The sequence below is a fragment of the Setaria viridis genome, chromosome 6, assembly GCF_005286985.2.
Source record: "Setaria viridis chromosome 6, Setaria_viridis_v4.0, whole genome shotgun sequence".
Lineage (NCBI taxonomy): Eukaryota > Viridiplantae > Streptophyta > Magnoliopsida > Poales > Poaceae > Setaria > Setaria viridis.
The window spans coordinates 34,674,152-34,806,234 of NC_048268.2; the positions used below are offsets into that span (position 1 = coordinate 34,674,152).

At 45.3% G+C, this 132,083-nt stretch overlaps 12 protein-coding genes, 2 long non-coding RNA genes, 2 other non-coding genes and 1 pseudogene across 26 annotated transcripts in view; 10 read left to right on the forward strand and 7 right to left on the reverse strand.

Moving 5' to 3' along the window:
• Positions 1-1,486: 1,486 nt before the first annotated feature.
• Positions 1,487-4,649, reverse strand: LOC117862173 (14-3-3-like protein GF14-C). The gene is made up of 6 exons (XM_034745700.2): positions 4,494-4,649; positions 3,015-3,427; positions 2,841-2,919; positions 2,567-2,689; positions 1,937-2,053; positions 1,487-1,821 (listed from the first exon to the last, which is right to left on the reverse strand). Exons 2-6 carry the CDS (start codon positions 3,404-3,406, stop codon positions 1,765-1,767), a joined length of 768 nt encoding a protein of 255 aa, XP_034601591.1. The 5' UTR covers positions 3,407-3,427; positions 4,494-4,649; the 3' UTR covers positions 1,487-1,764.
• A 494-nt stretch (positions 4,650-5,143) lies between these two features.
• On the reverse strand, positions 5,144-13,713 carry LOC117862171 (disease resistance protein Pik-2). 6 transcript variants are annotated; one of them, XR_004641905.2, is made up of 5 exons: positions 12,476-13,713; positions 10,600-12,137; positions 9,074-9,853; positions 5,380-5,454; positions 5,144-5,258 (listed from the first exon to the last, which is right to left on the reverse strand). XR_004641905.2 is itself a non-coding variant. In XM_034745696.2 (4 exons), the coding sequence occupies exons 2-4, from the start codon at positions 11,647-11,649 to the stop codon at positions 6,011-6,013; spliced, it is 3,747 nt and encodes a 1,248-aa protein (XP_034601587.1). In that variant the 5' UTR covers positions 11,650-12,137; positions 12,623-13,713; the 3' UTR covers positions 5,720-6,010. The 6 variants fall into 6 exon arrangements, 4 of the variants coding, with proteins under 4 accessions (XP_034601587.1, XP_034601588.1, XP_034601584.1 ...); XR_004641906.2 differs by having other exon boundaries at positions 5,160-5,286; XM_034745696.2 differs by lacking the exons at positions 5,144-5,258; positions 5,380-5,454 and adding an exon at positions 5,720-7,927 and having other exon boundaries at positions 12,623-13,713.
• Positions 13,714-13,856: 143 nt separating this feature from the next.
• Positions 13,857-24,702, reverse strand: LOC117862172 (disease resistance protein Pik-2-like; annotated as a pseudogene).
• A 3,408-nt stretch (positions 24,703-28,110) lies between these two features.
• On the reverse strand, positions 28,111-34,506 carry LOC117860942 (disease resistance protein Pik-2). The gene is made up of 3 exons (XM_034744381.2): positions 33,382-34,506; positions 31,017-31,748; positions 28,111-30,813 (listed from the first exon to the last, which is right to left on the reverse strand). The coding sequence occupies exons 1-3, from the start codon at positions 34,396-34,398 to the stop codon at positions 28,897-28,899; spliced, it is 3,666 nt and encodes a 1,221-aa protein (XP_034600272.1). The 5' UTR covers positions 34,399-34,506; the 3' UTR covers positions 28,111-28,896.
• Positions 34,507-34,842: 336 nt separating this feature from the next.
• On the reverse strand, positions 34,843-46,715 carry LOC117860941 (disease resistance protein Pik-2). 5 transcript variants are annotated; one of them, XM_034744379.2, is made up of 5 exons: positions 46,507-46,714; positions 44,649-46,348; positions 40,092-40,823; positions 37,419-39,373; positions 34,843-36,236 (listed from the first exon to the last, which is right to left on the reverse strand). In XM_034744379.2, the coding sequence occupies exons 2-4, from the start codon at positions 45,660-45,662 to the stop codon at positions 37,451-37,453; spliced, it is 3,669 nt and encodes a 1,222-aa protein (XP_034600270.1). In that variant the 5' UTR covers positions 45,663-46,348; positions 46,507-46,714; the 3' UTR covers positions 34,843-36,236; positions 37,419-37,450. The 5 variants fall into 5 exon arrangements, with proteins under 5 accessions (XP_034600270.1, XP_034600269.1, XP_034600268.1 ...); XM_034744378.2 differs by lacking the exon at positions 34,843-36,236 and adding an exon at positions 37,040-37,305; XM_034744377.2 differs by lacking the exon at positions 34,843-36,236 and having other exon boundaries at positions 37,040-39,373; positions 44,649-45,764; positions 45,851-46,348; positions 46,507-46,713.
• Positions 46,716-46,925: 210 nt separating this feature from the next.
• LOC117860943 (ankyrin repeat domain-containing protein 2A) lies at positions 46,926-51,715 on the forward strand. Its single transcript, XM_034744383.2, has 8 exons — positions 46,926-47,132; positions 48,194-48,303; positions 48,516-48,725; positions 48,816-48,964; positions 49,044-49,215; positions 50,185-50,277; positions 51,125-51,264; positions 51,347-51,715. Exons 1-8 carry the CDS (start codon positions 47,099-47,101, stop codon positions 51,444-51,446), a joined length of 1,008 nt encoding a protein of 335 aa, XP_034600274.1. The 5' UTR covers positions 46,926-47,098; the 3' UTR covers positions 51,447-51,715.
• A 1,871-nt stretch (positions 51,716-53,586) lies between these two features.
• On the forward strand, positions 53,587-56,756 carry LOC117860944 (uncharacterized). The gene is made up of 2 exons (XR_011898413.1): positions 53,587-54,288; positions 54,382-56,756. It is a non-coding gene; the product is annotated as an uncharacterized lncRNA (long non-coding RNA).
• A 1,123-nt stretch (positions 56,757-57,879) lies between these two features.
• Positions 57,880-62,474, forward strand: LOC117861657 (uncharacterized). Of its 2 annotated transcripts, none has more exons than XR_004641853.2 (3): positions 57,880-58,401; positions 59,981-61,141; positions 61,304-62,474. It is a non-coding gene; the product is annotated as an uncharacterized lncRNA (long non-coding RNA). The 2 variants fall into 2 exon arrangements; XR_011898414.1 differs by having other exon boundaries at positions 57,881-58,401; positions 60,082-61,141.
• Positions 61,009-64,566, reverse strand: LOC117861656 (uncharacterized). The gene is made up of 11 exons (XM_034745228.2): positions 64,219-64,566; positions 63,711-63,805; positions 63,111-63,168; positions 62,830-63,024; positions 62,581-62,657; positions 62,364-62,446; positions 62,209-62,260; positions 61,925-61,993; positions 61,734-61,820; positions 61,555-61,619; positions 61,009-61,443 (listed from the first exon to the last, which is right to left on the reverse strand). The coding sequence occupies exons 1-11, from the start codon at positions 64,370-64,372 to the stop codon at positions 61,272-61,274; spliced, it is 1,107 nt and encodes a 368-aa protein (XP_034601119.1). The 5' UTR covers positions 64,373-64,566; the 3' UTR covers positions 61,009-61,271.
• Positions 64,567-75,145: 10,579 nt separating this feature from the next.
• LOC140223262 (uncharacterized) lies at positions 75,146-77,671 on the forward strand. Its single transcript, XM_072294787.1, has one exon. The coding sequence runs from the start codon at positions 75,146-75,148 to the stop codon at positions 77,669-77,671; it is 2,526 nt and encodes an 841-aa protein (XP_072150888.1).
• Positions 77,672-85,084: 7,413 nt separating this feature from the next.
• On the forward strand, positions 85,085-91,442 carry LOC117860599 (probable E3 ubiquitin-protein ligase ARI8). Its single transcript, XM_072294361.1, has 15 exons — positions 85,085-85,366; positions 86,025-86,146; positions 86,756-86,863; positions 86,955-87,040; positions 87,417-87,589; positions 87,709-87,810; positions 87,911-87,999; positions 88,692-88,799; positions 88,883-88,973; positions 89,207-89,296; positions 89,807-89,854; positions 90,037-90,108; positions 90,200-90,293; positions 90,386-90,539; positions 90,813-91,442. The coding sequence occupies exons 1-15, from the start codon at positions 85,163-85,165 to the stop codon at positions 91,069-91,071; spliced, it is 1,800 nt and encodes a 599-aa protein (XP_072150462.1). The 5' UTR covers positions 85,085-85,162; the 3' UTR covers positions 91,072-91,442.
• Positions 91,443-91,668: 226 nt separating this feature from the next.
• Positions 91,669-94,061, reverse strand: LOC117860600 (calcium-dependent protein kinase 21). The gene is made up of 2 exons (XM_034743931.2): positions 93,055-94,061; positions 91,669-92,957 (listed from the first exon to the last, which is right to left on the reverse strand). The coding sequence occupies exons 1-2, from the start codon at positions 93,833-93,835 to the stop codon at positions 92,029-92,031; spliced, it is 1,710 nt and encodes a 569-aa protein (XP_034599822.1). The 5' UTR covers positions 93,836-94,061; the 3' UTR covers positions 91,669-92,028.
• A 792-nt stretch (positions 94,062-94,853) lies between these two features.
• On the forward strand, positions 94,854-97,899 carry LOC117860602 (probable RNA methyltransferase At5g51130). Its single transcript, XM_034743932.2, has 8 exons — positions 94,854-95,221; positions 95,947-96,061; positions 96,318-96,365; positions 96,469-96,709; positions 96,812-96,899; positions 96,996-97,061; positions 97,383-97,451; positions 97,539-97,899. Exons 1-8 carry the CDS (start codon positions 95,042-95,044, stop codon positions 97,626-97,628), a joined length of 897 nt encoding a protein of 298 aa, XP_034599823.1. The 5' UTR covers positions 94,854-95,041; the 3' UTR covers positions 97,629-97,899.
• Positions 97,900-102,303: 4,404 nt separating this feature from the next.
• On the forward strand, positions 102,304-108,872 carry LOC117861974 (putative F-box/LRR-repeat protein At4g13960). Its single transcript, XR_011898618.1, has 4 exons — positions 102,304-102,609; positions 106,864-108,104; positions 108,216-108,377; positions 108,521-108,872. It is a non-coding gene; the product is annotated as a putative F-box/LRR-repeat protein At4g13960 (transcript).
• Positions 103,747-103,818, forward strand: TRNAT-UGU (transfer RNA threonine (anticodon UGU)). Its single transcript has one exon. It is a non-coding gene; the product is annotated as a tRNA-Thr (tRNA).
• Positions 108,873-109,140: 268 nt separating the features above from the next.
• Positions 109,141-111,113, forward strand: LOC117862075 (peptidyl-prolyl cis-trans isomerase FKBP16-3, chloroplastic). Its single transcript, XM_034745588.1, has 7 exons — positions 109,141-109,300; positions 109,387-109,673; positions 109,980-110,063; positions 110,153-110,202; positions 110,355-110,403; positions 110,657-110,731; positions 110,860-111,113. Exons 1-7 carry the CDS (start codon positions 109,243-109,245, stop codon positions 110,971-110,973), a joined length of 717 nt encoding a protein of 238 aa, XP_034601479.1. The 5' UTR covers positions 109,141-109,242; the 3' UTR covers positions 110,974-111,113.
• An 18,238-nt stretch (positions 111,114-129,351) lies between these two features.
• LOC117859648 (receptor-like protein EIX2) overlaps positions 129,352-132,083 on the forward strand; it is a 3,126-nt gene continuing 394 nt past the window's right edge. Inside the window, exon 1 of the mRNA XM_072294570.1 lies at positions 129,352-132,083. This exon is cut by the window's right edge and continues 394 nt beyond it. Within this exon, the coding sequence (XP_072150671.1) occupies positions 129,408-132,083 (2,676 nt within the window). The 5' untranslated portion in view covers positions 129,352-129,407.

Here is a 132,083-nt window from a genome sequence, read left to right on the forward strand (position 1 = left end):
GGCGACCGCGGCCGATGCGCAGGCTGTCTGCACCGCCGCGCCGCGCGTACCCGGCGGCGCCGGATGGCAAGGGCTGGGTACAACGCCGCAGCACACCGCCCTCTTCTCCAACCACCGGTGGAGCCACACAAAGATGCTCGTGTAAAAGTCTCTAATTCAATAAAAGGAGTTGTGTCCCACTCTGGATTATCCAAATCCAAGTACATGGCTGTTAAATTTCCCAGAAAATATAGTGCAGGACCAGATAGTTTGTTGTTACTTAAATATTGCAGAGCATGAATCTGGGACAGTTCTTTCAGGTATTTCACCTGAAAATTCATTGGATCTTAAATTCGAGCTCAAGTACAGTTGATCTCTCCATGACCGCCGCGGCGCCACCTGCTCTATTCCAAACTTGGGATACATCTCAACTGCTGCTAGCATTGACGGGTTGCTGCCAATTGCAGATCAGGAGACGAATTGTGCCAGTAGAATGTTAAAACTGCAATCAAATGCTAATCATATATCTTTGGTGGCCTGTTGGTGTGTATGAGTATGTGCTCACATCAGGAGGAGCACTGGAAAAGCATGGTGTCTGGAATTGAATTGTTGGAAGATTTCGGTGTATTGAACGTGTTCAGCCTGAGAATGGCGACAAGCTGGTTATAGTCAGATCATTTTATTTGGCCCAGTGAATCTGGTAGCTGACAACTTGAGCTGTGCACAGATTGACATTCAGATGGTCAATGATGCAGGGTTATCAATTTCCAAGCAAAACTGGTCGGGGACCCTTGTTAGTTTTTAAAGTGTTGTTCATTATAAATATTTGGTATGTTTTGTACTCCTATTTGTTATCAACAAATGCGTGTACTGTCAAAAGAAAACAGCTGGCAGAAGAAATATTTTGAGGCAAGAACAGTTTTCATTTTCAGTTCATGAGAATTTTCAGCTGGCAGAAGAAATATAGCTTCGTTTTGCTTTTTCCAGACAAATTGACAAATTAAGAGTGGTAAAAAAAATTCTAATAAATACCATTCACTAAACCTGTCTTATACATGAGCACGTGATCTGTCTATAGCATTCATGTAGTAGGCTGGTAGTGATCTGTCTATAGCAAACTGTCTGTGTTAAGCTGTCCGAAACGTCAAATAATCAAGGACGGAGGTAAGTACTTAAAATACTCTAGATACCTGCCAATGATGGAGGATTTTTGAGGAATCCTGCACGTTGCAGACTTGATTTCTCCGATCGATCCGCCCGCCCGTCCGTCTGGTGGTTCGAAAAAGAGCTATGAAAACGCACCATTTATATTTAGCAGCAAGATCAAGTTGCAGTTACAATGTTTTTGACTGGAATGGTTGCTCAGTGTTACGCTAAACAATTTAAGGGTTTACTAAACACCATTCGAATGATATGCCTGAGAAAAGGGCATCTCTAAGCTTGGTCGATTGAGCACAAAACGGCTGGCTTTGGTGACGAAATCACGTGATCAGGACGACCAGACGTGTTTGCCAAAGCAAAACGAGAGCATTGAACGATTGAAAGAAAGAACGCGGAACAGAACACAATAGCAACAAATTGCAACAGCAAAACAAGAAAGACGACTTCAATAGCATCAGTCCAAATGGACCCAGTGCCAACTAAAGCAATGGGGCTAATAATCCGACCACTACCAGCCTACTACATGAAGCTCGGAGTCAGGGAATCCATGGAGGAGCAAGGGCACGGCTTCGAGCAGCACAGGAAAAACATGCCGAACCATCCATCAAGGTTTACCAGGGGCTACTAAGCCTCACCAGCATCGCCCTTGGGGGCTTCTTTGCCCTCCTCAGCACCATCCTCCTGCCACCGAGAAATTCATATTATACATCCAGATTTATACTCCTCAGCACCATACTCCAGGAGTAGGCATCAATCATTCATTTAGACAAGCTCAAGTTTGGCAGTGCGGAGATACCGTGAGGTCGGAGGTCCAGAGGGTCAAGTTGTCCCTCAGGAGCTGCATGATCAAGGTGCTGTCTTTGTATGACTCCTCTCCAAGGGTGTCCAACTCGGAGATAGCCTCGTCAAATGCCTGCAAAGAATAGTATGTCATGTTGTATCATGCGTTTGTAACACCTAGAAAATAAACTGTTCTACTAATTCAGTCTTCTCAATCAGGGGAAAATACCATGCAATTCTTCTAGCTCGATAGCTCATTATAGAAAAAACAATATTAAGAAATGTATGATGAAGAGAACTACTACTACTGCTAGCAAGGTTTTTACTGCTTCCTAGATTAGTATGCGTAGCAAATAAGCGCCAAATGCCTATCATACCAACGTATGAAGAACCAAGCACTGTACCGAACAATGCAATATGTAATTATGTCACCATAGACAAGATGCACAACTGTTGCACTGAAACAGGACATCACAATCCAACTCAAACTAAAGCCCTACATGAGCCATCTGTTCTGATGAACTATGGAAGACATAACAAGTGCAATTTTGCATGTTTTATTCCAGACTAGATTCAAACAAATGAAACAAGATAATAACAACTCAGAAACTTGTACGACAAATCGAAAGATAAATGCAATACCTACCTGCTTTGCTAGGTTGCAAGCTTTGTCCGGAGAGCTCAGAATCTCATAATAGAACACTGAGAAGTTAAGTGCAAGTCCAAGCCTTATGGGATGGGTAGGTGCCAGTTCAGCCAGTGCAATATCCTATAGATTTGCATGGCAAGTCACATTAAGAATATATCAGTCCAGTAGTCAAAAGTGAAAAACAATGGTCACTTGGAAATGATGGAAGAATACTATCACAGAAATAACAATCAAATGCAAGCAGGTTATGGAAGTGACAACATGGACCAACCTGAGCTGCCTTATAAGCCACCATTGTGCTCTCTGCAGATTCCTTCCTCTCAGTACCAGTCTTAAACTCAGCAAGGTACCTTTAATAAAAAAATAGAAAGTGAACAGTTAGTGTTGTAATTGCAAACTATATGGATTCAACTACACAAGACAACATAGCATCCCACTTCCTAACCTGTGATAATCACCCTTCATCTTGAGGTAGAACACCTTTGACTCTGCAGCAGTGGAGGAAGGCACAAGGTGCGAGTCAAGCAGCTTCAGGATACCATCACAAATATTGCTCAATTCAGCCTCAATCTTGCCACGGTATTCCTTGATCTGAGCGACATGTTCCTCGTTCTTGCGGGACTCCTCCTTCTGCTCAATGGAGGAGACAATGCGCCATGAGGCACGGCGAGCCCCAATCACATTCTTGTAAGCAACAGACAGGAGGTTACGCTCCTCAACGGTGAGCTCTTCCACATCTACGGTCTTAGCCACCTTCTCCATGTACTCAACCATCTCCTCGTACCGTTCTGCCTGCTCAGCCAGCTTGGCCATGTAGACATTCTCCTCCCGCGACATGTTGATCAAGAAATTGAGTTACTGCAATACCCAGAAAAAACACTGATGAGACAATTTCAAAAAGCCGGTAGAGACTATTATCTAAGCAGAATAACGACATGCAGTGATGCAGAAGGGCAATAGTAGCTAACTGAGATCAGAACAGACTCAGTTAATTCACAGTAGCTAACAACAAAAGATCATGCAATCACCAAACAAGCCTACAAACTTCATGAGCAAATAGCGAGAACATTGTAATTAGTTCCTGCAAAAAATATTTTCAATTATAACAAACCTTAATTTGATGTTCCCTAAATTTCACCTCTACTATATAAAACCCCAAAATGTGGGAAAATATCATTCGTCCATATGTTTTGACCTCCACCCATATGGACCAAGGAAACATTAAATCTGATACCACTTGCATTACAGGATTCACTGGATCAGGGCAACCAAATGTCCAAATCCAACAATGATGACAATTATAACTCTACAAGAGGCTAACCCAAACAAGTCAGAACCCACAGAAGTATATTACCCCATCTTCCAATACCAGATCAACAAGTTTCCCCAGCATCATGAAGGCATTACCTCTCCGAACAAATCATACACGCCTAACATGCAAGCTAACGAGATATCCCACTTAATCATCGAGCAGCAACAGGACGAACTCAACTTAGATCCAGCAATCAGAGGACAGGCCCACATATACACCAGATCCCCTCCCCAGCACACGCACGGCCAAATCGACCGGACCAACAAGCTCGCATGCCCTTAACTAGTCCATCCATGATCCCAACCTCTCAAACATTAAGCTAAAAAAAAAATCCTCAGTTCCCGCATGACAATGCCAGCCAAATCGAGCGGATCTACGCTCCCCCACGCGCTCGGGATCTCAGATCTCGCGGATCAAAACCTAACGAGAACGCCCAGCAGCACCAGCGACAAGCAGATCTAGCCGCAGCACGTAACCGCGCCCGAAAAATTCAAACAAAAATCGGGGGGAAACAACCCGTCGCCGCTCGCATCTCCCGCAACAGTACGGCGGGATCAACCGGGGATGAACATGAGCGTAAAAAGAAATTGAGGTGGGGGGAGCTCCACTAACCCTAGCCTTCCGGGGGCGTGGCGGACGCGGGTCGTCTCGATGCGAGTGGCGCTGGGGAGGAGGAGGGGGACGGAGGGTGGACGGGGCGGCCGCCGCAGGGGGAGGTTTATATAGCTCGGAGGAATCGCGAAGCCGTGGTCAACGGGCCAATGAGGTGTGGACGCGTCGGTGTACAGGGCCCACCCGCAGCCTCACGGGTGGAAGACATCTGCGGATGGCATGTTCTGATGTTCAAATGTAGGGACAGATTCGGAGTGGGGCCAGCGTGTCATAGGGAATGGGAGGGGAAGCGCATGGATGCGATGGGCCCATGGAATATTCCATGGATCTGTCCCAACTCGGGTTTTATAATTTGTTTTCGTTGGATTAAAGTTCAAACTCTCATGTCAAAATGATTCTCCAATGGATTGACTTTTTTTAGAACTACTTCATCCAGTCATAGATAAGTGTCGTTGATCACATGACACTGTTATGATAAATTGAAAATTAACAAGCATTCAGTTTGTGGACACAGGAATATAAAATATATGCAAGCAAAGTTATGACATATAACATTTTGAAACTAGTACTTTTGAAGGAGAATCTAGGCGTAATATTTTTTTAAAGTTCATTCTAAATTCGAAAAATATTCAAAGATGTTATGATGTGATAAATGTACCCACCTGAAGCTTATTTGTGACACTGAGAACTGAGAACAATATGGCAGCAGTTGTTTGAAATTCATTCTTCAGGAATTTCATCGCATCCGTAAGCTTCATATCTTTGCTGAAATAAAATGGAGATGCTTTTATACCTGAAAAAGAGATGGACCTAATAATCTGCAACGAAAAATAATTGAAAAACTCAGCACAAGGTTGTTGGTTCAGTCAAGGTTCAGAAAATGCACCTAAGGTCCACCAACAGACGTATCTTCCTGATCAAGAGCCTTGAGCTCATGCCAGCTCTTCCATTAATTCCCCTTCTTTAATGATATTTGCACAAATTTTCATCGATTAAAAAGCTAAAACTTTGATAATCAGTACTTACAATGAAAACTACAAGTATATAAACATGAAGAAGGAAGAAAGAATCAAGTGACAGAGAAGATCCAGATTCTGTTTCCTCAAATTAGCGAACATCCAATCGAATCATCATCCTAGTTCTTTCTTATTAAGATGGTCACATGTATCACAGTATCAGTGACTATGCATACCATTATACCAATGCAGTGTAGCAATAGAAGGGACTTGCACAAATCGTTGTACGTGCCACAAGTCTTTGTAGCAGTAGAACCTTTTGAACTCATAATGTATTTCCATCTGGCAGTGCAAAGATGAAGCTTGCAAGTTGCAAGCTAGTTATTCTGATCAACACAGATAAACGGAAAACTTGGGATCATCCTCCTGATCAGGACACCCACTAAGATCCAACTTTACAAAAAGGAAAACAGGAGCACTACAAATGGGAACTGATACACCATCAAAACATAGTTCAGATGCAGAAAAAGGAAAGCAACAGAGAAGCAGCAAAGGAATATCTCAGAGCCTCTTCAAAACGGGCTTTTTTGGATGCGTGGAAAGCTGGGCCTGCATGGCATCCACGAATGACTCTTCGTGACCCTGGAGCTGAACTTCCTTGAGGCTCGGGAGAGATGATAGCCCACGGATCCAATGCGATTCTTCTTTCAGAAGCAACAGCTCAAGCTTGGGCATTGCTCCTTCTTCAAACTCCACCAACCTGACTTCATTATCTACATAGTCCAGCTCCAGCACCATCAGACTCAGGAATGCCTCGGGATGGAAAGTGAGATGGGGCAGTCGCAGTTCATCATGGAATGACTTCGTCCACAGACCCAGAATGGCCAGGTTTGGTAGCTTGCCAATGATTTGTATGGTGGCATCCATGTCCGTTAGCCAGGTATTATGTAGCTTCAACTTCACAAGATTCTGGAGCCTGCCAATCCATCCTGGCAATTCGACAAGATTGCCCACCAGCTTGAGGCCCTGGAGGTTTTCAGGAGGCGAGGACACTCCATCCAAGCAGCCATGTAAACCTGGCTTCCCTTCTGAGTGCAATGATAGTGATTCCATGGAGCTGAGATCAGCAAGGGCGGAACAAAACTCTTGACAGTTTTTCTTGTTGACGCCGGTAACTGCTAACTTGCGCAATCGGGTGAACCCTCTTATGTCCTTTAGTATGGTCATCCCACCTGCAATGTCCACAACACCCAGCGTGTGTAGCGCTCTCAGCTTACTAAACCCTCTTGGCACTACAACACCACATGGGTTTAGTCGCCTTGTCAAAATAGGTAACATGGAGTAGCAGCAGTAAGCACATATGTCACGCCTGTCTGGGTCTTGGTCGGCCCTCATTAATTTCTTCCTGTGCTGAGATGTGCGACATAGCACACAACATCCCATCGAACGGAGAGCTAAAAGGCATAACTTAGCCTGCGCTAGCTTTGGCAAATCCTCCACAAGTTCTTTGTACGAATCTGAAATTCCCAAGCGCCCAGCACGAATATATTGCAACTTCCTGAGCTTGATTATGGTCTTTGGCAGCTTAATTATTCGTGTATATGCAATATCTAGTGTCTGCAGTTGCTTCAAATTACCCAATGAATCGGGCAGGCGAAAAATACCCTTACATCCTCTTAGAGAAAGGTATTTTAGGAGGAGGAGTCTCCCAATTCGCTCAAGATGGCGATCAGATAGACCTATTGTGTTTTCCAAGTCAAGCACTCGCAGCAAGCTCATTTTTTCAGAAATAAAAAATTTCCTCCACTTTCCGTACACTGTTAATGACCGTATGCGGGAGAGGTTCACTGTGCTCTCGAATTCTCCCTTATCACCTTCCCAATTGCTGTTTATAGTAAGGTGGCGTACTATCCCTTGTGTCTCTAAGCTGCAACCAGCTTCCAGTCTGAAAACAAGATTTTCCTCCACTGATTTTGATATACTGATTTCTCGCATGAGATCATGAACTTTACAAGAGTCAATTCCTTTCCTACTAGAAACTGATTGTTGAGATGGTAATATCATGCTCCTGTCAATGAGTTCCATAAAGTAGCTATCTGCTATTACCTCCATAGGCTTGCCACGTACCTCACTTGAGTAGCCTTCTGCAGTCCATCGGTGCACTAAACGTCTCCGGCTAATGTTGTAGTCTTCAGAAAAAATAGACAGATACAAGAAGCAATGCTTGAGGTGATAAGGTAAACCGTCATAGCTTTGAATAAGGACATTTTTTATCATCTCAAGCTCTGAATTTATCTCTAATTCAGCACTAATATGCTCATTCAATTTTCTCCACTCCATGGGAGTTTTTGGCTGCTTTGCCAGGAAGCCACCTATGGTGACTATTGCAAGGGGAAGTCCATTACACTTCTTCAGAATTAATTTGGCCTCTTTAATCAATTCAGGATGCTTATCCAAATCTGGGGCTCCCTTAAATACCTGTAATAGATAAAATGTGGATCTTAAAGTACCCAAAATTTAAAGTATGTAGGTTTCCTTATTTATTCAGGAAAAGGCATTCTTACTCACTCAAAATATGAGTTTACCACCAAACTATTTTCATCTCATGTTACTCTCTGTGGAATAGTTTAGGACAAAATGAGATGGAAAAATGGTATTTGGGTTATCAGGACAACTGCAAATCTGCAATAGTTAGGAGATTAAAATGGACTTGTTCCTCTCTTTTTCCTTGAGAAAGTTCTCCCACATCCATAGTTGCAGTACTTTGGTCTGCTGACATCAAAATGGTTTTGACCCTGCAGAACTGACAGTGATGGCATGGGCACAATGCCAGGATAATGAGGACGTGCTTTGGCTGAACCAAGGGTAGCACAGGATAGAATGTGGAAAAGCAAAAACTTCTATTGCTGGTGGAGCAGCAGGAATATCACTGGCGGCGGCAGATCTAGATGGAAAAACTGGCAGCAGATCTCAAATTTTTTGGGACTCGATTAACTGGCTTGGTCGCGTTCTAGACATGTGTAGGTGATTTCACAATTTCTTCATCAGGATACCAAGAATGCAAGAATTGTCCAGAAGGGCGGCAATTCGCAGTCTGCATGCAGCCAGCAGTAGGTGCTGGCACTGGCGGTTTGGACATGTGTGTGCGCATAACATTAGGGTTCATAGGGTAAAAATTATGTCCACATCGATGCCACACTAGCACATCCAATCAACACTAGTAAAAATAATCAATTCTGGCAAAACCATGTAAAATTAGGTGAGGCGATGAAGTGCCTGCTATTGAATAGTTCAGGGTAATAAACAAATCGAAATTCTGCATGGGATTAAAGCGGACAAACTGAATTATTCGTGGTCTAAAATGGACCTTTTCTTGCATTTTGAATAAAGCCATATATTCCCATGGATTTCACAAATACTAGCAACTGAAATAACTACTGTGCGATATTGAGTGTTGACGACCATATGACCACTATAAATCTATTGTGTACAGGTGTGCATGTAAGGTGTGAGCACATATAGTCATTGGGAGCGACAGTCACACTCCGTTCTAAATATCCTTGCTATTGGTAAGCGTAGTGTTTATAAGGTAAAACATCATTGCATGGTTAGTCATATAATTACCTTTTTTGTAAAGAGGTCAAGTGCATCGTTGTCTTCCAGAACCTTGAGCATGATGTTTTCTTGATTATTTGAACAATGCTTTGCAATATTCTCTTCCCTTGTGGTGACTATGATTCGACTCATATCCTCCAATGTAGGGAAACTTTGTATTATCAAATCCCATTCCACAGTGGAAGATAAATCATCAAGAACAATCAAGCACCTCTTTCCTTCCAAAAGCCTACTCAACTCTTTCTTCAATTCTTCAATTCTCATGGATTCTATTGCTTTTCTTGTGCCACGCCAAAAATCAATATTGTCCTTCTTGTTAGAAGATTCTGTACCCTGTTTTGAGACAAAAGAATCCGTTTTTAGCTGCATAACTAGGCTCTTAAGGAACTCCTCAAGAATGAATGGGCGTGTAACAGTGACACAAGCACGCTTGTCAAACATGCAATCTATTAGTTCTTGGCTTTGGTAGACCTCTTTTACTAGCATAGTTTTGCCAATACCTCCCATTCCCCACACAGAGATCACCCTATGCTGCCGGTCATCTTGACTCGAAATTATTAGACTGATAATTTCAGACTTTTCTTTCTTTCGACCGATGAGCTGAGATTCCTCCAAAGCACCTGCAATTGTTCCACCACAAGTAAGGCCCCTTCTGACCACTTCGTCATTGGCGCCTACAGATTGATTCCCCGTAATTTCATCATTGGCGACTACAGAGTTGTCAGTATCGATTCTGGCTTCATTTGAGTTAGACCCTGGTCTTGTTAAGTTTGTTCTGCTTTGAGATACCTGAACGAGTACACAATGTTTTGCCACATTGTTAATCTCGTTAATGCTTGTAATATATTACACTTTAAAAATGAGAAGCACATAGAAACTACAGAATCAGCATACAATCTGCAGCATGCATACATACTGACTAAATAGTATGAATTATAACTTATTAATAATTAATAAGCAAGTTATCAACCCACACGTCAATTAAATAATTCAAACTTTAGAAATTATCATAATTTGTTACATAATTGCAATGCATATTATATGGGCAGATCAAACTAAGTTATTCCCCTTGTTAGTACAACCCACACATACTGTCACAGTAGCACAGCTTGACAAGCAAACAGGGCACCTATCTTGGCCTTTTAACATTCCAGTCATTTCAGTTGATTATGCTGGTTGATTTTTCTCAAACACATAAATAAATAATGTTAGTATAAGGCAAATCATTGTTTTAGTTTACGAAAATCTGGCCCATGTATAAAAGAGAAGTTTAGATAGGAATCAAATCCAACACTTCAGCACTATAAATATGTGCAAAGATCCTTAAGAGTGAAATATGCATCTTCATAACTTCTTTTTTAATTAATACATAACTAGTAGGGTGTGCAAACCCTTCCTGTTCCATCAAAAGGAATGTGGCTTAGAGAGTACTAGATACAGCAGCTCCAATGCCTTTTACTATCGGAAATATTTATACAGAAGAACAGCAAGAGATAGCATTAATTAGATGATTTCGAGACTTGAGTAAATATTACCTCATCGCAGAAAGCAAAAATATCCTGGTCAACAAAGGATTGCTTGAGCTCGTACACTACACAGTCCTGCTCAGTGCATAAGCTTGCAATTTCAGCTTGCCCTGTGGACACTATGATTCGGCTTCCCTTCTTGTTGTTTGGAAAATACGTTTTAATCCAATCCCACTCTTCAATGTTGGATAGATCATTAAGTACAATCAGATAGCTCTTCTCATTCACATGCTTATTAAACTCAGCAACCAGAGCATTTTGTTTTATCATCCCCATCTTCTTTAGAACTTGAGCCCCAAGAGTAGTTTTTTCTTGTGTCTTACCTGCTTCTTCAAGATACTCTACGTAGAATTGCCTCATAATGCACTGGAGGAACTCCGATGGACTAAAAGGATGCATGATCCTGATCCAAGCATAGCATCCGAACCTCTTGGTTGTTTTCATATCATTGTAGACCCTTTTGATGACGGCAGTTTGACCAAGAACACCACTTGTTCCCCACACAGCAATCACTTTAAGGTCCATGCCCTCCATGTTGATAAGTTGGGAAAGGTCTAGTTTTGCTTTGTCTTGCAGCCTCCATGCTTCCTCCATTCCAAACATTGTTGCACCAGCGATGCTGTACTGCCTAGTGGAAGTGGCAGTCTTGGTGTCAGAACCCTTGATGAGGCGGTAGCGCATATTCCTTTGGCTGACATCCTCAACCTTGGCTCTGAGCTCCTTCATCTGCTTGGCAACATGGCGACGGTCAAGCAGTGTACAAGGGATGCGCCACCAAGATGGCTTTCCTAAACGAACGGCGAAATATTGGAGGCAGTCCTCAACATCATAGGCCACATCCCGGACCTGCTTTACCCAGGTAATGATGACCCTGTGCCCATCTCGCTCCTCGTGCGCTGCCATCAAGAAAGCCTGCATCATCTGGAGCTCATCCCTGATGAAAGCCTGATCACACTGGACGCCAAGCTGCCAGGCCACCTCGTCTGCAATTGCAGATTTCGCATAGCCAAGCACTCCATCAAGCACGGCTTTGCCAACACTCACTGCTGTGGCCTCCATTTGCTCTATTGTTTTGGACTTTTGGTCAGTTGTGTGAATGGATGTGATGCTGCTAATGCTGGGTGCTCATCCATGAACCAACCATGGGATAGAAAGAGGAAGGCAGCTGCAAGAGCTAATAATTTGAGAACTGTTCTGAAGATGTACCAGGCACATGGTATGTCCTCAAGCGGAGTCCCACCAAATTAATTTGAACACAAGACTTCTTCATTCAAAATCATCCTCCAGTCTTTCTATTATAGTGAGAATAGTCAGCAGCGCTAGCTGGAGTTATACTGTCGATCACATGGGCGCAGTTGGGCAAAGATCTGGCTTCTCTGCTTGAACCACCCAACTACTGGCTTAACCTTGGCCAGAATGTATTAGCTAATGATGAAATGGCTGTCTGCAGGCTACGGTCCGATCGAGTTACATCTCGCGTAGAGGTGACTATCCATCTGTCCATTCTGTTCAGAAATTTAAATTTGCCAGCCAACCGCAAAGCCAATCTGGAGGGCAATATTATACATAGAAAAAGAGCCATTAGAATTGCATTGGAGAAGTGCTAATAACGTGCATCTTATAATCTCAACGATTGAGAAGAATGCCACATGACGCTTAAAAGAAATTAACAGATTCCACTTCATCCAACATACAGGGGTGCCAGTGGGTCAACTAATAGGTAGTTGAGTTACCGCTCTAGTTCATTTAGTCTCTCAATCTAAAGGGGGGAAAATTAGCAATTAGGCGGAAGTGCAAATTTAGTTCAAAAGAAAGGGATATGTGACCCTGGGTCAACAATAAATAAATAAATAAATAAAATACAACTTCCATTCCATATCCCTACCATCACAATGCCCAAATTTTTGGGAGCAAAGCAAGAAGTCCGGCACCATTTTGCCCTACCAAGCTGCTCGACGCCAGAGAGATCCTGCCACCCCCTTGCAGTACTGATTAGAGATGCGTCACTGGAGAAACAAATCGGCGCAATTACCTTTGCAACTAGCCTTTGAACCAACAGCACTGCTCCTACCAACTTCAGAACAGGAAACTGGAGGAGCTTGGGCGGCTACTGCTTCCGCCGCCCGCAGGGGCGGCGGCGGCTGCGACCGGGATAACGCCGCCGCGCGCGGCCGCCGTTGGGCGCTGGGGAGAGCGCCCCGTTTGGTTCGAGGCAATGAGGAGGCAGGCGAGCCGGCGCGGCCGGGGGCGAGGTCGCGGCGATGCAACCCCACCGCTACCCAATCACCGGATCGAGCGAACCGTCCGGCAGGCTCGGGCCGGCGCGTGCAAACGAACACACCAAGGTGCCGGCCATGTGTTGATAAGCTGCGAACTTTCTTTCTTTCTTAAAAGCGCTCACCCCGAGTGAAACGAAATCCCTCCTCACTCACATTTTTCTCTCTCCCCATCTCAGAGCTTTCTTCTCAAACTCCGATCAAATTCCGGCGAGATAAGGGACGCATGGGTTAGGGATTCGAGGTTTCCGGAATGAGAGCTCATCAGCGCCTCTAGAGGGAAGACCCGCGGCGGCAGGCCAGCCCGACGGAGGTGGCAGGCACGGGGGCCAGCCAACTCTCTTCCTGTGTTTTCGGTCTCCAACCGAATGTCAACGCCCATGGTTGACCGAAACTGCTTTGCCAAGCTCTGGATGAAGAAATCATTCGGGTTGAGCGGATGCAAGACCCTTACCCATGCTCGTCACGTAGATTTCTTCTTCATAATTAGGTCCAAAGATCAACGCTTGTTTTCCACACAGCAATCACGCCTTCCCAAGAACACCTCGATATCGTCTCGCTTGTTGTGCAACAAGCATCATCTCGAGCTCGTCTCTGATGAAAGCATGATCTTGCTGGATGCCGAGCTGCAAAGCCACCTCCTCCGCGACAGCAAATAAGCACGGACCTGCCCACGCTCAGTGCAGTTGCTTCCATCACCGACCTCTAAACTGAATTGAGCTTGCCGGGTTTTCTTTTTTTCCCAGAGTAATGAAACAGATTATCATGAGCCCCGTATGAAGAAAAAAATCTTACACATGCTGTGCCATCCTCTATCTGAAGGACCGGGCGATCAAAGGGGATTCTGATTGCCATCCCAAATATATCTCGCTTCTTATCATCAAGATGATACAAGTTAACTCATGACAAGCTCACCTTTTTAGGAATGATTAGAAACGCTCAAAGTGTAGTGGAAGCAAAACAAAACGAAACTCCACAAGAGATACAACATTCCACACAACATTGACAATCACTTATCATCCAAAGGTGACCACCAATGATCCTCGCTATCGATTCTCATACATGTATAGACGGATAAAACATCCAGCAACCATACAAGCATGCATCTCGATGCGGAATGAAGCATGGCAACTATTTGGACACAAACACCGGAAACAAACTTAGAGATGGTTCAGAGGCCTACAACTATTGATCTGTGCGAATTCGAAAGAAACACACACAGATAGGGGACGAGATGAAATTAACACATGCATCAGTTCATGCCTTATTATACACACACATTTCCTCCAGTTCAGATAGCCTCGACCAAATTTAGACACTAGAGCTCCCGAAACTTAGCACCTCTTCATGACGGGTCCGTTTGGGTTCCCGTCAAGCTGGTCCTGCACGTCTGTCAGGAATTCCACCGCGTAAGCGTTGTCCAGCATGAATTCCTTGAGGCTTGGGAGAGATGCCAGCCCAGAAAACATCCCGGCATTTTTGTAAGCGAAGGGATAATAACCAATAAAGCTCAGCAGCTCAAGTTTAGGCGTTGCTTCTTCTCCAAACTCCACCGACCTGAGGTCATGAGATATGCAAGCCAGCTGCAGGACCACCAGACTCGGGAATGCCTCTCGATGGAAAGTGAGATTGAGCTCTTCACCCTTGAATGAGTTCTTCAACAGACGTAGGATGGCCAGGTTGGGTAGCTTGCCAAGGACCTGTATGGTGGCATCCAACTCTGACAGCATGGTCTCATGTAGCTTCAGCTTCACAAGGCTATTGAGCCCCCCGATCCATTCCGGCAATTTGACTAGATTGCCGCTCACCTTGAGGCTCTGGAGGTTTTTTGGAGGCGATGACACGCCATCCAAGCAGCCCTGTAAACCTGGCTTGCTATGCACTGTCAGAGATTCTAGGCAGCGGAGATCAGCAAGGGTGGAACAAAACTCTCCACAATTTTTCTTGTCGATGCCAGTCACTGCTAACCTGCGCAACTGGGTGAGCGCTTTTATCTCCTTTAGGATGCCCTTCCCAAAAGCGATGTTAACACCAGTCAGTGTGCGCAGCAATCTCAGCTTTCTGAATCCTCTCGGCAATACAATTCCATATAATTGTAGCTCCCTGATTATAAAGGGGAGCATGAAGCAGCAAAAAACAGTGCACAAGCAACGCCTATCTATAATAACATCATCTTCTTCTATGTCAATAAGCTGAGGTGCGTAACACAACACACAAAAACTTGCTGAGACTAAAGTCAAAAGACATGCCTTGTTCTGCAATACCCGTGGTAGATCTTCATAAAAGGTGCTTGCCATTTCTTTATATGACACGTCACCCCATGAAATGATCTTAGCATGAATATACTGTAACTTCCTGAGATTGATGATGGTCTTTGGCAAATTTCTTATCATTGTTTGTTTAATATCCAGCGTCTGCAGTTGCTTCAGATTACCCAATGAATTGGGCAGGCGAAAAATACCCATACATCCTCTTAGAGAAAGGTATTGTAGGTGATGAAGCTTCCCAATTTGCTCAAGATGATGATCAAATAGATTTTCTATGTTTTCCAAGTCTAGTATTCGCAGCAAACTCATCTTGTTAGAAATGAAAAATGGCCTCCACTTTCCAAACACTGTTAAAGACCGTACACGAATAAGGTCCACCATGCTCTCGAAGTCTCTTTATCTCCCTCCCAATTACTGCTTATCGTAAGGTGGCGTATTGTGCCATGTGTGTTTGATCTGCAACCTTCTTCCAGTCTGAAAACAAGATTTTCCTCCGTTGATTTTGAGATGCTAATTTCACGCATGAGATCATGGACTTGGCAAGAGTCAAATCCTTTTCTACTGTAGACTGAATCTTGACATGGTAGGATCATGCTCCTACCTATTAATTCCATAAAGTATCTATCAGCTATTTCCTCCGCAGACTTTTCATGGATCTCCCTTGAATAACCTTCTGCAGTCCACCGCCGCGTCAAACGTCTGCGGCTAACTTTGTGGTCTTCAGGAAAGATGGACAGATACAAAAAACAAGACTTGAGATGATAGGGTAAACCATCATAACTTTTACTTAGGATTGTTCTAATGGCTTCAAGCTCAGGGTTTATCTCCAATTCAGCACTAATATGCTCATTTAATTTCCTCCACTCCATGGCTGTTTTTGGTTGGTTAACCAAGAAACCACCGATGGTGACTATTGCAAGGGGAAGTCCGTTGCACTTCTTCAAGATCAGTTTTGCTTCTTCAATCAAATCAGGATGTTGTTCCAGGTCTACGGCCTCCTTAAATACCTAAATTCAAAAAGTGTAAGTTCTTTGATTACTCTAAACTTAGATCACAGATGAACATATTTAGTAGTTTAATTGTATTTGGAGTGAGGATACAATTGCTAGCCTATGTGAAGCTTACCACGTTTTACTATTTTTGTGTTCAACTATTTGATCTAGAAGTGGATTCATGGGGTAATCAGAGTGCTTTTCTACTACATCCATCAATTTTGTAATATCTTATCAATGGACCACAAACTAATGATGCCACATGATATATGCCATCATAACTAGGAAGGAAACTGTAACACCCCGTCCTCCAAAGAACGATGCTAAACGTTGTTAGTAAGGCTGCAAGGGGTACTCCTAAGTAGGGGTTGTTTGGTAAGGCTTCAACATGTTTGGTGTAGGCAACCTTTGGCTTGTGCTGTGTAGAATCTTGCTTCTCGATCGTAGTTGCAGTGAGGGTGGCATTGCTCTCCTACTGTTGAGCTTGACTTCCTTGATGGTGAGCTTGTAGCCCATTCTTCAGATGACTTGGACAGGCTTTAGGACAGGTGGTGCAGATCATCTAAATATTTTTAAATTAGAAAAGATACTTTGGAATCAAAAGTCAAGGGAGAGAATCCAAAGTAGTAACAATTTGAGAAACAGGACAGAGGTAATTTGGAAAGAAAGGGCGACGTTGGAAATAGTACCAAGGAGAGGATAGGTACAAGGACAAGTAGGCAAGGAAATGTCAAAGATATAAATAAACAAGGGATGAGAAGGTAGCAATATCACCAATAAATTAAGGGGTGTATTGCATGAAACAGGTAAGATCATTCAACAAGAAAGAGATGCATGATCAAGATCAAGAAGTAATCAACGAGAGAGGAGATAAATAGATAAGGATTGAGGGTCTAACATTTGCAAAACAAGAAGTGCAAATGAAAAGTAGTCAGGTTATCAAGGAGGATTGAGAAAAGGAAGTGATAAAGGGGTGAGAATATTTATAGAGAGGTCAAGGATAAGGCTAGAATTGATTTTATAGTAAAACAGACCTTAGGAAGCGGCCGTTGCATCTAGGCTTATGTCCTACATTTGATACAGCTTTGATACCACATCTGTCACACCCGATTTTAAAACAAAATCAAGTGTTACCTATATGTATGCCAGGATCAAGTTTCATACATATAGGGACATCATTAGTGAATAACAGCAACAATATCACGTTAAGAAACATGAATAAAGACTTACGAGACTATCAGAGATACGCAACTTAAATCCTGGAAACGGAGGTTCCAAACTTCACAGGCAATCGACTGGGGTTGCGTACACCTAGAACTCAGCATCATCTTCACAACAACTTCAGGGCAGTTTTTTCTTCCGAGCAACGTTGGTTATAGCAAGGGTGAGCACATGTCGTACTCAGCAAGTGTGGAGTCAAATATGAATGCATGGCCTGAACAAGGAAAGGCTGACTGGTTGACTGCATTAAGCATTTTTAGTTGGTCAAATTTTATTAGCACCTGATTACTAAGGTATAAGTATATACCAACCCACAAATTAATAACCATAAGCCATAAGCATATGGCACAACCATAACCATAGCATAAACCACGATTTAATTCCATCTTCAAGTTCAATTATCATGTGAGGGTACAGACCGCTCTTGACCGTAAGCACGGCTGATCGATCAATTTTACACTCTGCAGAGGTTGCACATCTTTACCCACAAGTCGCGTAAAAGTTCAGAAGAACTTTGAACCCAACCATGCTGTGCTGATCAGGCACAATACCACACTTCCGAGGTGTGATTGCATAGGGACACTACGAGACCTTTACAAAGATTTGCTAGTAAGAAGTAGTCCGCTAAGGTTTCCGGATCAGTAGCAGAGCATAACAGTCCCCTAGTGGGTACAGTATCTTAGCAAAGCCTACTTCCCAAGAGGTCGAGTGCTATACACCAACTACTGTCTCCCCCTCTTGCTCTTTCGGTAAGACCACTTCAAACTAGAGTTTCTAATTAATTAGCCAAGACCAGAGCCATTTATTCTTGTGGTAAGGTTCTCCATGTTCCAATTAAACATTTATGATCTTGTATTAATGAGAGGCATAACATAAGTAAAGCAAGATTAATCATTGATTTTAGTTAAACCACCGTAACCCCAAGTAAGCAATAAGCATGAGCTACCCAACATAAAAGTAAACCCGGTTGATCAAGGCAAAGATAAAGAAATCTAGGCAAACCTTAATAGGACCCATCAAATTAGATGTAAGCATATGCAATAGTGATTAATTAAAATTATTGGGACAAAAGCACAAGGACACACTTGCCTTTCTCCAATGAAAATTACTCTTACTACTCTTCGACTCTTACTCTCTTGAAACTCTTACTCTTCAAACCTTCCGAACGACGATCCTTCTACTCGAAGCAACACCGCCACAAACATACAAACAAGCGAACAAGTACAACTAAGAACAATACACCAATCAAAGAAAAAGCTTTAAAAGAGCGTACTAATAGATAGAGCTCGATTCTAGGATCACGCAAATGTAGGAAACGCTGAGAATGGAACTAGCAAGATTGGCTTTAAAGAGTTAGCTGAAAGGTTTGCACACAAAGAATTGGAAGAACAGGATCTGAGCTTGAACTGGAATCGGAAAGATCTAAAGCTTTACTGAAGACTAGATCTACATAAGAGATACTAAGCTAAAGCTGACAAAGAACGACGATCAAATGATTTGCATTTATGAAAGCACAAAGGACTATAAGCTTAGTTTATTTTAATTAGCAAAACATGTGTAAAGGATATTCCAAAAAGAAAATACCCTAAGTTGGAATTAATGCAAATTACATTTTATTTGCAAAGATCGAGGTAAATCCTAGGCAAGTTTTACTCATAAATATTTATGTATAAATTATACCAATTACACGCTTAACTTTAGAAAGGTGAGAACAACTACTCGCATAAACACATATGTTGTGTTGGCTAAACAAACTTTATTTAGAAAACACATTCATGTTATCATTAGTCATTTTATCTAGTATTAAGAAAAACAATATTTTAATTACAAATATTGAAGTATAGATTATACTATTTGATATTTTGACTTTAGAAAGGCTAAATTATATGAAGCATCTAAACGTATACTTTATATTTCGAGTTCAACTAAGCAGATTAGATTTAAAACACATTTGTCTTTATATTAGCCAAATTAAAATTTACTCATGAAAACTCGAGATATAACCTATGTAGCTTTTATTTAGAAAGGAAATCGAATTTAATTTATGAAAAAATCGAGGTATATCTCTAATTGGTTTTTAATTGGAAGAATTGTTTAAATAGGCGTTAATCAAATTAACTTTAGTTTATGAAAAACTGATATATAACCTAATTGACCTTTATTTGGAAAGGATATAAAGTAGACATTAATCAAATTAACACTTATTATGAAAAACGGTGTATAACACTAAATAGATTTTTATTTAAAGAAGAACTTGTTTATCAGTCATTAATCAATTTAATATCAAATTTATTTTCAAAAACATGCGTGAAGGCAAACATTACCACTAACGTGTAATTTATGTTGTTATAAATCTAACCCAACTAGAATAAGGTTAAACGGAGCCTAAACGTAGAATCTATGAGGTAAATGAGTTTGCAAGGACCTAAATGTAATTAACCGTAGTCTACAGGGGCTAGCAGAAAGATTCACAGGACTCAAGAAACAGTGCTCGCGAATTTGACAAAACTCAGGGTTAGATCTAGAAAAAAAATCATGGCAAGGGCTCGGTTCAAAGGATTTAAAAGATCCATGGGGTTACCTGCAGTTTTGCCAAGACACAAAGAAAGATGGCACGAATTAAAGGATTTGTCAGGGGCTAATCCGCAAACTGCCAGGCACCTTCTTCAACCTCCCGTCGGTGCCACTGGTGGGTTCAAATCGGCGGCGCTCCGGCTGTTTGGGGACGACGGCGAGCACGGGAATTGGAAGAGGAGGGCGAGGGGATCGCGTGGAGGCGCTCACCGGTAGCGGAGGGGCACGGCAGCGGCCGAAATTCGGCCAGCGGCGGTGGAGAACGGCGGATGGCGGGCGGCTCGGATCTTCACGCGGTGGCGCTGCTCCGGCGGCCAACTGAAGACGGGGTTGGGCTGGCTGGGTGCGTCTCGGCGCCCCGGTGCTCCCCGTGGGTCCATCCCCCCGGCGGCCGACGAACGCGGCGAATCGGGCGAGCAAAACCGACGACGGCGCTCGGCTCAGCGAAGCTCGCGGCGGCGGCGGCGCTCGCACAGGCGGCGGCGTGAGGTGGCGGGGCGGTGCAGGCGCACAGGGGCTCGGCGGCCGCTACTTATAGGGCGCGAGGAGGGGGTGGTGCTGCGGCGTGCTGGGCACGGACGCCCAGGAGGGCCGGCGCGGCCATGGCCGGCCTGGAAGGCAGCACGGGCCCAGATGGGCTCCTATGGGCTGGAGCGGGCCACCTTGGTGGGCCGACGAGGATCGGGTTGGGCCCTCGGATCGGCCCAGGAAGATAGAATGGGGGTATATTTCCCGTGAAAACTCTAGAAATTCCAGATAGTTCACAAAAAATACTCCAAAAATCCCAAAAATTTCAGGAAAAATCTTGTAGATAGATTAGGACACGAGGAACCTAAATAAAATATTTTGAGCTCATGAAAAGGATTCTATAACCACTCTAATTTAAATTAGAGTTAGCTCTAGGAAAATGAGAATAAATTTTAGAAAAAACTGAAAAATTCTCAAAAGGGTCTAGACCGTCTAAATGCATTTTCTAAACTTTTACGCTCAAGAAAAACCAAGATGCTTTGGCATGAATGCATAGACATAGAACACCATTATTTTATTTTTTTAAAAAAATAAATAATTATTTTTCCTATACTAAATTTCCTGTAAAGAGAAATAAATGTTAGAAATTTTTTAAAATTATGAGAAAATCATTGTTTAATTATTCCTTTTATTCACATCCCGAAATTTTCAGGGTGTGACAGAAACACTATTTATTGTTTAAAAGGAGATGAGCTTTTCACTATGACAAATTTAAGAAAATGAAAAATAGCCTAAAATTTCTAAAAAAAAGTAAAACTTCTGACAATTTTGTTAGATCCAAGTTTCAAATTAAACCACAACTTATTAAAGACTTGGGATGAATTAAACACATAGGTCATTAGCAAAGAATAAAATAGACAAAATCTTGAAGCCAGCATTGAGAAATGACCGTGTGCCTAAAATCCTACCTTGAACTACCATTACCTCTGGTGCTAGGGCATTTTAAATAGTTATTGTTTTATGACGTTTATTAACCCATTAGTTCCATCCAGCCATGTTACTTTCTTTTTCGCAAACTTACATAGTAAGACTAGTGTGTGACATGAATACGGCAATATTGCTAGCGATGGGAGCCAAATTCCCACATTGCTGCTGCTTCCAGCTTGGTAAACTTTTGCAACATGATTTGTGATTGGAATGATTGAGGGAATTGGGGTGTAGAGTTATCTATGTAGTTTACCAAGTGACAAAGTAAAGTGCACGGAAATTATTGTGACACGTGGACAAATTGGTCATTTTGTCCATGCGAGCTAGTTACTTGATAGTGATTTAATATAAGTATGATTACACAGTTTGGGTAAATGCCATTGCATGAGTTGCAATATGGGTTAAAACAGGATGGATATTTCCTGACTGTCCATCCACCTGAAGGGTTCGAATACCAATCAGATACAAAAACTTGAGTATTTGAGCGTTTTTTTTCAAATGTGGATTAGTTATATTGGATGTCGATTACAAAAATGGGGCGAGTATCCATCGAATAGTACCTAGATAGTGTGGTCACATATCAATTTCTGATATTTACAACCTGGAGACTCAATTTGATTAACGCCCAATGAGAAAGTTCACATCTTTTTTCAAAAGTATTATATGTTTAAGTTATAAAAACTAGAATATTAGTTTACTAAAATAATATAATAAAGTCAAAATGAACCTAGAAAGTGTAGAGTTAAAATTGTAGCATCACTAAGGAATTATAACAAATTCAAATAAATCACAAACATACAAAGTAAATGTAAAATTTTTAATTGCACTATAAATCGAAGCTAAATCATAAAAATGCAAATGCTCAAATAATTAAATATTTTTTTAATAAAATGAGATACTTTTGGAAGTGGGTTGACTAAATTTAACTAAATGTCACATGTTTATAATGCCACACATTTATTTGATTTTTAAAATTACATGATAGTTCATGCAAAGAACAATGTTAATCAGAACTTAACTTTACAATACATGCATTGCCTTCTTTCAATTAGTTAGCCAAGGATGTGTCTACAATTAAAAGAAGTGTTGAATGTATGGTGCCACATATAGTAACATATATACAGGCACAATAGTGGTAAATGGAAATAGAGACAGTGGGTTCCAATACCTTTCTTGTGAAGAGATCAAGTGCATCCTTGTCCTCTAAAATTTTGAGCTTATATATATTTTCTTGCTTCTCTGAACAATACTTTGCAATATTCTCTTCCCTTGTTGTGATTATGATCCGGCTTGTATTTTCCATTTCAGGAAAACTCTTTACTATCATGTCCCACTCTGTAGTAGATGACAAATCATCAAGAACAATCAAGCACTTAAATCCTTCTAAAAGCCTAGCCACCCCTTTAATGAGGGCTTCAACACTCATCGTTGCTAATTCTTTTATTGTGCCACCCCCCAAATCCATAATTGACCTCCTATTCTCAGAAGATTCCCTGGCTAGTTGCATGATTAAGCTCTTAAGGAGCTCCTTCAGAATGAAAGGACGCATCACAGTAACAAAAGCACACTTCTCAAACATGGCAATAAGATGTTGGTTTTGGTAAACATCCTTGATTAGAGTGGTTTTCCCAAGACCACCCATCCCCCAAATAGAAATCACTAAAAATTGTTGACCAAGTTTATCTAAAATCAGTCCTGCCACATCATATGCTTCTTTGTCTCGTCCAATAAGTTTAGATTCCTCTAAAGCATTAGTCATGGTCTTGATGCGAGTAAGGTTATTTCTGACCACCTTCCTGTCTTTGCTACCTTTAGATTGGTTCCCCAATATCTCATTGGTGGGCACTACTAGGTTCAATGTACTTGTTGTGGCTGCATCTGAGCTTGGTAATAGTGTTGGTGAATCAGTTCCATCCTGTGAATTATGAACACATGCAAATAATATTTGTCACAATAATCTCTATCTTGCAAATTGTTACATAATATTTTCACAATAAATAGGCATCTCATATGAACCATGCAATTAATATCATTTGTTACAGATAAAAACTATTTGATTCATTAATTAAAAACTGATTTATAACAAATATAAGGATATTATCTAGCCCAATTATGAAAGAAATATTCCGACCATGCAAAAAATGGCATAAAGAATACTAGTACATTTAACAACCTTTATGATTTTAATCCTTGATGAGAAATTAATCCCGAAGAACTACGATAAGTAATTAGATTGTTTTTGTACTCCTAAAATTAGATTACTTCTCAAGGATGAATACTACCTTCTCATAGAAAGCATAAATAGTCTGATCAGTGGAGAATTGCTTGAGCTCCAATACTTGGCTTTCTTGCCCCAGGCACAAGCTTGCAACTTCAACTTGTGGTGTGCACACTATGATTCGACTACCTTTCTTGTTGTTTGGGAAACATACTTTAATGTCATCCCACTCTTCAATTGTTGATAGGTCATTAAGCACAACAAGGTAACCCTTCTCGTTCACATATCCCTTCAACTCCTCAGCCAACTCTTGCCATGTCTTGTCTTCCTCCAACAAACCATCAACTCCTACGGTGGAACGGAACTGCTTCACCAAGCTCTGGACAAAGTCTTTTGCATTGAAAGGATGCATTACCCTGACCCATGCTCTATATGCGAATTTCCCTTTGATATCTGGATTATTGTAGGCAGCTTTGATGATGGATGTCTGCCCAAGATCACTACTTGTTCCCCATACAGCTGTTACTCTAAGATCCTCGCCCTCTTGGTTGATGAGTTGGACCAGATCCACTTTTGAGTTGTCCTTCTTCCCAGCACGCCGTGCATCATTGATACCAAATATTCCTGCAGCTGTAATGTTAGGCTTCTCATCAGCAGAAGTGACAAGCTTGGAGCTGGCACTTTTGATAAGCTGGTAGCGCAGGTTCCTCTGGCTCACGTCCTCAACTCTGGCCCTCAGCTCCTTCATCTGCTTGGCAATGCGGCGCCGCTCACGCAGGGTGCGAGGGAGATGCCACCATGATTGGTTATGGAGATGGATGGAAAAATTTTGGAGGCAGTCCTCCGCATCATAGGACACGTCACGAACTTGCTTCACCCAGGTCATGAGCACCTCGTGGTCCTCTTGCTCGCCATGCACGGCCCTCAAGAAAGCTTGCATCATCGCGAGCTCGTCCCTGATGAAAGCATGATCGCGCTGGATCCCGAGCTGCAAGGCCACCTCCTCCGCGACAGCGGATTTGGCGTAGCCAAGTGCTCCATCCAGCACGGACTTGCCCACACTCAACGCGGTGGCCTCCATGGCTCTCCTCTCGGGTGTGCTGTGTGGTGTGGATGGGTGTGGAAATGCTTGGTGCCAGTCCACAAGCCAACCGTTTGATTATAAAGGTATACCAAATTAATTGCTAATCTGAACGAGGCGCGGGGCACTGGTGGAAAACGTTGCTGCATGTTCATTCTTCCACGTTGCTGCATTGCGAATCTCTGGTTTCTGAGTGACCAACGAGGCAACAAAATTGGAGACAGATGACCAGGAGTTGCCCCTTGAGACATCAGACACGTGCAGCAATCGTGCTCAACTGCTCAGTGTGAACATGTAGGATCGAAGAAGCCCTCTAGTATAAGCTATCAGAGCCATGCGAGCCTGTCCAATTCCACGCACGGCGGCCGCGACGACAAGAGGATCGCGTTAGGTTCCGTTTGGCCGAGATGCGGAACCAATCACACCGCTAATAGCTGAAGATGGCAACGCGGGGAATCATGTCAATAGGAGATCTATAGCTCGAGATATAAAATAAACAAGCAGACCGTGTCAGATGGTGACGAGAACTGGTCAAGCCCTAATTCCGTGAGTAAGCAAAATATATAAAAAGCTAATGAATCAAAATTCTAAGATCACTAACTTGATGCCATAACATGGCTTTGGATGGATCAAATCTAATCACGTTGAACAATGAAACGATCGAAACCAAAACTGAATAATGAGCATGCAAGATGAAAAGCGGATACATCGAGGGAGAACAAAAATTACCAAAACATCACTTACGAAACCTTAACCTTTATTGCATCGAAGAAGTGTTAAAAATGCCTATACAAGCATCTTAACCATATAAAGATGTTCACGAGATCCCCAAACTTTAGACTCCGCTAGGAAAAGCAGAAGCGCCGCCGCTTGCGTTGTCGTCTGTCTTGGGCGCCATCACTATACCGAACTTGGCCGGTTCGGTCTCCTCTAGAGTAAGTATATTGGTGTTGTCTAATAGCCGGTCCCATGTATTGACATGTAATGTTGAGATGAGTTAACAAACAATCCGTACGGGTAGTCTTTTTAAGATGTCTCATCGTAATTCTATTTCCTTAATTTGTGCATAGAAAAAAAAGAAATATTATTGTTCTATGGCAACCACAACTCATACAATGGTGAAGTAGTCGTCTCATAGTCCTAAAATCTAGCCTATGAGGCAGTTGTTTCGCGAAACAACGATATCTTTCTCTCTCCTCGTCATCTCTCCTCCACATCAGCAAAAATCTTACGTGGCACTGTACGACATGACCTATGAGACTGCTGAGGTGTATCAATGTACTTACCTTGTATTTGCCGACGTCAACACCTGACGTGGGCCTTCTCTTTTTTTCCCGTTGCGTTGGCCTCATGTCCGATTGGTGGTGGACTTGCACCAAACGTGTCCCACATGGACACAGCACCACACGGCCTGACCCAGGCCCATTACTGATGTCAACAGTAGCTCTCTTAAATTCCTTAATTCTAGATATAGGATGATGAACTGAAAATTTCATGCTAATATCTAGCTAGTTCCTAAATAATTTCGTATTAGCATATACTAATCAACAGCAAATGTGTTGTAGAAAGTAGTGGTAGACTAAGCAGTTGGCAGTGTTATACACGTCCTCCAATGTTGGACTTTTATCATGAAGCTTGCTCTGTTTTTTTTGGGTTTCACACGGCAGATGGAAGAACAGAATCTTTGCTTTCCTAACTAACTAAAGCTAAAGCGATCATGCTTCCCGTACCATCCAAAGAACTGAAGATAAAGCAAAGGAGCCGGTACGATGGGAGAAGATGAGAGATTTATCTTAACACCTTTGTGCTTCGGGCGGGAGAGCAAATTGCTATCTGTGAAAGCTATTTCCCTATTTCTTGTACCATTGTTTTGCATGGCAGCCTGCCAGCCAAAGCTTGATCTAAACCCAAAACCAAACTAAACGAAAACAAACAGAAGAAGGTAAGAACTCAAAACAATTTACCGCTAACAGTAAATGATAAAACCAGACTTCCTCCCTTCACTACAGAAAAATCGGACCTTTTATCCGTGGAAAGTAATGAGATCTTTCATCGATGGATGCGTGGCGTCTCTGGCGCGCGCGACCGGGGTTGTCGCGGCTTCCACAAACGCAAGCGATGATACACGTGGAGCGAGTTGGTCACTTGGGTTATTGTCGGATTTCGGTCAGGTGCTTTCAGCATGGTACAACAAGACCGTAAGAAGCAGAGCAATCCTGAGCAGCGCAACTAGCCGCTGCAACGAACTTCAACGGTACAATGCCAAGCAGCGGAGCAAATCATGGATTACTTTACTGACAAGGCACAGCCATGACCAGCCGCAGCTCTGCTTCGTCGTGCCTCTGCTAAATCGCTGACAAGGCTGTAGGTCTCGTCAGTTACCTCTTCAAAACGGGTGCTTTTGGATTCTCCAGAAACTGGGCCCGCACGTCTTCCACAAAATCCTCCCTGTATTCGTCATTGTCCAGCTCCTGGATGGTGGGGTTCAACTAATTTGTTTGTACCATATGGTTCATTCCTACTAGTAGAATAATAAATTAACTGGGATGACTTCATCATGGATGAGTTGGTACAATTCACCCAACCAAACAAAATGATCATTATTATTTTGAATAATTTCATACACGAACCAAATGATACGAACAACCAAACATAGCCTATATTAACTAGACCTGATGTGCCTTCCAATATGCTCTTGGTGATCATTATATTAACCAGACCTAACGTGCCTTCCAAATTCAGCACACGCAAGAACCTCATCTTGTCAAAAATGAAAAAGGGCCTCCATTTCCCAAACATTGTTAACGAGCGTATGCGGGACCGATCCACTTTGTTCTCAAACTCACTCTTACCACCCACCGCAGCACATGCCATGTCTCTGGACTGCAGAGACTTGAGAGAAAAAGAAACAGGGCGCATTACAGCATCGTACGTCTGTACCTTGATCTCGGACTGTCTCCCCGTGGCGCCGAAACGAAGCGAGACGCGGCATGCATGCCCGGGTGCTTGGCGGCTGCGCGCACGGTCTCGCTCTCGGCAACTTGGCTTGTCCGTTAGCTTCCTGCAAGCGGCCAAATGGGTCCCTACTTGAATAGGGCCTTGCTCTGGAGCTGCTCTCATGGTGAAATGTACAGTACCAATAGCCCAACACAGATACCCCTCCGATCCTCTGCACACTCAAAAGCTCCCGCTACTCGCGTGGTGCCGTGGTGGCCTTGGGAAGGGAATCGATATGGGGAACCAAAACACGGTGCTGAAACGTATCATATAAATGAAACTCTTTATTGCATTAAGAAAACACGAAAAATACTACTCCAGCGAAGCACGAAAAATTGTGTGGCCTGCAATGAAGTACCGTGCATTTCCTCTGTTGATAATGGCAGGGACGCAAGGGAGATGCAACATCACTTGCAAAGAAAAATGATGGCAAACCAACTCAACAAGCATGCACAACCAGCAACCCTGCAGATCATTGTGGTGAACGTTCATACAAATGACTGTACAGTTAGGGGGTGTTTGTTTCTTTAGTCCCTCCTAAAATTTCTGTCACATCGAATGTTTAGATACTAAATAGGAGTATTAAATATAGACTAATTACAAAATCAATTGCACAGATGGAGACTAATTTGCGAGACGAATCTATTAAGCCTAATTAGTTCATGATTCGACAATGTGATGATACAGTAAACATGTGCTAATGATGGATTAATTAGGCTTAATAGATTCATCTCGTGAATTAGCCTCCATCTGTGTAATTAGTTTTATAATTAGCTCATATTTAATCCTCCTAATTAGCCTTCGAATTTTTGATGTGACATAAATTTTAGGAGGTTCTAAAGATCCAAACACCCCCTTATTCATATATAGTCCACACCAGTCTTTGTAGCCCAATTACTGAACTGATGAACATTATTTCACTTCTAGCAGGCGATGCAGGATGGAGCAGCACGCCAGTTATTCTTATTTGGCACAACCACATAAGCACAAAAGGAATACGTACGTACAGATGAACAAAACAGAAAACAGATGATTCACAGACGCCGCACTAGGCCCACAGGATACTGCACGATCGACCTTAGCTCCATGCGTTAAAAAGAAATACATCAGCAGTAGGACTGGAGATTAATTTCACACACATCAATTGTTCAGATGCACAAAGAGGGTAACAGGGAAGCAGCAAGAGCAATGACCTGGCACGACGATCGGCTGACTCTGCAGCACCTCACCACCTCTTCAAAGCGGGTCCATTTGGATTGGCACCAAGCTGGCCCTGCAGGTCTTCCATGAAAGCGTGCTCATAAATTTTGCTGTCCAGCATAAATTCCTTGAGGCTCCGGAGCAATGGTAGCCCGGAAAACATCCCTGTGTTGGTTTCTTCAAGCTTGCCACAAAAATCCAGCCGCTCAAGCTGAAGCATTGCCCCTTCTTCAAACTCCACCGATTTCATGCCATCTATGTCATTTAGCTCCAGCACTATCAGGCTCGGGAATGCCTCCGGATGGAAGGTGAAACGGAGGTCGTCAACCTGGAACGACTTCGCCCACAGACGTAAGCTGACCAGGTTCGGTAGCTTCCCAAGAACTTGGAGTGCAGGTTCGTGCTCCAGTATTCTAGAGTTCCTTAGAACCAACTTCACAAGATTCGGGAGCCCCCGGACCCATCCTGGCAATTTGACCAAATTACCGTATATCTTGAGGCTCTGGAGTGTTTTTGGAGCGGAGGCCAAGCCCTCCAAACAGCCATGCAAACCTGGCATCCCACATGCCTGCACTAGCAAAGATTCCAGGCAGCTGATATTGGCAACGACTGAACAGAACTCCTGGCTGTTTTCCTTGTTGATGCCGGTCACAGCTAACTTGCGCAACTGGGTCAGTCCTTTTATGCCCCGTAGAATTGCTTTGTTCCATGCGAGATTCACAACACCCAATGTGCGCAGGGATTTTAGTTTCCCTATCCCTCTTGGCATCCAAGTTGGACCTTCTTTCGCCATCAGAGCAGGGAGCATGGCGCAGCAACACTCAGTGCATACATCACACCTATTCATGTCACCATCCATATTCATAAACTCTTTAAGAAGTTGAGGTGCGCAACATGCCACGCAAAATCCTAGCAACCCAACCATACAAAAGCATGGCCTGTTATTCATTACTTTTGGCAGTTCTTCAAACTCATTAGAATCATCCTGGTAAACAGTCCCAGCACGAAGATATTGTAGCTTCTTGAGCTTGGTGATGGTCTTGGGCAGCTTAAAAATCCATGTGTTTGAAATATCTAGTGTTTCTAGTTGCTTTAGATTACCCAACGAATCTGATAGGTGAAAAATAGAATCACATCCTCTTAGAGAAAGATATCTGAGGTGAAGAAGCCTCCCAATATGCTCTAGGTGATGACTAACCAGACCTGATGTGCCTTCCAAGTCCAGCACACGCAAGAACCTCATCTTGTTAGAAATGAAAAAGGACCTCCACTTCCCAAACACTGTTAACGAGCGTATGCGGGACAGATCCACTTCGTTCTCAAACTCACTCTTATCTGCTTCCCAGTTGGTGCTTATGACAAGGTGACGAACTGTGCCCTGGGTGTTTGAGCTGCAACCTTCCTCCATTCTAAAAACAAGATTTTCTTCTGTTGACTTTGAGATGCTAATCTCACGCATGAGATCATGGACTTGGCAAGAGTCAATTCCTTTTCTACTATTAACTGATAGCTGAGAAGGTAGGATCATGCTCCTCTCTATTAGTTCCATGAAGTAGTTGTCAGCTACTTCTTCTGAGGACTTATCTCGAATCTCCCTTGAGTAACCTTCTGCACTCCACCGTCGTATCAAACGTCTTCGACTTATCTTGTGATCTTCAGGGAAGATGGATGTATATAGGAAACAAGACTTAAGATGGTATGGTAGACCATCATAACTTTTACCAAGAATTGTTTTTATGGCCCCAAGCTCCGGGTTCATTTCCAATTCAGCACTAATATGCTCATTCAATTTCCTCCACTCTACCGCTACTTTTGGTTGCTTTGCCAAGAAGCCTCCGATGGTGACTATTGCAAGGGGAAGTCCATTGCACTTCTTCAAGATCATTTTTGCTTCTTTGATCAATTCAGGATGCTTATCCAAATCTTTGGCCTCATTAAACACCTGAAATCAGTAGTACTTATTATGTTCTTTGAGATTGAAAATACGTACGAATGGTCTATGTAGTTTACTTATTTATTAGAATGACTATGGCACAATTATTAGTCTCATGCCTATTGAAGAATAGAACAATTAGTTATGTTGTCCTTATATTGTAATGAAAGATAACACAAATGGAGGCAGGATTATATTGTCATATAGTATACCTTTCTTGTGAAGAGGTCTTGTGCATCCTTGCAGTCAAGAACTTTGAGCTTGTATATGTTTTCTTGTTTCTCTGAACAATGTTTTGCTATACTCTCTCCCCTTGTGGTCACTATAATCCGGCATGAACTATCTAATTTAGGGAAGCTTCCAAATATATTATCCCATTCTGCTGTTGATGAAAGATCATCAAGAACAATCAAGCACTTCTTCCCTTCAAGAAGCGTAGCTAACTCATTTATTAATGCTTCAACTTCCATCATTACTGGAGCTGTGTTTCTTGCACCATGTGCAAAATCTATTGCTCCTTTCTTTTCAGAAGATTGTACATTTAGTTGCATAATTAAGCTCTTCAGAAACTCCTTACGAATGAAAGGGCGCATCACTGTAACACAAGCATGCTTCTCAAACACACCAACAAGCTTTTGACTTTCATAAACATCTTTGATCAGAGTAGTTTTCCCAAGACCACCCATTCCCCATACTGAGATCACCGCAAGCTCTTGATTAGATCGATTTGAAATGAGGTTGATGATATCAGTTTTTTCTTTTTGCCGACCGATAAGTTGTGATTCCTCCAAAGCACTTGCCATAGTTTTGATGCGAGTAAGGCTTTTTGTGAATACCTTTATCTCATTGCCACCTTGAGATTGATGTCCCAGTGCTACATTAGTACTTATTGATTCATCTGAGCTGGACACTACCACTGGTATTTTTATTTGATCTTGGCAATCCTATGCAGAAGTAAACTTTAGTTATCAGAATTTTAAATTTGTCGATGTTTAAACAATATTTTGACTCAAAAAGGTAAATTCAAGCATAAATGCATATAAATTTATGATGGCCATAGATAGATTGCTTGGGTAATTAAAAGAAACAAGATAGATTGATTAGGCAAGAATGGAATTATAACATATAGGGGAGGCTAGTATCTAGCCCTATTACAAATGAGGTGTTTAGATAGAACTATAATGTGTAAGATTGTTATTGGCCAATATATAGATTTTATTTTACACTAATATTACTAATAATAGATTCTATTTGGATGATCGATGTTAAATCTCACTAAACACGCTAGAAAAATAGATAGATTTTAGAAAATCTCACAAAGAGCGAAACATTCTACCATCAATTTTGTAGACTCAATCCTTGTTGATAACAATAAGCATAGGATGTAATTTACTTTAAAAATGACCTACCTCTACCATTACAAAGATAATATCAAAAATCTACACCTAAAATCCCCACATATGCCATATGAATAAGAATTTATTCGTCCTCTAAATCTCCATACAAGTGACCAATCACTGCTACTATGAAAATAAAGCGTAAGTAACCTCACAATTTGTATCTAAATTACCAATACCCTCTACCATTATGAATAAGAATTTAAATAAGATAATAAATTTGTGGCTAGATTATCCACTGTTTCCATTATTAAAAATGACTTAAAGTAATGCTTAAATCTACGTATGAATTACACATTTCTATGATTATAAAGTATAATAATCCAAAGCATGCCCTATAAATTCTTCTAAATTGATCATTTGTATCATTATTAATATGTGAAAAAACTAAAGTATACACATCCATGATGTGTACCACCATAGAAACCAAGTAGCAAGCATGCAGGGATCAATAGATGCATTGATTTACATGGTTTGGCAATAACAAAAGTTATTTTCTTAATGATTCATATTACAATGGCAGTCCACGTTAAATTATATTACAATACTACTACATGACAAGAATTATTTAAGTTGCTACTCTAGATAAATGTATTACATTTTGACTGACAACATTAAACATCTACAATGATAGTTACATTATGACCACTCTAATTACTTACTCCCTCAAGCTATTCTTTTGATCTATTTTTGTAACATAAGTTATAATGTCATGTGTCGTCCCAATTAATATGAACTTAAAACTCAACCGGTACATGGAGAAACAAAAAAAAATCTCATTAGGGGTAGCATGGACCAATTGAAATAGTTTGGGGAGTACATCTAGTTGTTCAAGGAACTAAGGGGACATAGTGGATTGCTTAGGGTAGTAAAATAGACTTCTTCATTTAGTAAAGTTTTTCTATAGAGAAATTTTTACACCTCTAGACATGCTAGTTGAGAATCTTGTTTATTCCTTCCACTTCTAACAGTTATGCTTCTTATGCTAGCATGTATAGGAGCATGTGTACTTGTTGATGGACTCGTTCTTATTGACGAAAATTGATACATTCTTTCCTGTGCCTATGAATATGGTAAAAGAATTCTGGATACAACAACCTGAATCCTTGTAACTATCTGAGATAAAGAAAAATAACAAGAGGTGACACTAATTCGACGATTTCTGAAGGATGAATAGTACCTTCTCGTAGAAAGCGTAAATAGTCTGATGAGCGGAGAACTGCTTAAGCTCCAACGCTTGGCATTCTTGCCCTGCACACAAGCTTGCAACTTCAATTTGTAGGCTGCAAACTATGATTCGACTCCCTTTCTTGTGGTTCGGCGGCAGACATGCTTTAACCCCATTCCACTCTTCAAAGGTGGACAGGTTATTAAGCACAATCAGGAAACTATTCTCGCTTAGGTATCCAGAGAACTCCTCTGCCAACTCTTTCCCTGTCTTCTTGGTCTCCAACAGAACATCGACCCCCACGGCTGATCGGAACTGCTTCACTAAGCTTTGGATGAAGTCATTCGGATTGAAGGGATGCGAGATCCTTACCCATGCCCGGCACGAAAACTTCTTTTTGATATCTGGATTCTCGTAGGCCGCGTTGATGATGGATGTCTGCCCAAGATCACCACTGGTTCCCCACACTGCGATCACTCTAAGATCCTCGCCCGGTGTGTTGATCAGGTGGACCAGGTCCACTTTTGAGTTGTCATTCTTCGCAGCACGCCGTGCATCATCGATGCCGAATATCGTCGCAGCTGTAATGCTTGACTGCTCAGCAGAAGTAACCGGCTTGGAGCCAGCGCTCTTGATGAGCTGGTAGCGCAGGTTCCTCTGGCTCACGTCCTCAACTCTGGCCCTCAGCTCCTTCATCTGCTTGGCGATGCGGCGCCGCTCTTGCAACGTGCGAGGAAGGCGCCACCAAGATGGCTTGTGGAGATGAACAGAGAAATCCTGGAGGCAGTCCTCCGCATCGTAGGCCACGTCTCGGACTTGTTTCACCCAGGTCATGAGCACGTCATGGTTGTCCCGCTCGTCGTGCGCAGCCCTCATAAAGGCTTGCATCATCGCGAGCTCGTCCCTGATGAAAGCATGATCGCGCTGGATCCCGAGCTGCAAGGCCACCTCCTCCGCGACAGCGGATTTGGCGTAGCCAAGCGCTCCATCCAGCACGGACTTGCCCACGCTCAGCGCCGTCGCCTCCATGGCTCTCTTCTCGGGTGTGCTGTGTGGTGTGGATGGGTGTGGAAATGCTTGGTGCCAGTCCACAAGCCAACCATTTGGTTAAAAAGGTGAACTCAACAACTAGAGGACCGAGCAAGTTGAAATTTTTCATGAAGACTTGTACTTAGTGTAGCAGTTCCTCAAGTCGTACCAAATTAATTTAGTGGTAGGCTATGTTAATTAAGTGGTAGGCTAGTATTGAGATGCACGCAAGAGAGCTGTTGGTCCAAGCTTGCAGCGCGTTGACTCTGTTGCACATGTTGGCACGAGCAAACTACACACCTAAGCACGCAGCTTGCTATTTTCTTTAAGAAAAGCTGCACATGTTGGCAACCATTATGATCGTTATGAATCGATTGAAGCGCAGATGCCATCTCATTGTCAACGGGACCGGAGCTAGAGAAGAATAAAGGGGCGTGCGACACCTTCAAGGCATACATAGACATTTAATTTAACATGATGAAAATTTCGAGCGATAGCAAACTATGAGTTTTTTCTACGTGCGGCAGCACCCGGCACTTATAACCTAGCTCTGCCCCTGGTTGTCAAGGATAAGAACATTTGGAATCAACTGAAACATCATAAGAAGCTAGCCCAAAAAGCAAAAGCAACGCACAAACCTACAGACAAGCTGCTCTGTGGTAGGGGAGAAAACTTCAGCAAAACACTAAAGCTTCTATGCAGAGTAAAAAATTAGATCCTTCCTTCTTCTCGAGTCAATTCCATGGATGGACACATGTGAGAATGCATCCACAACTTGTAGCGAAGCATGTGACCTTGTATGTGAGAGCAAGCCCCACGTGCCTGCACTAGCAAAGATTCCAGGCAGCTTAGATTGGCAACGACTGAACAGAACTCCTGGCCGGTTTTCTTGCTGATGCCGGTCACAGCTAACTTGCCTTGTCCCATGCAGAGATTCACAGGACCCAATGTGTGCAGGGCTTTTAGTTTCCCGATCCCTCTTGGCATCCAAGTTGGACTTTCCATTGTCATCATCAGAAGAGGGAAGAACCAGCAGCAACATATAGTGCACCTATTAATGTGACCACCGGCCCGTTACGTGAAACTCTTTTAAGAAGATGAGGTGCACAACATGCAACACAAAATCCGAGCAACCAACCCGTACAAATGCATGGCTTGTTATTCACTATTTTGGCACTTCTTCTAACGGACTATTAAATGATTTATCATCCTTTCCAAGATATTGTAGATTCTTGAGTTTGGTGATAGTCTTGGGCAGCTTTAATATCTCTGTCTCTGAAATATCTAGTGTTTCTAGTTGCTTTAGATTACCGGCCCACCAACGAATCTGACAAGTGAAAAATACCAGTACATCCTCTTAGAGAGAGGTCTCTGAGGTGAAGAAGCTTCCCAATATGCTCTAGGTGATGATTAAACAGACCTGATGTGCCTTCCAAGTCCAGCACACGCAAGAACCTCATCTTGTCAGAAATGAAAAAGGACCTCCAGAGAACTCCTCTGCCAACTCTTTTCCTGTCTTCTTGGTCTCCAACAGAACATCAACCCCCACGGCTGATCGGAAGTACTGCTTCACTAAGCTTTGGATGAAGTCATTCGGATTGAAGGGATGCGAGATCCTTACCCATGCCCGGCACGAAAACTTCTTTTTGACATCTGGATTCTCGTAGGCCGTGTTGATGATGGATGTCTGCCCAAGATCACCGCTGGTTCCCCACACTGCGATCACTCTAAGATCCTCGCCCGGTGATTCAGCACTTCTGGCAGGATCATCGAGGAGAGGCGGCGTCGATTAAGCCCGGAGATGGTGGAGATGCTCTCTTGCGTCAAGGACTGCGAAGCTGCAGAAGCAAGACTTCAGAATATCTTGGAGGATCAAGAACTTGAGGAAAATTTTGCTAATTTGTATCTAAATGTCCCTGCTGATTCATAGGTGTAAAACTTGGCCTGTAATAACTTGAACTCCTATAATATTGATTTGATTGAGCTAGGCTGTACTCTTTTTTCCTATCTAGGGTTTCTCACGAGGTGTGAGTTTTACCTAGATAGGTTTTTAATGAGGCAACCATTGCACTAGCTCAAACTTATAATCTCTTGTTTCTCTCTATGATGTGGTGGAAGGAATAACTGTTAGAAGTGGAAGGAATAAACAAGATTTTCAACCAGCATGTCTAGAGATTATAAGTTTCTCTCTGTGCCGTGGTGGCCTTCGAAAGGGAATCGATATGGAAAACCAAAACACAGTGGTGAAATGTATCATGTAAATAAAACTCTTTATTGCATTAAAAAAACAATGGGCTAAAACTGAACCGGGCCGGAACAACAACGAGGCAAGCTGAACCGTGCGTGGTTCTGTATTTTCACATGCATGTTGTTCCACGTTGGCTCTGCCGCAATGTGGTCATTCTCTCTGGTTTTATGGGAATAAGCAATGCCTATGCAGGGGTTGCTGGCCTGTGCCTGATCGCCGTAGAGCCGCTGCCAATGGTGCCAGTGGACAAGCTAAAATACTACTCCAGCAAAGCACGAAAAATTGTGTGGCCTGCAATGGAGTACCGTGCATTTCCTCTATTGATAATGGCAGGGACGCAAGGGAGCTGCAACATCACTTGCAAAGAAAAATGATGGCAAACCAACTCAAGCATACACAATCAGCAACCCTGCAGATCATTGTGGTGAACGTTCATACAAATGACCTGTACAGTTATTCATATATAGTCCACACCAGTCTTTGTAGCCCAATTACTGAACTGATGAACATTATTTCACTTCTATCAGGCGATGCAGGATGGAGCAGCACGCCAGTTATTCTTATTTGGCACAACCATAAGCACAGACGAACAAAACAAAAAACAGAGGATTCAGAGACGCCGCACTAGGCCCACAGGATACTGACACGATCGACCTTAGCTACATGCGTTAAAAAGAAATACATCAGCAGTAGGACTGGAGATTAATTTTACACACACATCAATTGTTCAGATGCACAAAGAGGGTAACAGGGAAGCAGCAAGAGCAATGACCTGGCACGACGATCGGCTGACTCTGCAGCACCTCACCACCTCTTCAAAGCGGGTCCATTTGGATTGGCACCAAGCTGGCCCTGCAGGTCTTCCATGAAAGCGTGCTCATAAGTTTTGCTGTCCAGCATAAATTCCTTGAGGCTCCGGAGCAATGGTAGCCCGGAAAACATCCCTGTGTTGGTTTCTTCAAGCTTGCCACGAAAATCCAGCCGCTCAAGCCGAAGCATTGCCCCTTCTTCAAACTCCACGGATTTCAGGCCATCTATGTCATTTAGCTCCAGCACTATCAGACTCGGGAATGCCTCCGGATGGAAGGTGAAACGGAGGTCGTCAACCTGGAACGACTTCGCCCACAAACATAAGCTGACCAGGTTTGGAAGCTTCCCAAGAACTTGGAGTGCAGGTTCGTGTTCCAGTATTCTAGAGCTCCTTAGAACCAACTTCACAAGATTCTTGAGCCCCTCGACCCATCCTGGCAATTTGAGCAGATTGCCGTATATCTTGAGGCTTTGCAGGTTTTTTGGAGCGGAGGTCAAGCCATCTAAACAGCCATGCACACCTGGCATCCCACGTGATGCCACTAGCAACGATTCCAGGTAGCTGAGATTGGCAACGACTGAACACAATTCCTGGCTGTTTTCTTTGTTAATGCCAGTCACAGCTAACTTGCGCAACTGGGTCAGTCCTTTTATGTCTCGTAGAATTGCTTTGTCCCATGCGAGATTCACAAGACCCAATGTGCGCAGGGATTTTAGTTTCCCTATCCCTCTTGGCATCCAAGTTGGACCTTCTCTTGCCATCAGAAGAGGGAAGAACCAGCAGCAACACTGAGTGCATACATCACACCTATTCATGTCACTATCCACAACCATAACCTCTTTAAGAAGTTGAGGTGCGCAACATGCCACGCAAAATCCTAGCAACCAACCCATACAAATGCATGGCCTGTTATTCGCTACTTTTGGCAGTTCTTCAAACGCATGTAATGAATCATCATCCTTTCCAACAGTCCCAGCACGAAGATATTGTAGCTTCTTGAGCTTGGTGATGATCTTGGGCACCTTTAAAATCGTTGTCGCTGAAATATCTAGTGTTTCTAGTTGCTTTAGATTACCCAACGAATCTGATAGGTGAAAAATATAATCACATCCCCTTAGAGAAAGGTATCTGAGGTGAAGAAGCTTCCCAATATGTTCTAGGTGATGACTAGCCAGACCTGACGTGCCTTCCAAGTCCAGCACACGCAAGAACCTCATCTTGTCAGAAATGAAAAAGGATCTCCACTTCCCAAACACTGTTAACGAGCGTATGCGGGACAGATCCACTTTGTTCTCAAACTCACTCTTATCTGCTTCCCAGTTCGTGCTTATGACAAGGTGGCGAACTGTGCCTTGGGTGTTTGAGCTGCAACCTTCCTCCATTCTAAAAACGAGATTTTCTTCTGTTGACTTTGAGATGCTAATCTCACGCATGAGATCATGGACTTGGCAAGAGTCAATTCCTTTTCTACTATTAACTGATAGCCGAGAAGGTAGGATCATGCTCCTCTCTATTAGTTCCATGAAGTAGTTGTCAGCTACTTCTTCTGGGGACTTATCTCGAATCTCCCTTGAGTAACCTTCTGCACTCCACCGTCGTATCAAACGTCTTCGTCTAATCTTGTGATCTTCAGGGAAGATGGATGTATATAGGAAACAAGACTTAAGATGATATGGTAGACCATCATAACTTTTACCAAGAATTGTTTTTATGGCCCCAAGCTCCGGGTTCATTTCCAATTCAGCACTAATATGCTCGTTCAATTTCCTCCACTCTACCGCTACTTTTGGTTGCTTTGCCAAGAAGCCTCCGATGGTGACTATTGCAAGGGGAAGTCCATTGCACTTCTTCAAGATCATTTTTGCTTCTTTGATCAATTCAGGATGCTTATCCAAATCTTTGGCCTCCTTAAACACCTGAAATCATTGGAGTTAAGTTACTTGAAATTGAAATATGTATGAATGGTCTATGTAGTTTCTTAGGAAAAAGTTTAAATTACTCCGCTCAAATATAGCAAAAGTATGGATTACCCCTTAAACTATTTGTGGTTTAATTCACCCCCTAAACTATTCTTTTTTGTTCAATTTACCCCATACTAAATTTGTCTTTATTTTCCTCCATACATAAGTTGAATTTTAATTTAAGATTTTGCAAGGTGGTAGTACACATCAGAATCTATGTTAAAAAAATGTATTATGAATTTTTTATCATTATTTTCATATATTTTTGTATCTCAAGGATAGATTTACTATTACATGTCCTATCTTATCAAAATAATGCTAAATAATTCATGATGTATTTTTCTAACATGTCTTATGATGTATGCTATCATCTTGCAAAATTTTAACTTAAGAATCCATTTGTGCATGGAGAAATAAAAAAAAGACAAATCGTATTAGGGGGTAAATTGAACCAAATGGTATAGTTTAGGGGGTAAACTGAACCAACAAATACATTATGGGGTTATGCAGACTTTAGTGATACTTGAGAGGAGTAATTTGGATTTTTTCCTTGCTAGAATGGCTAGGGTACAATTACAATCTTATGGCTATGCAAGCATAGAATTATGGTTATGTTGTCGTTATATTGTAATGAAAGCTCCACACGAATGGCAGAATTATACTGTAATAGTACCTTTCTTGTGAAGAGGTCTTGTGCATCCTTGTATTCAAGAACTTTGAGCTTGTATATGTTTTCTAGTTTCTCTGAACAATATTTTGCTATACTCTCTTCCCTTGTGGTCACTAAGATCCGGAATGAACTATCCAATTTAGGGAGGCTTCCAAGTATATTGTCCCATTCCGCTATGGATGAAAGATCATCAAGAACAATCAAGCACTTCTTCCCTTCAAGAAGCCTAGCTAACTCTTTAGTTAATGCTTCAACTCTCATCATTGCTACTGTGTTTCTTGTGCCATGCCCAACATCTATTGCTCCCTTCTTTCCAGAAGATTGTGCATTTAGTTGCATAATTAAGTTCTCAAGGAACTCCTTAAGAATGAAAGGGCGCATCACCGTAACACAAGCATGCTTCTCAAATATGCCAACTTGCTTTTGGCTTTCATAAACATCTTTGACTAGAGCAGTTTTACCAAGACCACCCATTCCCCACACTGAGATCACTGAAAGCCCTTGACTAGATGGATTTGAAATGAGCTGGATGATATCAGCCTTTTCTTTCTGTCGACCGATAAGTTGTGATTCCTCCAAAGCACTTACCATAGTTTTGATGTGGGTAAGGCTCTTTGTGAATACCTTTCTCTCATCGCCACCTTGAGATTGATTTCCCACTATCACATTGGTGCCGCTTCTAGCTTTGTCTGTGCTAGACACTGCAACTGGAGATTTTATTTGATCTTGACAATCCTATATAAAAGTAAACTAGACTTTTAAACTTGTTGATGTTTAAATAGTATTTTCACTCGAATAAGGAAAGTCTCTAGAATAAATTCATATAATTTATAATGGGAAGACAACCATTGCTTGAGTAATTTAAAAGAAACAAAACTCAATTAATTATGCAAGAATGGAATTATAACATATATGAGGCTAGCAGCCTGCCCAAAATGAATGAGGCCTTTAGATACTGCAAGATTATTATAGGACAATATTTTAGCTTTTATTTAACATATTATTACTAATTATAAGTGCTCTAGAAAAAGAGATGAATCTTAGAAAGTCTCACGAAACTCAAAACATCTGAACATCAATTTCATAGACTCAACCTTTGTTGACAACAATGGCCATATAGGATATAATTTGCACACAAAATGACCTACCTCTACCATTACAAAAATAAGAATAAAGTAATTCTCCCTTCATCCCAAATTATAGGCCGTTTTAGCTTTTCTAGGTTCATAGGTGTTTGTATGCATCTAAATATAGTGTGTGTCTAGATACATACAAACACTTATGAACCTAGAAAAGCCAAAACGACCTATAATTTGAAACGGAGAGAGTATTCTAAATCAGTATCTAAATTACACACCTCTATCATTATAAACAAGAATTCAAATGCCTCCAAATTCTCTCTGTAAATGAGCCACCTCTACCACTAAGAAAATAAACCCAAAGTAACCCTAAATTTGTATCTAAATTGCCAACTTATGTTGTGAATAAGAATTTAAACAACACATTAAATCTACGTCAAGGTTATCCACACTTTATTATTAAGAACAATCTAAAGCTATTCTTTAAATCTGTATCAAAATTGCTCAACTCTATCATTATAAATAAAACAACCCAAAGTATGTCCTATTAATACTTCTAAATTGATCATTTATGTCACTATTAATATATGAAAAAACTAACTCAAAGTATATGCATTCATAATGCGTGCCACGTACGGACCACATAAGCATGCATGCACTAATCAATAGGCATATTGATTTACAACGATTTACGCAATAATTAAAGATGTTTATGTCATGTGCTTGGGCGCATGGGTTTAACAACTGGCCCAATAGGATCCGACAGGACCTGTCGTGGTATTTTTCACATCATGAACAATATCCATGGGTACTGTAGCACCCCATCGTTGATATTTCATCTAGGTTAGGGTTTAGGAAGAGTCTGAAAATTAGGATCCACTGCCATTGACCCTAATACCAGAAGCAATGGGTCCACCTCCAACGGCTACAGTGTCATAGTCCACTCTGTCATCTACATCCACCACTGCACCAATGGGCCGTGACCGCCTCTACTACAACCTACATCTACGTCAGCAATCTCTTCTACCTTGGATGCCTCCAAAGACAACAAGTCTACAACAAGTCAATCCTCATCGACTTCATCCTTCATCGACAACTCCGCATCATGACAGTTACTAGCGATGGTGAGCGTAAGTCCTATCACAGGAATCGTTAGGACATCACCGAGCAAGCCCACAGCTTGGATGATCAGCCCGCGGACGATTACTTCCATTACTACACCGCCAATCTCCTCTAAGCACCTCAATCGGCAAGCACTCCACGAGATAGGAATCAGGCATTTCTTTTCACCACTAGTGGTGGGAATTAGACGACCAATTCGGGCTCCTCCACCACAAGTGGTTGTGTTGATTCCCGGTCCTCCTCCCATGCGCCACATAAAACTATTCATCGGCAACCTCAACATCAATGGTGAATAAATGCGCCAACGCAACATTGTACTCCAGGTACAATAGCTAGGCCGCATCTTCCTCAACAATGGTGGGTGTCAACAAACTACCCCAACCACAACATGCGCCACACACGAATATACGATTGATGCTACATGAACAAAGGTGATAAGTGCTATTTGTGCTATGTGCTATTCGTGCTATGTGCTATTCGAGTCAAACAAGATCATGGGCGTCCAACCCTTTATCCTTGTAATAGATGGGCACACATCTCCACCCCTCATCTCTATTGCTTTGACAAGCAACGTAATGACACTGGTAGTATATGCAAATCAACAGGCCATCAGTAACAGTAGCTGGAACATAACTGACGGGAGAAGCAGCAACATGAACGCTTCATTTACTACAAGCTACCCTCAACATTAGCCACAAAATCCATGGCGTCACCACTCCACCAAGACAATCCACTACCGTCAACTTCCTACCACTGCTCGTGTGTTGATGTTCTTTCACAAGGAGGTGACAAAACCAGCAAATCAACTAACCAGAGCTTCTCACCATGGGTCACCTCAGGCAGCAACTGTGGCCACCACCTATCTGGGAGGACCTTCGTTCCTCTACAGAAATAAAGGGCAACAACTATGACATCAATTCCAACAACAACATGAGGCGGACGTTGGCTCTGCAAGGAGCAAACAATGAGCGACAGCACGAGGGCGTGTTGTGTGGAAAAGAGGGGGGACATGTCATGTACTTAGGGCACTTGGGTTCAACAACTAGCCCAATAGGGTTTGACAGGACCAACAACGACCCAAGAGGTTCCCTCGTGGTATTGTCCACATCATCAACAGTACCACACGGGTAGTGTAGCACCGCCTTGTCGAGATTTTGTCTAGATTAGGATTTAGGAAGACTCTGAAAATTAGGATTGCTTTAAATCAAGTCGAGTTAGGTTTGCTTGTAAATAAAGTTGCGTCCTCGCCATAAATGTCAGGGAAATATTTGGATGATTCAAGCATATAATATTAGGGTTTAGTCCCCTCTGCCTTTTGGCTTAAACAGCTCTCTCACCCCCATGCTGCCGCTGCTGGCTCCCACCTCCTCCTAGGTGTGGCTGGCCCTAGGCAAGGACGGATCTAGGATGGCTGGATAGGGGGGCTTATTTTCTTCTTCCTCCTCATTCCTTTTCTTCTTCTTCTTCCTCCTTTCCTCCTCTTCATCCATGGCTGAAAATTGTTGGGGGCTTGGGGGGCTCCATGAACTGCATGGGGGTAGGGGGCTCCAGCCCCCACACTGGATCCACCCCTGGCACTAGGGCTACCGCACTCTACCTTTCTGATCCTATCTTCCTTCTAATCTCCTCTCAAACCAGTAAGGAGATCCGCAAGCTTGACAGTTTCCTTAATGATCCATAGTACAATGGCAATGGCAATCCATGTTAAGTACTTAAGTTATATTACAATACTTCATGAAAAGAATTAATAAAGTTGCTACTTTAGATAAATGTATTTCATTTTTAATGACAACATTATAGCATCTACATTGATAGTTTGATTGCGAGAACTCTAATTATTTACTCCCTCAAACTACGTTTAGAATGTATTTTTTAACATAAGTTATAATATCCTATGTCATCCCACAAAATGTTACCTTAAAACTCAATTGGTACATGCTCAATAGAGATAGATTGGATCAATTGAAATAGTTTGGGGAGTAAATTGAGCTGAATATTTTCTTCGGGTGGCTTGTTTAGGGTAATAAATTAACTTCTTTGTTTAGTAAAATATATAACTACACTCATATTTTTTCTATAGAGAAAATTTAACATTTCAGGCAATGTTCGCTGAAAAGCCTATTTGTTCATTCCTGTTCTATAACCATTATACTTCTTATGCTAGCCTGTACAACAGCATGGGTTGATGGATTCATTCTTACTAATAAAAATTGATACATTCTTTCCTATACCTACAAATATGGCATTTAATATTGGATACCACAACTTGAATCGTTAAAACCATCTGAGATATTAATGAAGAAAAAATATATAACAAGAGCTAACAACAATTTGATGATTTTTGAAGGAAGAATAGTACCTTCTCATAGAAAGCATAAATAGTCTGATCAATGGACAACTGCTTGAGCTCCAATGCTTGGCTTTCCTGCCCTGCACACAAGCTTGCAACTTCAACTTGTGGGCTGCAAACTATGATTCGGCTCCCTTTCTTGTGGTTGGGGAGACATGCTTTAATCCCATTCCATTCTTCAAAGGTGGACATGTCATTGAGCACAATTAGGTAACTATTCTCGTTTATATATCTGGTGAACTCCTTAGCCAACTCTTTCCCTGTCTTCTCGGTCTCCAACAAAACATCAATCCCCATGGCAGATCGAAACTGCTTCACTAAGCTTTGGATGAAGTCATTCAGATTGAATGGATGAAAGACCCTAACCCATGCTCGGCATGGAAACTTCTTTTTGATAACTGGATTCTCGTAAGCCGTGTTGACAATGGTTGTCTGCCCAAGATCACCACTGGTTCCCCATACTGCGATAACTCTAAGATCCTTGCCCTCCTGGTTGATGAGGTCAACAAGATCCTCTTTTGGTTTGTCATGCTTCGCAGCACGCCGTGCTTCATCGATGCCAAATATTGCTGCAGCTTTATTGCTGGATAGCTCAGCGGTGGTATCAGGCTTGGAACCACCCCTCTTGATGAGATGGTAGCGCAGGTTCCTCTGGCTCACATCCTCAACTCTGGCCCTCAACTCCTTCATCTGCTTGGCGATGCGGTGTCGCTCTAGCAACGTGCTAGGAAGGCGCCACCAAGATGGCTTCTTGAGATGGATGGAAAAATCTTGAAGGCAGTCCTCCGCATCGTAGGCCACATCACGGACTTGCTTCACCCAGGTCATGAGCACCTCATGGTCATCTCTCTCACCATGCGCGGCCCTCAGGAAAGCCTGCATCATCGCAAGCTCATCCCTGATGAAAGCATGATCGCGCTGGATGCCGAGCTGCAAGGCCACCTCCTCTGCAGCAGCAGATTTGGCATAGCCAAGTGCTCCATCCAGCACAGACTTGCCCAAGCTCAACCCTGTAGCTTCCATCACTACCTTTCTCGCTCACACGCGCACTCACTGTGGCTTGTCAAGAATATGTGGATAAAGTGGTTGAGGACAATGTGCAGGTGCAAGGGACAGATTGATCTTCTGAAATGAAATGTTGAAGACAGGAGTCTTTCAATGATACAGGACTTGCTGATTCTGTGTATGTCAAGGCAAGCAAGAGAAGATACCTTGGTTTGCAGGTGAGAGCTAAATCCATTCTTATCCTCTGCTTAGAGGTGACGAGAAGAACAAAGATGCATTCCTCTGAGCTTGCCAGGACACTCAATGAATAGATTCTGAAGGTGACCATTTCTTTGCGCTGCTCTGCGCCTATGCCTCGTTCGGCCACACTCAAAGGATAGATGCAAAAGACAAGTACTCCTGCAATCTTGATGGATGCCCTGTCAATATTGATCTGCACTAATACACCACCCTCACGCTTCCCCGTACATTAACAAACAAGATTGCCGCGTTCCTTTCGGCTTTCATACGGCAGGCAGAATCGCTGGCCACGCTGCTTTAGTTTCCTGTCTTTGACCAAAGGAGCTGGCCCAATGGGAGGAAGAATACCGAGCAATATGAGACCTTTGGTTTGCTTTGCTTGTGCCCGGCGTGGTAACTTTGTCCCCTGGGCCCTGGTATCAGGAGCAAGGAATCCCGCAGCATTTTGCCCCGCCAATCTTGATCTGTACAATTATTCAAAACGAAACGAAATCAAACATATTTTCATCGACGAAGAACAGGGAAGTACACACATACAAGGAGTTCAAAATTAGAATATTTCTGCCCGCACTGAATGAAGAATCAGACTTTCCCTCTGCATCTGGAAAAAAGAAAAACGGACCTTTCCTTCGTGGAACGAATCATCGATGTTTTCATCGACGGAGGCAGAGGCGGGGGTGTCGCTGGAGAGATGGGCAGAGCACCCACCGCCAGTTTCGAAACGGCAAGAGGCACACGTCGCCGGCGGCCAATGGGGCGAGGCGGGCGGCTCGCGCCAGCCGCAGGCGGGTCCTGAGCCCTGCGGCGGCGCGCCGGGGACCGGGAGGGAGAGGCGCCATTGCAGCCGCCGGACCGGAGGAGGAGGCGACCAAACAGGCGATGCAATCAATGCCACCGACGGGCCCGACATGCACATGGGCCTTCGTAGCATCAAGGCCGACGGGCCTCCAAGTCTTCTGCCGGCCCGACTGGGAACTCTGCGCCGACCCGGCCCACTACACCCCGGCTACGTCACGTCACCTCCTCTCCACCAGGCGACAGCTTCCTCTCCTCAGAGTACTCTAGCGCACGCCACCGCCGCCGACTAGCGCCGCCCAAGCCGCCTCCACTCCGCCGAGGCCGGGCACGCCCGCCAGCCCAGCTTCCGCCGGTGCCTAGACGCCTCGGATTCCTCTCTGCTAGCACTAGGCTCCCTCGCCCTCCGCTCTACCGGGATGGCGTCGAGTGGGGATCCGCCTGGATCTGCTGGTGAGCTCTCGCTTGCTTCGATCGTTCTAGTTTGTTCGGATCTTGGAGTTGCTGGGAGATTCAAATCCAAACCCTCCTCGGTGGGATGGAGCTGTTGCTTGCTTCGATTTTCATCCGGTCAATAGCGGATTTGTTTCCTGTGTTGTGGAGTGTTAACCCAATCCGCTCGATTCGGTGCCCGTGCAAGCTCGATGTCAGTGTTCGGGCGTTCGTTACGCTGGACTAGTGCTACTGGTAGCAGTTTATTTGCCATAATTTTGGGGGATCAGTTCTACCCTCAGGTCCGTTACCACCCCTGCACGCAAGGGATGTCAGTGATACTAATTTTATAGGAACGTAGTATATTTCTGCAATTGTTCGATGAGAATTTCTTACTTCATCTGGCTGCCCACTGATTAGCAGAAGTAGGAAAATTCGTGGCCAGTTCTACTCAATTAGGGGGTGTTTGGATACGAGGTACTCAATTAGGGGGTGTTTGGATACGAGGTGCTAAACTTTAGCAGGGTCACATCGGATATTCGGATGCTAATTAGAAGGACTAAACATGAGCTAATTACAAAACTAATTGCATAGATGGAGTCTAATTCGCGAGACGAATCTATTAAGGCTAATTAATCCATCATTAGCAAATGGTTACTGTAGCACCACGTTGTCAAATCATGGACTAATTAGGCTTAATAGATTCGTCTCGCGAATTAGACTCCATCTATGCAATTAGTTTTGTAATTAGACTATATTTAATACTCCTAATTAGTATCCAAACATCCGATGTGACAGGTGCTAAAGTTTAGCATGGTGTTCCCAAACACCCCCTTAGTTTACATTGCTGGGAACTTTTGTCACAATATTTGGTGTGTTTGACCAGATTACTTTTCTTTTTGAAAGATATAGGCAGTTTCCTTATGTTTTGAAAAAGAAAGAAGCTCATTGATTGTTTGTTAACTCAACTATGGATAATCTATTCATTTACAGTTTCTTACAATGGCTGTTTCATTTTGTTTTGCTGTCATAGTTAGTTACCACGTGATGAGTGTTTATGTTCTGATCCCCTTCTTTTGCAGATGAGAAGAAAAGTCCAAAACCAGAAGGGTCATCCAACGAACATCAAGGGCTTCCTCCAGCAGGCTTTTCGAATCCTTTCGATTTTGCTTCTATGCAAAGTTTGCTAAATGTATGCCCCTCTATGGCCATAAACAATCTGTAGTACATGCTGAATTTCCTAATGACTGCAAGATTGGCATGTGCACTCAATCAGTATATCAATGCATTATTGTAGTTTTTGCCATCTGCGTATGCTTGCACTTTCCTAAACTTGCATCGTCATAAATTTGATGTCATGTACTCTTTGCAAGCTGCTTAAAAGGCTACCCTTGTTATGTGCAGGATCCATCTATCAAGGAGATGGCAGATCAAATTGCAAGGGATCCTGCATTCAACCAGATGGCTGAGCAGCTACAGAAAGGTGCTCAGAGTACAGGAGAACAGGGAATGCCTCCATTGGACCCTCAACAATACATGGAAACAATGCAAAAGGTCATGGAAAACCCCCAGTTTATGACAATGGCTGAGCGTCTGGGGAATGCTCTTATGCAGGTACCACATTTTGTTTCCCAGAGGTCTGCCCTGGTTTCCATAGACTTATTTGGCTGTCAGTTCACTAAATCTCTTAGTTATTTGGCTCAGGATCCTGCTATGTCCAGTATGCTGGAAACCTTTAGTAGTCCATCACACAAGGAGCAGCTGGAAGAGCGTATGTCCCGCATTAAGGAAGATCCAGCTATGAAGTCAATTCTCGATGAGTTAGAGAATGGGGGTCCTGCTGCAATGATGAAGTATGTCATATCTGGTATAGATGCGCTTTCTGTTATGTTTTTAGAGCTTTTTTTCACATTTCTGTTTTTCCTCATCTAGGTACTGGAACGACCCTGATACACTTCAAAAGATTGGCCAGGCAATGGGAGGTAGCTTCCCATTTGGTGCTGGTTCTTCTGCTGAACCTTCTGGTACTGAAGAAGCTGAGGAGGAAGGTGGGGATGAAGATGAATCCATTGTTCATCACACAGCCAGTGTTGGTGATGATAAGGTAATGGAGATATTGATTTGACTTTTATTTTTGAGTTGAGATGTTTTGGACTTGTATATGTTTTATATTGTGCTGGTGACACTATATATCTACTTTATCAATGTCCATTAGTACAAACTCGGTGTTTGACATATCTACTTGATATGATTGATCCAGTGGAAAATAGCTATCATAATCTTGTTGATGTTCTCAAATGAGGTGAACTGGCTTGAACACATAGATCTTGTAGCTATTATAATGATGATTTTTTTCAATAAGATGAACTGGCATACATTGGTATCTTGAGACATGAGGGACTCTTGACTAATTGACCCCTAGTCATCGACATCCCTAGCTAATCAAATTCACTAGACGAATATATTCAATTTGCACACTAACCTCTGCATCCGATTGGCTTAATTGTCTGTCGTCATCCGATGCACTTAGCTTGATTGCCGGATGACCCACGCGCGAGATGTGCAACGAAGGCACTGAGGGACGAGTGTCCAAGCTTCCTCATGGCCTCTGGCAGTCCGACGTCCGGCTCCAACCCTTGCTTTGCCTCGCGCCGCGCTCCACGTGATTGCAAGAGTGAGGACGGAAGAGATTGGAGTTAGAGACGAGTGGGTGGTGGTGGCCGCCGCTAGCAGCTGCGGGAGCAAGGAAAGAACAGGATAAGGCTAGGGTTGTGACTTGTGAGAAGGCCGGAGGGGTGAGATATACATGGGCTGAAGCATTGGGCCGGAATTTTTTACGGGCCATCGTTGTTTTCGGAGGGCCGTGGTGCCTCTGCGGGGGGAAAATCGTCCCGCCCTGGTTATGTTTCGGGGACCCGCCCTGCTTCCCCCGTGGGGGAAATTGCCACCCTGAATGTTGCTCGTTTCATTCTGAAAAATGTCTCTTATCTTCACAATAAATACAGTTGCCCATATGTTGCTATTGGGTTCTGATGTACTAATTTTGCCTTTTTGACATCTATCTATGGAATAGGGTCTGAAGAAGGCACTGGATGGTGGAGCAGACAAGGATGAAGAAGACTCCGAGGGAAGAAGGGCCTTACATTTTGCATGTGGGTATGGTGAGGTATGTGGGTCTCCGGAGAGTAATTCAAATGCGATAATAATTAAACTTGTGGATAAGTACCAACACTTTTAAATTGTTTATTACTATACCACATGATTTTTTTGGAGGTATAGTTAAGCTATGAAAATCTTTTCAGATCCTTTTTTTCTGAAGTTTTCAGAAACTTATATGCTTTTGATGTTCTTTAGCATACAAATACCTTATGTGCTTTGATAGTTAGGGCAGATTGCTAATTGCTGTTTGATAATAAGGTCTTAAATTATCAGCTTGTTTAGGGGCTGAAGGGCATGCCGTTTACTGTTCAACCATGATCCGAGTCTCACTGGTTGGTTTCACCTAATTTTTTTTTACTTGCAAACATCATTTTAATAGACTAGCCCCTAACCCCTAGTTGCTCCCTAGGTTTTGCTTAGGGGGGACTTGCCTAGACATGCTGATTACCCCGTAATCAGGCAGCAAGACACTTACCTTGGGACTAATTAGCTGCCTAGGCCGATTTTTGAAACACAGCTGGCATATAACTTCCTAGGAGTTGGTAATGGTTCACTTCTCATCTAGAGATAATTGTTCTGGTATCACAAGTTTTCAGTACCCTTCTGTTTAGAGTAATTGCATTTTGTGGTCCTTAGTATTTCCATTACCATTTTGATTTTATGGTATTCATGCTGGATACGAAAATCTACAAGCCACCTTATGCCTTTTGTCGCGATTTCATAGGCATAATACGATCTAGAATGTGAGGTGGTAAAAATGCATTTGGAAAGTAGGAACCAGATTTGTTTCCTTGTTTGATATCAGCATTGATAGTAATGATAAGGAATTTGGTGACTTTTGTTTTGGATTTCAGTTGAAGTGTGCCCAAGTCCTTCTTGAGGCCGGTGCCGCAGTGGATGCTTTGGACAAGAACAAGAACACCCCTCTGCACTATGCTGCTGGCTATGGGCGCAAGGAGTGTGTCGATCTTCTCTTAAAGCATGGTGCTGCTGTGTAAGTTAAATCATCCCTTCTCCTTTCTTATCCAAAGCATGATGCCTTCAATGTTGCTTTGACTGTCTCCAACGCACTGCAGCACGCTCCAAAACATGGATGGGAAGACGCCCATCGATGTCGCCAAGCTCAACAACCAGGACGAGGTCCTCAAGTTGCTCGAGAAGGACGTCTTCCTCTAAACCACATGGCCTTCATATAGACAAAATAGACTCTTGGTTCCAGTACAATCATGTTTCACATCTGTTGACTTTGCTTTGCTCGGATGGTTAATACTCCGTATCAGCATTTTTACCTGTTCTGTGTAAGAATTCATGGTACAGTCAAGGGGGCAGCTATTAGAACTACTGCCCTGTTATGTTATGTTCTCACGGTGGCTTGTGTACCCCTTTATTTATTTCTGATGTTTTCACGATAGAAATTGGGATTATATTATGAACACTGTTATATATGTTCATGCCCCAGCACTAGCAGACGTTGAAGTCGAAATGCTTTGTTATCTGGACGAATTTCATGGTGCTGACCTTATCGAGGTCTCGGATCTATCTAGCTTGATGTAACACATGTGATCAAAAGTTCCACTGCCAACGGATTAGCTCATTGAGAAAGCAAGTCTAAAAACATCCGGATTTGGGGGTGAACATCATGTTTGATCTCCAGTTTCGCTTCTATTAGTATTTGTATGCAGGAGTCGAACTTAAGGTTTTGGTCAAGTTCTACTCCCTCCGTCGTTTAGACTTTTTCAAAGTCAAACATTTTCAACTAACCGTGAATAAAAAAATAATCATAGAACTAATAATATAAAATTAATGTTAGTAGATTTATCATAAAATCAATTATTATAATATGTTCCATTTGAAATAAATTATTTTTAGTGATATTGTTGGCCATAGTTAAAAAAATTTAACTTTTGAAAAAGCTAACGTAGTTTTATTTTGGGATAGATGGAGTAATAAATTTCTTCCTTGTGAAGCTTGGAATCTTGAAGCAGCACAAAAGGTAATATATCTCTTATTTGATTCAAGCAAGAAAATTCAAAGATTCATGCATCGCGAATAATGTACAAAATGATCGGCAAAAGGCAGGCTCCAAGGCCAGCTCTCCGGCATTCTGTCCAAACCCCCGGCCGCAGGCACATCTGGCGAGCCCAAGCAGTGGCTGCAGTGGTTGAATCTCGCTGAGTTTTTGGTAAAACACAAGCTGAGTTCTCTATGGCCATGCAGCTCCAAGAAATTTTGGTATTTCTCCTGCTGATGCTTGTCCAGCTTTATAGTTGCAAAAGTGGTTACATGAGAGGGAGCTGATGCAGAATGTGATAAAAACAACACACGTCTCGTGCTCAAGAACCGATGAAACGCCAAGCTGACAAACACCACGCCCACCGCTCAGAGGTGCAATTCAACATTGGTGCCACGGTTTTCTTGAAGATTCAGCCTTAGGTCCAGTCGTCCCTTGCACCTAAGGCGATTCGCCTTGAAAATTTCCGGCTCTTTCGAGATCATTGACAAGGATTGGGTCTGTCACTTACAAGCTGCAATTGCCTGTTTCTTCAGCAGTACACCCAGTTTTTTCACATGTCCTAGTCGAAGAAAGCCGTTCCTGATGACCATCAGGTGACTTCACAAGTTCCTGATTTTTATTTGAATCTCATCAGGTTCCTGCAGTTATTCTTCAGAGCAGACTGTCGTCTGGTGGTGATGCTCCTGACGCTGAGGTGTTGGTGCAAGCGCAATGATCAGCCATCTTCAGTGTGCCAAGGGCAGCAAGAATGGGTTGGTTGGCATGTCACCTCCAGAATACCTTCGGAGCCTAAAGCTGTATGCTAGGCAAGTTACCCAGATGGATCAGGGAGCTTCAGAGTCCGGTGCAATTTGATAATATTGGTAAATGGTGGGAGAAGGTGGTTCGATCCGTACCAAAATATAAAAGACGGTACTCTACACCATGTGGAATATTTGGAAGGAATGAAATCGAAGAATTTTCGATCAAAAGTTCTTAACAGCTCAGCAAATAGCAACCTGCATTAAAAAAAATCTAGAGGAGTATACAAGGCTTTTTAGGTGATCACCTAAGGTAGTGTAATTGTAATCATAGTGTAAGGCCTGTCGAGTGGCAGAGCCAATCCTTAGCTACATATTGCAGGTTCACGATCTAGGAGGCGTTGTATATTAAAATTCTCTTTTCTTTCCTAATTGAAAAGGCAGAGCTCTTACCATTTATGTTAAAAAAGGTCCGGTGAAGTTGATTCTTCGGAGCAAGATGCTGTTACAAAGTCCTAGTCCAGTGGTGTTAGAAATTGGTCACCAACAGTCAAGTTTGAAGAACCAACAATGGTTCATTTACCGGAATTCTGCGTCTGCCAAATCAGAAGAAGACTTCCATGAAATTTTGGGCAGAATCTCATCCGTCCAGAGGAGCAGTGAATGCCGAATCAGATCGCCTCCATCCTCTCGTCCTCGGATGCCGGTGACGGAGCCGTGGCGCCCTTGGGGGCCTCCGCCGTTGCCTACCGCCGGCGGGGCTCCCGAGGTCTTGCCGTCGCCGCCGGCCGCCGGGTGGGACGCGATCCTATTATTATTGCATAAACCCCCTACAACTTTTTACATAAAACCCCCTATCCGGGACCATTAATTTTACAAAGCAGTCCCTTGTCAGTGCCTGCTCCGCTTCGTGGCCATCCCTGTCCACTCCCGTCCGCCGCCGGCGACATGGACCGGCCGGCTAGACACGCCGGTGCCACAGGCGGAGCCCCTGGTTGCAGTTTGGGTCTTCGTGGCTGTCCTCGCGCTCATCGCGGCTTCTCTCCTCTCCTCCGCCTCCATGATTCGCGCCCTCCTGCCCCCATTCTTTGCCTCCATTTGCAGCGGCCAGCTGGGTACAGGGTCTCGAGGGGGTTCGATGGTGGGAGGTTCCTGTGGTCCGGAAGGACTCAGTGACCTCCGCGCTGATCGATCCACTCTCGCCGTGCCCCGTGCTCAACCACTAAGCTGTCGTCCTCCGGAGCTGCCCCAAGTTCAGGCAAAGGCATGATGCTCAGCTATTTTTTAGAATTCCATATCACTGTGCATTCACTCAATTGGGATGGTTTCTTGAAATATGGGGTAAAAATCTTTGCAGGAGTAAGCAAATTGCAGTATTTAGTAGTTGTGACACTCCTGGAATGCCCACTGTGATTGCCAAGTTGTAGTCAACAATTTTTCGCTTTCACGTTGTGCTTCATGGATTTCTGTACTCATCGTGCAATGTGGAGATGATGATCGAACGATCGATTTTAACTGTCACTTGTTTGCTTTCAGTATGTTTCAATGGGTGACAGGGATGATCTATCCCAATACAGGCTATGGGTACTGGTGAGTGAGGACAATTCTCTTCTCAGGGTGGAAGACCTGTTTCTCCGGGTTGTGCTGCGTGTTTTCTGGTGGCAGCTCATTTTTACGATCTTCGCTGTCTGGTAGTGAAAAAAGCTGCGCCTATCCTGTATAGGATGATTGTCCAACAACAGTTGGAAATACCATGAGAACAAGGTCGGTGTCCCAGAATGTGATGAGGATGGCAGCGTATTAGTATGCCTGACTTTAATGGTTTTCAAACTTTGCTCAAGCAAATGAACTGCTCCCTCCGTCCCAAATTACTATTCATTTTGGTTTTTCTAGGTACATAGCTTTTGTTATGCACCTAAATATATATTATATCTAGATACATAGCAAAAGTTATGCATCTAGAAAAGCCAAAACGAATAGTAATTTGGGACGGAGGGAGTATTTATGAAGGAAGAGAGTTGGATTTGAAGATGTTGGATGCATTTCTCTGTCTTACGGTCACTGATTCGTTAGGAGGGTCGGACACGTGGTGTTAAAGTGCCAAGAGTGATTGGTAGACTGAATGTTATCAATATTGCACGAGGTAAGACCATGCTGAAGGAGATCGAATTACTCAATTGCACAAGCTAGGAATTACTGGCATTGACAAGAATAACTGCAAGTCTGCAAGGTTTTTGAGTCTGCCACTGCAAACCACAGACACTTGTGGTCCTTATCATTGCATTTCGAGGCCAAAGATGCATCTAACAGTGCTCCAATTGGGGGCCTATACAATGTCAAATCACCAAGCTAAATAAATTAGCAATGCCTCACCTCAAGCTTTTGAATTCTGATGATTAACTGTTAGTGAGTTACAGTCTTACAGACTCCTCTTGGTTTACTGAAATTCTGTTCCTGTCGAGTCTCAAGGAAGTCCTGCTTAATGGTTTGTATTGCAGCGGAGCGGAAATACTAGTGGAATATGGACCTTTACTTGGACCAATTTTTTTAGAAGGACCGGCCATTCATGGAACAATTTTTACCCACCTTGCTGACAATCCAAACAGGTCTGAACTGAAGATTGGCTACTGAATGATCCAAACAGGTCTGCATTGACAATCCACCTTTCTCGTCTGTCCCTGTTGGTTGTCATGCTTGTTATCATCAATGGTTTTTTTTTCTTCCAAATCGCAGAAGATCATATGAGAAATGAAACAAAAGTTTGTTTCTTTGTACCCTGAGCTGTATTGTATATATATTTTTTTAAAAAAGTACTTGTCCAGGTAATACTGTTCTAGTTTCCTCTCATGTCTATTCAAAACTACATTCATGTCCCTGCCGCTATTGTTTCCAAATTCCAGTAGGCACAGGATATATGACACAAAAATTTGTTGTTTATCGTTTGATCTGTTGCATGTGAGATACCATACTTTGATAATGCCTTTCTTCCCAACACTGTTTGAATCGACATGTCAAATTGTTTCTAATACATTGCCTCTGAAGCCAGCCTACTTCATGTTACTCTCTGCTCTACATGGATTTGTTGGCCATTGCTGCTTCTCTACTCACAATTGCCTATCCATCTCCTGGAGGTGATGGCAGCTGATGATAGTTCCTTGTTCATGTTGGGGATTTCACCGCTGCTGGCAGATTACACAAAAGCTATCAGGGAATGCGAGCGAGATGTTCATCCAGCAAGGTTGCGCCACACACCTCAAACCCCAATCCGTCATCACAAGGTCAACTGCTGGTGGAATTGGGATACAGACTGATGTTCTTTTATTGGAATTCAGCCTCTGAAGAGTCTCAAGGATGTCCTTTTACAAGGTTTGTACAATGGCAGTTGGGAAGAAAACATGAAGGAGTCAGATGCTCGCTCGCTGAAGAGATTTAAGAGACTGCTCGCCAAGAAGGGAGCATTCAAGGAAGAATTATTGGCCCAACTTGCCAACAACCGAAACAAGCCTAGTCTGAAGATAGGAGTAGGGAATGGCACTAATCTTCCTGTTGGTACCCTGTTGAGCGGGCGTGCTCGCTCCTGCGTGCGTGTGTTTGAGATGTCCCTACTGTTGTCATCGTTGTCATTTCGCTATTATTGTTTTTTTGTGAATTTAGAGAGGCACAAGGTCGTGCTAGATGTATGACGCAAAAATTGTTGTTCATCCATCCTTTGAGCTGATGGAGTGTTGTTCAGATGATGCTGTTCTTGTTTCTTTTCATCTCCAAACTGTTCATGTAGAATTGATCCCGGTATCCCAAATCGCACCTTCCTGAATCTCCTGGAGGCGCCGGCAACTTAGTTCCCTGTTGAAGCCAGGCCGCCGTTGCAATGCCAGCATTGAAGTTTCCGTCGCGTTCTGCGTCTTCCTTCTCTCTTCTCGTGATCTCGTCGCCGGCCCCGGCGACCTGCGCCGTCTCAGTTCCTGGACCCCTTGGCTGCAATCAGAGTTCTCAGTTGTCTGAAAATGTCAGGCGACAGAACCATCAACCATGTGAGTCAACTGCAGAAAGCATACTTGTGTGAGGCAGGTGCGTACCTCCGGCATCCGGGCATCCGTCTCCATCGAGCTAACCTGACGAGATCGTCGCCATCCTCGCCGCATCCGATGCCGACGGGCGAGGGACGAAAGACCTTCCGCAAACGCGAACACGGCGGCGGCTAATCGCGATCCAATATTTTTCATAGCCCCCTGTCTGTGCCCCCTGATTTTACAAATTAGTCCCTTATCGTTAGCAATGAAAATGGACGGCAACGGGCGGAAAAACCCTCCTAACCATGTGCCGTCCCATATTTTTTCACCAAGAATGGGACAGCCGGGAGCAGAACAGGAACCGGAAAATATGAGTATACGAAAATGAACAAATGCGGATGAAAATACAATGGAAACGGATGGGAACCGGAAATACACCGGGACGACACGTTCCAAAGAGTACATTACTACACTAGCACTTCTCCGTCCTGTTGCATTGCATATTTGCACTTGCACCACCAGGTGATCACGAGGTCCAGGCGACCCTGGCGTCCAGGCGCCAGCCAGAGCTAGGCCTAGGCAGTCAGCAACAAGCTAGTAATAGCGTAGCTCACAAATCAAGACTACAAGGCAGTTTCATTTAAAAGTAAAGACTACAAGGCAGTAGTAGTACTAGTTCGGCGGGAGTGCTGGCAACAACCAGCCCAAGCCCAAGCATAGCTTCTCCAGCGCCGGCGACGTTTTTACGTCCTCGCTCGGTCACTCCTCGCCCCTTGGTCCGAACACCTAAGACCTGAGGGGCAATGGGGCCTATCCCGATAAATTAGAAACGGGTTTAAAACAAATACGGACGTGGTATCCTCAACCGTATCCCATCCTATTTTCATATATAGCTAAAAATATGGACAAATACAGAAAAGCGGGCGGGCGGGAACGGTATTTTGTCCGTCCGTTTTCGTCCCTACATCGTGCCTTTCTCCCCTTCGTGACGGTCCGCAGTCCCCTCCCGTCCACCGCCGGCGACCTGTACCTGCCGGCAAGCGGCGGCGGGTGGCGCAGGAGGAACCCGCAGTTGCGCCAAGCAATATTCGTGGTTGTGCTCGTGCTCCCACTCCTAGCCTCAGTCCCCTCCCTCCGCCTCCATGCCCCGCGCCCTCCGGTGGCGGCCGGCGGCCGGGATTGGGTAAGGTTCTCGAGGCTCCGAAAATGACGCAGTGGCCACAGCGGTGACCGATCGCGCCTTCGTCAAGCCCTGCATACCCGACCACCACGCTGTCGTCCTCCTCGGGAGCTGCCTCAAAGTTCAATGTTGCGGCTGGCGCCGCTGCCGTCTGGGAGCACGCCATGGAGCTCCTTCAGAAGCTGAGGTAAATACTGCAACTTCTGCATTCAATTTGGTGGAGATAGTTGGTGCCGCTGCCACAGATGTTGTTTGGATCTGGATCTGGTTACATAGCAATGTAGAGTTTTTAGGCTGCAGTTGCATTTCCTCTACGAATGCTCAGGTATTTCAGGGAATTGCAGAATGTAGAACACAGCGCATTTGCTCAACTAGCTTATTTGATGGAAACGTGGAAACGTCCTTTCCTTGAAAATATGTAATAATTGTGACTCCTAGAGTGCCCACTTTGCAAGCTAGAACAAATTTTTGTTTCCATGCTATGCTTCATTGTGCAATGTCGACATGATGATCAAAAGATCGATTTTGAATGTCCACCTGTTCAGCTTTCAGGTATGTTTTGATGGGCGTCATTGTTGATCTATCCCCAATAAAGGCTATGCTTAGGACAATTGACTTCAGGGTGTCTCTGTCATTATGGTGCGGTGTAGGCATGCCGAAGAGTTGTTTTTCCGGGCCGTGCTTCATGGTTTCTGGTGTTAGCTCACTGTCAAATGACTATGACAGATGCCGATCTTTTTTTTTTTTTGAAAGCTAGATAGATGCCAATCTTTGCCGTCCGGTTTCTATGATAGATGCCAATCTTTGCTGTCCGGTGTAGAAAGCAGTGAAAAAGGCAGTCTATCCTGTATAGGATGATAGTGGGACAACAGTACCTAGATAACAATGATGACTTGATGAGTCATTTTGCTGCATTTCAACCAGTTGAAGGGTTGAAAAGGAGCAGGGGCATAGCTTGGAGTGTCATGGGGGTTCAAGTGAACACCCAATTTTTTTTCCTATCAATCTACTAGTGGTAATGCCCTGATCAAAGTTACAGGCTATTGTATCACATTTGCACCCCAGATAGACCAAAAACGTTCTCATCTTGTGTTTGAACCGCAAAAAAAATTCTGGTAACCTCAGTGACGTGTTTGGAGGCGAGGAGAATAATACAAGGCTTTACGTCTTAATTCTAAACCTGAAAGGCTACCTCGTTGGCTGTTTGGAGCTGAGAGACTCTTCTCAGTAACTTAAAAGGGATCAGAGTCCTATTTTGATATCCATGAATCACTAAATGATCGTAGAATACAGAATGTAATTGAGAAAAAGTGAGTGTATTCCTTTAGCCCCAGAGATCATGGTTGCTAAGGAGTTTTTTACTGTGAACGAATAAAAGAGCCATTTCTTTGTGCCCAGCTAGATTGTTAGATGCCCAACAAGGACCTATAATTAAGTTTTACCAAATCTACTTGAATTGTTTTCCATATTTATTTTGGTATCAGCACTTAGGAGCGATTATCTAAGTTTCACATGGATATCCTATGAAATGTAGCATATGATTGATCTAAGATAAAGCGAAATTATTTGGAAAAGGGTCTATAGTAAATTAATATTTTGTTGAAATATTTGGTAACTCTGAAGCATGTGTCATGATTTGGATTTCTTTTTTCCCTTTAGCTTAAACCATTTTCAGTTCCTATATTTTTTGCCCCTAAAAAAGGAAATTGTTTGAGCAATGATAGCTCCTCTTTCAGGTGATTTAGACAATTTCATGTATCTTGCAGTATAAGTTGATTTTGCGTGGCAACTACTTGTCTGAGCATTGAGCAAGCAGCACTGATCATATAGAAGCACGCTGTGCTTACTCAAGTTATTAACACTGTAGGTGGTACTTGCAAAAGAAGCCTAAAGTTACCAAAAGTGAAGTGTGCCATCTCCCTGGGATCACTGGCTGGAGCAGGTAGCGGAAGAAGAGTAATGCCTTGGAAAATATAGTACATCTGTCCCACATAAGATCCTTGACAGTGTTTGGAAGTGGAAACCATTATTGATTTCTAAGGTGGGGTTGCTTCAAGTTCTGGATTTAGAAAACACATATGGTCTGAAGATTCTTCTTCCTGGAAACATGTCAAAGCTCGAACACTGACAAGGCTGCCATCAACCATTCCAAAGCTTCCATGCAGTACCCTCTGATGATTTTCAAGCTCTGATCAAGCAAAAGGAACTCTTTGTGAAGAGAAGAGTTGTAATTGAAGATGCTGGTTGCATTTCTGCCTTATGGTCACTATTTGGTTAAGACAGTTGAATCTTTGTGGTATTAAAGTGCCAAAAAGAGATTGGGAGACTGAAGGCCCTGCTGCATACCCAATTGCACGAGCTAAGCTCATGCTGAAGGAGATCGAGAAGCTTACCCAATTGTGGCCAGATGTTATTTGCATTAACAGAAGTGCGTGATTGCGAGGAACTTGAGTTTTCCATCTTCAACTCAGACAATACACTCGTTATCAATGTGTGCTGAGGTCAAGGATGGGTTAGATGGCTGTTTGGATGGTATGTCACCTCTGGAGCACATTGAGATCCTTCAGCTCTATAGCTCTAGGGTCAGCAAGTTACCCAAATAGTTTGTGAAGCACTCTAGTGAATGTGGAGAACTTTGTCAGCAGTCTAGTCATGTTGACATAACAATGCACTGAGTAAGATGCTGTAGAAATCATCAGAAAACTACCAAATCTGACCTCTATTTTTCTCTGGACAGGCCAGTTAACTGTGAAGTATACTCATTCTCATAGCAGGAATTTGGTAAATCTGCCGGTGCTGGAAATTGGTGAGCTATATAAGGTCAAATCTTCAAGTTAAGTTTGAAGAATCGGCAATGCCTCAGCCTAAACTTCTGACAGTTGGTGTTCTTCGTTTATGGAAATTCCACCACTTCTGTCAAGTCTAAAGTAAGTCCTGCTACACTTTGTCAAATTGTTTCTGATACATTTGCTGCTCTCAAGCCTACACTCTCTCAGGCTCTTTCTATTCGCCCGGTGCTATATGCATTCGCCATTCAAGGCGTGCTACAACTCACAGCTAACCTAGTAACCTCCTGGATGTCCCTGCAGCTGATGGTACTTCCTTGCTATGGACCGAGCTGCCACTGCCCTCACCGGAGTTGTGCGCTCCAGCCTCTTCATCCCCCTCCTTGCCCTGCTCATAGCTGGCCCCAGCGACCTGTGCTGTCTCCTCTGCTTCCTTGGAGTCCCTGCATGCAACCAGAATACCAGATGTCTCAGTCTCAGTAGTGATCAAGAACCATGTTGTAGGTGTACCAGGATGCGTCCATAGCTGAAACCATGGTGGAAAGGAGACATACTTGTATGAATAGATGATGATGCCAGCCGCCGTGCAGGCAAAAGCAACGAAGTAGATCCAGTCGACCTGGCCATGCGTAAACATGCCCCATGAGTACATTTTTTGACAGTTCAAGTATTGCTCATAAATAAGTTTTGCTGCCAGGAAGTCTGAACACATAGTGGAATGCATTGGACAGACCTTCTCATGGTAAGCAAAGATGCGGATCAGAACAGCCCACATGTCCGAAGTTAGGAGCGAGAGGTTCAGCATGGTTGCTCCACATATCTGTGGCATGCAAGGGAACAGAGATTTGCAAGCTCGTCAGAAATTCTTAAAAAAACATGCTAGTAATTAGGACCATCAGTTAAAGCTCAGCAATCCTGCAGCACCTTCAATACTGTGGGCACAGTTGAGTAGAACAGGAACATGGCTACCGCGAATCCTAGAAAAGGGAGCACCTGAAACAATAGAAAGGCTCATGAGAAAGGATCATAAATTCTCCAGATAATAGTAGAAGAAAACTAGTCTAGAATTTATACCAGACAGAGTTTTAAGACCTAAATCAGAATGTTTGACATTAATGTGTTCTACAAAGGCTAAAGGGGCTACTACTGCTCAAGAAGTATGGTTGCCATTTGTACAAGCGCTGGGAAGGATGGGAACAGATACTTACAGCACCAGCATTCCATGTAACCGAATGAAGTTCTTTTCTCTCGAGTATACTTCTGTAGCAATGTCAAGGAAAGAACAATATAGAAATTTCTTTGGACGGGAGGAGAGTATAGAATATGATCCAAGATACAAAGATGGATTATTTCCCAAGGATACATTTGTATACCACCAACAATTGCTCCAAAAAGCCCAAGCATTGCCATCAACTCCACCCTGTTGCTTTTCTTGATCACATACTCCTGAAATTTCAGTAAGAAAATTGGCACATGCTTTCAGCAAGGTTGATTTTACAATACAGCCAACTGAAAACAAAATTGTTCCATGCAAGTAAAATGAAGTGATCTGTTAAGGGTTCTCAAGAGTTGCTGGTTACCTCGGTAACATTACTGCAAGCATAAAGCATGGAACCAAGAATGACAAGCAAATCACCCTTGAGAGGGTTAGGTCCTTCTGCGAGGCATTTCAGAACGTAATAGATGTTATGCTCTTGAATTTTAAGGACAAAAATCGAACAATTTTACTATGTCCAGGACAGAGTTCATGAAACTATTTGCTGAAAGAAAATGTATATATTGTTATATTGAATGGGACTCAAAATAGCTTGGGAGAAGCATATTCTTACTAGCTCGGTCAGAGGCATGGACATCTGAAAATACAACCAGTATAAGGCCAGCCACACAAACTCCCACGCCAAAGAACTTCCTGAGCCCGTACTTGGTCTTGAGAAATATCCAAGTAAGAACAATGACACATGGAATCGACCAGCAGTCCAGCAGCATCACGCTTGTCAAAGATGTGTACTGGTATGACTTCACAACTGCAGGAACAAACAAAAAAAAACAATTCAAATGATAGAACCAACAGAAACGGCAACGTCTTAATTTTTGCCATGTACCTACATACCGATATAATTAGCTTCCACGTCGATTATTCCAAGGATCAAATAATAGTACCATTTTATCTGCACAAAAAAAAAACAAAGGTTTCGAAAAAGGGTAGAATTCAGCTAAAAGGAATGAGTAGAATTTTGACATTATGTACTTTGTGCCCACCAGAAGAAAACAGCCTAACCAAGCTCTACCTAAATAAAAACAGAATTGTAACTTTTTCATGAACCAGCAGCATGGGTTTGTGTTGTGCCAATTTCATTTAACTATTGAGTGTTTGGTGACAGCTCCTAATAAGGGGGAAACAGAATCAGAATAGGCATCAGTCCTGCTGTGCTCGTGTCCTGCGCCGTAGATGATAAAGAGGCATGCAGGCAGCGATAAGATAGGATATGTCAAACCCTGTAGGCGGCAAGCTTCAACGGTGCAGGGAGGAGGACAGCAATCCAAACAATGCCACCAACTGGTCAAAATAAAAGGCTGGCCATGTGCTGGAGAAGCCAGCCGCAAATGGCCAAGAACAGGAATCTACAGGTCGACATTTTATTTTCCGTGCATGAATGAACTTTCTGACCTGACAGTTCATTTTCTGACGTAAAGGATGCAAGAAGCATACCGTGAGTGGCTGCCTGCGGTAGAGGAGGACGCTGCCGTAGACGAGGGCGAGGAGGATGTAGTTCAGGAGCGACTGCGATGTTGGCGCGTTGACACCTGAAATTAAGTTAAATATGTTGCAGAGCCTGTCAGCCAACTAGGAAGTATCTTGAGAACCACTCTGAAAAAGATTGAAATGCATCCGAACTGAAGCAAAAACTGAACTTTTTACCCTAATGATTCTTGAAGAGTAGTAGGGATCAAATTAAAAACAGATCAGCAGAGAAGAGCACATCAGATGCTGCGTGAGTACTGGAAAGGCAAGCCTGATGTTGTTAAATCCAAAGGCCACAAAAATCGGTATTCTCTGTCGAGCAAAAGCGGCGCGAGTCAAGAACGCACGCAAGGCGGCAAATGATGCCGTGCTCGATCGCCGCACCGCAGGAAGAGTCAAAACTCAAAAAAGCGCGATAAAAAATCCAAACTTTTTTTCAAGCAAACCAATCTAGTGCGGTACGGAGGGTACGCACCTCGGCGGGCGAGCTCGGAGGAGGCGAAGCCGGTGGAGGTGATGAGCAGCGAGACGAACTGCCCCAGCGCCAGGCCCACCAGCACCCACCGCGCGCCGCCGCCGCACCGGCCACCTGTGCCGGCGCCGCCCTCATCCGCAGGCGGCGGCGCCATTGATCACTTGATGATCAGCAGCTCGCCCTTGCTATACCCCGCGCGCGCCTTCTCTGTCCCGCGCCGCCGCCCCTGCAACCGCGCGCAGCTTCACTCCGCGTGGTGCGCGTGCGGCTGTGGGAGGCGAACAAGCTGCCAAGCCTAACAGCCAGCCAGCCGGGGCCCGGGGGGCGCGCTTGCGAACAAGAGGAGGGGCAGGGGATGGTGAGGCGACATGCGGTTGGCGCGGCGCGGGGCATCTTTATTAAACGCATCCATATCGGAGGGTTGGTGACAGAGCTTGACGCTTCCACGTCTCGGAGACTAGGGTATCCCTGTCCCGGCATTTTTGCCCATTTAGCAATTTGTTATGATTTCAGGTAATTTGACAAAAAAAAAAGTTCGAACAATGATTTGACAAATTTGGTATAATCTTCCATTTTAAAACTTTGACCACCAATATTTTTACAATATTTAGTTCGTTATTAAAAACCATTTGTGGACATACTTTTTTATGAGATATAGAGCATGTTTGGTTGGGTATTTAAGGGCGTGTTTGGTTCCGCTGGCTCGCGGTGCTCGTCTTTTTCGTACGAAAATCAGAGCAGATCACTGTGTTTGGTTCCGTATCGCTTCGGGTCCTGAAGCGGCTGAGCTGAATCAGCTCTCCGCGAGACTCGTTTGGCAAAGCAAGGCAGGCAGGTTGAATGCACAACCAAATATGCCCTAAGTTCCCAACGCAAGATGCACTTGTTTGGTTGACTGACCTGAATCCTTATGCTTGAAGGTGTTCGTTGGTAAAATATCAGCCGTCAAAAATTACTCAAACATGGGTGTATTCTCCTTTTTGTTCACTGTGCGTTCAACTTCACGCAGACCGTACCTTTTCCGGTCGGGAAGAAAGACCAAACCCAGTAGCTTTTCCTCTAGTGAAAACGAACGGATGGTGTAGTCTTGCACTCTTGCTTTCATGACTGGGATTGGAGGGTTGAGACTCTGAGGCAGACGTGTGGCAAGATGCTCCTTTTTGAGACTTTGACCCTGCAAATATTGCTTTAGTAGCATAGCTTTCTCAAGGCCAAAAGTCACTCGATCATGCCCCACCGCCACAAAGCTAAGATCATCCTCCACAAACGACGTGTCTCCGTGCTTTTTAGACTGAAAAAAAGTTGAAGAAGCATTGTGTATAATAGTTGCACTTTCCTCTGTTATGTCATGCTCAGAAGTCAGCAGCTTCTTCCACACTGACAGAAAAGCGCGCACTCTCTGCTCCAACACAAGCTCATCTCCTTCTTCCACAGGTCGTCGGGTTTGTCATGGAGTTTTTCCTTCACCAAGAACGTCTGAACGTGTATGGCAGTAGTCCCTACTCACACTCACAAGCACATGGATGGAAGGAACCACAGAGCTGGAGACTTGGAGCATGGATCGATGCACTCCAAGGCCACAAAATTCTGATCGGATTCAAGCCATGACGTCACAGGGAGGACAGTTGCAGTTTCAGACAGCGACCAACGCGCCAATTGTTTTTTTCCCCCCTAATTCTACTGCTGCTTCTTGTGAATCTCCTAGACTGGAACTTTGGATGATGGCGACTTGGCGAGGCCCTGCACTGACTGCGCTGGCGAATTTTTGCAGATATTTTTTTGGAGATGGCTTGTTTGGACCCCTGTGAACGTGAGCCTGCTGGAGGAGCACCCGGAGGACGAGCGGTGCAGGGCCATGGCGGACGTCTGGGCGCGCTGCACGGGCACCAGGGGTGTCCTGGACACCTGGTGAACACGTTCGGGCCGCCTGGCGTGGCTCGACGCGCGGCCGGAGGCCGGAGCGCAGCGTCGTCTTCTCTGTTTCGGGAGCAGGGGCGCGCACCCGGCGCGGAGTAGCTCAAGGAGATCGCCGCGGGCTTGGACAAGTCTGGGCGCCGGTTCCTCTCATCCTCTGGGCCATCCGCACGCCGCCGGCCGGCACCGGTGACCATGACCTCGACGCGCTGCTGCCGGAGGTGTTCCTGCACCCACAGCAGACCAAGGACCGTGACCTCGTCGTCGTGAGAATTTGAGATCATGGGCGCCGCGGGCAGCGGACATCCTCCAGCACCCGTCGTCCGCCGCGTTCGTGACGCGCTGCGGGTGGAACTCCGCGCTCGAGGCCATCACTGAGGGCGTCCCTATGCTGTGCTAGCCGCTGCGCGCAGAGCAGCTGATGAACTCATGAACAAAGTGTTCCTGATGGCGGCGCGGGGCATGCGCGTCGGGGAGGAGATGGAGGAGTGCACGCAGGAGCACGACGGGTCTCGGCGGCGCCGAGGAGGTGGAGGCGAAGGTGTGGCTCGCCATTATTGACTCCGAGGAGGGGAAGCAGCTCGGGGCGCGCGCGGGCGGACGGGGCCTCGTCGCCGGCGGCGTTCGCTCGGTTGGTTCCTCCTGTCTGACGGACAGCGGGCCGGAAAAGGGCACTCCGCCGCCCAGCCCAAACGGCGAGAAATCATTTCGTCTGCCTGCCCTGACCCCCATCTCAGTCACAGCCACCACCCTCCTCTGCTCTGCTCATTCCTTCTTGCCTCAGACGAAGCCAGCCAGTCTGCAGGCTGCAGCCTTGGTCGATGGTGGGATTTCGATTCATTGCTCAGGGCGCCATGGGGTGTGTTGCTGTTCGTTCCTGCTGAAAATGTGTGCCTTGGCATTCGGTTGGTTTTTGTTGTTGTTGTTGGGGGTTCTTAAGCTTGCAATTGAGGAGATGATTGGAGTCCTCGTTTTCCCCCCTTCTTTGCGTGACTAGATGTTCCAGTTGATGCCAGTGTTTTAGTCAATTTCTAGTAGGTTAGGTACTAGTTGGCAGTAGAACTCATGAAACTCAATGGTTATTACATGTTACATCATTGTGCTTGCTTTCTTTAAGAAAAAAAATGTAGGAACAGAGAAGGAAGAACAAGAAGGAGCAGGGGGCAGGTTCGATGGATCATCATGCGCTGGTGGTTTTTGCTGCACTCACTTTGACACGCCGTGTATTGAAAACGAAAATGGATTTAAAAGCAGTCCTGATACAACAAGTGGTATGTCGTCTGTTCATGGTGTGTTCCTTACTTCATCATCTCCAGCAGATTATAATGCAAATTTTGAGCCTTTACATGTTGAACTTAACACTCAGGCAGGGCCTAATGTATACGTTTGGCTGCGCCTGTTGTAACCAGCTTGTGAGTTGTCACCCAGCCGTCTCATGTTTTAAACTTAAGCCTTTCAAAGTTCTTGTCTGTCAAAAAAGAATGCGTTAACTCTGTGTCTGCATTGTCCAATCCATACAACATGGTTACATAAACTCTGCTTGGCTAGAGCCCTACTTGTAATACAACCTCAGAAACATGTATTGCTATTCTAAAAAAATACACTATGACGTAGCTTAAGAAGAAAACCAAAAAAGAATATTTCAATCTGAACTTAATCTGTTTAATCAGAAGCATGAGGTACCAGAGAACCTTCTTTAATTTCTTAAGCAATTAATTATAAGCCATCGAATCTTCTCCTCATCAGTAATATTAATATGCTGCTTGCCCAATCTGGATTTCTTCTTCTTTTTAATAGTAATATGCTGCTTGCCATGTCAATGCCCTTCTGAGTTTGAAGGACCGATTAGCTCCTTCAATGTCTGTGTGTCTTCTGAGAGACAGACGAGGCCCATCAAGCTGCCGTCGTCGTCGTCGTCGTGCAGAGGAGTGGCGTCGGCGACCACGAAGAACCTCTCCCCTGACTTCTTCTTCACTGGGAAGTTGCCCCTCCAGCATTTCCCCTTGAATATGTTCCTGATGATGCTGTTCAACGCAGGGATGTCATCAGGATGGACGATCAGTCTCGTGATGTCCTGACCAACCGCTTCTGCTGAAGCATAGCCGTACAGATGCTCGGCGTTCCGGTTCCTGCTAGGTGACATAGAAGAGAATCGACCAAACTTTGATCAAGTTCATGTCGAGAATTATCATGTGTGATCGCGAGACGCATCGATCGGTAGCTAGGAAGCTTAATTACCAGTAGAGGATCTTCCCATGGAGGTCGAGGACGTGCACGGCCTGCCCCAGCGACTCCATGGCCATCGAGTGGTGCCGGCGGGACAGCCCGGCTGGGCGGCGGCGCGGCGAGGAGACGGCGAGCTGCTTTCACTGCGCGCCGCCGCGGCGCTCCGTCTGCAGTTGCTGGTGGAGCTTGGACACCTCCCGCCTGAGCTCCGCCTGGCCCTCCTCCAGCGCCCGTATCTTCTTCATGATCTCTTCCTCGTCCATCGCCGGCGAACGACGAGATCGGTCAGGTCACTCGCTGCTGGAACAAATGGCAAACAAATATAGTGGCATGGCATCCATCAGCGTCGAGAAAACCCAAAGAAGATAGAAGAAGGAAACAGAACCGCCATGGAGCGTATGGAGAATAGGAGATGAGAAAAGATTATAGGAGGCGAAAGGCCAAAAGCTTCGCTCATGCCTGACATAATCCGGACTGGAAGATGGTACGTCATCGTCATGTGCATGGCAGCATGAGATGGGATCATGGGATACGAGCAGAGATCAATTCAGATCCTGCTTGCCGCTTGCCGGCTTGGATCCTTGCATTGCTTGCTGTGTAGCGCGACGAACTGCATGCAAGGAAACTAGCTGGCCTCTCCTCGTCAGGTATGGAGCTCCTTTGTTAAGGTAGCTCGGTTTCATTGTACTTGCGTCGATGCACGAAAATTTAAACAAAGAACTGTGGGACATGCAGTTTGGTCCATGACAAAGAACTATGTGAGTGAGAAATGGACATTCCATAGTGGCACAAGTCCGAAGACAAGTTCTCCCTTACACATCCGTCACCACTGTACTCCCTCATTTTCAAATAATAATTCCTAGCTTTGTTTTAAATAAAACTTATCTAATTTTGACCAAATTTATAGAAAAATCATTAATATGTATAACATCTAATTAGTTCCATTCAATTCGTCATAAAATATGTTTCAAGGGTACTACATATAGAGTCTTTTTATGTGTATAAGCTACATGATTGCATTGTCATTGCTTTTGAATTTATCCGACAAAACAGTGTTTTATGGGTGCTTTATTTGCACAACTTTGCCACATTGGCTCGTTTATTTCATCACTAGTAAGCGTGCATTGTTTTATTTTATCATATACACGCCCTCTCTTATTTTAATTTGAGTGCAATGATTTTTTTTTTAAAGAGTGCAATGGATTTGTTCATTCGGTGCATGGACGTAGAGACTCTCCTGCACATGGTCCTTGCTATTCGATGCATGCACAAGGGCACAACGATATGATGCGCACCACATACTTTTGTTTCCCATGCACGTTCATAGCACATACTGTAGGCGCACCACCTCGTAGAACTTCCAAGCCAAAAGATCATACTTAATTCGACCTTACAATATACCCGTTAATTAAACCTCCCGCTGTTTTCTATGGGAGAAAAGGGAATTTTTTTAATTTTAAAAATAACGTAATTATAATTAAGACCCTAGGTTTGCCAAATTACATGTATGTAACCCAATCGTTTATTGGGTAGACAAAATCCCTATTTTCGTCCAATAACAGTATTTCGTTTACCCAGTAAATGAAAATATGGTAATTTCATCGACCAACTGGATTGAATTAATTTGTTGAAAACGTTTTTTTGGTTGATCACATGAACCACTTCAGTTAAACAAAATTAGTAATGTCTCTCTCTCCTTCCTCTTGCCCACAAAACCTCAGGTAAGTGTGGCAAGTACTAAAGATGTTTATTTATCTCACTCATGACTCGTGGAAGATTTTGGATGATGGGATTCAAAGAAACCTGCCTTATTCAGCAATCGCTTTTAGACTGATCATTGTGGGCACTTTATTGAACTTAATTTCAAGAAGCACCGCAATTTCCCTATGTACAAGAAATTAAGTAATTGGGTAATAATAATATCCCAAGGTCGTGGCATGCCTTATGATCTCCTGCAATGTCCGTGTATCTTTCGAGAGACCGACGAGGCCGATCATGGTAAAATCATCATCATACAAAGTGCTACAAAACTAATGGATGATCTCATCCATCCGCACGATGGCGGTTACCACAACCGGCGTCGGCACGGGAGGACGTAACGGTTTCCATCGCGTCCATCCGAGGCACCCCACATCTTGTATAAATGGATACTATCAGTTTGAATAAAGTTTGATCTTTCCCTCTCAATTATCTCTCGTTTACATTCACGCTCAAACACAAAGGAGTGCCGTTGGTGATGATAGAAAACCGCTCTCCCGACTTATTTTTAACTGGAAACTTTCCTCGCCAGCATTTCCCTGTGAATATGCTCCCGATGATGTTAATTGCTGGGCCAATGTCGTCTGAATGCACCAGCAGTTCCGTGACCTCACGACCAATTGCTTCTGATGCGGAATAGCCGTACAGATGCTCGGCATGTCGATTCCTAGATTGCATATCACCAAAAACATGATCAAGTGTATGAATTATACGTGTAAATTACATCTCGTAGTATCACTAGTTTGATATGCTTTTGGTAGCTACCAATGAAATAGGCACAATTTCGTGCATGTTCATTCAAAACAATATGCTATTAATAGCATGTTAGCTAGGTTAGGATTCAGAGTAGTACATTGCCAAGACATAAGCACGTGTTTAATTTGTACACCAAAAAGTGATAGTTTACTAATTAATGAAATTATATCAAAATAATGGAACAATAACGGTGCTAGAAGATGATATCTAAGCATGTTGGTTTACTTACATTAATTAGATTTTTTTCGAAAAATTAACCTAGACAAGCATTTCATTCAGCAAGAGTTTACACACAATTGGACGTGACCACGGTACTTAACAAACAAAGGAGATTTACGTTGCCTTAATTAGATCACTTTATTTACACACGTGTTCTAATAACCCCTAAAATCGTACGTATTTAACATCTAAATTGACACTAACAGTTCACTCAGTAATTTTGTCTAGCGGGAGCAATGAAATCTATTTTCGTCCTGGGCCGACAAAATTAGTGCCCATCAAACAGATAATAACTATTTTCGTTCAACAATTGGATGAATTTCATCCACGCATTGGATGATGACTATAATTTTTTTGAATTTGGTAGTTTAAGAGTATATTTTTAGCTATAAATACAGTATCAATCAGTACTAAAAAATAAAAAAAATCCCACAGCTACTTATATATGCATGCTCTCTGCTTATTCATCTCGGAACCTTTAGCTGTGTAACATTTTCCCAGCATGTCCAAAAAAAACTTGATGCTAATAAGTAATAAGGCATGCAAGCACAAGAGGCCCAAAGAAAAGTAAAGAACAAAAAAAGTTGCGAGTAGAGGACCTTCCCCTGGAGGTCAAGGATGTGCACGGCCTGCCCCAGCGACTGCATGACCATCGCGTGGTGCCGGTGGGACAGCCCGGCGCGGCCCACGAGAGGCGGCGGGAGGCGGCGCCGCGAGGAGGAGCTGGGACTGGGCTGCCACTGCGCGCCGCCGCCGCGGCGCTCCGTCTTCGTCGTCGTCAGGAGCTCCGACACCTCCCGCTTGAGCTCCGCCTGGCCCTCCTCCAGCTCCCGTATCCTCTTCAGGAGCTCCTCTGCGTCCATTACCGTCGGCGAACGACGAGCAGTTCGGTCACAGCCACACTCGCTGCTATACTGTCAGATCAAATACTGGCAACACGCAACAAATAGAGGCATCAGATTCAGCCCCCAGAACTGAAGGAAAAAAGAAGACAAGAAACCAGAGCCTCCATGGAGCTTCTGGAGATGAGAAAAGATCACGAGCGAAGGACCGAAACCTGACGAGCTCAGTAGCGCGCTCTCTGCTGTGTGATCGTCTGCTCGAAGAGAGAGATGGCATGCATGAGCATGAGTATGGATGCGATCAGTTCGGACCATATGCTTGCCGAAGGCAATGGTCACTACCGGAAACAGTAAATTCGCCGAGTGTAAAACGTGTGCCGAGTGCATTTTTTCGGGCACTCGGCAAACACCGTCTTTGCCGAGTGTATACAATGCGGCACTCGGCGAACATAATGCACTCGGCAAAAAGGAGGTTTGCCGAGTGCCAAGAAACAGGCACTCGGCAAACAACTCCTCGACACTCGGCAAAGAAGACACACTCGGTAAATCAACAGCGCGTGCGTCGCACGTGCGTCGTCCGTTACCAGGTTGGGCCGGCCGTTACACCTTTGCCGAGTGCTTGCCGTCCGACACTCGGCAAAGTGTGATTCGCCGAGTGCCAACCGCACACACTCGGCACACTCAAAACTTCGCCGAGTGCCTCGTCCGGACACTCGGCAAACTCAACACATTGCCGAGTGCCGTCCCAGAGGCACTCGGCAAACCCAACACTTCGCCGAGTGTTTTTGTCGGCACTCGGCAAAAAAAAAATTCCCTCCAACAGCTTCCACACTTTTTCTACTCCCCACGTAGGACATTTGGTTATACATATTAAAAGTTGGTCTATTTTCGGGTCTGTTTGGGATTTTTAATGCTTTGTTTGCATTAATAGGAATTTTTTGATTGAAGTCAAATTTTAACTGCAAGTACTTGAAATAATTGATTGAAATCAGTGAAAAAATCATATTCATATTATGGAGACCGGATTGAGGTCTCAACCAGAAAATGAAAAGAAATTTTGATCATTGTTTTTAAAAACAGGACCACGAACCTGTGGTTCAATGGTTGTTAAATTGTAAAAAAACCAAACGAAATCTGAAAATCACAAGATTTGTCAAGATGTCATTATATTATGTGTGTAGGCTGTGGTAAAAAATTGGGAACGTTTCGCTCAATTTCTGACACATGATGCTTAGAAACTGACTAATCTCGTGGAAGGATTCATAGAAGTTAGAAAGGAGCCAATAAGATTTGGTGTCCAAGTGACACTTGAATTAAGGAGTGCCTTCAAATCTTTTTGTATAGGCAACATACAACACAGATTGGTTCATGTCAAAATTTGGAAATTTTTCGGATGCGTTTGATATTTTTTATTGATTAAATGCAATTATAGATTTTTATTAGATATAAATGGAATTTGAGCTATAACTGCATGAAATAATGGAATAATATCGGTAGAAAACTAATTTAACAATTTTTGAGTGATTTTGACACGATTTTGAACAGGTATATTAGAAGAAGTCACTAAAAATACGTTATTTCATGTAACTTTGCCGAGTGCACCCAAAAAATACTCGGCAAAAATGGTAGTTTGCCGAGTGTTTTCTGGGTGCACTCGGCAAAGTAGTTGCACGGGCCCACTCCCTTCGGCCTTGCTTCAAATAAAAAAATCCCGACTTAAGTTTGCCGAGTGCCGTAGATCTGAGCACTCGGCAAACCCTTAGCTTTGCCGAGTGCCCCCGATCTGGCACTCGGCAAAGCCTTGCCCTGCGCGGTTTCGACCCTTTGCCGAGTGCCAGATCGCGGGCACTCGGCAAAGATTCGAAGTTATGTGCAGACTTAGCGTTTCGTCGATTCATTTCCGCGCCCGCCTGTGTCCCGCCCCGCCCGCCTGTGTCCCGATGCGCCGGCCGCCACCGCCCCGCCGGCGCCTACCGCCACCGCCCCGCCGGCCGCCACCGCTCCGCCGGCGCCCACCGCCACCGCCCCGCCGGCGGCCACCGCCCCGCCCGCCACGTCCCCGCCCGCGCCCCCTACCGCCCGTCTCCCCCGGCGCCTGCGCTCCGGGCCCGGCGCGCCGCCTGACCGCCCGCCGACGCCCCGGCCCCGGCTCCCCGCCACCGGCGCGCCCTCTTGCCCCGCCGGCCGGCCACGCCCCGCCCCTTGGCCGGCGGCCCCGGCCCACCGGCCGCCCCCGGCGCCCCTTGCCCGGCGGCCCCGGCCCAGCCGCCCCCTGCCCGGCGGCCCCGGCCCACCGGCCGCCCCCGTTCCGGCCCCGGCGCCCCCTGCCCCTGCGTCCCGGCGTCCCTCACCCGGTAATGAATTTTTCTTTTTGAATTTAGGAATTCTGAATTAGAAAGTAGGTTTAAATTAGAAATTAGATATTAGAAATTAGAAATTGTAGGGCTTTAGTTGTTGAAATTAGGAAATTGTAGGGCTTTAGTTGTCGAAATTAGGAAATTGTATGGCTTTAGTTGTTGAAATTAGAAAATGATGGTTGGCTTGGGAATTTAAGCTATAAGAATGTTTGTGGAAGTGAGCCATCGTGCCATTCCTTCTTCTGTACATGTGGTTGTCGGCCATCGAGCCGTTTCATTTGATGCAGGTTATGGAAACCTCCACGTGCAGGGGAGGTGCTGCCGAAAATTTTAGTTGACAGTTGTATGTTTTTTTTTGCAGGAGAGGCTACGTTACCGTCCTCGAGTCGTCACTTTGTACGATAGCAAGGTGAGTCATCCTACACATCTATTTCCGTATGATGGTCGTATATCACGTAACCTAGTTAGACGTCTCCCGTTCGAAAGAGATACGTTTGGAAATATGCAGATGTTTGCATATTTATAACCGTATCTGTTTCGAATTGTCCACGTTACTTTGGACAACACGAGGATGTGTAGGTGGGTTTAGTTTCCATAGTCTACTCCGATCCGAGTTAGAGTTTCGGCAGCACCTCCCAATTGTTCTCCGGATACACAATCTCCATCACAGGACGTGTATTTGGAGAACAGCGGGGAGGTGTTGCCGAAATTCTATCTCGGGTCGGAGTAGACCATGGAAACTAATCCCACCTACACATCCTCGTGTGGGATTAGGACCTATCTTCACCTAATAGACAATATAGGAACGTGTAGATGCAACTTGAGTTTTTATATTACTCGCTGGTATGCTAGAGGATGGAGGATCGTCAGTGGATGTACACGGGCCGATCTAGTCAGAATTCGTTGACCGATGAATGGATAAACAAGACCGATGCTTTCTTGGAACGGGCATTTGCAAGGATCAAAGGAGGAAGAGATACTTGGTGTCCGTGTAGCAAATGTGGAAACATGCGTCGGCAAACCAAGTTAGGAATGGGTAAACATCTTGTTAGGCACGGATTTACGTCAGACTATACCATATGGATCTACCATGGTGAGGTCGATCGTGGGAGGGACGAGGTCATCAGACAACGTATCGAGCAATATGATGATGACGCTGGGGTGGGAGACATATTAGATGACTATCATGAAGCTCGTAGGGAGGAGGAGCCCGAGGCTACCGCAAAGGCGTATTACGACATGTTGTCTGCGGCACAACAACCCCTTCACGGGCATACCAAGGTCTCTCAACTGGATGCCATTGCACGTCTAATGGCCGTGAAGTCCCAGTTTAGCTTGAGTCGAGACGCCTTCGATATTATGTTGACAGTTTTTGGGAGCCTGCTCCCGGAGGGTCACATCTTGCCAAAGTCTATGTATGAGGCACAAAAACTTCTTCGTGCACTTAAGATGCCATACGAGCAGATACATGCTTGCCCGAAGGGATGCATCTTATTTAGGAAAGAATATGCGGAAGCCAAGTACTGTGTGAAGTGCGAATCATCTAGGTTCCTGGAGGTAGACTCTGGTGACGGTCAGAAGAAGCAGCTTGCAATCCCTGTGAAGATCCTACGGTACCTTCCCTTCATACCGAGGATCCAACAACTGTACATGTGTGAAGATTCCACGAAACAAATGACATGGCATAAAAACGGACGTCGATACAATGCTGACAAGCTGGTACATCCATCCGATGGTGAAGCCTGGACAAAGTTTGATGCCATTTATGATGAGAAAGCTCGAGAGGCTCGTAATGTACGTGTTGCGCTCGCAACAGATGGGTTCAATCCATATGGAATGGCGGCTGCCCCGTACACATGTTGGCCTATGTTTGTTATCCCCCTGAATCTCCCCCCTGGTGTCATCTTTCAACGACAAAACATATTTTTATCGTTGATAATTTCAGAACACCCAGGGAATAATATGAGTGTGTACATGGAGCCTCTGATAGATGATTTGGTCCGTGCATGGGAGGAAGGGGTATGGACATACGACCGGGCTACACGGACAAACTTCAAGATGCATATTTGGTACCACTACTCCCTGCATGACTTGCCGGCATATGGTATTTTCTGTGGCTGGTGTGTTCACGGGAAGTTCCCCTGCCCAGTATGCAAGGCTTCAGTGAAGTTCATTTGGTTGACGAAGGGTGGCAAGTATTCTTCATTCGACAAACATCGACAATTCCTTCCTCCTGACCATCCTTTCAGAACAGATATTAGAAACTTTACGAAAGATGTCGTAGTTAATGAGCCCCCACCGCAGATGTTGACCTTAGCCTTGGTTCGTGCTCAGATAGACACTCTTGAGGTCAATAATCATGAAGGTGGGTTTGTGGGATATGGCGAGCAACATGCTTGGACTCAGAAGTCTTGCTTGTGGAATCTTCCCTATTTTGACGATCTTCTTCTCCCACATAACATTGATGTTATGCACACTGAAAAGAACATCGCCGAGGTAATTTTTGGTACAATCATGGACATTCCTGAGAAGACAAAGGATAACGTTAAGGCTAGAGTGGATCAAGCAAGGTTATGCAACAGACCAAAGCTAGACATGATGCCTCCTAGAGTCGGCAAGTCGTGGAGAAAGCCTAAGGCCGATTTTGTCCTGACGAGGGCCCAAAAGAGGGAGGTATTAGAATGGTTCCAAACGTTAATGTTCCCTGATGGGTATGCAGCGAATTTGAAGAGGGGAGTGAACCTAGCTACTATGCGAATCAACGGGCTCAAAAGTCATGATTACCACGTATGGCTTGAGCGCCTACTCCCGGTGATGGTTCGAGGCTATGTCCCTGATCATGTCTGGCAAGTGCTAGCGGAGTTGAGCAATTTCTTCCGTCAGCTTTGTGCTAAGGAATTATCTCGGACCGTGGTTGCAGAAATGGAAAGAATGGCGCCTGTGTTGCTCTGTAAGTTGGAGAAGATCTTTCCTCCTGGCTTCTTCAATCCGATGCAGCATATGATTTTGCACCTCCCGTATGAAGCACGAATGGGGGGGCCTGTGCAGGGTCGTTGGTGCTATTCAATTGAGAGATGTCAAAAGGTTCTTCGAACTAAATGTAAAAATAAATGCAAAATTGAAGCATCCATTGCAGAGGCATACATTCTGGAGGAGGTGTCAAACTTCACAACCAAATACTATGCTGACAACCTTCCTAGCGTGCACAATCCACCCGCTCGTTATAATGACTCAGAAGTTGAATCGAGCCTTAGCCTTTTTCGAGGACAACTTGGAAGTGCAAGTGGTGCGACACAGAAGAAATTGAAACATAAAGAGTGGCGCACTATCATGCTGTATGTATTGACCAACCTTGCCGAGGTGGAGCCGTACATACTGTAAGTTGTCAACAAACTAGTTTGTTCTCAATTAATCACTATTCTGGGATCAACTCTCATGTTTCTCGTTGGTACAAGGAATTTCATTGTAAATTCTGGCGTAATTCAAGGGAACCTACCCCGCACGAAGTCGAGACCCTTCTTCAAAAGGGTGCGGGTAATGGAATGCCCGATTTTATTTCACTTGAAAATAATAATTTATATTAATCACTTGTGCAGGAGTTGGACTAAGCTCAGTGGGGGTGCCCACAACCGCAAGGTCAACAGCATCGTCGGTCTTTTGTGTAGGCTACACTTCCCCGGTCTAGTGGTCTTCGCCGGACAGGAGGAGCCGGCCTACACGTGGGACCACTACGTCGCTGCCGCCGACGTCGGTGATCGTGACCACAGGCAGTTTGCGAATAAGGCGGAGCGGGTGAAGGCCGAGCTGTGGGTAAGTCTTCGCAGCACTACATTGCTTAATACATTCTTGATATAATAATTGTATGCTTGCCGTCTATACGCAGAACTTTTATAGATGCCAGGAGGGCTTCGAGGCTAGGGCGGCCTCCGTGATTGAACAAGCCGCTAAGAAGCTTGTTAAGGACATGCACTACGAGGCGCGCGTTCAGGCCATCATCGACTTTTATGCTGAATACAAAAGGATGAGGATCAAAAAAGAAGAGGCCAGGACAATGAACCTGACCAAGGAAGAATTCATGGCGGTACGTACATAAAGACTATATTTACTATTTGAGAGATTAATTACGCTTAATTCCGTTATTTATATGTCACACACTTCATATAGGTGCCTCCGTGGTGGTGCCGATCCTTTACCCGGTGCTGGGAACAAATGGTGGACGTGTGGTTGCAGCCTGGTGGTTGGAGAACCACAATGGCTGCCGGGAGCGGCGTCTGCAGATGCCATATGCATCACACCATCAAGGCAGCCTGAGCCTTGATGAGTACAAGGAAAAATGGGTACGTGAATTCATTTCTGTTTTCTTAGACATAATACTGCATATTTTGTAATCATTTTACATTTTTTCCGCAGAGTTCATCACATGATGGTCAGGAGTGCTCCCGGTTCAAGGCATGGGTTATGTCCAAAAAGGGCAAGGCCACGGCAGACATTGACTTCAACCCGGAGGACCCGCCCGAGGCGTACAGCCATCCCAGCATCCACAGCCGCGTCACCAAGTACACAGCCATGGCGAGGGAGGTTCACGGGCCAGAGTTCGATCCGAGCTCTCAGGATATCGATGCTGAAATAGTGATGAGGGTAGGAGGAGGGAAGAAGCATGGCAGGTATTGGATTGGAGATAGCGTGATCGACACTGCCAGTACTCCCACTCTCTCCCAGATCCGAGCAAGGAGCATGGACTCGAGCCCCGCGATACGGCCACGGCCTACCGCTGCACAACTACAGATGCAGGCTCTGCAGGTTAGTTCTGTTTCTTTAATTTTTCATTCATTTTGTACTTACCTTTTGCTTGACAATAAGTGGTTGGGATGAAATATTGTAGGCCCAGGTGGAGGTAGAACGGAAGCGCCGAGAGGAACTAGAGGCGAGGATCGAGGCGGATCGGCAGCTTGAAAGGCAGAGAACGGAGCAGATGTTCCCATACATGCAGAGTGTTTTCCACAGTTTAGGTCAAACTCCACCACCTATGCCACCGAAACTCTTCCCGCCACCTCCACCACCTCCTGCAGCTACTCCTGTGAGTCAATCTCAACCTTACAATCAATCTAGACTTACTTCCACTAGAATTACTTGTTTAGACTATGAAATCTCTTTACCTAAATTTGTGCAGAATCAATCGGCGGCGTCCAATGCAGAATCTTCCTGGGGGCAGTGGCCACCTGCACGTCCTCCTCATTCTCCTCAGTGACTTGCCATTTCTGTGTTTGTGATGCAAAACTTGTGAATTACTTCTTTAGACGAGAACTTATGAATGCTATTTGTGTGCTTGTGAATCCTGTGGTGCAATTTATATGCTTGTGCTGCAATTAATATGCCTGTGCATCTGTGGTTGTTTTTTGAGAGGGGTCCTTTATACCTAACATTTCTATTTTGTAGTAGGAATTAGGACACAAAGAGGCCATTTCTGGTACTAGTACACGGGTTTGCCGAGTGTATTCTTCAAACACTCGGCAAAGGGGCCAAACATTTTGGCGGGATTGCTTGTTTGCCGAGTGCCACAGGGTAGGCACTCGGCAAACAGGGTCATTTTGCCGAGTGTTTTTGGAAAAACACTCGGCAAAGCGGTCATAAAAAATAGCGGGCCTGGCTTCTTCGCCGAGTGCCTGCCCCGTGGCACTCGGCGAACAATGTATGTTTGCCGAGTGTCTGGCAAAAATGCACTCGGCAAACGATTAAATAAAAATGGCGGGTGGGGCTTCTTCGCCGAGTGCCACGGGGCAGGCACTCGGCGAACCATGGATTTTTGCCGAGTGTTTTGGGACAAATACACTCGGCAAACAGGTAGATTTCGCCGAGTGCCTTTAGTAAAACACTCGGCAAAGGAGTAGAGTTCGCCGAGTGTCGGCCGTCAGACACTCGGCAAAGCTTCCGTCGCCGTGACAGACTGTTAACGTCATTGTGCTGAGTGTTTAATTTTGCCGAGTGTATTGTGGCACTCGGCAAAAGGTTTGCCGAGTGCCCGACGATCGACACTCAGCAAACAGCCTGTTTGCCGAGAAAAACTTTGCCGAGTAGACTTCGCCGAGTGTTACACTCGGCAAACCATTTGCCGAGTGTAATGGGGCCTTCGCCGAGTGACTGGGGCACTCGGCAAAAGAACTGTTTCCGGTAGTGGGTGAGGCTCTCAGCAGGCCGCGAACAGGCGACGTTCAAGATCCTCGGTCTGATTCGCAAGGCTCTAAGCTTCGGCAACGAAGAGGCGGGGGGCTCCTGATTCTTACACCGAGAGGCCCGAGCAAGCCGCTTCATCAATGTTTCACGACAGATTTTATTCATCAGTAGCACTGCTGTTGTAGCTAGAGCATTGTACTGTAGAAACCACGTACTGCATTGTCTTAGACTCTTGATGAGCTGAGACTAGACTGATCAGAAATGAAATAGGGAAATGCCAAATATGTATCACTGATCCCTCTCGATGCTGTGTCACTGTCTCCGTGAGCACCAGCCATCTGACGGCTGTGAATATCTGGGACTGGTTTCTTGCATCGTCAGGATCGTGGTTGGTAGCTTGCCGCATGTGTTGTGCTGACTCTGGTGTGTGGTGTCGATTGTCAAAATCATGTACGTTGCAGCCGTGCTGCGCATGGCAATCGATTCTGACAAACACGGATACACCGGCTATCGTCACCTAAAGAGACGCGCAGATTACCCTTAGTGACCGACAGAAACGACGTAAAATTAGCGTACTGTCGGACGTGATTGGCACCCGTTAATACAAAGCTTCCTTGTGCTGACGAGGGAGCACCCGCCAACACAGTGGCCAGTGTGCTGACGGGTGATCTAAGCATCCGCTAGTACAGATGCACCCCATCTGTGTTGGCGATTGGCTTATGTCACCCGCCAGTACGGAGCTCGCCATAAATTCTCCTGTTCATCTTCTTCCCCAGGCAACCTTCCATTTGAAGCTTGCCCAAGAGGAGCTCAGGAAAGCTCTAAAAACACCAAATCTAAGGGGAAGGTTTTACTCTTGATTTCTTTGGAGGAGGTGGCTATATAAGGTAAGCTTTTGCCATTCCAACCTTCTTTTTCAACTTCTATCCATCATTTCTAGCTTCATTAGCTTGTCATCCAGATCTAGATCTAGAACTAGGAGAGAGATGAGGGAAGAGAGAGGAAAAACTAGAAATGGATTATTTTTGTGAATAAAATTTTATGGTCATATTATAACCATTACAATGCTATGTTTGTCATTTTAATGTAATATAGAATTGAATTTGATTATATTTTTCCTTCTTATTAACTATTACATCCATAGTTTTAATTAATAAAGTTGATTATCTTAATATATAATTGAGTTTGATTTTTCCCTTCTTCTTATTAATTATTACATCCATGGTTCAATTGATTCTCATCTAGGGTAATATAGAATTGGTTTTTATTATATTTTTCCTATTTATTAATTATTACATCCATAGTTTTAATTAATGAAGTTGATTGAATTAATATATAATTGAATTCGATTTTTTTCATTCTTCTTATTAATTATTACATCCTATAAAAACACCAAATCTAAGGGGGAAGATTTTGCTCTTGATTTCTTTGCAGGAGGTGGCTATATAAGGTGAGTTTGTACCATTCCAACCTTCCTTTTCAACTTCTATCAATCATTTCTAGCTTCATTAGCTTTGGGGTAATATAGAATTGTTTAATTGAGTTTCATTTAGAGTAATATAGAATTATTTTTTATTAAATTTTTTCCTACTTATCAATTACTACATCCATAATTTAATTTACTTTATGGAATAGCTCATTAAATTAGTTAATATAACATAGAATTCTTGTCATAGGTTGTTAAAGATGGATCGTAGAGCATGGATGTATGTCATACGGAGATATTCGCTTACTTTCATGTCAGAGGTATCGAAGTGAATCAACACCTCAACGTGAATCTCATTACCGTATGGTGCTTGTAAGTCCACATGTACCGCATACACGAGTTTTACATGCATACATATATATTTTATATGTTAAGTATCTGAGCGACTACCTATATGATTCTGCAGGATGCAATGGAACGAGGAAGAATTGATGAACGACAGGGTCAAGGTAGCGTTCAAGGTAGCGTACCTTGACCCAACACGAATTAGCGAATTGATGCACAAGTTCAAATTGACGGAAATGGTCAAAGCACAAATGACCTACAGAGATGAAATGCACAAAGTGTCCGTGTACATTGCACAAATATCCCTTTTAGCTGCCAGCACAAATCTTTTGTGACCTAGTAGGTCATTATTGGCTCGAGCTCATCGTAGTTCTATAAGGAAGATCTTTAGGTTTGTCGTCGCAGCTCTCTTCTCATAGGCAACTTCAATAGAGGGAGGTCGATCTCATTTAGGTCCGTAACTACCTACCACCTATGTAAGGTCCAAACAGTGTGTTTGTTTCTTAGCTACCTACAAGTTACTTATGCCAAATTATTTTCCAATGCCATAGTCAAGATAAGTTCTAGCAAAATTCCATTAGGTCAACGTAATTTGCGTTTCAATTTTCTTCACCATGTTTTTGACATATCAACAAAACATTTCTTTGTCGAGTTTAAATTATCTTTATCCTACCAACCAAACAACTTTAATGTATTTTTTGTTGACCTTTAGACACAACTTTTCATAAACTTTTGTCCTACTTCTGAATACTATCCTACACATGGGTTTCACATATACCACCAAGTTAATAAATAAATATCAAAGTGGTATTTGAAGTATTTTTCTTCATGGTCAAGGATAAACTCTTGTGTCTCCGTTTTTCTAATTTATTTCTACTCGTAAATTGTAACAATCTCTAAGTGGCAATACACAACCTGGAAACACAAGAGGGCTTTTTCATCACATGGGTCTTTTATCTCTAAGTGGCAATACACAACTTGGAAAAAAGAGGGCTTTTTCATCAAGGGGTGGGACATGTCATATGTAACCATTTGTGTGCACCTATTCATTGAAACCTAAATATTTGAAATATGACATCAAATAAGGCAATTTGGGGTCCAAATAGGCATCTCCTTTAATTTCCTTTATAATTCCACACGTGTTCCTGATATTTCATTTAATAAAATCTTTTTTGTTGTATCTCCTTGTCAAACGACTGAGATTTAGGTTTTCTACCAGCCACCGTTGATAACCATTGGATCTACACCTAACAATCCAGATCAGCACCCTTCTCCTTATCTTTTTACTCTTCTTCCTCTGCTAATCCGCCGCCGTCTTCATTTTTCTCGCGAGCTGCCACGCAGATAGCCTGACACCACTCTCCCGCATCCGCTGCCTCCAACCCGGCTCCAGCCACCTTGTCGCCTCCGCCGCCGCCCCACACTAACGCCTCGGTGACACACGTCCGCGCCGTCTCCACCGCCTGGCTCCGACGGCACCCTCGTAGCCGGCAGGGGCAGATCTAGGACCCTCCCCTACTCTACAACCAATGTGTCAGTGGAGATTAAGGGGAGACGAAGGGAGGAAAAATAGGGAGATGAAGAGGAAGAAAGGGAGATGGAGGAGGAGGAAGAGAGATGAGCCCCTCCTAACCCTACATCCTGCATCCACCACTAGCCATCAGAGCTCCTCCGTCGTCTCTCCCGCCTCCACGGCTAGCCAGTGAGCCTCCCAGAACTCTCTCAGGTTCGCAGGCCAAAGGTAACCTCTAATCCTAAATTCCCTGGACCTTAATCTTGGATTCTCTTCACCATTCAATTTTTAGTAGAATCTGGTAACTGATGGATAAGCAAAATTTCAATCGAGCGAGTAATTCTCTCTTTTTTTTATACTTTAGCGCTTGGGTTTCATAAAAGTATAACCGGAGTTTAATGCGAACCAGACAAGTCAAACGTGAAGAGAACGAAGAACGGTGGGACATGTCGTATGTAGCCATTTGTGATGGTGTATGCACCTATTCTTTGAAACCTAAATATTTGAAATTTGACATTTAAGGCAATTCAGGTCCAAATAGGCATCTCCTTTCCTTTATAATTCCACGCGTGTTCCTCACATTTCATTTAAAAATCTCTTTTGGGTGCATCTCCTCATCAAATGACTGAGATTTAATTTTTTTATCAGCCACCGTTGATAACCGTTGGATCTACATATAACGATCCAGATCAACATCCTTCTCCTTATCTTCTTCTTCTTCTTCTTCTTCCTCCGCCATTCCGCTGCCGTCTTCGTTTTTCTCGCGAGTCGCCACACGGATAGCCTAACACCACTCCCCCGTGTCCATTGCTGCGCCACACTAACCTCTTGGTGACACACACCCCGCCGCCTCCACTGCCTAGCTCCTCCGTCGTGTCTCCCGCATCCACCACCGGCCGGCGAGCCTCCCGTAACTCTCTCCGGATCAGCAGGTCACAGGTAACCTCCAATTCCAAATCCCCCCACCTTAACCCCAGATTATTTTCACCATTTAATTTCCAGTAGAACTTTCAATCGACTGACAAGAGTTTTTTTTAGCCGGAAAAAAATCTCTTTTGTTTATACTTTAGCGCTTGGGTTTCACAATCACAAAGGCATAAATGGAGCTAATGCGAACTCGTCACACGTGAAGAGAACGAAGAGCCAACATCTTTACCTCTAGCTTGGCCTTAACCCGAGTGTTAGCCACAATCACTTTCCCAAACCACCCCTCCCCGCGGCACATAGAAAACCCAAAAGGAAACGCCATTAAGAAACGCACCCCACCATTACGGTGCCGACTCGGGCACGCAACTCCGCCGATCTCCGCCCACCACAATCCCCCCTCCCCCCTACCCCGACCCGCCCCGCCTCGCCGGAACCCTAGCTTCCCCCCACCCCGTCCCCCCTCCGCCGGACCCCCCGATCGCCGGGCGCGATGGACTCCGACGTCGAGATGAACGCCGCCAGCGACGAGGAGGTGATGGACGACGAGGACTACTACGACTACTGCTACAGCGACGTGGGCGACGACGAGGACGACGGCGGCGGCGGTGATAGCGACGGGGAGCTGGTGGGCGCGGACTACGACGAGGGCCTCGAGGCCGAGGGGAGCGACGTCGTGGTGTCCAGGCGCGAGCAGGTGAGGCGAGGCGATGTTCGGGTGGGACGGATACGGATAGAGCGGCGCGGTGCTTAGGGGTGGTCCGGTTTCGCCGGATTCCTTGGGGTTCGAGGTCGGATGCGTTTGGATAAGTTGAGAAACTGGCGTGCTCGTGTGGAATGCTCGGGGGTTTTTTTAGTTGTTCCGTAGGTGATTGAGCTGAGGCCTTTGGTGATCTCTTCTGATACTGAAGTTGCTGAGTGGTAGCTAGTTAGATCGATTCATCATAAGAGTAGAGTGTTAGAAATTCGACATCTAATTGATGTTTATATCAGTGCTGTGGCCGATAGATTGATGCCTTCTCTGTAAGCACGGCGAATATCTATTTGTGTGTGTTGAAATTGAGCTTAAAGCAGCAGCCAGATTGGTTGCTAACTGTCACCATGCTCCTAGATGGGTGATGCGCCGGCTCTCTAGGCTTTAGTAGGTGCCAGTGGCCAGGTAGTTTGCTTACTGTTACCATACTTCCAGATGAGTGATGTGCTGCCATAGGCTTTAGTAGGTGCCTCGGTACCAGTGTATCACAATCACGCTTGGGCTCATCTCTGTTTCTGTTGCTTCACTCTTCTGCGCATAATCTTGTTTCATGGGATACCCTTGAGTTTCACTAAATGGGGATTGTGTTTGCTCTGAACAGACATTCGCGGTTTTAAGAGAAGAAGATATATCTGAACGTCAAGAGGAAGACATAAGCAAGGTATCTTCCGTGTTATCAATTGCAAGGGAAGAGGCATGTGTTCTCCTTCATCACTATAAATGGTAAGTTTGCTATGTCAGTGCTCCATCAATTTTCATTTCCTTAGCCAGAAAACTCTTTTCATTTCCTTAGTCAGCAAACTCTTGACAACTTTTGTAATGGCATTTATCCACATTATACTGTGTTCTAATAAGCAAGCTACTCAAATCAGATGGTACTCTTATGTCTATTATCTCTTTAAACACAGAGTATCATACAGCAGTTGTATTGGCCGTTTCTTATTTTTAACCACTTCCCAGGAATCTGGCAGGCCCCACTTTTTAGTGTTGAAAATGCCTCTATGAAGCATAAGATAGGACCTGTAAATATTCCCTCAAAATACTCTCGGGAATAGGCATAAGATGTACCATATGCTAATTATGGCGTTGATTTTCTGTTTTGCCATAGACTTGCATCTGTACATGAGACATCAAAATTTAAAACTGCTGTCTTGCAAATTCGAGCCTACTAGTTTCCCCTTTTTGTGGCTCCTGGGCTTCACAAAAACCAATGCACATGGGGCTATGATAAAAATGAAATCAGGGTTAGAAGCAATGCAATGACATTTTATTGCCAGATGTTGTTGAAGTGGAACTAATGTCATACATCTGCGTCCTGTATTCACTATGCAGGAACATCAGCAAGTTGAGTGATGAGTGGTTTGCAGATGAAGAAAAAGTCCGCCATACCGTTGGCTTACTTTTGAATGGAAATGACCGTCCTCGCTCGAGGAAGGCAAGCTTTATTTATTCGTATTGTTTATGCCTTTTTCTTCAAGTCAATATGTTCATTATTTCTTAATCTCTAACATGTCTCTTGGTTGCAGTTAACTTGTGGAATATGTTTTGAAGGGTATTCTTCTGATATGATGAGCTCTGCTGGTTGTGCTCATTTCTATTGCCATGAATGTTGGGAAGGTCTCTCTCCTCCCTCCCTCCCTTGGTGCTGAGTAGACTACTGAGAATAACTGTAGAGTATTATGCATAAGATAGAAGGCAATATTAGTCAAAAAGAGCGTGTCTAGTTTTATTTATTAGTTCGTCATATTACTTCCCATTTTTCCTCCAATGCAATTTTCTCTTAAATCCTAAGGGGAAATTCTGGTTTGTGATCCTTTGGCACTGATTAGATTACTGAGAATAACTGTAGGGTATGATAGAAGGCAATGATAGTCAACAAGAGCATCTCTAGTTTTGTTTATTAGTCCATCATGTTACTTCCTATTTTTCCTCCCATGCAATTCCCGCCTTCATCCTAAGGGAAATTTCTGATGGCTCAAGTCAAATTTTGTAGGCTATATTAGCGCTGCAATAAGTGGTGGTCCAGGATGTTTGTCGTTGCGGTGTCCTGATCCATCATGTGGTGCTATGGTTCTTCAAAGGATGATTAATAAATTAGCCAAAGAGGAAGATAAAGAGAAATATGCACGATTTCTCTTACGTACATACGTTGAAGGTAGCAAGAAGGTAATTAATTTGAACAAGCTGACTGGTTCTTCTAACTGCATGGTTCTCTTGGCCTTGTTTTTGCTTATATTGTTCTTTTTTTGTAAGCTCTTTTATTAAACCTTTATCGTTTGATGCAGACTAAATGGTGTCCAGCTCCTGATTGTACTTGTGCAGTGGAGTTTCTTGGTGATGAGAACTACGATGTCTCATGCAATTGCAAGTTCAACTTTTGTTGGAATGTATGCTGGTTCCATTCACCTAATGACTTGATGCTTTTGTTTTCATGAGGCCAAGTGATCTAATATGTAAGGCTTTATCAATATTCATTACCGTTTGCAGTGCACCGAGGAAGCTCATCGACCAGTGAACTGTGAGACTGTTTCTAAGTGGATACTGAAGAACAGTGCAGAATCTGAGAACATGAACTGGTTTGTTACAAACTCAATACAGAGTTTTGGACCTTCTAATTATTGTTTTGTAACATTCATGTTTCAGTTCAGACTGAGCACAATGCTAAGTAGTTCCTTTTTGTGGTTGGAGCTTGATGTCCTATTTCAATTACCAACCTTTTAGCAATTTATTGTACAGTTTAAATATCACAATCATGGAACTATTCGCCATGACTACTGACCAAAGTGAGATGGCGAATAAATTTGTGCTTAAGTTTGGTTATATACTGGGATCACAGTAGACACCATCTTTCTGAGTGATTTAAGGTGACTTGGAAGTGGGTGGGGAAGCATTTCTGTGAGGAAAATATCCTAGCAATTTTAACACAATTTGAGGATAGCCTCTTCTGTTTCATCCCTAGCCTACCCCAACTTGCTTGGGATTAAAATGCTTTGGTGTTACATCTCGCTTGTTTGCTTTGAAGTGGGTTCTGAATACTTGGGATTGATTCAATATTCATCTATTTGTCTTGCATTTCTGAAGAAAAAATATATTAGGCACAAGCAGACAAGGCTTTGTTTAACAGAAACCTGGCAATGCCAACATATATCAATAATGTTTACATGCCATTCAGATAGTGTGTTAATATCATGCTTAGCTGTTAATTGTGTTCCTTATGGTACTACAAGTTGCATGAAAAGGTTTATCATGCTATGTTCGATCTTTTCAGGATACTGGCTAATTCTAAGCCCTGTCCAAAATGCAAACGGCCAATAGAGAAAAACCAGGGATGTATGCATATGACTTGCACCCCTCCTTGCAAATTCGAGTTCTGCTGGTATTGTTCACTCCCACTACTTGAAGGATTTACAGTACACATGCCAAAAGATTCTTATGTCCGAGTTTCATTGAACATTTTAGGTTATGTCTGGGTGCATGGTCAGATCATGGAGAGAGAACTGGTGGCTTTTATGCCTGCAATCGTTATGAATCGGCGAAGAAAGAGGGAGTTGTATGTCTTTTCTTTTATCATGCATCTTACGCAATTTTTTATGAAGTTCTAGTATAATGATAGTATTATTTCTGCAACTGCTGCTGTAGTGGGGTTAGTGCTTCAGTTTGATTGTAGGAGAATTTGCAGCTCGTCTTATGTGGGATGCTGTTGTAATTTTCTGTGGTGCTGAAGGCACTGTTCTGTTCTTTTCCAAGGATATTTTGTTCTGAATTTAGTTACTTATGTTGCAGTATGATGAGACTGAGGCAAGGAGGGAAAGAGCTAAAAACTCTCTTGAGAGATATATGCATTACTATGAGCGCTGGGCATCCAATCAGACAGTATGTTCGAAAGACCTAAGTTTGATGTCCATTGGTTTCTGTCAAAAATATATTTCATTCGTGATCATGCTGTAATGTTTTCAACCTTATCACTTGCCTGGTTGTGCTATTACTCTATGATGGTTCTTAGAGGACTACTATTTAGCAATGTTGTGTTGACTATGCTAAGAAGAATATTGTCTATTTTAAGCAAAATAATTTTATGCAACTGTATACCATCCAGGTCTAGCATTGTTTTGAGGTCCATGAGTATGTTTGAGGTTCAGTTTCATGACTATTGTATGTCAAAATAATTGCTCACCTTTTGATGTGTATGCATATATTATCTCACTAATTCTTAGCTTCCAAAAGGCTAAGGCAGTCAAAAGACTTATTTTTATGCCTGATTTTCATAGTTCTTGGTCCCTGGTGCTTGTTTATGCTGAGTATTCAGATGCTTTCGTATTTCATAATGTATATTTGAAACTGTCAATTTTATTCTCTGTTCTGATGTTTTGCCTGTATTGACAGTCAAGGCAGAAGGCCCAAGCGGATCTGCATAAAGCGGAAAAGGAACAAGTAAGAAAATATCTAATGTTATGTCTTTAAGGGCTCTCAAAGTGTGCCATGTGGAAGTTTATCTGCTTGCATTGGGTGGTTTCTAATATTCTTCTGCGCTATGCTAGCTATATTGCAGTCTTGGTCTTAATTTCCTTCCATTATAGACTAACCGTATGCTTTTCACTCTTCCTGTGTCACAGCTTGCAAAGTTAACTGACATTTTTGGGATACCAGAGACCCAACTGAAGTTTATAGTTGAAGCTTGGTCACAGGTCTGCTATCATAGCTTTATATTATGGTTTCAGTAAATTTTGTACTTTACAAATATTCCTACATCTGATGCTTTCACTACTTGTATGGCAGATTATAGAATGCAGGCGGGTCTTGAAATGGACATATGCTTATGGCTATTATCTAGATGATAAGGTCAAGAGTGAATTTTTCGAGTACCTGCAAGGTTGTTATTTCTATCGCATGTCAACATTCTTAATGGGGTTTATATAGCTTGCGGAAACTTTTGGAACAACAGCGAATTCTATTTCTTTACAGGTGAAGCTGAGTCTGGTTTGGAACGTCTACATCAGTGTGCTGAGAAAGACTTGCTAGCATTTTTGCCTTCTTTGAAACCTGATAGCAACGAAACTACAGCACCTTCAGTGGCGGAATTTGGTGATTTCCGCGTGAAGCTTGCTGGGCTCACAAGGTAGGACATTTGCCATACTTTTGATCTCTGTGTTGCAGTACTGTTTACTCCATAATTTCAGTTATACCTTTCCATGCTTGATGTTTGGGTTCTGCTAGGTTTTGTTTTACCATTCATCTTTTGCCCTGCACCTGTGTTTTTCCAATAGCATAGAAACACTTTTGAAGCCCCTGCTCATAGAAGGATGTCATCCTCCCATCGTTGTCCTGTCCTATTTTGTCTTGTGCTGAGCTCTGATTACGGTTTTGATGACTATGCTAAATTTCACTGCAGTGTTACTCGGAATTACTTTGAGAACCTTGTTCAAGCTTTGGAAGCTGGGTTGGAGGATGTCCACGCTACTGGCCAGGCAGCTGCTACATCCAGCACTGCAACCAGTTCCAAGAAAGGAGGAACTAAATCCAAGAAGAAGCATGCTAAACCATCATCGGACCACACTGATGATGGCTGGCCCTGTGAGCGCTGCACATATCTTAATCCTCCTTCAGTGGATGTGTGCAGTATCTGCGAAAAAAGTAGGTACCAGACTTGAGAATAGCTCAAGGGGGAGGCACCCCAAGAAAAGCTCAAAGCTCATGAGAAGAGGGGCGCGCTTTCCATCCTGCGCTGGATGCTGAAAAGATGAGCTTCCAGCTGCTGCACTGGTGTATAGAGTCAACGAAGGGTCTCAGTTGCAAATGGAATGGAAGCTGAAAAATGCGCGTGTGGGTTCATTTGGTTTGCTAGCCTGTGTCTGTTGTTCCTTGTAAATATTAGTTGTGAGGTGGTGATCTGTGTTTTATGTGTTGGGTTTTCCCTGACTGTCTGACTGACCTGTGAAACAAAACTGGGAGGACCTGTGAAAAAAAACTGGGAGGTAGCTCTATTTATTCCCCCAAAATATTACTGCACTCTTGTTACTTACCTGGATGGCTGGTGCATATTACCGCGTCCAAACATCATGTTCACTGTGTGTTGCAAAAACTGTCGCCTCGATGGTATGCTCACTTCCACTTTAACAGACATTTCAACAATGTGTTGGCTGGGGTTAAAATGTATGAAACGGTTGCTTGCAGCACCTATACTGTAGTTAGTTGTTGGTATTCTATGAACATGTTTGTTCGTTGGACGTTGGGTGTAAAATGTTTGTTTCGCTAGCAGACAGACACAAGCATGAGGTACGAAAGAAAGGGTCAGTTATTCAAGCCTTTTGGTGGGTTTCAGTTTGTAATTTATTCACAGCTCTTCTTAAAATTCCAAATTCAGATTTCTTCCTGTTGCTCTGCCGCCTCTGTGCGTCTCTTCTTTTGCAGGTAAGTTTTGAATCTGTAAATGAGAAATGATTTTTCTGTCAGATGAGCATCAAATCAAACAGTACACGTGTTCATCACCAGTAACTCCACATCAGTCTTCTTCTATTCGTTTCAGGCAAATGGAATCCGAGAAGCGGTGAAGATTCCTTTCTTGATCGTGGCTGCCCCCTCGATGCCGGCCTCCAACTGGTTTGGTCTCACGGCATGTCCTCGAAGAGCTTCCGGCTGAGGCTGCTGAAGTTTGCCCTTGAGTACTGTCTCGACCCGTTCCTCCAGTCCGTCCCGGCTTTCATCATGAGCTCGAACTCCTGGTAGCTGATGCGGCCGTCCTGGTCGGTGTCGACGTCCCGGATGATGTCGAGGATGACCTGCTCGTTGGGCCCCAGCTCCTCCCTGAGCTCTTCCAGCTCGATGAAGCCGCTGCCGTCCTTGTCGAAGTACCTGAACGCCGACGCCAGGTACTCGTCGCTGGCCTTCTTCTTGAGGTGCAGCGAGACGGTGACGAACTCGTCGCAGTCCAGCGTGCCGTTGCCATCCGTGTCCGCCGCCTCGAGGAGCATCCGGATCTCCGGCTCCGGCACCGGCTGGCCGTTGATGTGGAGCCCCTCCATGAGCTCCTCCAGCGACAGGTTCCCGTTGTGGTCCTTGTCCATGAGCCGGAACATCTGCACGTACTTGTCCAGCTCCTCCACGGGGAGGCTCCGTGCCACCACGCCCAGCGCCTTCTTCTTGAACTTGTTCATGGCGGAGAACTGCTGCAGCCGGGCGCGCACGGCGTCGCCGAGGGACACGTTGGGCGCCGCGTCGGCGTTCTTGAGCCACGGGTGCTCCAGGACCTGCCGCGCCGTGGGGCGGGTGGAGGGGTCGGCGTCGAGCATGCGGCGGACGAGGTCCTTGGCGGCGGCGGAGACGCGAGGCCACGGCTCGCGGTTGAAGTCGATGCCGCCGCGGAGTATCGCCTGCGCGATCTTCTCGTCGTTGTCGCCCCAGAAGGGCGGCACGCCGCAGAGGATGATGTAGAGGATGACGCCGGCGCTCCACACGTCCACCTCCGGCCCGTAGTTGCGCTTCAGCACCTCGGGGGCCATGTAGTAGGCGCTCCCCACCACCTCCGTGAACCGATCGCCTGCAGGCAGTTGCAGATCATGGCGATGATCATCGCTCGATCACAATTCGCGACGGAATAGAGGAGACTGTTTTGTTGGTGAAGAAAGATGACATACCGGGGTTGAAGAAGACGGAGAGGCCGAAGTCGATGACCTTGAGCGGGGAGTCCTCGGACTTGTTGGCGAAGAGGAAGTTCTCGGGCTTGAGGTCCCGGTGGATCACGCCGTTGGAGTGGCAGAGCTGGACGACGCCGACGATGGTGCGGAAGATGTGTGCCGCGGCGCGCTCCGAATAGTGGCCGCGGGCGACGATGCGGTCGAAGAGCTCGCCGCCCTCGCAGAGGTCCATGACGAGGTGCACGGCGCCGCCGCCGTCCTCGCAGCAGGCCTCGCGGAGCCGCACCACGGCGGCGCCGCCGCGGGCCGACATTCGGCGCATGATGGCCACCTCCCGCTGCACGTCCGCCGCGTGCGCCGCCGCCGCGGCCGCCGCCCTGTCCTGCCCCGGCGACGCGCCGGGATTCCCCGCGGCGGGGGCTGCGGCCGGGCCACCGAGGCGGCCGCCGCCGCCGCGGGGGCGGCGGGGCCTCCGGATGGTCTTGCACGCGAGCGCCTCCCCCGTGGCGGCGTCGCGGCAGCGGCGCGTCACCCCGAACTCGCCGCGGCCCAGCTCCCGGCCCAGCGCGTACCGGCGCGCGAACTCGGCGGCGGTGGTCCGCACCACGGCGGGCGCGGCGTCGGCGTCCTTGCGCGGGGACGGGGACGGGGACGGGGAGGCGGTGCTGGCGCCGTCGCTGCTGGAGCGGTCGTCGCGGTCGCGCTCGGTGACGGGGAGCACGAAGGAGATGCGGCTGCGGAGCTTGCGCGAGCAGGCGTAGGCGGAGTAGCAGCCCCCCATCGGAGCGCGGCGGCGACGAGACGCCTCGACGGCCGGCCGGGCGCTGCTCCCCTTCGCCTCGGCGCGTGCGCGGGGGGGCGCGCTGGGCTGTGCCTGTGTTGCCGCGCGCCAACGACGGGTCAGAGGCGTCCACGCCTTGCTCGGCTCGCCGCGCGCCTCGCGGCCGTGTCTCGTGCGTGCGTCATTCACGGGCGCGCCGGCGCGTCCGAGGTTTGGTTGGGTTGTGTTTTGGCTGTCTGTCGAGTAGGAGCAGGGCTGGACTGCGTGACGCTATGCATTGTGCCATTGCACGCACGCGGTAGCTAGGGGCTTCACTGGCAAGGCAAAAGCCTCCGGTGCTTGGCGCGTGTTTGGAAAATAGTAAAGACTAGAGAGGGCGTCCAAAAGTTCTTGTATTTGGTATATTTGTAAATAACTATGTCAGTTTATTTTAGCTCTGGGCTGAGCTAGTTCTGTAGATTACAGAGTGGTTAAAAGTTTTTGGACTCTTAAAACATGTAAGCACGCGGGTTACATATACAACTTGTGGACTACGATAACATTCGATTCTTTTTTAAAAATCATCCAATTTGCTTTAGCTTTAACTTTAGCTTTTACAACTAGCAGATGAGCTTGTAGCTCAGTGGTAGGACATCCAGTAGAGGTGCCACCCACCCAAAGCTCGAACTCTGGGTGCTACACTATAAAAATCCCCCTCGCTAAGGTAGTCAGAGTTCGTGGAGGTTTTCCAGGAATCGAAGTCACTTCCTCTTAATGAAAAACGGTCGGGGGCAGTTCCCCCTCCGGTCATGTTTTTTTTTACAACTAGAAAATCCACAATCCGAAGGTAAAACAAAGGTGCTTTCGTATACCACTCCTAATCCTGATGATTTCGACTAGAATACCAGATTACCAAACATGAGTTGTGTAGTGCGCGACATTCCCTATTATCGGCCCACTCCTTTCTCATCCCACGGCCCAAGCCCAATCATCCAAGTGGCCCGCCACCGGCCTCGCCGCCGCCCTTCTTCTTCCTCCTTCCTCCCTCCCTAAAACCCGGCGCCGAAACGCAAAAGCCCGCGAGGGTTTCCACCGCCACCTCTCTCCCCGCCGCGCTCCGCTCGCCGTCGCGCCGTTCCCCTCGTTCCAACTCGAAAAGCCTCCCTCGCGGACCTCTCGCATCCGGAGGGCGGCGGCGAAGAATCCCGTCCTGCCCCTTCTCGGAGCATGGCCACCGCGACGGCGGCGGAGGACGCGCCACCCGCGGGGAAGGGGGCGAAGGGAGAGCCCAACAGGAAGCGGAGCAACGAGCAGGGAGAGGGAGGATCCCGCGGCGGCGGCGAGCAGAAGCGGAAGAAGAAGGAGGTCTTCATCTACGGCAACTACAGGAACTATTACGGCTACCGGGTGAGCACAGAACCGCCTCTGTTCTTGCCTTCCCCCGGAAATTTCCATGGGTCGTTGCTGTTCACGCGTTATCGCCAGCTGCTCGACGATATGCCTCACCGGAGGCCGCGGTGTTCGTGGGGTTTCCGTATTTTACTGGCATAGTTTAAGATTCGAATTCAGAACAGAGTTAATGCTGCTTAGCGTGCCCCGTAGCTGTTTGACGAAATGCTTCTGAGGTCTGCCAGGCTGCAGCCTTGTTTTTCTGAGCTGCATTTGCCCTAGGGCCATGTAGTTTCATGGCTGCAGCGTTGTGCTTCTCAAGCAATTGAGAAAAAATTGCAGGGAGATGTAAGGGTGGTCTGGTGTTATTTTACTGATTTGGTTTACCAGATGGGTAGTTTTGGGTCACCAACTTAGTTCATTTGTATCCCTTTTTCTTGCTAAGTCTTGAACTCTTGATTAGTTCAATTGGATGAGGCTGGTATCAACCTGAGGACCCAGAGAAAGCAAAACATGCATTGCATCCCCTAAGTGTGAACCTAGGTAGATGATTCAAGAGATGAAAGCACTGGTACTGGCCTGCGTGTTGCTGACCGGGCTAGTGGACAGGGACGGAGTAGATGTGCTTTCCTTTCCATAAGATCTTCCAATGCGCATACAGTATAGCATACCTAACCTTAAGAGGGAGGGAGGTGGATTTAACATTTCTCATCTGATAGATTCTATCTCAAATTGTTCTACAGATTGATCGCAATGTTGGTGAAGACCCTCGCCTTGAGGCATTCAACAAGCAGTGGTTTGAAAACAAGGATTGTCTCGATATTGGATGCAACCAGGGATTGGTAACGATTGGCTTAGGTAATTCTTAGTTCTGTTTTGTTGCTCATGTGGCATTTTTCAACTGCAATTATTGTATACAGCTGTTTCTGTACACGCTATATTTCATTCCATGTATTGAATATTGGTGTTGAACTCTGAGTTTCACTTGCTAAGTTTTGATATATCATTTGTATAGGCTGCTGTGTAGTTGTTCTTGTAGCTAAAGGTCTCTATTTCAAGATGATTGTCATTAGAGTTTCTCACTTTTGTTTTCTTAATATTGTGCTTTGTGCAGCCATGAAATTCAAATGTCGAAGAATTCTTGGAGTTGATATTGATTCAGGTTTGAATGTTACAAGAAACTCCTGTTATATTTTGATTTCTCGTGGCATGTTATGCGGTTGAATATTAGGTCAGTTTAACTGATTTTGATATTGCCCTGTTAGGTTTGATCGAGACTGCCAAATGGAATCTACGAAGGATAACGCGGCAGGATAAGGTGGCTACAAAAAATGCTAAAGCTCAAGAATCATCAAATTCTCCATCTCAGAGCTCCCCAGGAGAAGTGGCATCTGAATTGTCAAATGGGAATGAACACCATGACCTTTTTAAAATTGTCTCTTTTCGACGTGAAAATTTTGTAGAAAGTTTGGATGGATGTTCAGAACGATATGACACTATACTTTGGTAAGTTAGACATCACGAGCAGAGATCTCTCAGGAATTTATGTTTTTCTTTGTACTGTTCATCCTCCTGGTGCCATTAGCTTATTTTGTTGTTCCGATGTAGTTTAAGTGTGACAAAGTGGATCCACCTGAACTGGGGTGATGAAGGCCTAGTTACTTTATTCGTGAAGATCTGGAGGCTTCTAAAACCGGTATGTATAGCTCTCTCTTTGCTGGGTTTTCTAAATTGTGCAGCAATGGTAAGAGAAAAATTACTTATTTTCTCTGTTGGCTCTTTTGTCTTGCAGGGTGGAGTTTTTATCATGGAGCCTCAACCTTGGACTTCATACAAGAGAAACAGATTGGTTTCGGAGGTTGGTTCTTTTGATTCAGATTGATGACCAGCTAGTCCCTCTTTCCATTTTCTTTTTACTGTATTCAAATTTGTGATGCTAGTTTTCCTGAGAAGTGAGAAACATATTTATGAATGGCTTAAGTTTTGACAAGTCTGTGTTCTTATCCGCTGCACTCCTGATCCTAAGCATGAGTGAACATACCATATAAGCTTAAAATCCTGAGCTGTAGATATAACTTAATAGAAGTGCTTGATTCTTCCATGCTTGTTGATCTTTGAATTTCCCTGTAGCATAGTACAGTTGCAACTTACTCTTTTTTCCCTACCTTTTTTTTTCCAGGTTGCCAAAGAGAACTTCAACACCATCTGCTTATACCCAGAGAAATTTCGGGAGATACTTCTGGACAAGGTATTCTATATTGGTTGCCAACTCTAAGTTCTGTTCTTGGCCCCTTTTGTGGGATTTCACTGAACCATTTGGGGATTGCCTTTCCAGGTTGGATTTAGGTCGGTAGAGTTGATTATGGACAAATTGGTGGGTGCTGTCACTGGTTTCGACCGTCCAATAGAAGTTTACCACAAATGATGAAACCAGATAAATGATTGTGGCATCCCTGCCCAAACGCACTGTGTCCTGACCAAATGACTGGAGATTTGGAAACGCTCACAAACTGAACTAGTCCATCTACAAAGGCTTGCACGCGTCTGTATTTGCGATTGTAGAAGGGGGCTATTCAGAGTTCAACGGATCAAGATGGTAGTGTGGAAATTTTGTGAGGGGAACTGTTCTTGTATATAATGTATAATGGCTACCCTTTTTCCCTTTAAAGTTAGAGAAAAAAAAATCCTTCCATGAATATCTTATCTTGCCTGCTATGAGCCTATGACCATTGTTTCCATGAATTTCATATTTTGACAGCTATGAACATCTTTTTTTTCTTGCTAGACCCATATTAAGGCCTCCTCGTTTGGTAGGGCTTCTCAAAGTGCTTCTCCACCGGCTTTTGATGAAGCCCTACCAAAGGGTCAATTTCAAAACGGCTTCACCACCAAAGCCGTGGAGAAGCCGCAAAACGGCTTACACTAGAGAGGAGAAGCCGAAAAAAGTGGCTTCACCGGCTTCTCCTCTCTCTCCAAGCATTAAGTGATCATAAAATTACATATATTGCCATTGAGAAGCCGTTTTACCAAACGTTTTGCAAAACGGCTTCAGCTTCACTAAAAAAGCCACTCCACCGAAGAAGCCGAAGCCGAAGCCGTTTTATGAGAAGCTGAAGCTCTACCAAACGGGACCTAAATAAATGATTCCAGTAGCTTAATCTGCCAAGTCTGGTCATAGATTTAAGGCCCCGTTTGGTAGGGCTTCTCAAAGTGCTTCTCCACCGGCTTTTGATGAAGCCCTACCAAAGGGTCAATTTCAAAACGGCTTCACCACCAAAGTCGAGGAGAAGCCGCAAAACGGCTTACACTAGAGAGGAGAAGCCGAAAAAAGTAGCTTCACCGGCTTCTCCTCTCTCTCCAAGCATTAAGTGATCATAAAATTACATATATTGCCATTGAGAAGCCGTTTTACCAAACGTTTTGCAAAACGGCTTCAGCTTCACTAAAAAAGCCACTCCACCGAAGAAGCCGAAGCCGAAGCCGTTTTATGAGAAGCCGAAGCTCTACCAAACGGGACCTAAGTTTGAATGTGGGGCTCAGACCCAGTGACGTGCATTACCACGGCATGGAGTCACTAACATGTGGGACCCACAGCTAATTGGCCCAGGCGTCAGTGAGTCAATGTGTGCAACCGAATCCCCCTCTACCAATAATACCGCTGGTGCTGCCATCGACAGATGTCTTGTGGATCGAGTGCTAATTTGCATGCTTTATGCATGCTCCCTTTTTACTATGAACAACTTTGTAGCTGAAGAGAATCCCCCCCAGTTCATGGGTCACTTGTAGGTCAAGCTTACGCTGACCCCATCCCAAAAGGTTTTCAGAAAAAAAAGCAAGTGCTCAGTCCTTGTCTGAAAACGCCATGGCGTTCTCAGCTCCAAGGAAGGCACAAGTGCAGTACAAGTCTGTAATCCTCTCGCAGGCTAGGCTCCAAGCCAAGAAACGAATCCACATCCACATCCACATCGCCCCTGTGCAAAATATAAACGCCACCAGCCAGCCAGCCAGCTCGCCCCTGTGCTTTTGCACGCCTAGCCTACCTCTCTGCACACGAGCCAAGAAGACCCAAGAGCCCCCTCTGGCCTCTGCTCCCTGGATGCTGCAGCAGTGAGCAGTAGTGGCTGATCAGTTGGAGGCTAGCTTGTTGGTGCACTGCACGATGTTTTGCCTGGGGTTCAACGGGTGCCAGGACGCCCACCCGTCGGCGCTGGACTACTTCCTGGCGGTGCTAGTCGTGCTCACCGCCGTCGCCGCGGCGAGGCTGCTCGTCCACGCCGTGGCGCGGTGCCTCTGCGGCGACGGAGCGGCGGCGGCGGCGGCGCCGCACCTGCCGCACCACCACCACCACCACAGCCCGTCCACCTCCGACCTCGACGAGGACGACGACGCGGGGCCGTGGGGCGGCGGCTCCGGGCTGGCGATCTTCGGGCAGCCCGGCCACGACGTGATGCCCCCGCCGCGGCCGACGACGCCGATGGGCGGAGTTGGCTGGTGGCGGCCGCCGCCGCCGCCGCCTGGACGGAGCACGCGCGCCACGTCGCTCACCCGGTCACCCCAGCCCACTGAACCAGCAGTGAACCTCGCGTAGCCGTTTACTATGTACTCCTAGTAGCAGGAGCGACGATTATACCATTGTTAGTCTAACTATTCACCGGGTTTGAGTTTTAGATTATGAGATTATTCGGACACTTTTCAGCAACAGATCATTCATGTTTGAGGGAAAAAAAACGAATGCCCCGTCGTGTTCCGTTGTCGAAATACAAGTTCGATTTGACATGACATGTGTTTGTCCGATCCACAGGATGCATGCATGGTGTCGCGTTGCCAAACTAAGCTCGTGGGAACCCTAGCTAGCTAGCTTAGGAGAACCTCCGGACGTCGACGATGCGGCGCTGGTCCTCGTCCACGGACACCAGGAAGAGCATGGCCTCGGCCTTCCCCTGCACGTCCACGAAGTGGCGCCGCGTGCCGGTGGCCGCGTCGAGGAAGCTCTCGCAGCCAAGCACGCGCGCGCCGCCGCCCCTCGCCACCTCCGCCACCTCGTTGCCCTCCGTCACCGTGAACGCCACGCCCTCGCACTCGATGATGACCAGCTGGCCGGCGCCGGAAGAAGCCCATGACACTGACGTATGTCAATAATCTCGTAATCGACCGATGGAGACACCGCCCGTTCTTGGAGATCGATCGTCCGGACCCCGCTGGTGTGCTTTTGTAGACGCAAATTTTGATCCCGACGAGTTCGACTCGAGTATGATCACCACATGTCCGTCTCGGAATATGGAGAAATCCACACTATATATCATGAAATTCTGGATCCCATACAGCCGCCCGATCGAGGATCATCAGCAAGAGGAAAGGAAGAACATGCCGCCGCCGCATCATGGGCATGCGGGCCGCGGCGGCGGGGTGACTGTGGTGGAGGTGCGGGCCCACAACCAGGACGAGACGAGGAGCCGGAAAAAGTCATATAGCACGTAAAAGTCATATAGTATGTAAATAAAGTTTTGATTGATCGACTCAAGGCAATCCTAAAAGATAACCAATAATCGTATCTACTAACCTGAGAAACTGACATTGTGCATGCTAAACTAGTCAAAACCATTTGATTCGCCCTTGTCGCATACTCCCTCCGTTCCAAAAATTAAGTCACCTAAAGAATTTTAGAAAAAAACACAAGTCACCTAAGGAATTTTAGAATACATTAATAAGAGGTAAAATGACAGGGAGTGTATTACGAGAAGAAAAGGAGTTGGCAAAGTTATGGCAAACCGGTCCCAAAACCAAACAATTGCTTGGTTTGAAAAGTGGGCCAAACAAAACAGCAGCTTAAAGGCCCAACTACAAACAACTGCGAGATGACCATAGCTACGACAAACAAACCTAAAGAAAATACCTCTCATAAAAATAACTTGTACTCCCTTTCAATTAATTTAACGAATCCTTGGGTGCCTTATATTACCTCCATTAGTCACTACTCACTCTGTTCCAAAACGTAGGCCGTTTTCATTTTTCCTAGATATATAAATTTTGCTATATGCACTTAAATATAGGGTTATGTCCATATACATAGCAAAATCTATGTATGTAGAAAAGTCAAAATGATCTAAATTTTGAAACGGAGTGCGTACTAGCGTACACATGGGTCGAACTAGGATGAGGTTGTGTTTGTTTGATCGCCCATATTAATCACTTGATACTTAACGGGGAAATGAGAAAAGTGAAGAAGAAAATCCTTGCAAACTAGGAGATGTTCATACAGATCTTTACATCTCAAAATTGCTATAGACCAGTACCTGTATTTTTAATGAGCTTTCAAATCCTCCTGATAGCGTTGAGTTTGTTGTGCGCTTCACCATGATTTGCAGCCCAGGCCTGGGTCGTCGAAACCCGCTTCTCCGCAGCGAAGGCGTAATGCTACGGTTTCAAATCCGAGCAGGGGAGAGGGCGCCGCCGCGCTGCTTCCCCCTCCCTCCCTCCCTCACCGGCGCGTCGCCCCGCCAGCCAACAGCCATCTGACAGCTGGCGGAAGTTTGTTACGCCGCCCCGCGCTGCTTGCCCCTCCCTCCCTCGCATCGCCGACGGGGAATAGTAGCAGAGCAGCCGCTATTCCCCTCTCTTCCTCCTCCGCATTTTCTTGCAAGACAGAGACGAAAACCCCACCACCACCTCGACCTCTCAACGGGCGCCGCCATGGACGCCTCGCGCGCCGGCGGCAGCCGCCCGTACCCCCCCCCCTCCCGGCTGCGCGCCGGACCACTAGTCCACCTCCAGCCCGCGCAGGGCCACCCCTACGCCCTCCTCGCCGCGGAGTTCTGCCCAATCAGAGCGGTCGGTGGCGCCACGGACGCCCGCCCCATCGGAGCGGTTGGCGGCGCCGCGGACGCCCACTCCCTTGGCGTGCGCGGCTGCTCCAACACCGGAAGCGCCCACCCCTTGAGCGCGGACGGAAGGCCCCTTCCCGCGATCGCCAACACCAGCTTCGCCGCGTATGCCGACGAAGCTAGCGTCCAGCGCCACATGGGCGCCGCCGACCACCGCTTCGGCTCGTGCTTGCCTTTGTGGAGGCAGATCCATCAGGCGGGGGCAAGTCGCCGACGGTGATGGCACTGGAGATCAACTTCCAGTTGGATGTGAACTCAGGCAGCTCCAACCCCCTCTCGATCAATTTCCTGCGTGAGCAAGGCCACCGCCTGGATGAATACAGAGACCGTGGAGTTTTACCTGAATGGGTTTTCGCCGGACTCCTGCAGCACCTGCCATTCGGTGACCGCTCCATCATTTGGATCACATATCACGGAGACCGGGACCTCGGCTTCCTCCTGCGCCTGCTGCAGGCGGGAGGCCGTGGCGTGCTGCCACCTTCCTCCATCAGGTTCGGGAAAAGTTTCCTGCCACCTGGCGCCCAGGTGCCCGCCTGACCGCCTCAGCCCCTTGGCGGCTCGCCGGCTCACCCCGCCGCCCCGCCGGCCGCGCGCTGCGCGCGGCGCGCCCACACCCCCACGCCCCCACGCCGCCCCCCTGCTGAAAGCCTGAAATTGCTCCGCGCCTCCGCCACTGCAGCAGCCAGCAGGTATGCCATTTCTTTTTTAAATTGCTCCATGATGGCATGATTGCTACCTTTTACATTGCAAAGTAACGAATATTTTCTTTCATTGAGCAGGACTGTCATTGAGTCTTTGAGTCTTAGTTTGCAATTGCAATATTTCATATCTTAGAATGGAGAAAATACTATGCTAAAAAGAGTAGTGCCGAAAGTGTAGAGAGCTCTGGCTTAAGCGCCTAATGCCACTCCTTTGTTATAGTTTTATCATTTCCCAAGCGCCTAATCCAACGGCCATTTCTGCACAAAAGTGATGGCAGAGTGGATAACTTCCATCGAATTGTTAGGATGGACCTTCTCAATTCCCATCATGTTGCGAGTAGTCCACAGTGCCCATTTGCCCATGCATTCCCTGCAAATAGACAGATACTTGCAGTTTAATTTTGCCCATGCAATCCCCTCAAAGTCTGAGTGTCTGACAGCCAAAAGCATCCCTGAAATAACACCAAGTGAATTTGGCAATAGAACATCTGAAAATAATATTATCAACATCTTCAGGGGGCACCACAAAAGGCAGCAGAGTGAACTACCTTTGCATTTTCTCCATTTGAGTGCAGTAGCAGTTTGTAGCTTATTGTTTGAGACATGCCAGAGGAAAATCTTAATTTTTCAAAGGAAGTTTTGTTTTCCAAAAGCTATTTTCATCACTGATACCCCCCCCCCCCCCCCCCCTGTGCGATAAACCTGTAAAGAGATTTAGCAGTGAAATCTTAGGATGTGTCGATCAACAGAACTATCTGAATGCAACTGAACCTGCTGGATCATCTGCAGCAATCGCTCCTATCTTTCCCCTCAATTACATTCAGACGTCTTCAAAAATCCATATACCAATCCCCTTCCTCATAGCATCTAAGGAATACTCGGTAGCCGGTAGTAGGAGCATTGATTTTCATCAGCTTCGGAGCACAGGTGTAAATATTATTCTATAATTTCAACGCCAAGTGCCCCTATAGCTCAGTGGTAGAGCGTCAGTCTTGTAAACTGAAGGTCCGTAGTTCGATCCTGCGTGGGGGCATTTTTTTTATTCCCATTTTTTTTCTGACAGCTTTCTTCAAACTCTTGACACAAATCAAATTCGAAACATAATTGAAATTGGGCCCATTTTTTCCTGACAGTTTTCTTTAAACTTTTCATAAAATCATATTCGAAACATAGTTGAAATTGGGTTCGAAACACAATTGGTGGTGTGAAAACAAGCAATCATCACGTACCCAGTAGATCAGCAACTATGGGTTTATGGCGCGCACACACGTGCAAAGTACTCTTTTTAGCACACATTTCATCAGTTGTAGCTGAAATCCTAGTGCTTATTATGAATTGTACTACCTCCATTCTTAAATATATAACGTTGTTAATTTTTTCCTTCAACTTTGACCACCATATCATTGAACGAGTTACTTAACTAAAGTAAAATGTGTATCATTATGTCTATTGTCAAATGTACTTTAAATTTAATTTGTAGGTTTATCTATTAGCAAAAATATTTGTAGAAAAGATGAATGGTTAAACAAATGAAAACAGTCAACGACGTCATATATTTAAGAACAGAGGGAGTAATTCTTTTTCATCTAGTCTGAGCTTTTCTTTTTCATACTTCGCTTTAAGCATGGGCATAATCTACAAAGTCGAGACTTTGACAGACAAATTCTATGAAAATATGGCATTGCTAGGAGAAATGATTATGTATTATGAGAGGAAGGAAAATCTGGTAACATGTACCATACATCGTCAATATGCGTAACTCTTTTTATAGGTTGATGATTAAAAGAGCTTGAGCGCTGAGAATCCCAAACTGACGTGCATTCTGAATCGGATGGAGCATTTCGCAACACTAGAATTGCATTGACAATGTCACCGTGTTTTTCAGTCAACGACTGCCCACTTGTTCTTAATGCCTTTCTAAAATGGGGTCAGCTTAAGCTCGAGCAACGATCGAGCGATGAAACAGAGACTATCTTCAGCTGAAATGAAGTTGCACGCAGACAGAGCCGTTCAACTGCAGTCACGTTAAATCTCAGAATTCAGAAAGAAAAGCTCAAGCAAAACACCATGCTGCATGGAGACACGGATTCAAGAGAAACTACCGCACATCACCACATCAAACAGTTGGTTCGTCAGTAATCATCCGTCAGTCATCACTCATCAGCTTGATGCGGCAGGAGATGGGGTGGTTTACTTTACTACCGCACACAGATGGGTCAAGTCGCCTATCTGCTGTGTGCTGAAATGTTGATGCATAACTTTTCGAGGTATACAGCTTTTGCTACGTATCTAGACATAATATATATCTAGATGCATGGCAAAAGATATGTATCTAAAAAATCCAAAACGAATAATAATTTGGGACGAAGGGAGTAGCTCGTTGCAATAGCCGAATACAGGATCCGAGGATGTTCCAAAAGAAAAAAAAATAGAAAACTTTGCGCTGTACAATACACGCATGTTCAAAGAATCAGTGTCTCCTTTGATAAGAGAAACAATAATTGAAAGCAGCGACGGAAACTATAGTTAGAAAAAAAAAATATACTCCAATCTCCATGGATCATCTAGTGGCCGGGTCCCCTGGGGCTTGGTCCGGCCGGCAGCCGGGCCATCAGCATCTCCGCCGCCTCCTTGGTGATGATGATCCTCTCCACCACCGCCGTCGCGTGGCACCCCGAGCCCCGTCGTTGGACCACCTCGCCGCCGTCGAGCCGCGCCTCGGGCGCCGCCCTCGCGCCACCGGCAGAGCGCGCGCCGCCGACAAGGAGGACGACAAGGGACGCGAGAAGAAGCAATCGCCGTCGCGTCGACCAGCTCATCGTAGGAACAGACCACTCACACGGCTAAGCGCAGGAATTTGAGAGGCGTGTTCCCTAACAGTTACTTTGGTGCCCTTTATATAGCACCGGGGTGCATGAAAATTGAAAACGACGGTCGTGTTTGGTTATTGGTTTATGACTTTGTTTGGCGTGTTGGCTATATTAGAATGACAACTAGGTAGGTGTCGTAGGAAGAATTAGCATTTATATTAGCTTAATTTTTAGGTTAAATTGCTTTGATTCCATAGCTTTGATCTCAAGAGGTCTCCACTTGAAGAGGAGCACCTTTCTTCGTCGGTTTTATTACGTGGTATCGGAGTAAGTTCCACGCTCACGGCACGAGGATTGGAAGTTTGAAACTTGGAGAACAAAGCATTGACTAGCTAGCAGGTTTGTTATATGTGGATGGAAGTCAAGTAGGTGGGCTTTCTTTGAAAAATATGTGTGGTGTTCATTCCATATACTGATGTGTCATCACTTGGACATTATCAAAATTAAGTTTTTCCTACACGCATGCACGAGAGAAGAGAATAATCAAAGAGTGTTCTAGTTTTTCAATGCCTAACACTTGGATAACTTAAGATACGGTTGTGTCATCACTTGACATGCATTACCCATGCGGGAGAAAGAAATATCTAGGTTGTTTCTATCCCTGAGCATTTTTACCATCCAGAGAAAGGCGACGTATCATTCTAGTTTTGGTAATCATTTCAAATTGGAGATGGTTTAACTTAGGACAAAATTGAAATACTTCATTTTTTTATATAGAGAGAGTACTTTTTACATTTCAAATTAAATGACCATACAAGCGATCTCTTCTGTTTTCAGTTGCATTGTTGTGTCACCAAAAAATGAGCACAAGAAACTTGAAAATAGGGTAGCACTGGTTTCGTCAAAAGTTAGTTCCCCCTAGTAGGCCAAGCTCTAACCATCACACTGCTTGTTTGAGAAATAAAATAAATTTTTTTGTCTGATACATCCTCGTAACTGCATCGGAATTATTTGGGCAAGAGAGGCACCAGTATGAACTTGCATAACGATGGTTCAAAGCTGCATTCCCAGATGACGTTTATTACAAACAAACTAAAATGCATTAGTCGCTTTCCTCTGTGTGTGAGGAGAGAGCACAGTGTGATCGCCCGGTGGTGGCTTCTTTTCTTTTTCTTTTTTTTTCTTTTTCAGGGGATTCTTTTCTTTTCTTTTGAGAAGGACAAGTGCAGTAAAGGCCCAAAAGTTGATGAGCCCATGGCCCACGCAAGCACTATCACAAGAAGTGCTGCTGGGCTGCTGGCCGAACGTGGCGCCTTTCTCGCCAGTATGGAGCGGCGCACAAAGCACACGCCCGACGGAGCGGCGGCGGCGGGGAGCAGCTCGCGCCGTCCATCGGTCCGCCCGATGCCCACGTCCGACCCTTCTCCGCTCGCCGTCCGTCTCTTCCTTCGCGCCGCTCGCCGGCTGTCTCGTCCTCAGGGGTGCTGGCAGGTCGCTGCACTCCTATCACTGCTCGCCGGCGCCGGCGCCGGCGCCGTGCAAACCCCCGGTTCGTCCCTAATCTCTTCAATCCCTTGCCGACTCGCCTACCATTTTTGCCAATATGCTCAGTAAACCGGTGGATCGATCGCACTTCATTGTGGCGGTCATCTGACGGCCCTGACTGTTGTTTGTCCCGAAGAGGGGCGCCTTCGGCGGCTGGTGGTGGCGGCATCGACGCCCTCCCGGACGAAGTTCTGCAGCACATTCTCGGCTTCCTGGAGGCGCAGGAGTCCGTGCGGACGTGCGTGCTCGCCCGCCGCTGGCGCAACCTCTGGAAGTCGGCCATGAGCCTGCGCGTCGTCGCCGACGAGGGCAAGTTCTTGGGGTCCGTGGTAAAGCTCTGCGACTTTCTGGACAGTCTTCTACTCTTCTGCGACACCATCAAAGCTCGCCTCTCCACACGTGCGAGCTCACGTTCACTTCTTTGGGTTCGAGTGCGTCAGGTAGCTTATACAGCGATGGTCGTTTGCTTGGCCTTATGAATACCTGGTTCCGGCATGCTGTCAGATGCCAAGTTCAGGTCCTCAGGCTCAATGCGTACAGCCTTGTTCTGGACAACAGGCCTGTCAGCTCCTGGCACCTGACGAGGCTAGAGCTTGATAACGTAGTGGTTGGCCGCAGGTTCCTTAACTTCTCAAACTGTCCGTCATTGGAGCACCTAGAGTTTAAGAACTGTTGTTGTTTCGACTAATATGATTCTCGCTTTCGTATTTGTGCCCCAAATCTGGTTTCACTACTTCTAGATAGGAATTGGGGTAAGATCCCCTTGCTTGAGAGCATGCCATCATTAGTGAAAGCATTTGTTGCAGTGGAGGCATTTTGGGACTCTTGTGACCTGCGCACATGTAATTGTGAGTTCTGTGACAATTCTTATAGTATCAGTGATGGCACTCGCGGTAAGCGTTGTGTGCTACTAAAAGGTTTATCCGAAGCTAAGCATTTGGCATTGAGTTGCGAACCCCAAACGGTATGCCTACAATTTCATCTCTACCTCAATTATATTATGCCGTTCCATTATTTGCTCAATTAAACTCTAATCATGCTCATTTCATCGTTTTTTCTCTTGTGCTCTGTCCAGTTTATTTTGAAGAGGGATTTGAGGTGGTGCCCGATGTTCAGTAAGCTAAAGACCTTGTTGCTCGATGACTACTGGTGTGCGCCTGATGACTTCCGTGCTCTAGTTTGTATTCTTGAGAACTCACCAGTTCTAGAGAAGCTAACTCTTGAGCTTTCTTCAGAGGTACACACTTCATAAATGAGCAACTACTGCTTTGTGGAACTATTATATTGCCGACTGATCATGCTACTAGTCGCTAGTCAGTTTATCATCTTCGCAGATAACATTTTAATCTAAAATGGTTGCACATTTTTGTTTTCTTACAGGTTTGAGCTTTAAGTAGACCTGCGAGAAAATTTGGGCCGTCGACGGATCTACATCGCCGCCATGCACTTTTGGATCATGCCCATTTTATTGGTAACCTGGATCCACTAATTGCCCTAAGCATGCTTTGATCCAGCGTTGAGCCGGTAACAACAATGTAACATGACCTGCTCCTTGTAACGGGATCCCATTTAGTTACCCCTTTGCTGACCATTTTATGTGGGGCTGGAGGGAAGATTGAAACCAGAATACCTGCTCCTTGTAACGGGATACCAGTTTGTGCTTTGGGTTTGCTAGAATTACTCTGCCTTTTTACATTCTGTGACTTGTTTCATGCATGAGACTCTGCCTGCCTCTTGGTAGTGAGCAGTGAGCATTGCTGTTTCAGCAGCTTCATCCATGACCTCACTGCTTGCTTGTGGTTGCAACCGAGGAATTTTCCTCTCCCTCTGTCGTTGCTGTTGCAATCTTGCGCCTAATTTTGTGTGCTCGCACATGTATTTTTCCAAGTTCATGTTTTTTTTTAAAAAAAATGAACTTTCCTCAAGTGGGCCATGCATCACACGGGCGCTGACGTGGACCAACTCAGGTTCTGGTGGCCAGCGATTGGTGGAGACCGCCAACTCTCTATCCATACCGAGAACACTCTTGGCTCTTCCGGTCTTCCCCTCTCCACCTCGTCCCCGCCGTCCTCTGACCTCTGCTCGCTCCTCTCTTCCCGTCCATGGCGGCCGCAGCAACGTCCTCCTCGGCCTCCGCTTCGCCGCTCCTCCTCCCCTCAGGTCCTTCCGTCGCCACCCTTGTTCCCCCCGCACGTACAGCTTCCCTTTTCCTCGCCGTCTCAGCTCAACGTGTCGCTTGTCCGCAGGGCCGAGACAAGCCTCGGCGTCGAGGGCGTGGCTTCACGGCGGCGGCGCGTCCAGGAGCAGGGCGCCGTGCTGCTGCAAGGCCGCCGCCGGCGGAAGCGCGGCGAAATGCGGGGCAGCTGACGATTTGACGACCAGTGGTGGCAGCAGTACCAGGAGGGGGATGCTAGGGGTGGCCCTGGGAGCGTCTGCCTTGGGGCTGGCCGCGTTCGATGCCGTCGCCGCCGGGTTGCCACCGGAGGAGAAGCCCAAGCTCTGCGACGCCGCCTGCGAAAGCGAGCTCGAAAATGTAGGTTCAGTTTCTGTGTCTGTCGTTCTTGGATAATACTACTGAATTTTTTCAGTTGATGAATTGGTAGAAGGATTGAACAACATGAGGGTACAGTGAATCGAGTGAAGTGATTATGTAGCAATGGTATCCATTCCTTACATTTTGCAAAGTTTGGGGCTCCAAAATATTCAGGGATACCTTCCATGAACAAGGCATAACAGAAGATTTATGACACGATCACACTATCAATATGGCAACTAGACATATCTGTTTGAAAGAAAATACGGAAAGAATGCTAAATTTGAATTGCCTAATGTCATCCAGGTGCCTATGGTTACCACAGAATCCGGCCTGCAGTACAAGGACATCAAAGTGGGTGAAGGGCCAAGTCCACCCATTGGTTTCCAGGTTGCTCAAGCGATCACGATGTCCTCACATGTTTGTTGCTGTTTTTACTAGCCATGTAGTCACAGACGATTTCACTTCTTGCCATGTAGGTTGCTGCAAATTATGTTGCCATGGTACCAAATGGGCAGATATTCGACAGGTGAGATTGGGCATTTGATGTGTGACATTCAGCCAGAGAGCTGGTTTTTATCTGGCTGGATTATACCTGATCTCCTGTTCACAAATCAGGACCTGCAAACTTCGAATGTAGAAGCCATTCTAATTCCTATTGTGCTTTCCTGCTTTGTGCAGTTCACTGGAGAAAGGTCAGCCCTACATATTCCGTGTTGGATCAGGACAGGTATTTCATCATGTTTGGTTGGTGTCCATGCTCTGAAACATATCACAAACTGGAGTTAGTGATGCAAAGATAAATTGAATTGAAGTCCATGTTCTGAATACAAGATCATGGTGTTCAGAAGCCTTATCTTCATTTCAATGCATCAATAGACTAAGCTACTTTGCCAAATAAACAGAAAATTGAAATGACATTTTTCAACTTCCATGTAGAATCTGTTTTTTGTTTGCTGATTCCATCTGTTTGGCAACAATAGGTGATACAGGGGCTTGATGAAGGGATTTTGTCAATGAAGGTTGGAGGACTGCGCCGTTTGTATATACCTGGGCCAGTAAGTACTACCAACATAACCTTATGACATTCGGAAACCGAGACGGGCAATGCAACAATATGGCGAAAATTCATAGTTAAGCTACCTGAACAGAGCAGTGATGGTTTTGTTTTCTTGATTGTCAACAGCTAGCGTTTCCCAAGGGTCTTACTTCAGCTCCAGGAAGACCAAGAGTACCTCCTAGCAGCCCCGTCGTATTCGACGTCAACTTATTGTACATACCGGGCCTTGATGACGAGTGAAAAACACAGTCATGTTCTTTTGTATATTGCCAAGAAACTTACTGTACATCTACTAGAGCAACAATTCTTTCCGGCTGAAGATTATGTGCAAGTATTTGTGTTGAAGTACATAGCAACATGGTTGATTCGTTATTTGGAAACTCACTGGAGATGCAATGATATGTCACAATCCCTTGTGCCGATTGCCATAAGCAGATATGGAGTAGCCTGTTGGTTCACTTGCCTTGCTTTTTCAGTGTGGAATCGGCGTGCGCGCTTCAGACTTAAGAGCTCCTCTGTGTGAACTCGGCAGCTCAGCTCAGACTTCAACCATGACGGGGTGGAGAATCGCGCTGAAGAATCGGCCCGAAACAGGTAGCGTTGGAAATGGTAGAAGCTTCTTCCGTGCGTCAGCAAAACCGCCGGTGGCCGGTCGTGCGGCGGTGCCGGCCGTTGGCGCGGGTGCGCGCCGGCGCCGCGCTCTCATGCTCTCCTCGCCCCCAGCACGCCCAACCGCAAGCGCCCTCGGACGGCCGCCCTCTGAACGAGGAAAGGACGCCAATTGACCGTCGGCAGCGCGTGACGGTGGCGTCAGAGGGTGCGCGCGCCGCCGCCGCCAGGCCCGGCCTCAACCGCCAGAAAGCCATCGCCATCGCCGCGCGGCAGGGCGAGGGCAGGGCCAATCAAAGAGGAGCCGCGTTGGCACGCCAATGAGGAGTATCCTTCCGTGCGGCGAGGTGAACTCGCATCCTTAGCCAGCTCCCAGGCATCTCGCCGGGGGCGGGGGCGGGGGCGGCGTGCCGGAGGGGAAAATGCGCGGCGGCCGTGGCTTGGTGGCGCCGGGGGCTTCGCTTCCCGGCCGGGGGTGAACGGTCATTTTCCGTCCGCAGTCGGGGTCATCCTGGCCGTTGAATCCCAAATGAACGGCTTGTAGACTGGAGCTAACCAAGTGCGCGTCGGGTGGGCCGAGAAGCGGCCCAATTATCTCAGCCCACTCGTTCGTTACAGAGGCCCAATTAACTCCGACCGAGTTGGATCGCGTATGCGCAACCGACCCGGAGGCCGATTGCTACAGTATAAATAAAAGGAAAAGGGGAAGAGCCTCCGAGAGAGAGAAGAGAGGGCATGGCGGCGAGGCTCGATTCCCCGCCGCGCGTCAAGGAGGAGGCGGGCATGGATGCAGAGGAGGAGGAGGCGGGCATGGATGCAGAGATGGAGGAGGAGATCCGGCTGACGACGCAACGGATCAGCGCGGCGCTGCAGCGGCTCGCCACCGAGCGCTTGGGTGGTCCCACCGCCGAGAGCACGGCGCGCTACTGGGCAGCGGTCCGGGGAACCAACCCGTCGCTGGGGCGCCTGGTCTGGCCGCCGCCGTTCCGGATGAGAGCCTCTCCCACCACGAGGGTACAGGACGAGGAGCTGCGCCCGCGGATGGAGAGCGTGGTGGGCGAGGGAGGCGGGAGCGTGCTGCGGATGCAGGAGGGCGGGGCGGCGGCGAATGCCGCTCAGATCGGAGACTAGGAAGACGGGCGAGAAGGCTCCCCTTCCACCAACGGAAGGGTCCGCGTCGTGGCGTGAAATCTAGGGACACCGGGATCTGTAGTCTAATTTATCTCGTCTTATGATTCAGTTCGTGCGGATCAATGTCTCTCTCTCTCTTGTTTATTTATGCAATATATTGGTATGATGATCAGAGATTTGCATCGCATGCGTCTTCATTGTTTTTGTTGATGCTGGATGCAAATACGTGCGATGGAAAATTTTCCATCAGCGCTCCTACTAGTACAACACCAATAGTCACTGTTCGTAACATGAAAAATAATATGTTAAAATGATCACGTCGTTCAACTTTAGGATAGAAAATTCTCGCCGCAACATGAACACTATGTTTTATGCAATATTTACTATAAAACATGCATAAACAATAGTTGCAACATCGATACTTAACTATTGCAACATTTGTGATACTTAAATATTGCAATATTTGTCGGAGCATCTAATTTTTTAAGATTTTGAACGTCTGTTGTGTAGCATCAGCGTTGATCGAATGATCTAACGCATGAGCGTACTGAAGGGCTACTGATATTCACTCACACCTTGCCTCGAGTCAATTTGAACAGGAGTCTACCTTACCTCCGGTCACTTTTAAACAGGAGTCTTTGGACTTGTACAGAGCATAAGAGGCTCCTCAGTACGTAAGTTCATCTTCACTTCTCCAGGACGTTTGCAAACATTTGCGCTGTGAGTCAACTTGGTCACTGGAGCAGCACCAACCAGAACCAGTTACATGCAACATGTTTGTAGCCATTTCACCAACACGTCTGCAGCCATTTAACTGAAAAGCAGTCATCACACCATACCTCATTTGCATCTCAATTGTTCTTGATGGTGTCAGTCCCTTCCAGGATCTTGGATCACTCTACAAGCAACCACGTCACCACAAGAACACAGCATATGAGCAACAAATAAACTGGATAGAAAGAACTGGACACAAACGAGAAGCAATATACATTAGGTATTAGTCACAGCAGACTACAATATTAACAAGGGATTGCAAATCATTGCATCTACCAAACCAGCCCTATGGTCAAACACACCATCCCCAACTCCCATTCCACATAAGCGACACCATTTCATGCTCACACAGCGTGTGACCAAAATGGGTTCTCATTATTCCTAACTAGAACACATCATCACCCCTGCAGAGCCAACTAGTCTGACAAAGACTAAAAACTTCTGCAGGGGCAATAGAACATGGAATATGAATTAGATAATTGTTGCACAGGTAGCTCACTATTTGACAGAAAATTCAGGTAGTTCACGAGTTAAGTTTCCTCCCCAAAATTTATGAAATGTTTATTTAAATAAGATGAACTTTGTGATGTTCCTTGGCTTCCATCAGTCACCGCATTGCTAGCTGCTCTCCCATGCTTATTGTAATTCTTTTTTATCAGAGTCAGAAACCACAAATGATACATGAATCTAAGTACCAAAGTTCGAAGCCCACAAAGCAAAAACAATTTCTGTAGCTTTAAATATGCTATTAAGATGACAAATAAAGAAAAGCACAAATGAAAAAAATGGACCATAAACTTAGGTCAAATATCTGTTTGCAAAAAATATATGTAACGTAATTCAATTTGAAGCAATAACATCCTTGATAAGTGTCATTGACTTTGTGATATTTATTTCTTTACCACTGGACTGACATTTGATCACAGAACACATATGCACTAAATTGCTATATTGTTCAGATAGACAAATTCAGTGTTGTTTGCTGAACCATACTAATTCAATCAAGTTAAGGAAACTTGATATGTTCTGTGCATCAAAGAGAACAACAATCCAGTGCCTCCTATGAGCATATTTCTGCAGAGAAAAAGGGACTGACTGTTCCGGTCTTTCAGCATGGAGATTTCGTGCAATTGGAAAACTGGCAAGCTCTATACGATATGTTGTGTGCTACTTTTTCATGGTTTCAGGAGAATTTTTTTACAAAACAAAAGAGTCAAGAGATATTTTTCATTAGTTCTTCCTAATCGTCAAGCTTCTAGAAAACACTTTCCTGGAGACTTGAACTCATGATACTCACGTCAATCATCCTTAATCTGCCCTGACCCTGAAGTACACACACCTGAACGCCAATGACTAGATATTTTTCTATTTGATCTTCCCACCACCATTTGTTTTCTTTATTACCCGCACAGGTAACCTATAGAAAGATACTACCTCTGGCTCTGGTCAAAATACTTGATGTTGTTGACTTTTAAAACAAACATATGCATATGATCTTTATTTTTCCAAACTAGATATTTTGAAAACTATTAGTGGTCAAATTTTAAGTATTTGATTGAATTTTAGTCGAAGTTCAAGTATTTGTAACCAGAGGGAGTAGCATACGAAATGAGCGTTGCTTAAGCTACATCACATTAGGACTAATATCACTCCAATATGGAGTTACTTGCCCGTCCAACACCTGAGCTTTGCCTCCATTATATTTTCAGCAGGTTTCTGGTCAATATTTTACAAAATAATACAACAAAAACCTTATGTATACAGTTCTACTACATAAAATAAAGCTCAAAATGACCAGACTAGTATAATTGTCTCCTACAGTAGTAAAATTACTAACATGATCAAAGGACTATAAAAATTGGACATATCTGAAATGATGGATAGATGGAACAAAATGGAAACATTTTGATCCATTGCACAAAATAATAAGGCTCCACATATAAGAAACAATAATAAAAGGATGCATGATTTAGTTACTCATATCAATCAATTAGATCCTATCTGCTGAAAAAAAGAATTCATCTAACAAACCTAATCTTCCAAAGAATAACAAAACAGGTAGAGATATATTTCAGTGCAAAACTATGCATTCTCGTACTGAAATGAATTATATTCCATCCTCTCCGCCAATCAACTTTATCATCCTTATTCACAACTCATAAAGCTATATATGTTGCCACTATCTTACAAGAGCATTCTCTCAAAACTTAAGGTAAATAACGATTCTAACGGGACCGCTGCAGCCTCCCCCATCAACACACACCCCACCCCCAAAAAAAAAACTACTCTACTGTATGCAAAAAGAAGAAGAGGTTTCACTTGATACCTGTACCACTGTGATACTGTGGGTGGAGCTTAACTTGAAATTTCTTCAAGGTTGCTGCATATCCTAAAACAGTTTCAGCCAAGTTTTCCTCAATAATATCATCACGACCATTAACAAGTTAAAAGATATTAAGGCAGACAAGATAGCAATCTGAAGTGGAAGAAGTTCTTGTTCTGAAGACCTGAACAGGTCAGTGGTGCTTTTTTTTCTTGATCATGAACATTTAGCATTTCCTAAGGGTCTTACTTCAGCTCCAGCCAAGAGTACCTCCGAGCAGCCCCATCATGTTGGATATTAACTTACTGCGCATACCAGGCCTGGATGACGAGTGAAAACATTCTGCTGCAGCAGTCATCTCTTTTGTTAATTGCAAAGCAAATTACTGTACATCTAGAGCAACAATTCTTTCCGGGAGAAAATTATGTTGTTGTGTCCAGGTACATAGCAACATTGTTGAATTCAGTATTTGGAAGCTCTGCCATGAGTAGAGATGTAGTAGCCCGTTCGTTCAGTTGCCCAGCATTTTCTGCGTGGGCTTGGTGTGTGTTTCAGATTAGAGTAACCCTGCTGCGTGAACTCGGCAGCTTAGCTCATAGTGTAACCATGAGAGGGGTGGAGAATCGCAATTTGGAATTGGAGCGACATGGTAAGCGCTGGATATGCTAGAAACTTCTTTCGTGCGTCAGCAAAAAACCGCCGGCGACCGGTCGTGTGACGGTGCTGGCCGTTGGCGCGGGTGTGCGCTGCGCTCTCCTCGTCCCCAGCACGCCCAACCGCAAGCTCCCTTGGAAGTCCGCCCTCTTAACGACGGCGCGACACCACTTGGCCGTTGGCAGCGCTTGACGGTGGCGGCAGGGTATGCGCACGCCGACGCCGCCAGGCTATGAATCACCGATACGCTGGGAGGCCACCGTAGATATGTCCAATACGCTGATACGCCCTGATACAACTTTTTTTTTTGATAGAAACAGGAGGGTTTTAGCCTTGCTGGTTATATATTAAAGAAATAAGAAACAGAGAAATTACAATGAGCAAACCAGTTTGTATCTAAGAAACAAAGAAGGTTAAAAAGAAAATCATGAAGATTACAACATAAGCTCTAGCCATTCAACCATTGATTGTTTGGAGGCCTCTTTAACTCTATGCAGGACTAAGGCATAGGTAGACTTAAACCGCAAGATGGCCCCTTGCGTTGTTGGTGGTATACCTCGGAAGATTAAATTATTTCTTGTCATCCATATGCACCAGCTCATGATTATGATTATTTCCATGAAGAAAGGAACCTGAAGCTGGGTTTTGAAGGAGGTCAAAATGGAATAAGGGTCCAGCTGTAAGTTGGCATAAAGGCCTAGATGAATCCAACATTCTTGAGCAAAAGAGCATTCAAGCAGGAGATGGAAGAGTGTCTCAATTTTGTTGTGGGAGCAGAGGACACAGTTATATGAGGGCATAACCATATGTTTGCGCCGCATGATATCCCGTGTACTAAGTCTATCTTTCAAAACCAACCAAAAGAAGACTTTGTGTTTCTTTTGACACCGAGACTTCCATAGCCAATCATATACTGGATGAGTGTTTCTATGTCCAATGAGAGACTTATATGCCTTTGATGAAGAGAAAATTGCATTACCCCAGATATATATCCAAGAGTCTGGATCAGGCGAGAGGTCTAAACTTTCTAGATCTTCAGCAAGATGAACCAATTGATTATAGGCTTGTGACGTCAAGGGCAGGAAGAAGAGATGCTGCAAGTCCGTGATCGAGTAAGCTCGCTTCAAAGATAAGTGTTTATCCCGAGTAAAAGAAAATAGATGTGGGTACACTTGTGTTGGCACCTGATTATTCCATAGATCATGCCATAAAAGGCAGGTACTGCCATCCTTCACAGACACTGAGGCTATTCCTTTGAATTTGTCCAAGAGTTTAATGATGTCCCGCCACCAGAAGGAGCCTTTAGATATAGTGCCTGGCAGTTTACCATTTCCATAGTATTTTTCCCATACTAGATGGACCCACGGGATATCTGCTTTATTATAAAATTTATGTAAGAATTTAAGCAGCAGAGCTTCATTTTGTGTCTGCAGATTCAGAACGCCTAGACCACCTTCCTTTTTTGGTAAAGTCACCATGTCCCATGCAACTTTAGGCGGTTTTTTGTTATTGATATCCGAGCCTCTCCAAAAACAGTGCTTTCTATATTTATCCACTTGTTTATATACTGACTTAGGTAGCAGTAAGGTACTCATATGAAACATCGGCAAGGCAGAGAAAATTGAATTTGTTAGTTGTAATCTCCCCGCTTCAGAAAGTAGATTTGAGGTGGACAATAATCTTCTTTCACACCGACTCACCATAGGGAGAAATTCCTCAAATCTTGGCTTTGTCAAACCCAGTGGTAGTCCTAAGTATGTGAAGGGCATTTTCCCTATTGAGCAGCCAAAAGTCTGAGCTAACTGTTGTATCCTTTCCTCTGAGATATTGATTGGCACCATCATGGATTTGTTGAAGTTTACCTTAAGCCCAGTTGAGGTGGCAAAGGATTGTAAAAGGTTTTTCAGGTGAAGCAGTTGCAATGGGCATCCATCCATAATAATAAGAGTGTCATCAGCATATTGTATGATTGGAAAGTCCTGATTATGATTAATCTGAATTGGTAGTTGCAGATGTCCCTGTTTCTTCGCATTGTTGAGGACTGACTGTAGCAGATCTGCCCCAAGAACAAAAAGAAGTGGATATAGAGGATCTCCCTGTCTAACTCCCCTTTTACAAGAAAATCTTTTTCCTGGAACTCCATTAAGTAAGATAGAAGAGGTCCCTGAAGTGAAGATTTGTTTCATCCATGTGATCCATCGTGATCCAAAACCTTTATGCTTCATAATGTCTAGCATTGCATTGTGCTCAATGCGATCAAAAGCCTTCTCAAAATCCAATTTCAGAATAACAATTTCTTTTTTTGACTTATGACATAAGTGAATGTATTCAAAAGCCCAAGCAAGGCAATCCTGGATGGTTCTTGTTTTGATAAAGCCATATTGATTGGTATGCACTAGCCTTGTTATGACCCCTTGTAGCCTATTAGCAAGTAATTTGGTGATCAACTTGACTGAATTATTCAACAGAGATATGGGCCTATAGTCTGAAACAGTAGCAGCTCCCTCTACTTTAGCAATTAAGGTAATATAGGAACCATTAATACTTTGCAGGCATAAATTTGCTTCATGGAAGGCTTGGCAAAGAGCATAGAAGTCTTGCTTAATGACAGGCCATGCCTTTTTGATAAAGTCAGTATTGAATCCATCAGGCCCTGGTGACTTGTCACCTGGCAGAGAGTTAATGACTGCATCAATTTCTTCTGTGGAGAAAGGTGCTTCCAGATTGGATAAGTCATCATCCATGTGCATTAGCTGAGATAAATCAAACTCCATTGGTTGAGGATTAGAAGATCCCAATCTTTCTTTGTAAGCCGCCCAGAGAATGGATTCCTTATTCTTGTGGCTGGTTTGAGGAATACCATTAGAATCTTCAATGGACCTGATAAAGTTCTTTTTGTGCTTAATTGTTGCATTGACATGGAAAAACTTTGTGGATTCATCTTCAAATTTTACCCACTTAATTGCTCCACGTTGTTTCCAATATGTGTTTTGCTGCTTTAGGAGAGATTGCAAATGTTGTTGTAGAATGTCTTTGAAATTCCATTCAATTAATAGCAGATCTCTACACTCCTCTATTCGTTCCAAGAAGGATAAATAAGCTTCACATTGGAGATGACTGTTTTCAGACTGGATAGCTGGGCTTGCCACGCTTTGAGCACCCTTCTGAGGTTTTTGAACTTGGCAGCAATAATCTTAGCTTTATCTGTTTACTGTACAGGGACCGACCATCCATGTTTGATAATATCCATAACCTGGTCATGCTGTAGCCAATGATTTTCAAAACGAAAAACTTTCCCTTTCGGTATATCTGTACCAAAGGTTATAATGCATGGTGTGTGGTCCGAAGTCTCCATCACAAAAGGGTAAGCAAAGGTATTAGGGTAGGATGCAGCCCAGGATGGGGTGACAAAAAACCAGTCTAGCCTCTCCAGCAGGGGTGATTGTTGCTTATTTGACCAGGTGAATTTTTTTGACTTGAGCGGTATCTCAACAAGACCGAGACAGCTAATAGCTTCATTGAACAAGAGCATATCTGTAACATTGCCTCCTAGTTTATTTCTATCCGCTGGACTTATCATAAGATTAAAGTCCCCTAAGACCAACCAATCAACATTATCAGGCATTTGTATATGTTTGAGCCAATTAATAAAGTCTCGTTTCCTTTCCGTCAAGGACCATAAACATTTGTGAGTACCCATTCATTATCAGACATTCTGGACAGAAATTTCACTGACAAAGCGTACTCATTAGCGAATACTAATTCCTCATCAAAAAGTTTTGATTTCCATATGATTGCTATACCCCCTGAAGCACCCACAAAAGACCGGTATTCAAATTTATCGAAAGCTCGGGGGCAGAATTTTCTAATATAATTATTGTCAAGATGTTCTCTCTTAGTTTCTTGCAAGCATATAACATCACAATTGCTGTCAATAATTTTGTCCCTAATTGAATTCCATTTCTTGTCAGAGTTAATACCCCTGACATTCCAACACATGATATTCCATACTCTTGTATTAGCAGTATGATTCATAAAAGATTATGTAAAGAGGGCAGCCATAGATCAGGCAAACATTGCCTGAACCAAATCTGAATAAACCGAGGTAGGAGAAGTATCTGAGTGCAGACACAAGTTTCAAACATAACCAATATAAAGAAGACATATAACAAAATAATGTTTCTGGCATAACAGATCAGGTGCAGAAGAGGATGCCACCAAGCCCCACCAGAACTACTGCTTCTTAGGCTTCTTCTTATTGCTTCTTGGCGGCTCTTGTGCATCATCAGCATCTGCAGCAGACTTCTTCTTGACCAGCTTCCTTGCAACCGGAGCTGTGCCCTTCTTCTTGACTAAAGCAACAGATGTTAGCTTGGAGGCATCCACCTTACAGAATGATTCACCCAAGTTTCTGATAATCTCCTTTGATAAAGCAGGAGGGGCTGCTGAACAACCAATGCAGTTCTTGTCCTTACAGCCAGAACTTTTGAATCCCTGGTTGTAATTTGAATTCCTACTGCTCCTGCGAAGCTCTTCATCATTAACCGTGCAGCCCAAGTCAACCTTACCTAAATCATTCATGTGATGCGCTTTCTTGAGCAGGGCCTTAGACTAAGGACCCGAGGTAGAAGAGACCTTTTGAATGATCTTTTCTAGCGGTGTAGAAGGTGACTTTGTGAGCTCGGAGCTGATGGGATCATGATCAGTAGAGTTCTGTTCCAAAGCATCAGGAACGAAAGGGGTAGCTGAGGAGCTGGCAATATCACCATGCAAATTTCCTTCAAATACGATGCCCTTGGATTTGAGCCCCTTACCCTGATTAGAGGAATCCTTGGAAGGACAGACAGAAGACATATCATTTGGACATTTATTGGGTAGACTGACTTTTATAGCCGGCTCTGAATGGAGGAAAGACATAGCTGGTGAAGACAAAAAGTTCTTGGCCCAGACAAAGGTCATAGGGTTCAGGAGTTGAGCCATAAAAAAATGAGACCATGCCAGGGGGACATGCACCTGGGAGTCTGTCTTGCCTGAAGAGAAGTATTTTGCCCAATGATTATAAAATTCTGCAGATGTCTGAGTGACTTGAGATTGTTTAACATTCTGTAATTGAGAGAAGACAGGGTCCTGACAAGGCCCAAGAGTTTGGACAAAGCTCAAATGCATTTGAAAGTTTTGAGGCCCATGGTGCCCTTCCTAAGCTTGATTGTCGCCCAGAAGCTCATTTTCATTGACTTCATCCTGAACCATGTGCAGTGGCTGACCATTATTTTGGGGAATGAACACATCAACTTGAGCAGGTTCATTATTAAAGTTATGAAGAGGGATGTCTTCACTCCCTGAAGAGTCAGTCCCATCAATAATTTGCATATTATCTTCCATTGGGTCTTCAGCACCCTAATTATCTGCTGCTTGAATTAAATTGTCAATGCCACCTAAATCATCATCCAGCGCCATATTTAGATCAAAATCTAGACCATTAGGATTAGCCTCCTGGACCAAAGCATCTTGATTAGCATCCTGAGGTGGGACATGTTGCTCCTGATTAGCTGGGAGAGCTTGCACAATAGGCACTTCTGGTGGCAGCTGGGGCCCAATAAAAGGGGCATTATTCTGTCCTTGAGGCCCCTCTGGCCAGAGACCCCATTGTTGAGCCGGGGCATGCACAGGCATTGCATCAGGTATATTATGGTTACCAGCATTGGAAGGTTGACCATATCCAAAGAAGTCAAACATGTGTGGATCAACTTCATCAGGAGGTTGGTTCTCATCTTCAGGCCCCACCCCTAACAACCTGTATTGCAGAATTTCACATTGAACAGTCCATGAATTACCTTCAAAGTCTTCTCCCTCTGAACAAACCAAGAACCAGGGGATCTCAGTTAAATCCACTACTCGGACTTTAACAATGACGCGAGCCAGATTATTTGGGTCTTCTTCCCAAACTAACAATCTCCCAAAAACCGCCACTGCTTTTTCTATGTCTGATTTTGTCCAGTAATCGATATTGAGACCCAGAAGCATAACCCAGGCCTCACAATTCATAGTGGTGAGTTTATTGTTCCAACCCTTATTATGATCAGAAAAGGAAATCCTGTATTGACCATATTGATGCTGACCACCCCCAATGAGAAAATCCTTATCATGCACAAAGTGAAATCGAACATATGCTTGACCATATGGGTAGTGTTGAATTGAATGAATAGCAAGACCCTTATGGTTTCGTAGAAAATCATCAAGAAGCTCCCGTATGGACTGAAAAGATACCTGGAGCTGCGGGAGAGGTTCAATCTTTGCAATGGCCACATCACTTTGATTCCGATGCGCTCCACCAAGAACCACTCTAGACATTGGCTTACGGAAGCCCACCATCTGACGCTGACATCCCCTTGGCATGAAGGGTGCTGGATTAACGAACTTGTAGGCCATGAATGCTGCTTGGAGATCAGCCAGAACCAACGATGGCCCAAAGGAAGACAAAGGGTTCTCTTCAGAGCAGCTTTGGGAATAATGCTGGAGGGTATGGCTGGAGGAGGGTGCACTGTTTACAAATGGCGGCGGAGGCGGCGGAGCTTTTTGCGTGGGCTCCAAGGCCGGGGAGGAAGACGAAGGGACACCGCCTGGAACCACGGCACTGAGGGGACGTTTCCAAAAAATAGTTTCCTTAGGGGCAGCTGCCGGTAGACCCAACAGGGAGAGACCCAAATCTTGAAAATTGCCAACTGCCACATCCTGGGCGTTAGAGGACCCACCGGTCATAGGGGTTACATTCTGAAACCAGGTGTGCACCAAAAAGGATGACCAGTTATCCAGGCATGGTGACTGAAATGAAGCTGTATCTTTGGAGAGCCCAGGAAAACGTGGACGAAATCTGCAGGTTGCCGCAAAATGGCCCAAACGAAAACATGAGCCGCAACGAATGGGCCTCAAGCAAGAGCCTCTGGAGTGGGTATAAGATAGACATCTGGAGCACTGATTTCGGCCCAGCTTCACTCCTTAACTTTTAACCGATGGAGCCGTTTCCGGAAGACCCGGTCTATCCATTAAGACAGTCTTAAAAGACTGACCCATTGGACCCAAATTAAGGTCCAAATTAATGCCAAGAGAGGACTGATTTGAAATTTGAATCTCCTATGTTCTCTGTTCATGAACCCGGGTACGCACATCAAGAGAATTGATCCGGTTCCGACGATTACCAGAGAGATCCGAAGCTGGAAAACAATCATCATGAAGCTCCCGGAATGGTGGTGAGCATTGGCGAAACTTAGATCGGCCAAGAGGCAAAGAATTGGCCCCAGTTAAAGGCAAAGGAGACTTCTTAGAGGAAACCTAAATCCAGGGAAAGTGAGTGTAACGACCGACCCCTAAGCCTCCCCAGTTAGGCTTAATCCCATCCCTTAACCTTAGTCAGCTGTTTGGCTTGACCGCACCTAAGCGCTCAGTTTTCCGGCCAGTCCCGACCCCTGAGATCCGACCCCTGCCTGCTTCGCCCCTCTCCCGACCCCGGCGAGCTCAGTTCACCGTCAGATCCTGCTGATCTCCCCTCCCCCATCAGATCTATCCACAGGTGGACCCGCGAGATCTTTTCCAGATTCCCCGCGACAGCTGCACTCGAGTTGCATGGCCGCCCCCAGAGTTTCCTTGCCGCGTGGCCCGTTTTCTCTGACGCCACCGCTCAGTTTTGTCTCAGGCAAGCAGCAGAGTGGGTTCCCGCGCCCCTTTTCCCCAATGGCAGCGGAAGCCCTCTGCACCCCTTTCTGCAGAGCCTCGCCTCCCGCGCCCATCATCACGCTACCAGATCCCGGCCCCGGAGACCGATGTCGCCCGTCTTTTCTGTCCCTTCCAGCCACAGTTGCGCCGCCCGGTCGTCGCTACACGACGATTCCTCCACCGCCAACCCCGACCGCGGCCGCGACAGTTCCTTTCCCCGCTCTGTCAGAAGCCGCCCGACAATCTGTTGTTCCGCGCTCTCCCCCGCGCCCGCGTTCGCCTGTCTTCTCACCTGTGCGCCCTCGATCCTAGCGCCGTTTAACCGGTCGCTTCTATCACCTCTTCCGCACGACGACGCCCGCTCTCCGCCAAATCCCAACCACCAGTCTACCCGCCCCTACGCCGCCCTGACGGCAGAGCGCAATGATCGCTGGCGTCACCCCCGGAGTTCTGCAGCACCGCCCTGGTTGCTCAATCGCCACCACGGCAGAGCACTCCATTGCTTCTCCCCGGCCTTCGCGCCGCTCCCCCTTCTCTCTCTCCGCGCCATTTCCGTTCCTCTACCCCAGCAGCTATAAAAGGAATGCCCCCGTCGCCGGAGTTCCCTCCGCTCTTGTTGCCCTTAGCTTTCTCTCGCTACCTGCTCAAGCTCCTAGCGCCACACACCAAGTCCTGAGGAGCTCTGCTCTCAGATTCTCTCAGTTTTCTCCAAGTCACCAGCAGCTTGCTCCTCCGTGCTGCGTAAGAGCTCTCTTGTGATCCGCAAGAAGCAGCGCCGCCGCCGGAGCATTGCCGGTCTTAGTCCTTGCTCGAAGCCTTAGCCCCTCCGTCCAAGTCTGCTCCCTCCCGACCCCAAGCTTTCCTTTCAGGAAGAAGGTGAGTTGCCGACCCCCAGTCCGCCTCGCCCGACCCCTCCTATCCGCCCGACCCCAGTTCCGTCTCGTCCGACCCCGCCTGTTCTGCCGACCCTTATCCGCCTCGCCCGAGGGCTTGGCTGTGATCTTTTTCTTCAACTCGATGGTGTATGTGTAAAACTTGGGAAACCTTTAGCGCTTGCGTCTAAGGACCCCGGGTTTCTCACGTCCTCTAGTTCAAGGATCAGACCACTAGCTCTTTTTCCACCCTTACCTTTTGGTTAGCATCAGCTCTCGAACCACCATCGCCTCCTGCTCTTTGTCGCGAGTTTCTGGGCTCAGGCGAGCCAGTGTTGCTGTTGAACTAACTGTCTAAGCTAACCCTTGCATTGCATTCGTGTAGAGCTGCACCTCGCCGACGGTTTCTACGAGCTTCACCCGGCGCCCGAAGACGAAGCTGTAGCCGAGTTCCTGCCCTCCGAAGTCGAAGTCGCTCCCGGAGCCGAGCAGTTTCCGTCCTCCTTGCTTGAAGGCAAGCCCCGGTTGCATCAAAGTCCTACGTGTTTTACCAGACTTGCGCATGCCTTCTGTAACATGCTTGTGCATTTACGTATAGGAGTTGTTTGAAACCCTAGGTGCATGCCTTAGTTATCCCCATGATCTGAACACTAGCTGTTGGACCGAGTAGCTGCATTGCTTAACTAGGAAAACGGTAAAAGCCGAGTGATTTCCTGTCACTCGCGAGTTATAGGAGTTGCATGTTTACTTTCCGGTTATAACTATAAGGACGATGGACGGGGCAGGGTTTTGGGTAACTCTTTGGTGGTCCGATGGTCACCCCGTCTGTCTATGAAATCTGCTAAGGCCCGACAGTGGTGGTGTTCGTGATCAAGTGTTTGAAAGTACTAGCCTCATACTTAGTATGGGATGAGGAAGCCTAGTACCTGATTGAACCTAGACGTGAGCGGTCGCCCCATTGTTCTTGGAACGGAGTTTCCCCTGCTGGTTGTCGCACGTGGTGGCAATGTGTGGTCACAGGATGGCAGAGGCCGGTTCTGTGGAACCTTGCACTAAAGGAAATGGGCCCGACACGGGTTAGGGGATTGATGGGGAAGGCCGACACAGGAAGCGACCTCCGGGTGCGCGGATGTCGTGAGGCTAGGTTCACCATGCATGGTTAAAGAACTCGAATCGATTCGTCTGTCTCTCACAGCTTGAGATTGCTTGACGCTATGTCACCCTGAGTAATTGAGGAATCTGATGATGGCAATATTGTTGTTATATCTACACATCTTGTTTGGCTCTATGGTTTCTTAGAATAGTTGGCAAAACCTAGATCGGTTAATCAACTTAGAACCGGAGCTAAAACTTGAAAAGAGGTTATACTTAGTGCTTTTGGCAAACAAACCCCTCAGCCAAGAAGCCTTGCATGTCTAGAAGGAGGAGTAGTCCTTACTCCTATCGGTTAAGTCTTGTTGAGCTTAGTAGCTCAGCCTTGTTGTGGCTTCTGTTTTCAGGTGAAGCTGCCGCGTCCGACCCCTCTCTGGTTGGTGCTTGGCCGCCCCAGCTCCCGCCAGGCTGGACGGTCGAGTGGGACCCCTCCTCGGACGGCGAGGAGAGGACCCAATGATGTTCTGGCTGGCCTCGCCCAGGACATCCGACCCCGACGAAGTCTTCCGCTAGTTTTCTCTGTTGTTCTTTGTTTTGTAAACCCTAATGTTGGATTTTATGGTGGAACCAAAATGAGTAAAACTTGTTTAAATCCATGGACTTGTTGTATTCTCTGTAACCGCTCACCTTGTGTGGATTTGCTGAACTCGATCCTGTTTAAGTGGTTAAATCGGATGAAGTCTGACGGCGCTTCGTGTTAGCTCGAGTTAAGCAGGAGTGTCGCATGTTAGGCGGCTAAACTCTGCTTAATCAAGCTAATCCGAGGTGGTTCCGCCACAGTGAGCTCCTTGAGAATTTGCTATAACCAATTTGGCGAAGTGCAAACCTCGATCATTGAACAAGTTGAAATCCACTTTAAAAATATCACATTGAGAAGATCCCATCTGATATATGAGAAGTCCAACTTCTTTGCAAGAGACACAAAACTTGAAAATCCAATCATCCACCTCAGAAACTTGAAAGAGGTCCGAAGATCCTCCAAGAACCGATTGGAGGAGAAAGACCACATTGCTTACAGAAAGCTTGATCTTTGACCAAGAAAAGGAAGCCAAGAGCCAAAAACACGTAGAAGCGGAGGAAGGACGAGCCGAGATCCGAGCACCCAAGAGGGACCGTACCTTGTTGGAGAAAGTGAGCCCTGGACGGAGATCCACATTGGATATGTCCATGGAGTCGAACAGGAAAGGGGGAGGGGAAGCTCACCGTCAAGAGGGATGGATGCCGGGACCGGGTGGTCACCGGCGGGGGGCCGTCTCAGCGCTCTCCTCTCTCATGCTTCCGCTTGCCTCGCCCTGATACACCTTGATACTCCCTGATACGCGTATTCGATTAATTCAATTTAAAAATAATTAATTTAATTCTCGATACTTGTCCAATGCTCAGCGATACGTCTATTTGATACTTTTGACAATAAAATTTCATTTTGAAGCCTGATTTGCTGAAGCCCTAAGTTATGTAATGCACTGTATCGTTAATTTGCCTCTAAATCTTTGAACTGCTTTGTCTATACGAGTGTATGTCATTTATCTTGCTTCTTATGAACGGCTCAACACGCTGTGTTTTCTATATAGGGCTCCTTTGGCAGGGCTCCTCGCGAGGGGCTCCTCGTGCGGAGCCGGAGCCGCGGAGCCACTTTTTTGGGCTCCGCCATGTAGGCCTAAAACGGCTCCGGCTCCTCCCAAATGTGCCAAAAAAACGACTCCGCGGTCGATGTCGTTTGGTGCGGCTCCGGCTCCTCCGTGCTTCGGTAAGCGTGCGGAGCCGGAGCTGGAGCCCTGCCAAAGGAGCCCGTATCATTATTTTGCATATTTGTTATTTTTATGTCGAGAAAAACATAGAAAAAAATAATTATTTATATATACTATAGGTATCGGCGTATCAGAATTTTTAGAAATTTGTCATATCAGCATATTGACGTACCGGTATGGCGTATCGGTGAAACATAGCCACTAGGCCCGGCCCCAACCACCATCAGACAGCAACACCATCTACGCGTGGCCAGTGAAAGGGGGGTTGCGCTAGTACGCCGACAATGAGTAGCCTTCCGTCCGGCGAGATGAACGCGAGGCACCTCTGCCGGCGGGCCGGAGGGGAAAATGCGCGGCCGCCGTGGCGCCGCTTCCCGACGGTATTTTCAACATTTCATATACCGTCCAGGGTTGAGATCATCCTGGCCGTTGAATCCCAAGTGAACGGTTGTTAGACTGGAGCTAACCAAGTGGACCGAGGTGCGGCCCAATTAACTCAGCCCACTCGTTAGAGAGCCCGGAACATCATCGATAGCGAAGGCGGGCCCAATTAACTCCGACCGAGTTCGATGATGACTTTGATTGGGCCACCTCGCTTGGCCTATATACGCGCAACCGACCCGGAGGCCGATTGCTACAGTATAAATAAAAGGAAAAGGGGAAGAGCCTCCGAGAGAGAGAAGAGAGGGCATGGCGGCGAGGCTCGATTCCCCGCCGCGCGTCAAGGAGGAGGCGGGCATGGATGCAGAGGAGGAGGAGGCGGGCATGGATGCAGAGATGGAGGAGGCGATCCGGCTGACGACGCAACGGATCAGCGCGGCGCTGGAGCGGCTCGCCACCGAGCGCTTGGGTGGTCCCACCGCCGAGAGCACGGCGCGCTACTGGGCAGCGGTCCGGGGAACCAACCCGTCGCTGGGGCGCCTGGTCTGGCCGCCGCCGTTCCGGATGAGAGCCTCTCCCACAACCAGGGTACAGGACGAGGAGCTGCGCCCGCGGACGGAGAGCGTGGTGGGCGAGGGAGGCGGGAGCGTGCTGCGGATGCAGGAGGGCGGGGCGGCGGCGAATGCCGCTCAGATCGGAGACGAGGAAGACGGGCGAGAAGCCTCCTCTAGTCCTCTTTCACAAACGGACGCGTCCGCGCCGTGTCGTGGAATCTGCAAGAGCTAGTTACTGTAACATTCTTCCCGGCTGCAATTTATGTGCAAGTAATTTGTGTTGAGTATACATAGCATGACTCTGTTATTTGGAAACTCGCTGAAGATACAATGATACGTGACAATCCTTTCTGCCAATTGCCCAAGCAGAGATGCAGTAGTCTGTTCATTCACTCGGGCAGCTTTTCAGTGTGGGATTAGGTCGGGGTGTGTGTTTCAGAGCTTCTTCATTGTGTCAACTCGGCGGTACAAATTTTATCCTTGGCTATAACATACATGCAAGATGAAATACAAAATCAGCCATATTTTTTTTCTTTACTGAGAAATTAAATTTCATCTGCAACGCCCTTCTTCCAGGAAAAGGACCACCGAGTCCAAAGTCCAAGTTGCAGTCAACACACGGTGCCTCCAACTCCAATGCAGAAAGACTGGGACTGAAGACTAGAGGCCCAAGTCTTCACCTGCGGTGACTCCAAGCTACACTATCCAAACAGCACGCAACTGTGAAGAAATAGCTCCGCTATACTAGACAATTTTGTCGACAACTATGGGAATTATAGTGAAGAAAGTGCTCATAGCACTGGCCCTTTGGTGCCTGGTAATCAACACCAGGGAGATTGCGGCGTGCTTTGTAACAGAGAGGGATGCTCTGGTTGCCCTTAACGCCAGCATCAATGATCCTGATGGGAGGTTAAGTTCATGGCGCGGTGACAACTGTTGCAACTGGAGTGGTGTCAGATGCAGCAAGAAGACCGGCCATGTCATCCAGCTGGATCTTGGTGAATACACTCTCCAAGGTGAGATCAATCCATCTTTGGCTGGTTTGACAAATTTGGTGTACCTCAACCTCAGCCAAAACGACTTTGGCGGGGTGAGCATCCCAGAATTCATAGGCTCCTTCAAGATGTTGAGGTATCTTGATCTTTCGGGTGCCCATTTTGCCGGCCCAGTCCCTCCTCAGCTTGGTAATTTATCAAGGCTCCAATATCTTGACCTATCTGGTTCTCAAATGGTAACTGTCGATAACTTCCATTGGGTTTCAAAGCTCACTTCCCTGAGGTATCTTGATCTCAGTTGGTTATATCTTGCTGCCTCCTTGGACTGGCTGCAGGCTGTGAATATGCTTCCTTTACTGCAAGTGCTTCTCTTGAATGATGCAAGCCTTCCTGCCACCAACCTCAATTGTTTTCCTCAGGTCAACTTCACAACCCTTAAAATACTTGATCTCAAGAGTAATACTAATCTGAATTCTTCCTTGCCAAGTTGGATTTGGAATCTATCTTCCCTTTCAGAGTTGGATCTATCTAGCTGTGGGCTTTCAGGTGAGATTCCCAATGAGCTAGGAAAACTGACATCACTTAAGTCTCTTGCACTAGCGGATAATAAGTTGAAAGGAGGAATACCACGATCAGTAAGTAGGTTGTGCAAGTTAGTAAACCTCCATTTGTCTAGAAACATTTTGTCAGGAGATATCACAAAAACAGCGAAGAGTCTGTTACCCTGCATGAAGGGGCTGCAAATCCTTGACCTTGCTGACAACAAGTTAAAAGGAAATCTATCTGGTTGGCTTGAGCAAATAGTAAGCTTAAGAGTTCTTGATCTCAGTACGAACTCACTATCTGGAGCTGTTCCAGCTAGCATTGGGAATATATCGAACCTGACATACTTGGATATTTCCTTCAATTCCTTCAAAGGCACAATATCAGAACTCCACTTTCTCAATTTATCAAGATTGGATACTTTAGTTTTATCATCGAATTCCTTGAAGATTATGATGAATCACAGATGGGTGCCACCCTTTCAGCTCCGAGAAGTAGGAATGCATTCTTGCTTGGTTGGGCCACAATTTCCAACTTGGCTGCAATCGCAAACTAGAATTGAGAGGATTGATGTAGGCAGTACAGGCATCAGTGGCATGTTACCTGATTGGATCTGGAACTTCTCTTCATCACTTACAAGCTTAAATGTCTCAAGAAACAATATAACTCGGAAATTGCCTGCAAGTTTGGAGCAATTGAAAATGCTGACAACTCTGAGCATGAGGTACAATCAACTTGAGGGAAGCATTCCTGATTTGCCAACTGGTATTCAACTGTTGGATCTGTCGCACAATTACTTGTCTGGATCATTGCCACAGAAAGTTGGAGGCAGAGAATTGTATTACCTGCTACTCTCGCATAATTTTCTTAGTGGAGTAATACCAAAAAATCTATGTAAAATGGTATCAATGGAAGTTATTGATCTATCAAACAACAATCTTTCAGGGGAGCTTCCGAATTGTTGGAATAAGAACTCACACCTGTATACCATAGATTTTTCTAGCAATAATTTCTGGGGAGAAATACCATCTACCATAGGTTCTCTAAGCTCCCTCGTTACACTGCATCTCAGCAAGAATAACTTATCTGGGACATTGCCCACCTCGTTGCAGTCATGCAACAGGCTAATGTTGCTTGATCTTGGAGAGAATAATTTGTGCGGAAACATACCAAAATGGATAGGTGATGGTCTACAGGCTCTAGTAGTTCTGAGTTTAGGTTCTAATCAGTTTTCTGGTGAAATACCTGAAGAGCTATCCCAACTTCATGCTCTGCAATTTTTGGATTTTGGTAACAACAAACTATCTGGCCCTGTAACACATTTCCTGGGAAATTTAACGGCCTTGCACTTGGGCAGACCAGAATGGGATGCACCACCTTTTATTGAATTCATGGTTTATGGTGTAGGGGGTGCTTACTTTTCTGTGTACACGAATACATTAGAAGCAACATACAGAGGTCGAATGCTCATTTTTGGAAAATGTTATTTTCTCAGGAGCATTGATCTCTCAACAAATCAATTAACTGGTGACATTCCAAGTGAAATAGGATCCCTATCTGCATTAGCAAGCTTGAATCTGTCAAGGAATTACATCGAAGGAAATATTCCTGAAGAACTGGGAAGAATCACAGAATTAGGGTCACTTGATCTCTCATGGAACAATCTATCTGGTTCAATTCCTCAGGGCTTGAAACTGCTGGGAATGTTGTCGGTGCTGAATTTATCCTACAATGATCTCTCAGGAAAGATACCTTCAGGATTTCAATTCCAAACTTTCGACGAACTTTCGTACTTGGGAAATGTAAATCTTTGTGGGGCTCCACTATCAAGAATTTGTTTGCCCAATGGCAGCAAGCATCGGCACCGTAAACTTCATCAACGTTTTGATATGGTGACATACCTA

Bases quoted from the DNA above. Each gene is read 5' to 3' on its own strand.
- LOC117862173 (XM_034745700.2), bottom strand. From the start codon at position 3,406: ATGTCGCGGGAGGAGAATGTCTACATGGCCAAGCTGGCTGAGCAGGCA. The intron at 2,920-3,014 runs GTTAGGAAGTGG...TTTTTATTAAAG, and splicing joins ATGAAGGGTGATTATCACAG to GTACCTTGCTGAGTTTAAGA. The intron at 2,054-2,566 runs GTAGGTATTGCA...TATTCTTTGCAG, and splicing joins CTTGCAACCTAGCAAAGCAG to GCATTTGACGAGGCTATCTC.
- LOC117862171 (XM_034745696.2), bottom strand. From the start codon at position 11,649: ATGGAGGCCACAGCAGTGAGTGTTGGCAAAGCCGTGCTTGATGGAGTG. The intron at 9,854-10,599 runs GTAATATTTACT...GTACTCGTTCAG, and splicing joins TTTTTGCTTTCTGCGATGAG to GTATCTCAAAGCAGAACAAA. The intron at 7,928-9,073 runs GTAATTATATGA...TATCTATTACAG, and splicing joins TTGACCTCTTTACAAAAAAG to GTATTTAAGGGAGCCCCAGA.
- LOC117860942 (XM_034744381.2), bottom strand. From the start codon at position 34,398: ATGGAGGCGACGGCGCTGAGCGTGGGCAAGTCCGTGCTGGATGGAGCG. The intron at 31,749-33,381 runs GTACTATTCATC...ACTTCTGCATAG, and splicing joins TTTACGCTTTCTACGAGAAG to GATTGCCAAGATCAAATAAA. The intron at 30,814-31,016 runs GTATACTATATG...TACTGATTTCAG, and splicing joins AAGACCTCTTCACAAGAAAG to GTGTTTAATGAGGCCAAAGA.
- LOC117860941 (XM_034744379.2), bottom strand. From the start codon at position 45,662: ATGGAAGCTACAGGGTTGAGCTTGGGCAAGTCTGTGCTGGATGGAGCA. The intron at 40,824-44,648 runs GTACTATTCTTC...ACTTTTATATAG, and splicing joins TTTATGCTTTCTATGAGAAG to GATTGTCAAGATCAAATAAA. The intron at 39,374-40,091 runs GTACTATTACAG...CAATGATTTCAG, and splicing joins AAGACCTCTTCACAAGAAAG to GTGTTTAAGGAGGCCAAAGA.
- LOC117860943 (XM_034744383.2), top strand. From the start codon at position 47,099: ATGGCGTCGAGTGGGGATCCGCCTGGATCTGCTG. The intron at 48,965-49,043 runs GTATGTCATATC...TTCCTCATCTAG, and splicing joins GGTCCTGCTGCAATGATGAA to GTACTGGAACGACCCTGATA. The intron at 49,216-50,184 runs GTAATGGAGATA...TCTATGGAATAG, and splicing joins CCAGTGTTGGTGATGATAAG to GGTCTGAAGAAGGCACTGGA.
- LOC117861656 (XM_034745228.2), bottom strand. From the start codon at position 64,372: ATGGCGCCGCCGCCTGCGGATGAGGGCGGCGCCGGCACAGGTGGCCGG. The intron at 62,447-62,580 runs GTAACCAGCAAC...CTGAAATTTCAG, and splicing joins CTTGCAGTAATGTTACCGAG to GAGTATGTGATCAAGAAAAG. The intron at 62,261-62,363 runs GTATCCTTGGGA...ACATTGCTACAG, and splicing joins ATTGTTGGTGGTATACAAAT to AAGTATACTCGAGAGAAAAG.
- LOC140223262 (XM_072294787.1), top strand. From the start codon at position 75,146: ATGGAGGATCGTCAGTGGATGTACACGGGCCGATCTAGTCAGAATTCG.
- LOC117860599 (XM_072294361.1), top strand. From the start codon at position 85,163: ATGGACTCCGACGTCGAGATGAACGCCGCCAGCGACGAGGAGGTGATG. The intron at 87,590-87,708 runs GTAATTAATTTG...CGTTTGATGCAG, and splicing joins ACGTTGAAGGTAGCAAGAAG to ACTAAATGGTGTCCAGCTCC. The intron at 90,294-90,385 runs GTTGTTATTTCT...ATTTCTTTACAG, and splicing joins ATTTTTCGAGTACCTGCAAG to GTGAAGCTGAGTCTGGTTTG.
- LOC117860600 (XM_034743931.2), bottom strand. From the start codon at position 93,835: ATGGGGGGCTGCTACTCCGCCTACGCCTGCTCGCGCAAGCTCCGCAGC. The intron at 92,958-93,054 runs GTATGTCATCTT...AACTGCCTGCAG, and splicing joins CTCCGTCTTCTTCAACCCCG to GCGATCGGTTCACGGAGGTG.
- LOC117860602 (XM_034743932.2), top strand. From the start codon at position 95,042: ATGGCCACCGCGACGGCGGCGGAGGACGCGCCACCCGCGGGGAAGGGG. The intron at 96,366-96,468 runs GTTTGAATGTTA...TTGCCCTGTTAG, and splicing joins TGGAGTTGATATTGATTCAG to GTTTGATCGAGACTGCCAAA. The intron at 97,062-97,382 runs GTTGGTTCTTTT...TTTTTTTTCCAG, and splicing joins GAAACAGATTGGTTTCGGAG to GTTGCCAAAGAGAACTTCAA.
- LOC117862075 (XM_034745588.1), top strand. From the start codon at position 109,243: ATGGCGGCCGCAGCAACGTCCTCCTCGGCCTCCGCTTCGCCGCTCCTC. The intron at 110,064-110,152 runs GTTGCTCAAGCG...CTTGCCATGTAG, and splicing joins GTCCACCCATTGGTTTCCAG to GTTGCTGCAAATTATGTTGC. The intron at 110,203-110,354 runs GTGAGATTGGGC...TGCTTTGTGCAG, and splicing joins AATGGGCAGATATTCGACAG to TTCACTGGAGAAAGGTCAGC.